Raw genomic sequence first — 144179 nt, forward strand, 5'->3', positions numbered from 1 at the left:
CTCTTTTATGCCTCTTGAGAAGTTCCCTGCAAAGCATAAAGGCAGACGCTTTGCACTCGGAAACAGAGCCGGGGGAAGACAGTATGTCGCTGGATAGTCAGAGCACCCTCCTGTCTATATCTCAGCGCGGTGAGGAGGAGGAGGAGGAGGAGGAAGATGAGGAGGAGGGGGAAGACACAGCTTGGCCCACTGGTGAGGGTACACATGCTGCTGGGCTGTCATCCTTTCAGCGTGTATGGCCTGAGGAGGAGGAGGATGAGGAGGAGGAGGAGGATCCTGAAAGTGATCTTCCTAGTGAGGACAGCCATGTGTTGCGTACAGCTACCCTGGCACACATGGCTGACTTCATGTTAGGATGCCTTTCTCGTGACCCTCGCGTTACACACATTCTGGCCACTACGGATTACTGGGTGTACACACTGCTCGACCCACGGTATAAGGAGAACCTTTCGACTCTCATACCCGAAGAGGAAAGGGGTTCGAGAGTGTTGCTATACCACAGGACCCTGGCGGACAAACTGATGGTAAAATTCCCATACGACAGCGCTAGTGGCCGAAGGCGCAGTTCCGAGGGCCAGGTAGCAGGGGAGGCGCGGAGATCAGGCAGCATGTACAGCACAGGCAGGCCAACACTCTTTAAGGCCTTGACAGCTTTATGGCTCCCCAGCAAGACTGTGTCACCGCTCCTCAGTCAAGGCTGAGTCGGCGGGAGCACTGTAAAAGGATGGTGAGGGAGTACATAGCCGATCGCACGACCGTCCTCCGTGACGCCTCTGCCCCCTACAACTACTGGGTGTCGAAGCTGGACACGTGGCCTGAACTCGCGCTGTATGTCCTGGAGGTGCTTGCTTGTCCTGCGGCTAGCGTCTTGTCAGAGAGGGTGTTTAGTGCGGCTGGGGGAATCATCACAGATAAGCGTACCCGCCTGTCAACCGACAGTGCCGACAGGCTAACACTCATCAAGATGAACAAAGCCTGGATTTCCCCAGACTTCTCTTCTCCACCAGCGGACAGCAGCGATACCTAAGCAATAGGTAGGCTGCACCCGCGGATGGAAGCATCGTTCTGTATCCCCATCAAAAACAGGGACCTTTTTGCTTCATCAATCTGTGTATAATATTCCTCCTCCTCCTCCTCCTGAAACCTCACATAATCACGCCGAACGGGCAATTTTTCTTAGGCCCCCAAGTCTCAGTCATATAATTTTTCTAAACAATTTTTATACGTTTCAATGCTCATTAAAGCGTTGAAACTTTCACCTCCGCCAATTTTTATTTTAACTGGGCTGCCTCCTGGCCTAGTTACCAATTAAGCCACATTAACCAAAGCGATTAATGGGTTTCACCTGCCCTCTTGGTTGGCCATAGCCAATTTTTCTGATGTACATTAGTACTGTTGATAAAGCAATTTTTGTGGGCCCTCGCCTACAGTGTAATCAAAGGAATTTTTAGCCCACCTGCATTACAGCTGACGTTACATCCGCTGTGTTGGGCAATGCAATGGGATATTTTTATGTACCGCCGGTGGGTTCCAGGGAGCCACCCATGCTGTGGGTCCACAGGGAGTTGTAAATGCATCTGTTTCTACTTCTAAAGAACCCCGGTCTGACTGGGGCATGCAGTGTGGGCCGAAGCCCACCTGCATTAAGCACGACATTACTACCTCAGCTGTGTTGGGCAATGCAATGGGATATTTTTATGTACCGCCGGTGGGTTCCAGGGAGCCACCCATGCTGTGGGTCCACAGGGAGTTGTAAATGCATCTGTTTCCACTTCTAAAGAACCCCAGTCTGACTGGGGCATGCAGTGTGGGCCGAAGCCCACCTGCATTAAACATGACATTACTACCTCAGCTGTGTTGGGCAATGCAATGGGATATTTTTATGTACCGCCGGTGGGTTCCTGGCACCCACCCATGCTGTGGGTCCACAGGGAGTTGTAACTACATGTGTCCACTTCTAAAGAACCCCAGTCTGACTGGGGCATGCAGTGTGGGCCGAAGCACACCTGCATTAAACATGACATTACTACCTCAGCTGTGATGGGCAATGCAATGGGATATTGTTATGTACCGCCGGTGGCTTCCTGGCACCCACCCATGCTGTGGGTTTACAAGGAGTTGTAAATGCATCTGTTTCCACTTCTAAAGAACCCCAGTCTGACTGGGGCATGCAGTGTGGGCCAAAGCCCACCTGCATTAAACATGACATTACTACCTCAGCTGTGTTGGGCAATGCAATGGGATATTTTTATGTACCGCCGGTGGGTTCCAGGGAGCCACCCATGCTGTGGGTGCACACGGAATTCCCATTGCGGAGTTGTACCTGCCTGTGACTATATATATAAAAAACTGCGGTCTGACTGGGGCATGCAGACACCTTGACAGAATGAATAGTGTGTGGCATATAGGTTCCCCATTGCTATGCCCACGTGTGCAGCTCCAGATGGAGGTGGCACAGGATTGGATTTCTCATTGCTTCTGTACAGCATTGTGGGCTATCGCACCGCCACTTTTAGAGAAGGTTGCTGCCTAGCCGTGCCAACCCTCTGCAGTGTGTGCCTGCTTTTCCTGTGGCAGACGCACTTATAAATAGACATGAGGGTGGCGTGGCATGAGGGCAGCTGAAGGCTGGGCAGGGACAGTTTGGTGTGCGCTGTGGACACTGGGTCGTGGGGGGGGGGGGATTTGGCAGCATGTAACCCAGGAAAAGTGGCAGCGGAGTGTCATGCAGGCAGTGATTGTGCTTTGTTAGAGGTAGTGTGGTGCTTAGCTAAGGTATGCATTGCTAATGAGGGCTTTTCAGATGTTAAAGTTGTTGGGGGGGGGCCCACTCTTGCTGCTATTGTGGCTTAAAGGGGTTGTCCCGCGGCAGCAAGTGGGTCTATACACTTCTGTATGGCCATAATAATGCACTTTGTAATGTACATTGTGCATTAATTATGAGCCATACAGAAGTTATAAAAAGTTTTATACTTACCTGCTCCGTTGCTGGCGTCCTCGTTCCCATGGTGCCGACTAATTTTCGCCCTCCGATGGCCAAATTAGCCGCGCTTGCGCAGTCCGGGTCTTCTGCAGTCTTCTATGGGGCCGCTCGTGTAGAATGCCGGCTCCGTGTAGCTCCGCCCTGTCACGTGCCGATTCCAGCCAATCAGGAGGCTGGAATCGGCAATGGACCACACAGAAGCCCTGCGGTCCACGTAGACAGAGGATCCCGGCGGCCATCTTCAGCAGGTAAGTATGAAGACGCCGGACCGCCGGGATTCAGGTAAGCGCTGTGCGGGTTGTTTTTTTAACCCCTGCATCGGGGTTGTCTCGCGCCGAACGGGGGGGGGGGGGGGTTAAAAAAAAAAAAAACCCGTTTCGGCGCGGGACAACCCCTTTAATAGTGGGACCTGTGAACTTGAGATGCAGCCCAACATGTAGCCCCTCGCCTGCCCTATCCGTTTCTGTGTCGTTCCCATCACTTTCTTGAATTGCCCCGATTTTCACAAATGAAAACCTTAGCGAGCATCGGCGATATACAAAAATGCTCGAGTCGCCCATTGACTTCAATGGGGTTCGGTACTCGAAACGAACCCTCGAGCATCGCGAAAAATTCGTCTCGAGTAACGAGCACCCGAGCATTTTGGTGCTCGCTCATCTCTAGTCCTTACTTATACATGACACAAAGCACAGGCACTTACTCATACATGTGTAGGCAATGCTAATGTCATGATATAAGTATTGCTGTCAGTACAGACATGCCTGGATACACTGGAGTTATAGCCGTGTCATTAATCTGTCTTTACCGGACTATTTTGGTTAGACCTCTGATTTTGGAAACACCAGAGGTTCGGTTTCAGATGTAGCACCTCACTTCCTAACCAACGCACATAAACATTTCTCCCACGTAGAACGTCTAGCTGTTCTGTTGCTGAGAGCTGCTTAGACTTACTTTGTCTGGATTACCCTTATATCCTTCCCTTTAAAAACATTTCATCGCCCTGTCACTGACTTCATATTCCAACTATCTCCTGTGGTGGGATCCTGGGGCAGCTCATAGGGAAGGACTTCAGCTGCCCAGATCCTGATGCCAAATTCCTCAAAAGAGCATGATTTTCAGAAATTTCTTCCAGAAACATAAACATTACACACAGCAGCTCAAAGACTGATGAAAGCAAAACAGATCGTTTTCTATTTGTCTAAATCCTTGTTTTTGCTGGCTCCAAGATCCTGCTGGGCTTCAAAAAAAGAAGCATTTGAAATGGGTTCCAAACTACTGGCAACATAAACCTGATCCATGTGGGGACCCAACGGCCGGGGAATAAGGGAGCACAGACTTCGACAGCCATGGAAATGCCACACTTGGTCCCTTAGAAATGGTTCTCAAAGCGAAAGACTTCACCTATAGTTACAAACAAATCAAATCTGTATAAATGCTCTAAAAATATTAATTCCACAAGAGCCGTACCTCAGTAATAATAATATCTCACATGGAAACTCTTTCTATTCTATACTCTAGTTTTGGCTCCATACCTATGAAGGGATCTTCTCATGGATCACTGCAATTGTTATTTCTTTGCTCTTTGAAAACTTTAAGGTTTCATTGTTTTATGGCTTTCATAAACTCCTAACATATTTGATGTGCGCTCAACTTTAGTTTAACCTCTTAACAAACCATGATTTAAGTGTATATCACTGACAGGATGTATTGTTGAGGTCAAAACAATTCAACCACCAATGAAAAGTAAATTTATTTCCCAAATTTACAAACTTTCATCTGTTTGCATAAAAACAATCAAACAAGAACAACCTAAATAGCTCAACACAACTAGTATATTAAATGGTTTCTTTATCTAAACGTAACACAGATGCCACTTTAAAATATTTTGACTCATTTTGATTGCAACTGTATATATAGTTAACGCAGGATCACACTCTTCACAAATGGTGACAGTCACAACTCACCTCCTCCCTCTCCCTGCGCAGCATGTATAGAACGCTGTTTAATAGAGGACAATGAGTCCCATCCAGTTTACAGGTTGCTAGGGTCCATATAGTTGCTGTAAAGCATAACTTGGCTTCTGTAAAGTTTCCTAAAGAATCAAAAGAAAACCTAAGTGCTGACCCAAAGTAGTTACTTGTAAACCACATGACCCTTGACTCCCCTTCTTTCTGGTTATCAGGTGCTAGTTGAAAAAAATTTGCTTATGAAGACTTAGGCTGTTTTCACACAGGCGTCAAAATTGCACGAGATTTGTACGTTGGGAGAGGCACAAAAAAATGTGTTCCCGCATGGCACCGCGATGCGATGCAGGAAGCAAATCGCGGTATCTTGCTGTGTGCTCTTGCATCGCACCGCCCATTAATTTCAAATTGAGCCGCCGGCAGCATCTCATCGCATGCTAGGTGTACGCAATGCAAAGGGAGGCCTCCAAATTGAAAAAATGGAAGCAACTCCGTAAACCTCCACCACGGCTGACATGAATTTGAAATTAATGGGTGGTGCGATGCGAGAGCACACAGCCGGATAGAACATGCTGCGATTTGTTTCCTGCATAGCATTGCGGTGCCATGCGGGAAAACATCGCTCATGAGTATGACCCCATTCAAAAGAATTGGGATCATATTTGTGCGAGATCTGAGCGTCTCAGAAATCTCGCACAATTTTTTTCGTGGAAGCTCTAAGATTCCACACTAGCAGTACAGTTGGCTGGGAAGTTATGTCCATGTGGTAAAGGAAAAGCAATATACAGTTGGGCCCAGAAGTATTTGAACAGTGACACAATTTTCATAATTAAGGGTCTGCAGGATTTGGAAGCCAGTCATTAATATATGATTGAAGTATAGACTTACAGCTTTAACTCCTTCACATGTAACCATTTTTATTTACTTTTTATTTTCATTTTTTCCTCTCCAGTTTCAAAAAATATTTTTTCATTTAGTTTTCCAGTGTCATATATACAGGAGGGCTTATTTTTTGCAAGACATTCTTCTATGGTACCATTTAACATACTATATAATGCCTCCATGAAGCGCTGCCTCTGATTGGCTGAGGGCCACGGCTCAGCCAATCAGAGCCAGCACTCGAATCAATCACAGGCAATGAATAGCTGTGATTGGTTTACCAAGCACTGGCTCTGATTGACTGTCACAGTGCTCAGCCAATCTGAGGCAGCGCTACCTGGAGGCGGGAATTTTCCAATCCCTGGCCAGAATAGATTCTTAAGACCAGTGCCGGGGATCGGGAAGAAGATGCAGCGGAGCTGGACAGTGCATTTTAGGTGATGTATGCTGTTTTTTCCGCAGATAGGGCTTATTTTCAAGGTAGCTCTTATTAGCGCTGTTCTGGCATTGTGTATTTTTTTCAGATGGCATTTACCTTGCAGGATTATTAATATTTTAATAAATGGAAGTTTTATGGATGCACCTATACTATATATTTCTAGTTTATTTTTATATGTTTTATTTTTTGATGCGACAACTGGGAAAAGGGAGTTTTAATATTTTTTTACTTTTTGTAATAGCTGAAAAATCTTTTTTTTTTTTTCTATCCTCCATAGGGGACTCAAACTTGCAATTGTTTGATTATACAGTACACTGCATTACTATAGCATTATGTATTACTGCATTCTGACAGGCATCTTAGTAAGAAGTGCCATGTGCACTCTTAATAGGTAATCCTTCATGACAGCCCTGGCAGTCTTCAGAAGCCCCAGGCTGCTATGTCACCCAGATGGCAGCCCGCAAACTCATCACAGAGGGAACGTTCAGGGCATCCCAATCCATATCACTACATTTACATGCTGCTGTCAGAATTGACTGTGTGATTCAATTGGTTAACAGCCATGGTCAAAGCCTGCTCCATATACTGACACCCAATGTGCGCCATTTGTGTGCATTGCATGTCAGCAAGAGGTTAATTCAAGGGGTCTAGCAAAAATGTTGCATTTGGAAATTGCAGACATTTTTACATAGTTCCTTTATTTTTACAAGCTCAAAAGTTATTGGACGATTGACTGATAAGCAGTTTCTGGTCTGATACGGCCTATTACCTCATTATTTCATGGCAAATTAAGGAGCTAAATGGTCTGGAGTTGATTTGCATCTGAAGGCTGTTTATGGGAATTCTCAATGTATTGTCCTAAGCGGTGTCAATGCAAGTGAAGGAGACCTCATTAGGCTGAAAAAAATAAATACATTTACCAGATACATAGATAGTAGAAACTTTAGGAGTGGTCAACTCAACAGTTTAGTACTTCTAAAAAAGGAGGAAAGCACTGGTGAGTTCAGCCACACCAAAAAGGCCTGGAAGATCACAGAAAACTAAAGTACATGATTGCAAAATGATTTCCTTGATAAAGAAAAACTCCTTCACAACATCTAACCAAATCAAGAACAATCTCAAGGAGCGTACAATCAAGAGATCTCTCCATGAACGTAAATACCGAGGGTTTATCTCAAGATGCAAACTCTGGTCACACTCAAGTATAGAAAGGTCAAATAAAACTACAAAACGCCTACAAAAGCCACCAAGTTCTGAAACAAGAAACCAAAATTAAATGGTACCAGAGTGTTGGGAAAAGAGCAGTAGGAAGATGGAAAGGAAGGGTTCATGATCCAAAACACTGGCGTAACTAGAGTGGATGCTGAGCATGCGGTTGCACCCAGGCCCAGGAGCCCTAGGGGGCCCATAAGGCCTCTCTACTCCATATAGGGAGCCCAGTACTATAAATAAAGCATTACAGTTGGGGGCCCTATTACACAGTTTGCATTGGGGCCCAGAAGCTTCAAGTTACGAATCTGGTGCCAATTGAACGGGGTCACTGATGTATATTAATGATTTGATTGTGGAAAGATGTAGAAAGATGAATTAAGTATATAAAGCAAGGCGATCTGCTTCAGGTTAATATGAATGCTGCAAAACTGATAGAGCGGCACTTTACAGTATAGATGGATAATGACTAGAGATGAGCGAACACCAAAATGTTCGGGTGTTCGTTATTCGGAACGAACTTCCCGTGATGCTCGAGGGTTCGTTTCGAACAACGAACCCCATTGAAGTCAATGGGCGACCAGAACATTTTTGTATTTCGCCGATGCTCGCTAAGGTTTTCATGTGTGAAAATCTGGGCAATTCAACAAAGTGATGGGAATCACACAGAAACGGATAGGGCAGGCGAGGGGCTACATGTTGGGCTGCATCTCAAGTTCACAGGTCCCACTATTAAGCCACAATACCGGCAAGAGTGCCCCCCCCCCCCCTCCCAACAACTTTTACTTCTGAAAAGCCCTCATTAGCATGGCATACCTTTGCTAAGCACCACACTACCTCCAACAAAGCACAATCACTGCCTGCATGACACTCCACTGACACTTCTCCTGGGTTACATGCTGCCCAACCGCCCCCCCCTCCCCCCCCACAGCGCACACCAAAGTGTCCCTGGGCAGCCTTCAGCTGCCCTCATGCCACACCACGCTCATGTCTATTTAGAATTGCGTCTGCCATGACGAGGGACCGCAGGCACACACTGCAGAGGTTGGCACGGCTAGGCAGCGACCCTCTTTAAAAGTGGCGGAGCGATAGCCCACAATGCTGTACAGAAGCAATGAGAAATAGAATCCTGTGCCACCGCCATCAGGAGCTGCACACGTGGGCATAGCAATGGGGAACCTATGTGCCACACACTATTCATTCTGTCAAGGTGTCTGCATGCCCCAGTCAGACCGGGCTTTTTAATTCATAGACACAGGCAGGTACAACTCCCTATTGTGAAGTCCCTGTCGACCCACAGCATGGGTGGCTCCCTGGAACCCACCGGCGGTACACAGAAATATCCCATTGCATTGCCCAACACAGCTGAGGTAGTAATGTTGTGCTTAACCCTTTCCAATCCAATTTGTATATGGTTTTCCTAGGGGGCTTACTCTTTTTCTGCCGTTATACAACGGCGTTATATGCTGGCTAAAGCCAGTACTGCATGAGCTGACACGTAGGATAGGCTCCGACAGCAGAGAGGCTGGCAATATACAGTAAGAGAACCCCGACGGACGTCTACCAACAACGGAGCTGTACAGCCTTAAACCCTAATGTCTTCACAGGTCACACAGTGGACTGGAAAGGGTTAATGCAGGTGGGTTTCGGCCCACACTGCATGCCCCAGTCAGACTGGGGTTCTTTACAAGTGGACACATGTAGGTTAAACTCCCTGTGGACCCACTGCCTAGGTGGGTGCCAGGAAGCCACCGGCGGTACATAGAAATATCCCATTGCATTGCCCAACACAGCTGAGGTAGTAATGTCGTGCGTAATACAGGTGGGCTTCGGCCCACACTGCATGGCCCAGTCAGACGGGTTCTTTAGAAGTGTACAGATGTATTAAAAACTCAGTGTGCACCTACAGCATGGGTGGCTCCCTGGAACCCACCGGCGGTACATAAAAATATCCCATTGCATTGCCCAACACAGCTGAGGTAACGTCAGCTGTAATGCAGGTGGGCTAAAAATTAATTTGATTACACTGTAGGCGAGGGCCCACAAAAATTGCTGTATCAACAGTACTAATGTACATCCCAAAAATTGGCCATGGCCAGCCAAGAGGGCAGGTGAAACCCATTAATCGCTTTGGTTAATGTGGCTTAAGTGGTAACTAGGCCTGGAGGCAGCCCAGTGTAACGAAAAATTGGTTCAAGTTAAAGTTCCAATGCTTTTAAGCGCATTGAAACTTATAAAAATTGTTCTGAAAAATTATTTGAGTGAGCCTTGTGGCCCTAAGAAAAATTGCCCGTTCAGCGTGATTACGTGATGTTTCAGGAGGAGGAGCAGGAGGAGGAGGAGGAGGAATATTAGACACAGATTGATGAAGCAGAAATGTCCCCGTTTTGGATGGTGAGAGAGAACGTAGCTTCCATCCGTGGGTGCAGCCTACGTATTGCTTACGTATCGCTGCTGTCCGCTGGTGGAGAACAGAAGTCTGGGGAAATCCAGCCTTTGTTCATCTTGATGAGTGTTAGCCTGTCGGCACTGTCGGTTGACAAGCGGCTACGCTTATCTGTGATGATTCCCCCAGCCGCACTAAACACCCTTTCCGACAAGACGCTAGCCGCAGGACAAGCAAGCACCTCAAGGGCATACAGGGCTAGTTCAGGCCACGTGTCCAGCTTCGACACCCAGTAGTTGTAGGGGGCAGAGGCGTCACCAAGGATGGTCGTGCGATCCGCTACGTACTCCCTCACCATCCTTTTACAGTGCTCCCGCCGACTCAGCCGTGACTGGGGAGCGGTGACACAGTCTTGGTGGGGAGCCATAAAGCTGGCCAGGCCCTTAAAGACTGTTGCACTGCCTGGGATGTACATGCTGCTCGATCTACGCACATCCCCTGCTACCTTGCCCTCGGTACTGCGCCTTCTGCCACTAGCGCTGTCGGCTGGGAATTTTACCATCAGCTTGTCCGCAAGGGTCCTGTGGTATAGCAACACTCTCGAACCCCTTTCCTCTTCGGGAATCAGAGTGGCCAGGTTCTCCTTATACCGTGGATCGAGCAGTGTGTACACCCAGTAATCCGTCGTGGCCAGAATGCGTGCAACGCGAGGGTCACGAGAAAGGCATCCTAACATGAAGTCAGCCATGTGTGCCAGGGTACCAGTACGCAACACATGGCTGTCCTCACTAGGAAGATCACTTTCAGGATCCTCCTCCTCCTCCTCCTCCTCCTCCTCAGGCCATACACGCTGAAAGGATGACAGGCAATCAGCCGGTGTACCGTCAGCAGCGGCCCAAGCTGTCTCTTCCCCCTCCTCCTCATCCTCCTCATGCTCCTCCTCCTCCTCCTGTACGCGCTGAGAAATAGACAGGAGGGTGCCCTGACTATCCAGCGGCATACTGTCTTCCCCCGCCCCCGTTTCCGAGCGCAAAGCAGCTGCCTTTATGGTTTGCAGGGAATTTCTCAAGATGCATAGCAGAGGAATGGTGACGCTAATGATTGTAGCATCGCCGCTCACCACCTGGGTAGACTCCTCAAAATTACCAAGGACATGGCAGATGTCTGCCAACCAGGCCCACTCTTCTGAAAGGAATTGAGGAGGCTGACTCCCACTGCGCCGCCCATGTTGGAGTTGGTATTCGACTATAGCTCTCCGTTGTTCATAGAGCCTGGCCAACATGTGGAGCGTAGAGTTCCACCGTGTGGGCACGTCGCACAGCAGTCGGTGCACTGGCAGCTTAAAGTGATGTTGCAGGGTGCGCAGGGTGGCAGCGTCCGTGTGGGACTTGCGGAAATGTGCACAGAGCCGGCGCGCCTTTACGAGCAGGTCTGACAAGCGTGGGTAGCTTTTCAGAAAGCGCTGAACCACCAAATTAAAGACGTGGGCCAGGCATGGCACATGCGTGAGGCTGCCGAGCTGCAGAGCCGCCACCAGGTTACGGCCGTTGTCACACACGACCATGCCCGGTTGGAGGCTCAGCGGCGCAAGCCAGCGGTCGGTCTGCTGTGTCAGACCCTGCAGCAGTTCGTGGGCCGTGTGCCTCTTATCGCCTAAGCTGAGTAGTTTCAGCACGGCCTGCTGACGCTTGCCCACCGCTGTGCTGCCACACCGCGCGACACCGACTGCTGGCGACATGCTGCTGCTAACACATCTTGATTGTGAGACAGAGGAGGAGGAGGAGGAGGAGGGTGCTTTAGTGGAGGAAGCATACACCTCCGCAGATACCAGCACCGAGCTGGGGCCCGCAATTCTGGGGGTGGGTAGGACGTGAGCGGTCCCAGGCTCTGACTCTGTCCCAGCCTCCACTAAATTCACCCAATGTGCCGTCAGGGAGATGTAGTGGCCCTGCCCGCCTGTGCTTGTCCACGTGTCCGTAGTTAAGTGGACCGTGGCAGTAACCGCGTTGGTGAGGGCGCGCACAATGTTGCGGGAGACGTGGTCGTGCAGGGCTGGGACGGCACATCGGGAAAAGTAGTGGCGACTGGGAACTGAGTAGCGCGGGGCCGCCGCCTCCATGATACTTTTGAAGGACTCAGTTTCCACAACCCTATACGGCAGCATCTCAAGGCTGATGAATTTTGCTATGCGGACGGTTAACGTTTGAGCGTGCGGGTGCGTGGCGGCGTACTTGCGCTTGCGCTCGAACACTTGCGCAAGCGACGGCTGAACGGTGCGCTGAACTACACTGCTGGATGGGGCCGAGGACAGCGGAGATGAGGGTGTGGGTGCAGGCCATGAGGCGGTAGTGCCTGTGTCCTGAGAGGGGGGTTGCATCTCAGTGGCAGGTTGGGGCACAGGGGGAGAGGCAGGGGTGCAAACCGGAGGCGGTGAACGGCCTTTGTCCCACCTTGCGGGGTGCTTGGCCATCATATGTCTGCGCATGGTGGTGGTGGTGAGGCTGTTGGTGTTGGCTCCCCGGCTGAGCTTTGCGCGACAAAGGTTGCACACCACTGTTCGTCGGTCGTCAGGCGTCTCTGTGAAAAACTGCCAGACCTTAGAGCACCTCGGCCTCCGCAGGGTGGCATGGCGCGAGGGGGCGCTTTGGGAAACACTTGGTGGATTATTCGGTCTGGCCCTGCCTCTACCCCTGGCCACTGCACTGCCTCTTGCAACCTGCCCTGCTGATGCCCTTGACTCCCCCTCTGAAGACCTGTCCTCCTGAGTAAGCGTTGCACACCAGGTGGGGTCAGTCACCTCATCGTCCTGCTGCTCTTCCTCCGAATCCTCTGTGCGCTGCTCCCTGGGACTTACTGCCCTTACTACTACCTCACTGCAAGACAACTGTGTCTGATCGTCATCGTCCTCCTCACCCACAGAAAGTTGTTGAGACAGTTGGCGGAAGTCCCCAGCCTCTTCCCCCGGACCCCGGGAACTTTCGAATGGTTGGGCATCAGTGACGATAAACTCCTCTGGTGGGAGAGGAACCGCTGCTGCCCAATCTAAGCAGGGGCCCGAGAACAGTTCCTGGGAGTGCTCCCGCTCCTGAGCAGGTGTTATTGTAGTGGAGTGAGGAGGCTGGGAGGAAGGAGAAGCAGCAGACAGAGGATTCGGATTGGCAGCAGTGGACGGCGCAGAACTGCGGGTAGACGATAGGTTGCTCGAAGCACTTTCTGCCATCCATGACAGGACCTGCTCACACTGCTCATTTTCTAATAACCGTCTCCTGCGTGGACCCATTAATTGGGCGATGAATGTGGGGACGCCAGAAACGTGCCTCTCTCCTAATCGCGCAGCAGTCGGCTGCGACACACCTGGATCAGGAGCTTGGCCTGTGCCCACACCCTGACTTGGCCCTCCGCGTCCTCGGCCGCGTCCACGTCCTCTAGGCCTACCCCTACCCCTCAGCATGCTGTATTACCAGTGATTTGATTTCACAGGCAGGAAATAAATTGGCGCAAGACTGCAGGCCAAATATAATTTTTGCCCTTTTTGGAAAACGAAAGGCCCCACTGCCTCTAGTGAATGAATTATCTAAGTTTAATAACTGTGCTGTGTCCCTGCTTATGTGTCACAGAACGTGAGGGTAGCAGAGTTATTATAACTCTGGCAGAGCAGGTATTTTTTTTCCCAATTAAGGAAAGCAAATGGCGAAGCCAGCAGTAAAGCGTAGCTGGGTGCGTATGATTTAGCACTGTTCTTCACGCAGCTCACACGTCTCCACCGCCCGTAAGGACGGACAGAGGCTGGACAAATAGATTTGTTTTCACTTGTTTTTCCACCAAAAGGCAGCACTGCGTATATTCTATGAACATGAGAAGTTTAATAACTGTGCTGTGTCCCTGCTTATGTGTCACAGAACGTGAGGGTAGCAGAGTTATTATAACTCTGGCAGAGCAGGTATTTTTTTTCCCAATTAAGGAAAGCAAATGGCGAAGCCAGCAGTAAAGCGTAGCTGGGTGCGTATGATTTAGCACTGTTCTTCACGCAGCTCACACGTCTCCACCGCCCGTAAGGACGGACAGAGGCTGGACAAATAGATTTGTTTTCACTTGTTTTTCCACCAAAAGGCAGCACTGCGTATATTCTATGAACATGAGAAGTTTAATAACTGTGCTGTGTCCCTGCTTATGTGTCACAGAACGTGAGGGTAGCAGAGTTATTATAACTCTGGCAGAGCAGGTATTTTTTTTCCCAATTAAGGAAAGCAAATGGCGAAGCCAGCAGTAAAGCGTAGCTGGGTGCGTATGATTTAGCACTGTTCTTCACGCAGCTCACACGTCTCCACCGCCCGTAAGGACGGACAGAGGCTGGACAAATAGATTTGTTTTCACTTGTTTTTCCACCAAAAGGCAGCACTGCGTATATTCTATGAACATGAGAAGTTTAATAACTGTGCTGTGTCCCTGCTTATGTGTCACAGAACGTGAGGGTAGCAGAGTTATTATAACTCTGGCAGAGCAGGTATTTTTTTTCCCAATTAAGGAAAGCAAATGGCGAAGCCAGCAGTAAAGCGTAGCTGGGTGCGTATGATTTAGCACTGTTCTTCACGCAGCTCACACGTCTCCACCGCCCGTAAGGACGGACAGAGGCTGGACAAATAGATTTGTTTTCACTTGTTTTTCCACCAAAAGGCAGCACTGCGTATATTCTATGAACATGAGAAGTTTAATAACTGTGCTGTGTCCCTGCTTATGTGTCACAGAACGTGAGGGTAGCAGAGTTATTATAACTCTGGCAGAGCAGGTATTTTTTTTCCCAATTAAGGAAAGCAAATGGCGAAGCCAGCAGTAAAGCGTAGCTGGGTGCGTATGATTTAGCACTGTTCTTCACGCAGCTCACAAGTCTCCACCGCCCGTAAGGACGGACAGAGGCTGGACAAATAGATTTGTTTTCACTTGTTTTTCCACCAAAAGGCAGCACTGCGTATATTCTATGAATAATAACTGTGTTGTGGCCCTGCCTATACAATTCTTTCCCTGCAGTATCAATGGAGGGTGGAATGCTCTGCAGAGGCGATTTTGAGAAGCCCAAAAAAAATGCAGCACAGCTAACAGCAGCCTGGACAGTACTGCACACGGATAAATATGGCCCTAGAAAGGACCGTTGAGGTTCTTGAAGGCTACACTCACTCCTAACACTCTCCCTGCCTATGCAGCACTTCTGTCCCTAATGCCAGGTGCAACGGTCTGCAGAGGCGATTTTGAGAAAAAAAAAATGCCACTGCTAACAGCAGCCAACACACAGCTATCAGTGGCCCTAATAAGGACCTTTGGGGGGTCTTGAAGCCTACACTAACTACCAATTCTTTCCCTACAGCAGCTCCGGTATAAACAGCACTGTCCCTCATCTAACTCACACCGCATCTGAGGCGAGCCGCGGGAGGGGCCGACTTTTATATTAGGCGAACACCTGATCTCGCCAGCCACTCACAGCAGGGGGGTGGTATAGGGCTTAAACGTTGCAGGGGGAAGTTGTAATGCCTTCCCTGTCTTTCAATTGGCCAGAAAAGCGCGCTAACGTCTCAGGGAAGGAAGTGAAAGTAACCAGAACACCGCATGGTGTTCGTTACGAATAACGAACATCCCGAACACCCTAATATTCGCACGAATATCAAGCTCGGACGAACGCGTTCGCTCATCTCTAATAATGACCCAAAACATACCACAAAACAACCTAAGAGCTTCTTAATACAACGTAATGAATTTATATGACCTCAGGCTCACTGAATGTACCGCTTACTGAAGATAAAGTTGAAGCTAGAAGAAGCTACAAACATACAGCAACTGATGGAGACTGCAGTAATGACCTGGCGAAACTTCTCAAGGGAGAAAACTCAGCATTTGGTGATGTCCATTTGTTCCAAACTTTAGTCTTTGACTACAAACTATTTGCATCCAGATATTAAAAATAATCCTTATATTTATTATGATGTTGATTTGTCAAATTACTTTTCAGCCTATAAAAATGGAAGGACTATACTGACATGCCGAAAGTCATGGGACAGAAACTTAAGTGTTGTAGGACCCCCTCTAGCTCAGCAAAGTGCAACATAGTACCAATTCCACAAGCGGATGGAAGATGTCTTAGGGATGTTGAGCCATGCCATCTGAATAGTCACTCACAGCTCTGTGATATTTCTAAGTGTAGGATCTTGGGTGAGAATAGACATCTTCACCACAACCCCTAAATGCTCCTTTGTCTCATTTTGGGCAAATGTCCAGGCCACACTATTCATAGAAACTCTCCAGAATGGTACTGTGCCTTATCCTGCTGAAATATCCCATCATTGTGGGGGCACATGAAGGGCTGCAAATAGTCATCAACCAGTGAAATGTAGTGGGCACAGGTACATGATGTGTTTAGGCAAATCAGTTGACCCAAACCATGCCATGAGAACATTCCCCACATCAGTATAGAACCACCACCAGCCTGCACAGTGCCTTGTTGACAACCAGGGTCCGTGTCTTCATGTGGTTTGTGTCCTACCATCAGCCCAAAACAATCGATACTCTGACTCATCAGACCACTCCCATTTGGTCCAGTTTGCAACCTCATAAGCCCAAATGAGGTGCTGTCTCCAGTGTTGTGATGTCAACAGAGGCACTCTGATGGATATTCTGCTTCCATATCCCATGGAAGCTAAAGAACACTGAATTAGGATGTGATTTCTGCCACTTGTTTGCACAGACAATTCTAGCCAGACACTACCAGTAGCAACCATTAAGTACCTGTGGGCATTCATTGTGCTGTCCACTGAGAGTGGTAATGTTGTCTATAGCATTTTCCCAGTACACATGACAGTGCGGATTGAAGAATGTTATATGTGTAGACAGCATCTAAAATAGAATGTCTCATCTGTCTAGAAACCAGTATTCGATCCTTGTTCGATCTCCGATAATTCACATTGTCTTACCATGAGCACACTAGGCAGTGTTCCACCTCACAAACAAGATAACACCTCACAACTTATACAGACTTTCTAAGTTGTCGTGATATAACGCCACTTCATAATCAATTTACATACTGCTATCCCATGATTTTTGGCATGTCCATGTATATGAAAATGTCTCTAATTAGTAAACAGTTGATGCAATATTTTGTTAAACCCCTTGAATTAAAACTGAAATTCTTCACTTCAATAACATCTTGATAGCTTTGTTTCATATCTCTTCTGGTGATGTACAGAGGCTAAATCATGAGAATTGAGTCACTTTTACAGGACTTCTGGACAACTGTACATTATAGCAAAGCAGTAGGATTCATATACATGGATAAGTAAAGGCCAATGTGTAAAGTGTCATTTGATTCGATGTCTACCGTTTTATGTTCTTAGTAAGTATTGTGTATTCACAAAAAATATTAGTCTTGGATATGTGACTAACAATGGGTTATACAAAATTTTAGGTTTTTGGTCTTCTCTGTTTTCCTTTTTCTAATGAAAAAACAAAATCTGCCAGAAAACACAAATTTACAGTAATCCCTGGAAGAGTAGCTGCTTATAAGGTGTCTCCCGAAATCGGGTTTTACATTACACCAAATTTTCACTAAATACAGCCTGCATTAATCCCGCCAGGTCTGCGGGAACTCCAACATTCCCACCCACACCAGCTCCTCTATTTACAGACTCTCGACCGCACTTGTTTCCTGCACATCTCTCCATCTCATCTTTCCCGTTCTGTTCTTTCCTGAAGTTTTCTGACTTATTTTCTTTGCTTTATAGAAGTTTGAGAAGTTGTTGATTTTCCTCAAAGTCGTCCACCCACAGACCATAATTTTGTTAAATACACCTCCAAGAAAATCAAAGAATGTAAATGTGGATAAATTACCATGCTGTTCTGATCAAAAAACTTCATATCCGGTGGTATTTCCCTAGATTTCTTCATGTAGCTCTAGAATAATGTAGTTCCCGTTAAAGGCAGAGAAATATAACCAGTTGGATGTCCTCAACTCGTTAACTGCGGAGCCATAAGGGCAATCTTAAAATGTAAACTGGTAAGTATGCAAAATTATGTGTACCCTACACTTCATAACTTATCTAGACATCTGACCATATATAACAATGTAGTAGGGTTTAAAAGCTTCCTGAAACCTCTACAACATTGTAGGCTACATCAAATGAGGATAGGGAAACATTTTTTTTGTTGTTTTTTTTTTTTTTAAATATAGAAAAATGTTTGCTACTCCAGTACTCAATACCACAAAAAACATTCAAGCTATGGTCAACTTTTTTTCACCATTCTATTATTTCAATATTGGTTTTTTTGCTTTCAACTACATACTCTTTGGACAGAGAGAAAAACATAATCAACAGTATGTCCAAAATTTTGTCTTTGAGGAGCTGTCATGTGAGCAAACGGATTGGAGAAGGATATAATGCGGGTATTCATCAAAGTTTCACGAAAAAGAGGTAATCAAAGAACTTGCTAGTTAGACACAATCATAGCAGACACTGGCATGACTATTTGCCAGTTAGAACCTGTATTTGATAGACGAAAATAGCGAGAGTTGGTCCATAGGGTGACCCAGAGTCAGCAATGACTGAGTGGTTAGTCATCATCATCTAAGAGGCTGGCTTTAAGTTATTCAGACAGGCTCTAGCTATACTTTCAAAGGAATTGGAATTGACCCTATTAAATCAGCATTTATAGAACAATAGGCTGTTGTAATCAGTGCCCATGTCTCAGCTATTCTCAAGATTTTTGCAAAAGACTACTTTTCAAGCACAAACATGACATTTTTGACAATCCTCTATCTGTAGGGACAGGCTAGCTGTCCTCAAACATCTCACATCAGGGGAATTTGTATTCAATTACTATAGATTTCAACCTATCCAGTCTGTATGTGGCAACAGAGCTACTTGACAGTTGCTTATCACCCTGCATCCATAAAAAAAAACCCATGCCTTTTTGGCTTATGGAGGAGTTGGGTGAAGATAGAGTCCCACCCACTCCCTCTCTGACAGGAAGGTAAGCATAGTGACTTTGATGTACATCACACAGGAATGAAGATAACGTAACATCTGACTGGTGGCGAGTCTATAGTTATATGCATCCATATGGAACACTAATTTTCTAACACTCCAGCTATACATAGGTGCTTTTTCCAGAGGCTTTTTATTAGCTTTGTAGTGCAGACTATCTGAGGTTTTTGAAACAATCCCGTAAGGAGTCCATGTATGTCTGAAGATGAAACACATAAAAATTCTAAATGAACTTGTGAATGACCAAAGTAGGGACATTTATAGAGCTCACGTATCATTAAGGATTGTCTCTAGATCGGTCTTGCCCCTGTCGGGTATTGGCCATAGTAGGGAAAGAAGCTATCCCTTATCGTTGGACTATGGAAGTGCAGGCTAGGTGTCACGTCTGCTTCAAATGTGCTATAACTGTATTCCCAAAATAAGCACTCTGGCAATGTCCACACCACAGTACTAGGAAAGCAAACTATAACTGGTGACGAAAAACAAAGAAGAGGAAAACCTTCAATATGGGGCTCTAGCAGGTGATAGTCTCTACTTAATAGTCAATGTCCCGTCCCGATAAGGACGCATTAACGCTCGTCCATGGGGCACTCACACTCCCTGCAATCTATAGCTAAAGATACCACCATACAAATAAACACACTTCACCATAAATCTAACCACTGTACTTATCTCTTAAGACTGGCTAGGAGAATCACCGAACCCAGTTACTCAATGAGCCACAGAACCCAGAAATGTTCTCCTACACCCATTGAGCAGACTGCATGAATTGAATAGCACAGAACCAAGGCAAGGTGGAAATAAAAAACCCTTCCTAATTGCCCTCAGGTGTACCCCAACAGCAACACACACCCAAAGCAACTCCCACCAGTGTTGGAGGATACAATTAAAAGAAATCCAAAACAACCAGTAGAGTTAAACTCAAACCAATACAACACCATGAGACTGCTCCATGAATGTATTCACTAAGGAAGCCAGTCACATCGAGAGAGTTTTTCCACTCTCATTCTTCTCACTGTACATCCAAGATTGATTTTATGTCCAAAGATTGTGGAACATGATCTGCCATCAGTCTTATTTGTTAATCCTGTGTCAGACGGACGAGAGACATCAACCTAATTTATATCCTATAAAGTTACAAAGCTTGCTTTTTTTCCCCCTTGTTAACAAATTAAAAAACAAGGAATTCTGGAAAGTGTAGTTCAACGATGACATCAAAGAAGGAAGAAGTATTTATTTTCTCCTTTTACTTCAATTGCAATAGAAATCAAATTAACTGGCAGCCTGGGACATAACAGCAAAGAAATTAAGTTAGAACATGGGACTTTTAGCAAACAAATGCAGTTTTATTATATATCCTTAGGCACACAATTTCTAGATATACGCTTTTAAAAAAAAAACCTTTTTCTTTGTTTTGTATAAGAGGCGTTGGGTGCTCGGAGCATTGCAGAAATTGCGAGGACAGCACATGTTCTTTCCAGCTGAGGAGGATAATTATAGAACAGGTACCACAGAGATGTGAGCCCCTCTACCATAAATCATCGGCCATCTTCTGCCAATGAAAGCCACTGCCTGTCCTTGATGTACTAGTTTGAGGCGACAGAATTGCAATCACTGTATTTTTAACTCATCGTTGCAACATAAAAATTGGAGTCTGTTAAAAATGTAAGATCAGAATACCGTTAAATAGTTCTGATATTGTTAAAAGTAGCTTGACAAATAAGTAGCTGTTCATATGAATCTGTATAAGGGATAGCAAGAATATTCTAAATGTGCTAATATATGGCCAAAACCAAGACGTTGTTGCCTCATTGATCACCGGTGACCCTACTGATTGTTGTCTTGCCCTTGAAACACCACTGTGCTGCCCGGACAGTAAGTGATGCTACGTCTAGAAGATACACCTTGTTGTATATTGACCTAGAAGTGAAGGAGTTAAGGCTGGTAGATATTTTTAGTGATACAGAGCCTAGATGTGCCGCTGGGAGAAGCTACGAGAGCGGCGCAGAGCAGAACAATGTCATCCTAGAAATAGAAACCGTGTGCTGATCTCGGCAGATTATCTTCACCGAGGAATCCAAACTGAGCAGATTCTGGCCTCTCCTAGCAATCTGTGCAGCGAAGTAATCCATAGGCCTCAGACGAGATGTGGGGGGAGAAAGATGTAATTAACAAAGGCATCATTTCCCTAATTGTAATGAGTGTTTCAGAACACTTAAAGTTGTAAATTAACCCATTACTTTGTCTGAAAAAGCAATGAAAACATTTTTACTAGTTATTACTAATTGGGCAGGACTCATCTTTTTGCTTTTTTTTTATTTTGCTTGTGCGCAGTAGTGCGAAGTTTGAACTGTCAAATTAAAAGACTTTTGACAGGTTCATGCGCTAATACGGTCTGTAGCGGTGAGTGTGTTTGCACATGGGTCCGTTTGTAGAAGCCCTTAGGGCCTAAACACATGGGTGTGATTTAGTCCGGTAATTCAGGCACATAACAGGCCGAAACAAAAGCATTGATTTCAATGGTTTCTATGCATGAGAAAAGATAGGACTTGCCCTATTTCTCACATGTAGTTTTTCTACGTGCTGGAAGAGATAGGGCAGGACCTATCTTAATGTTTTTGTTTTTTTTTTCAAACTCGCACATTCTAGCTTGGAATTTGAATAGTCAACCCACTGCTTGGAATAGTGTAGCCTGCGAACAATGGAATCTGTACCTGTAGGAATCACCCTCCTCCTTCTTCCCTTCAGCTGACTGATTGATTGACATTGACAAGCTCTGACCAGATGGCAATGTCCATAGGTTCGTGTGCCACTGGATTTTGGGGAGGGGCTCTGCACACACCTTATTTAACTAAATAAAGAGTTCAAGTTCCATGTTCAAGGGCCCAACAAGAAATTCACTGGCTCCCCAGTGAGCCTGCTGGGGGAAGAACGTAGAAGGAAGAGGAGACTCTGGGTTCACGCCCTAGTGTCACAGCAGGCCTGCAAGGGTCATTTCCACAGCCTCTACATGGATCTGATAAAGCATCCAAATAAATTTACTCCTTCTGCCCTCGATGTGTAACATTCGACAGGTTGCTGGAAGAGGTGCATCCTGGCTTTATATACTGACAACAACATGTATCAATGTATTTCTCCAGCTCTTGGTTACTCAGAGGTAAGAACAGATAGAGTTGCCTTTCATAATGTCTCCATGCGTCCTAGATAAAGGTTAAAGCAGTGTAAATGACCCCTTTTCCCAATGTCACAATACATCCTAGATAAAGGTTTACAGTAATGTAAATTCTACTGTGTGGGTTTCAAGAAACAGCGCAATTCCCCTAACTGCATTGGGGCACTGAATAGAAAAAACCTATGTGTGAAGAAGTTGCTGTACTCAGGGTCCTAATACAATAATTATAATTAATATTTTTCTGTAGGGCTGTTGGCTTTTGCTGAAAGTAACTTCCGCATAAATAATTGTAGATGTTAGGTCCTATGGGAGCACTGCGAAAGTTTGAATCATCAGAGCTTACAGAATGGATCAGCGGCTTCTTTCCAACTAACTATCCCTCCCAGAACCATGCTTCTGGATTTTCAGTCCCACCAGCTCCTTATGTTATAGTTAGAGACGAAAGGTTTACCCTGAAAACAAATGTCATGTGGCCATTTCCAAGACAAGGCTTGGACACCACAAGGTGCTCATTCAATTACCAACTCACTAGAGCAGGTTGATTTGTCGAGTGTGTCTCTGGGATACTAACGAACAAATGGAGAGTCTTGCTGGGCACCATCCAGATAGCTCCTAATAATGTGAATGCTTTTATCCAAGCCTGCATGGTTCTACATAATTTTCCCCAGATGCATGATGCAGCTTTGAATGCAGGAGAAGAATAACTACACACCTGCTCACCTGACAGAGTTGACCAGACACCACACGAAATACCTGCTGCATCTGGGCTGCGAGTCAGGGACTACTTTCTGACACCTAAGGGAGCTGTGCCATGGCAGATGGACTCTTTTCATGGAGCCTGCTAATTTGATCTCTTTTCCAACTGCCATTTTTTGTTCTGGCTGACTGGTTTTCAAAAAGTTTTTAATTAACATTTTTTTTTTAGGTTAGGGACTCAAAAGACAATGAGGACCCTTGTCGTGGATTGCAAGCTTACATATTTGGGCCAAATTACCCACGTCAAATTTTTTCCTATTTTTTTGTCCTATATTAAGTGGTTTCAGAAAATTGCATAATTTGGGGCCAATGTAAGCTAATACATCATCACCTTTCTTCTTAAATAAAACCAATTTTATTTCAAGGTGTCTGTAAAATTATTTCCAAAAGCTTACACCCACTCAACTCATCAAAACATCCATTTCTACCACAAAACAGCATTGTGTTTGCCATTTTCCAGCTCCATTGTTGCTGCATGGAGATTGAAATCCCAATTCAATCACTTCTAACTGATGAAAGTCATGAAGGAAGCCTCTGGCTTCCTTCCTGCCCTAAGTCATCTTGCAGAAACAAAAAGGAAAGCATGCTTTAATATTTGGTCTGGAATTGTTTGTCACAACTGCGCTGAAATCTCTAAATTTAACCTTCTATGCAGGTGGTATTAATTCCTCACACAAAAGGCGTTGTGTTAAATTAAACTTCCCTATAAACAATAGAATTATAAATTTACATGGAAATTCAAAAAAAAAACAAAAAAACCACAAACATTATGGCAAGTCACCAAAACAACTATTCTGTGAAATGAGAAGGTGAGGTTATTACAGAAAAGGAAGAGGGTGCAACACTTGAAGACTGCTATGATGGCAGCGCATTTGTAAAAGGCTGTCCTGAGTGTACAGCACCAGAAACAGACTGGAAGGCCTCGTGCTGTGGATGGGAAGAATTTTGGCTGGGGTACGGTGGCATGTTCAGTTGCCCGTATTATGTATTTTGCTTATGAAAGTTGGCTAGATATCATGATACTGAGAGAGTTGGGCCACATCATAGGCCATGGGCCGATAATCATAAACTGGTGATGGTGGTGAGGTGCCAATGCTACTTTTGGACACCGATTCCGCAAATGCCGCCAACAGAAGCAAGCCTCCCTATGTTTTTTCCCACCATTACTTCTCCAAGAAAGCTGTCTCTGCCATGCACAATCATGTGGAGGAGAGGGTGGGCCAATTCTTGTGATTATCAGTGTACAGCAAGGTGCAAGCTACCGGCGACATGTGAAACAGCAATTATGGCCATGGACAGTACATGCCTTTTACAGGCCATGAACCCACGTGAAATATTTTGCAGTACAATGCACTATTGCAACAAGGCTAGGAATTACTGACACCTCCATGGTTGTGCCGGTCTGGTTCAACATCTGACACCAGTTGCATATACTTCTCCTGCTTCTCCTCCTCTTCAATGGACATCTTCCTGCCTCCTACAGGTAGAGCATAGTCAACACTCCTCCTCCTTCCTTTCATAGATGCAAGGTGAAGTGCTGCCATGCTACATTGCACCTGCTGTGTTTGGATGAGGAAAGCCACTTAGGGGAAGAGTTGCTGCTATACCTGCGGGAGAAAAACTCACGCTGACTGTCTCCTTGCAATCTTACACTGGGCAGTGCAGTCCCTGATAATGGGAAGAACACTGTTGCAGCACCGTATCTAGGTCACATGACACATGCTCCATGCATTGTATATGTGATCAATCTAGTTGTAACACTTTCTTAAACACATGTTGGTTTGAACATATACTGGCCATGTCTAGGAGAGTTTGCATTTGCTGTAGCTGTTCTTATGTGTTTAAGCATGACCTGCTAGACTTGGAGCAACAGAGTGATCTCCATGAACACTGAAAGATATGCTACGTTTAATGGAATTCCAAATTCCAAATGTTGGACTGTCTGTACGAATAGCGGGAAGTGGTGAATGATTTTCTCATGCAGCAGACTGGCAAATTTTGGAACCAGTGTGACTTTTAGCTTAGCCACTGGCAGCTGATCAGAGACTCATATCGCGTGCTGAGGCAATTTGAAATGGCGACAAGCTTTGTCAGCAGGGACAACAGCAGAATGAACAGTGTTATGGAACTGATATTCATTCTAAAACGAATGCTCATAGTGATGATTCAGCAAAGGATGGAGGAAGGATCACATGTGGCTCTCAGCAGCCCAATTATTGAGGAAGAGGTGGATTTGGAGACAGAAGGGATAGCGGACAAGGCAGGCACCAACCTTGATGACAGTGATGATGACAACGATGACAATAACCATGATGATGATGAACAACCATGGCAGTTTGGGGCGGATTTGAAAGCAACCTTGGAAACACTTGCGAGGATGACAAGCTGTATACTTTGTTGCTTGTGCACTGACAGTTTTATTATTATCAGCAGAGAGATGACTACTGGAAAGCCACACTGTTGAACCCTCAATATAAAACCAAAATGGAGGATTTTTTCTTGCCTTCTGAGAGGGAGGCAAAATAGGCATATCATCGAGAAAAGCTATGCAGCCAGCTTGCCTTGGCTTTCAAAAAGTAGACACCTGCCACAAGCATGGCTGACTAAGGGAGTCACTCTCCGCTCTTTGCTGAGTCAATGTTCCTTTGCCAGGGATACCGCTCCAACATGTAGCAGCAGCAGACCATTCCGTTTGCAAAACAAGATACAAACATTTTACATCTAATATGCCAATCTGACACACAGTATCATCATCAAAGAGATGTTCATCACCACCAACTGAACAACCAGGTTAAGTCCTAGCTGCACTGTGCCCTGTTTCCGACAGATACCCTGAGTCAAGACTTCATGGACTTCTTGGTCAGCAAACTGCACCAAACTGGACATCTTGGTCAACAAACTATTGGCAAGAACTGGACCAGTTTGCCATGGGTATACTATCTTGTACAAGATCCCTTGTAGCATCAGAGTGGGTATTCAATGCAGCAGTTGTCATCGTTACCCCAAGCAAACAAAATTGTATGCTTGGACAAACTCATGTTTGTGTAAAAGAATCAGGATTTTAAAATTCTTGTGCCTGATGCCACTGATTAGAACTGCCATTGCTGCTGTTGACTTGCTTGTACTACCACTACACCTGCTGTCAATTCTTTACTAACACTAGTCCACCACCCCTCCTGCAGCCCAGGACTACCAGGCCTACATAACCACCAATCTCCTGTCCTGACTATTGTTTAATACTTTACTTTCCAGGCACAAAATATGTTGCTACTACCCAAAAGGGATAATATTGGGGCCGCTTGGAAAGAGCCATTGTTTGTTCTGTTACCGCCGTGTATGTATAAACACTGGAAATCATCTTTCACCAAAAAGGGTTTCTTTTTGGAACTTTTTTACTTGTAAAATGTATTTAAAAATCCATTAGTGCGTTTCTAAATACGCTTCTATTTACCACTGGGTACTATTTGTGTACCCATAGCCATAGATGTTACTGTTTAATATTAACTTTTCCTTAAAAACAGCTTGAAAGGACTTAGATCACCTAGGAGTTAATCTAAGAGTGTGATACAGGGCTTTTATGGCTCTTGGACAGTGTTATACACCAGTTTTAGGGGTGTTGGTGAGGTTCTAGTTCACGCTAAACATAGTCAGACTAAAATTTACCAAAATTTGGTGGACTGGCTAAGGCTAACTTTTGAAAAGTTCACTCATCTGTAATCCAGAGGAAGGTAAAAAAAACCCCATGAAGCCAGCTTTTCTCAGTTTAGGGTAAAAAAAAATCCTCCTTGACTCCAAATCTGGCAATAAGAATAAATAAATGCCCGGTCCAACAACCCTTCTAATGTAATCAATGACTATAACATGTCATATTGTAATGCTCAAGAAAGGCGTCTAGGCCACTCTTGGACACTCACCACGTCCTCAGGTAGAGAGTTCCACATTCTCATTGCTCTTACAGTAAAGAACCCCCTTCTATGTTAGTGTAGAAACCTTCTTTCCTCTAGACGTATCGGATGCCACCTTGTTACAGTCACAGTCCTGTGTATAAATAGATGAGGGAGATCCCTGTATTGACCCTGTATATATATATATAGCCACCTTTTTTCTAAACTAAATTTGATAACCTTTATGGGAATCATAGTCCACCCATTCCATTTATTACTTTAGTTGCCCTCCTTTATACCCGCTCAAGCTCTGATATGTCCTCCTTGAGTACCAATGCCCAAAACTGTACACAATATTCCATGTGTGGTCCAACCGATGACTTGGAAAGAGGAAGAACAATGTTCTCATTATGTGCCCCTAGACCTCTTTGGATGTACACCATGATCCTATTTGCTTGGCAGCAGCTGCCTGACACTGCTTGCTCCAATTAGGTTTACAGTTAAAGGAGATGTCCCATGAAAGCAAGTGGGTCTATACACTTCTGTATGGCCATAATAATGCACTTTGTAATGTACATTGTGCATTAATTATGAGCCATACAGAAGTTATAAAAAGTTTTATACTTACCTGCTCCGTTGCTGGCGTCCTCGTCTCCATGGAGCCGACTAATTTTTGGCCTCCGATGGCCAAATTAGCCGCGCTTGCGCAGTCCGGGTCTTCTGCAGTCTTCTATGGGGCTCCGTGTAGCTCCGTGTAGCTCCGCCCCGTCACGTGCCGATTCCAGCCAATCAGGAGGCTGGAATCGGCAGTGGACCGCACAGAAGAGCTGCGGTCCACGGAGGAAGAGGCCATCTTCAGCGGTGAGTAGAGAAGTCACCGGAGCGCGGGGATTAAGGTAAGCGCTCCGGTGAGCTTTCTTTACCTCCCTGCATCGGGGTTGTCTCGCGCCGAACGGGGGGGGGGGTTGAAAAAAAAAAAACCCGTTTCGGCGCGGGACAACCCCTTTAACTAAAATCCCCAGTTCACTCCATACATTAAGCATGCTTGAAAAAGGGTCTCCCTAACGCCCCGAAATGCGTTGCAACCCCAACAGATCCTGTGCTATCTATATGTACCTATGTATATTTACATTTGGACCAATAAAACTTCCCAATGAAGACCTTTGATTGGATTTGTATACATCGCTAGAAAGCCTGTTTGGGGAGGTCTCAAGGACCTTATTTCTAACCCAGTCTATCCTATTGTCCCTTATGAGCGCAGGACCAACTTTTTTTCTCCTTAACGTGTCTTTCCTGACAACCAGATAGGCTAATAGATAGTAATATTAATGGGCAGGTGGTCATGTGTCAACAATGTTCACTTTCCATAGGCATAAGAGTATTAGTGAAATGAAGTTAGCTTAGGAATGTCAGTGCCTAGCTTACTTTTCCTATCCCTAATTTATTGTACATGCCAGGTACTGTAAAATAAATATATCAAGTGCCTAATTCCATTACAACTCCCATGGTACAAGGAGGGTTAACATATCGCCCCCAAACGTGTATCAATCGCTAGCTAAAGTATCTACTTGTGCAACTCTAACCCAACTCATTTGACCCCATAGACATTATTATTCACCTCCTTTTAGTGTGTAACACTGCTAATTAGTTGAATTTCTGCCTTCCAATCTGACTCTTGTGGAAATCTGACTTTTAAGGAACCAAAACTCCCAGCAGATGTGCGAGTACTTGTTTTATGACTGGAGATGTGAGGTTGTTGGTGTAACCTTACAGCCCACACCTCCCAATACAAACAGCTTTCATTTTTTTATGGTCTCACTCTCCACCAATCCATTGCCAGGAATGAGAATCGGCCAGTCTCCTACTCCCAGGACAATGTCTCTTGGAAATATGAATATATAATGTTCCAGTAAATTATGTGGCCCGCCTGACATTGTGGAACATATGTTTTATTCTGCATAATCCTCACGCCTTCCTGTTTAACTTCCTTTCTCCCTTAGTGTAAACCAGAATTAGAGCCCAAGATGAGAGATAGCTCAGATGGCCAGCTTCAAAACACACACCATAAAGAATATCAAGATAAATTGGCTCTTGCAGCCGTCTAATGAATTCCCTTTGTGGGGAACTTGATGTGTTAAGAGTACAAAGTGCATGTGGACAAATTTGCAAATGACATCCAAAAACTAGAAAGCTTAAAAAGAAAACTAGCACCGTCGCCTGTGTTACATTAATTTGTCGGACGTCACCAACGTACCCTTCTGTCGGATGCATTCTTCTGCATTCCCAGAATGAAAATCATTTAATAATACTGCTCAGTATGTGGACAGCAGAAACTTCATCCGGGCCATTCAGAAGATGCTCCCAATGTGACGGCTTTGTTGCATCTTTAGACACTTTTGTTGAACTTTATGCCAACTTTTACTTTACGGCATTATTAAACTGGCCCATTTTATAACTAAAAAAAAAAACCTCACCCTCTTTTTAGACACTTTTGAAAAGTATAGTGCAAACATCTGTTCTAGAGATGAGCGAGCGTACTCGCTAAGGCAAACTACTAGAGCGAGTAGTGCCTTAGACGAGTATCTCCCCGCTCGTCTCTAAAGATTCGGCTGCAGGTGGGGGTTGGGGAGCGGCGAGGGAGAGCGGGGAGAAACGGGGGGGGGGGGGGGAGATCTCTCTCTCACTCTCTCCCCCCCGCTCACCGCCGCAATGGAATTATACTGATACTTAAACCCTTCAAGGCCAAGCCTGTTTGTACCTTAACGCCTCTGTGATATGGTCTATTTTGGACCTGTGGACACAATGTTTTTTGGAGGATTTTCATCTCTGATTTTCAAAAGCCATAAGTTTTATTATTTTTTCGCCGACATGACCATATGAGGGCTTGTTTTTTTTATGTTAAGCTGTAATTTTTATTGGTACTTTTTGGGTATGTATAATGCATTGCAAAAGTTTTATTAATTTTTTTGGGAGAGTGTCATTGTGGGTTTTTTTACCACGTTAATGCAGCATAAGTGACATAATCTTTTTTTTTTCTATACTACTGGTACTACTATGGCAATAATGAAATTAAATATTTTTTTAGGTATTTCCACTTTTGCACAATAAAAACCTTTTTTTGGGGAATATATATATATATATATATATATATATATATATATATATATATATATATATATATATAAATAAATTTTTTTTTTTTTTTTTGCAGCATTGCATTGAAAGTCCCATAATTTTTTTACTTTTCCATTGACAGAGCTTTATGAGGGCTTGTTTTTTGCATGACAAGCCATGGTTTTTATTGGTATAATTTTGGGGTACATATTGCTTTTTTGATCACTTTTATTGCATTTTTTTGGGAGGCAAAATTAACAAAAAAAGCATTTTGGCTCCGTTTTTTTGCAGTTTTTTTTAATAATGTTTGCTGTTCAGGATAAAAAGTATGTTCAATTTATTGTACAGGTCATTACGGATGCAATAATATGTAGCGTGTTGTTTTTTTTTAACTAAGAGGGGCATGTGCACAAAAAGATATTTTTTTTACTATATTTTAGTGGGTTTTTTTACTATTTTTAATTTTTTCACAGTTTTTATGCTCCTGTAGGGAACTTGAACCTGTGATGCTATGACTGCACTGATAATACATTGCAGTACTTCTGTACTGCAATGTATTATTGCTTCCCGTGGTCATCACAGGCCATGGCAGACCTGCATGCCATGGCAACACATTGGCCCTCTGCAATTACATGTATGAGGTCCAATGACTTCATCCTCCCTTTGTGAACCCTTTGTATGCCCCGATCAACATTGATCGTGGCATGTAACAAATTAATAGCAGGAGGCTGGCTGTCATTCACAGCCAGTACCTGCTGTGGTTGGACCGTCACCATCTATAGGACATAAATGTATGCTCATTCTTGGGAACTGCTTCCCACTCATAGCATACATTTACACCCTAGAGAAGGAATGGATTAAATGGGTTGTCCCACTTCTAGCTGTTTTGCTGTAGAAAGCAGACATTGCTCAGTGACCTATATTGGTACTGCAGGCTGAGTCCATACAATTCAATAGGACTCAGCCTGCAGTACCAACCCTGGTCACTGCGCAATGCACAGAGCTGTCTGCCTCCTGCAGCAAAACAGCCAAACCAAGCCAAATTTTGTAAACCTGGGATTTATAACTATAACAGAGAATAATCCTGTAAAGGTTTTACACCTCCAAGTCATCTTGACATAATTTTCGCCACATATTGTAGTTTATTTAGGTGGTAAAAGTAGACCGATACAGCTCGCATATATTTATTAAAAAATCACCAAAATTGAGGAAAATGTTTGAAAAATGTTTTTTTTTTATACTGCACTTTCAACTGCAGTGTGTCAAATATCCAAATACATTTTGTACTGTTTTTTTAATCAGATATGTGTTACCTTTTGTCTTGGAAGCACAACTGAAAATGTTACATGTTTCTGAGCAATTTAGGAGGCTCACTAATTAACATTAATTATAGAAATGTTGAAATATATTATTTGTAATTTATATTTAATTTATATAAATGATGGTGCCTGAATCACAGGGTGTTAATAACAGTCTGTTTTGGGTGTTTCACCCACTCAGGGGGACGCGATTGCCTGCTGAGCAAAGAACATTGGTTTATATCATTGCTGCACAGAGTCCAATGGATGCCCAACGGGGCTGATGCATTTCATAGGGGTCTCTTACTGTGATCCTCTTCTAACTAGCAGGGGTTTTCACTATGGTAGACACAGGCTGTCTATGTATTACATGGATCGTCATTCATTTGCATCGCTAGACAAATCTAACCCTGCCAAAAACTAAAGCCTCTGCTGATTACAGGGCTCATATTAAAGGGTTATCTGTGATGAGAGACACCGTTTAATAGCAGGATTTTGTGTCAGCATGATGGACAAATTAAACTTTTTGGCATGAAAAGCAAACAGAATACATGAGCACTAATGTCAGCGACTCAAATATATTTCTCTACAGTTAAATTTTATGGGCATGAATCTAAATATAACAGTGTATGCAGTTTTGGGTCAGTATCGGGCCCTGCTTGCATTTTTTTTGAGTGCATAGTAACAGTGTTTTTATGCAATCCCATTGACCTCAATGGGCTACTTCGGTTTATAATACGGACCAAAATAAGACATGCTGCTGTTTTTTTTGTCCACATAAAAATGCAGGTTTGAATACCCCAATGCAGATCAATGGGGATTCAGTACTCTGTACTACGCATATAAAAATATGTGCATAATATGGAGTGTACAGTATATATGCCCGTGTAAATGAGCTTTAGAATTTGGTCTCTTTACCATCCCGAAAAGCCCAGCTGTGTAGGAGTCATCCATATACACCAGTCCCAATCCCGGATAAATGGGGAGGGCTAGAGAAAGACCTGGTGACCTACCCTGTAGGAACTTCGCCTTGGAAACCCTGTGAAAGAGCTCTCAAATGATTCATATATGGTATCCGATGGTAGGTCCCCCAGGCCAAAGGATTATCGAAATGCAGCTGGGAAAGAGCAAGGTGTGAGTACAAGTAGTCAAGGTTTTCCTCCTGACGCAACTGGCCCTATCGCACAAAAATAGCAAGGCACCAAATTACGATGCGTTTTTAACATTGACAATCGCGTGAAAAAAACGCGGTGATATTGCATGAAAAAAACGTGAAAGAAAAACGCAAGTGTGCAGGAGCCCTAACAACTATCTTCAACGCAAAGAAGAACAAGGAGTCCTGGAAGTGATGATATGGCCCACAGACCCTGATCTCACATCATCCATTCTGTCCGGGATTACAAGAATAGACAGAAGGATTTGAGCAAGCTACATCCTCCAAGATGTCCTCCAAGAAGTTTGGAACAACTTCCCCGGTGAATTCCTTCAAAAACTGAACAAGTGGACCGAGAAGAATCGATGCTGTTTTGAAGACAACGGTTGGTCACACCTAATAGTGATGTGATTTAGATTTCTCTCTTGTTCATTCACTTTGCATTTTGTTAATTAAAAAATAAACTAATTTCACTTTTATTTTTCAAAGCATTCTTACATTCCACACCTGCCTAAAACTTTTGCACAGTACTGTAGATATTTAATACGATCTACAAATGCATAAAGCGACGATGTCAAGTTAAATAGTCAATGGCTTATTTTGCTTTGTTTCAAAACCTGAAATTAGTGCTCCCCGTTTTAAACAATAGGTGTTTGCTCTCGCACAGTTGCATTCATTACTTCATACAAGCTGACATTTTTAACAAAAAGAAACAAAAATAGCAATTCATGATTTAACTATTGTATACTGCTGTGGGAAAGAAGGAGTAAGAGCTTTGAAAAGGAAACATTTAGCTCCTAACCTTATTAAAAATATGGTATTTAATGCAATAATTACAGAATTATGTTCTTAGTTAAGAAAGAACAAAAGTAATACATTTCCTTATAGTAGAGACATGATGGGTGACAATGCTTGGTAAACCAAACCACAGAAACCCAATGCTTTCATACCTGCCTTGATAACACAAGACCTAGGCACTATTTACAGTTAACTGTACCAATAATGACATAATATCGCTGAAATATAGCCATATCCTTATTAGTCGCTGGACCACAACACAAAGTCATGAATTTAGCAAGTTACTGTTATTTACTTTATTTATTTTTTTAACTAAAGATTGGACAATTTTAAGACCTTCTTTAAAGTGTCATGAGAAAATGATCTAATGTAAAAATCTTGTTTTCATGTTAAATATCTTTCTGAACCTTAACCCAAAAGTTTTCCATTCCCTGCAGATACTGCGAACTTAATTATAAACTTCTGTCCCAATGGTACAGAACCCCAGTATGGGTGGCCAGAATGTTTCCCCAGGTTTGTGCTAGAGATGCTCCCAGGGATATAGGCTCTTTTATTCCTATTTGGTGGTCCTACCCCTTAATTTGTCCACTATGACGAGAAATAAACATCTTACACCATATAATATACAAAGCTACAGTTTCTTTCACCCAAGAAATGGCCCTTCTTTCTTTGATTCTAGGCTCTACCTCTAAAGTTAAAACAGCACTTGCTCAGATTTTTCCTCCTAGCTATGCAGCAGATTATTCCTAGACCATGGAAATCAACATTACCCCCAACTAGATTGATGTGGCTGGAAGCTCTGGACTCCTTAGTGTATACGGAGGAGCTCAGTGCCAACGATAAATAAATGTCAATAAATACTCCATCTTTTACTCCACGTGGGAATCCTGGATCATGCTCCGTGCTTCTTCCCACCTATAAACGTGGCTACTTACTGGTGTTGTGACTTCATTACGTCTTGACAATACTGATAGAGATGAGTGAACGTACTCGTTTCGAGTAATTACTCGATCGAGCACCGCAATTTTCGAGTACTTCCGTACTCGGGTGAAAAGATTCGGGGGGCGCCGGGGGGAGGTGTGGCGGAGCGGGGGTAGCAGCGGGGAACAGGGAGGAGCCCTCTCTCCCTCTCCCTCCCACTCCCCGCTGCAACCCCCCACTCACCCACGGCGCCCCCAGAATCTTTTCGCCCGAGTACGGAAGTACTCGAAAATCGTGGTGCTCGGGCGAAAAAGGGGCGTGGCCGAGTAGGTTCGCTCATCTCTAAATACTAACATACAGTTCATATAATAAGATGTAGATGGATCTTCCACAATGTTGGGTTTGCTCTTTTCCTTCACTCTCCCTTTGTCTTTCTTTCTTCTTTCTGTCTTATGTCTTCCCTCATTCCCCAACATCCCCTATTTCCTAAATTGGGGTCAGTTACAAAGTTAAGGCCTCTGGCCCCTTGAGCTGCGGTCAGTGACCTCCATTACAGTTATAAAGAATTAAATTGGGAAAGCTTCTTTTCACGGACCAAATAGAACCGTAACAAAGGATATTGTATCAACACATTGTACAATTGTTTCTCTTTGTAACATGTGGCTCCACAATGAAATATTTTTGAATAATTTTTGGTAATGTTATTATTTAATTTTTGATGCCCTGATCTTTATTCACAGAAACCCCTAAAAAAACTATATATATTTATTTATTTATTCCAAACCTGGATTATAAAAGGAGTCCCACCAATTTAGCGGACTCCTCTATGAAGTAGATCGTTTTTGTGCCTGCGCATTCTTTTTACCCCACTGGGTTTTAGCCCGGAACAGGCAGGCTGAAGAAAAACTGAATATAGCTACTTGCTATGGGGCACTGACTCTCTTCAGCATGCCTTCTCCTAGCTGTAACATGTTGGGGTAAAATAATCCACAGATACAAAAGCAATCCATTCTAGAGATATCCGGTGCGCTGAGACACAATCTATCGGGTTTCGGCCATGAGTTGGCATGCTGTGAAGTGAAGCAGCCCCCAATAGCAAGCTGCTATACTCAACATCTCTACAGCTAAATTTGTATTGTACTACGCAACGGGCATCGCTTACTCAGTAGGATAGGGGCGACCATTCAGGAGGGATTTTCAAATCAAAGAATCCTTAATCTGCTAATAAAATATATTGAAAAAAAGTCTTAAAATCGTTCGATCTTTACATTGGTTACAAAAAATAAATGACAGTTACACTTTTTAACTTCAGTATTAACTTTTTATGTAAGTTTGTATTATATACAGCTGCACCTTCGAAATAGGCAAGTAACTAATACTGTAGGACCTTCAGCTACTTGGCTCCCACATTCCAGGCAACATGTTCACATGTTTCCCACTAATCCAATGGTAAATTATGAAGGTGAGAGTATCAACATGACAAGTCTAATCATACAAGCAAGATTTGTCTATGTACATTTCCTGTATGTTACAATAGGCATTTATCCTTGTCACTTGTCATGGGTATTGGATAACATCCCTAAATTCCCAATCTGTTCTTACTGCCTGTAAAACGGGAGGTAGAATTAATTATCACAGTATAGGCTGGGCACAACCTCAAGCATTACCGAAATGTCTGTAAGCGCTCTTATCAGCCTATATAAACAGGCCAAAGTGAGTGAATTCTCCCAAACGCCAAAGTCACATTCATAACATTTTGATATCTGTAAGTGAGTGGGAGATGTCTGGAAAAGTTGCCAAACATTTGCAGCTTTTCTTCTACAGAATCTTTGACACTTGAAGATAATGTTTTATTTAAGGAATTTCCAAAAACAAAGTAAGTCCCCATTTATCCGTAACCCCCAATCCATATCTGGTAGTGATGTCAGCAGCACTCCGCATTGTAATAAATACAGTAACTGGACTTTCGCTATAAACATCTGTCTTTGTTGTCCACGTCTTGTTTTTTCTCTATTAGTATCTCCTTTTTCATGATTGTATGAAGAAGTGACAAAACGGACTGATTATTTTCGAAGACAAGACCGAAAAATGCAATTTTAAGCCATAGTCCAGAAGAGTTCCTGTGCCTCTGTTATCTGATTGGCTGCTTTCCTTTGGCCCCTTATCTCAGTAACAAATAGCAGCGCCCGCTTAGGTTACATTTAGACTATTAACTCCACTCAACTGTGCTAGTAGGTATAAGAGTTGGCCAGTTCATACCAGACTTTACCTGCCTCAACACCAAGATTTGTCTTTCACATATTAATGCCAAAGGCAGCTGGGGCTTTTTTATCAGCAAGCACCAGAGGGTCTTTCCATTGACAAACTGCAATGTAATGTGCTGGCACTAAAATATGTTAAAAAATATTATTATAAACCATGAAGATTGGATTAACCCTTGTATTACCACAAGCATGTATGAAGAATGTAAGAATAATGAATGACCTACTAAGTGCCCAAATCTCGAGCTAAAAAGGTTAACAGTTACTTGAGGTCCGTCTTTCTCCACGCATGATAAGAAAGGCATGAGGTTGAATGCCTGATTAAGCTATGCCGTTATTTCCCATTTCATGGCTGTGCGTGCTTATTCATTAGCCCTTGCAAGAACAAGCACAGCCTTTCAGGAAAACTAAGATAAGGGACCGAAATTCAAGAGGCGGTGGGGCTGTAGATATGAGCAATGATACCCCGGAGTGAAACAGTCCCCATCCAAGGTGTCTTGTTCCCAGGCATAGACAAACAGAAATAACAAGTAAGCTGCATTGGCCTCGGTGATTCCAACTAAGGAATTCAGCATTAGACAGACTGTTAAAATGAACTATGCACATAGCTGTAATGTAACAACATGAAGTAGCCTTTACCTCTTGGGTACTCTGACATTGGTTTCAGCTGGGAAGAATGATTTAGATATGTGTTCTTATCTGGATCTGGAATACTTTTGGAATGATACTATATGTTCTGGTCCTTGAAGCAACTCTTTGGTCCCGGATAACAAAGATGGCCCAACCACTTCTCTACCTGATGCCCACTGTGCATAGTATGCATTGGTAGTCTAAGACCCTACATGCTGATCTGACTGGCCAGCAGAGCTCACATGGTCAACACTCTTCAATCAAAGTGGTGTAGAGTCTTAGATTATTGATGCATAATAATGTGTGTCCGGTAGTCCGAGGAGCGGTGCGGCCATCTTTGTTTGTCCAGGATCGGAGGGTCGCTCTAAATAAGCCAGAAGAATGTGATAGACATGATTTAAAATGACATATATATATATATATATATATCTTTAGATTTTTAAATCTAACTTATTTGAAGTAACTAGATACACATTATATTTACTGGGATGTAAATTGTACATGTTGGCAGCAATTCCAATGAAGCAAGGGTTACAGTCAGTAGTTACTTTACAAAGATACATGTGCAGCACGTGGGATACAACAGCAGAACAGGCATGAAATCTAAGTATATAACTCAACTTTTCCAACCCTAGCCCTCACAACTCCCCAACAGGTCAGGTTTTCTTGCTTCATAGTTTTGCACAGGTGATGTAACTATTGTCATTGCCACATGTGTTTTCTCTACAGACTAACCTCAAATCATGACCTATTGGGGATCGCGAGGACTGGAGTTTAGGAAAAACTGATATAACTAAACAGAATTCAAGTCCCAGTCATTTTTATCTATATTGTAGTTCTGGTAATAATGTTAACAGTCTGTGACTTGAATTCAACAGTCTCTCAATAATCCTTATGTCTCTCCGGATCACTGGAAGTATACACCAGGTGACCTGGTCTTTATCAAAGATAGTTTTGGAGGACACTTCCCATTTTGTTTCTGCTTTGGTTCTGTACTCATGGTGGTCTTGTTCCCTGATAAGGCTCACTCACTGTTTGCAGTCCTGCTCCGCAGTTGCCTCTTCCTTTGGGAGATACATCGGGAAGCAGAGACAAGTTTTAGTTACGTAATAAGTCACTTTAGAATTCAGTGGGGAAGATTTTCTACATTAAATGCATCAAAATTTTGGCTCAATTTGTGGCCAGAAAAATTGTGCACTAATGATGAGTAATTAATGGGGTAACCAGTTTGGGTTGGGTTCAGACTGATTTCACCCAAATCATCATGATTTGATGATTTGGGATGGACGATTCCGACTCCGATTAAAGTCAACCGGAGTAAAAATCAAGTTCACTAATTTGCCCTCCGGAAGGTCCCTAATGCTACCCAAGTCCCCCAAGTTGCATGGGAATACAGCCACACATCTGGTAAAAATAGTGTACAGTGGTGTAGAGGTTAATCGTAGCTGGGGCACTGAAAACAAAAGAAGATTAAACATCATGCCAAGGGAGACAGATGATGTGCTGCTTCTTTAAAAGCAATATTATAAATTTCACAAGGAGAATTTCTACCAGGGGAACAGAACAGCCAAGCACGGGCCTGCTCCAAAGAAAAACTGTAGAGCTACCAAAAATTACACTAAGCAAGAGAGCAGGTGCACTGCTTGTTTTAAAAGCAATGTCTTACATTTTGAAAAGGACAAAACTCTATCAGTTGAACATAACACTGAAGCACGGATCTTCTCCAAGGAACGGCAGAAGAGTTAACATAAATTACATCAAGCAAGACAGTGGAGGTGCTGCTTGTTTTAAAAGCAATGTCAGAAATTTGGCAAATGACACATTCTCCCTGTTGAACAGAACAGCCAGGCCCAGACCTTCTCCAAAGAAAAGCTGTAGAGTTACAGCTGTTCCTTGTGCTTCAGAAAATTTTGGATTGGGTGGAATGAAGAAAAGGAGGAGGAGGAGGAGGAGGAAGGGGGTAAAGATAGGACAGGCACAGATGAGTGTTCCACAGGTCTTCAGGGTACGATGAAACATGGGCCTATAGGACATTGACCCAGTGTATTATTAAGCATATGTAATGCCCCTAGCCATGCTTGCTGGACCACGTATCCGTGGTCAGTTGCACCCTGCCACTGACAGTGTTGTGCAACACCAGGGACACAGTATCTCTTACACAGCGGTGCAGGGAAGGGACAGCTTTTTCAGCAAAGAAATTGTGGCTGGGCATCTAGTACTGTGGGTTAGCATGGAGCATTATGTTGTAGGAGCTGCCTGCGTCCACTAGCCTGAAGCACAGAGTTTCCATTGCAAGCAGTTGTGCAATGCTACGATATGCAAGAGTAATAGGCCAAAGAGTATATAGTGTAGATTCTGAAAGGTCTTTGTTTTGCGCAGTGTAACTTTCTCCCCTTACCCTAGAGAAAACTGGCAAATATTTTGTTTTGGCCAGACTCATGACTTTGGATAAAATCGGAGGCCACAAACAAAGAACTGCAATATTCCCCAAGCCATTTTATCTTTGGTGATGGTTTACAATTTTTCACACGAGCAGCAATATGTACTATGCACAATATCTCTCCCTTAGTGCAGACCATGTTTTTTATAGGCATATAAATGTGATGCAGCTTCTCTGTCCTGTGCTCAAATATAAAATGGCCACTGGTAATACATGGCTTTGTCATGTGATGCAGGCGTCCAATGAAACTGCTGCCTATATGCAAGATGGAAGACAGATTTGGTGAAATCATCAAAGTGCCCTGACTGCTGATTGGCTGCACTCTGACCTCTGTAGCAGGTATGGGAAATTAGATTTTCCCTAAAAATCTGGTTGGACTCACCCGATTCGATTCTACTACAATTGGGGCAATCTTACAGCTCGGCTGATCACATCGAATAACACTGTTCACTCATTGACAATGCCTACTTGATACATTGACCTTATTGGAAGCTTGTCTAAGTGAAGGGAGGTAAGTGTGAAAAGAGAAAAAAAGAGGGAAAGAGCCATGCTGCCAGCCCCACTTTAAGACAGTATTAACCCTTTCCAATCCACTGTCTGACCTCTGAAGACATTATGATTTAAGGCTGTAGAGCTCTAATGTTGGAAGACGTTTGTCAGGATTCTCTGTACTGCATGAAATGACACATTGGATAGGCTCCAACAGCAGAGAGGGTGGCAATATACAGTAAGAGAACCCCGACGGACGTCTTCCAACATCGGAGCTGTACAGCCTTAAATCATAATGTCTTCAGACTTCAGACAGTGGATTGGAAAGGGTTAATAAATCTACCCCAATATCTTTCTGTTTAGCCAATGTTTCACTCTGTTCACGCACTTAAGAAAATTGGCTATTGCTGCTGGCTACTTAGTGCTGCACTTATGATACGACTTACCTAAAAGGTGCATAGCTCTACCGAACTCCTAGTCACTCGTAGCACTCTACGAAGAGAAGCAGGGGACGTACAAGTGGTGCCCAACTTCTCTACATATTTTATAAAGCTCGACTATACTGTAACTCTTCATGGTATCTCTGTGTTCAATCCAAAACAATTTACAAAAATATTTACTTTCCAGCACATTTTTGTCCTGACTCTGTTATAAGCTATATCTGTTTGATCATGTGTTTTACAATCCTTAGAGAACGCCTCAGAGAGAAATAATTTGTCAGCTCTCTAGAAATGCTTACAATGTAACAGATTTTGTTAGGCTGGTTTCACACATGAAGTTTTTTTATTGTTTTAAGGCAATTTTTATTCAGCCAAAGACTACATACAAAAAGGAAAAGCACCAAACTACAAATGAAATACTGATTTTTCAACTCTTTTTTCGTTTTCTCTCCCCTGTTTACCTAAATAAAAACTGTAACAAAACCTATATGTGTGAAGCCAGGCTTTTGGAGTGTGAAGAAGTCCCCAAAACCCCACTTTTTCACATCTATCAGATTATTTATTTATGCTTTTTTACACCGACAAACAAAAATTGCTCTTTAAGCTCCTTTTACAAGGATGGTTATTGCTCAAATCGCTCATAAGATTGAGCAGTTTGCACAATAATTGTGCAGTGTAAACGCATGCAGCGAAAGACCGATCATAAAATCAGCGTTGGTCTGCCGCTAGATTGTTCAGTCTAAACAGGCAGTGGTTCATCTATAAACAACTGCCGATTTACTGTGAATGCAAGAGGGGGCCTGAAAAATCCCTCACCCACTCCGCCTCCATTGTAAAAGCATAGTAGAAATCATTGCTGGGACGGTTATGGAAACTTGGGCACACAACAGTCTTCCTGTGTAAAAGAGGCTTTAGTGTAAATTTACATTAGCAGGTGTATAGATTTTGTGAAAACCCCATTCATGTGTATGGGACAGTCTCAGAAATTCCTTCAGTTAACACAACAGACGTAAACTTATGTTATGTGGAGCGTGCTCCCTCTATGGAGGTCATTGGCCTTCCACAATGTAATTGTGGAGGGCCTATGGATTACGATGGCAACCGAATACTGTACACCAGTGTCCACACCAGCCATGGCCTGCGATTGCTATTGTGAGTGATAATGCATTGCATTGGCCTATAAGCCTATTGTCACTTCTTGCAACTCTCAGTTGGGAGTCAATCCACAGGCAAGCCTGCACAAAACTTGATAAAATGAGTGAGAACTCAGGCAAGACTCCACTTAGAAGTCACTGGAAGATCAAGTCTGCATAATATTTGGTAAGACCAGGAACAGCTCAGTCACTACTCCCATTGGGAATCACTAGAAGGGCAAGCATGCATGGAGTCTGGTGAAACCAACGAGAGCCCAGTAAATGGGAGTCGTAATATAGGCAATCCACTTGGGTCTGTGTTTTACCCGTGACTCAATTCTTAAGTAGTGAAGTCAATAGATGGAACAAAGCCTCTGTTTCCTCATCGTACACCTTCAGTGAAAGCTATGCCAGGTAAGGAAGAATACCCTATAAAAGACTCAGTACGACTGTTCTGATGATTACATAAGCACAAGATAAGGCGAGGTACAATTTTAGAAGTATAGATGTTACCTTAGAGTAAAACCTCTTTTGGAAAGTTTGTATTAGAGTTTCTTCCTGAAGTTATGTCATATGTAAGGGCTCAGTCACATGATCGATTTATAGCAGGTCCTATTTTTTGGACCCATGAGAACGGCATGCACAAAAGAAAGAAATTAGAATTAACCCATTGCAATAAATGGGTTTTATTCTCCGTGTATTGCACACAGGATGTTTCCATGCACTAAGCATGTGCAAATATGCACGTATGAAGCACCCTAAAACACAATTTAGTATAAGTGGGAGTGAATATATGTTATTGATGCGGCACACCTAACAGCTTACATGTTAATATTGCTTAGCTTTTCTGGAAGGAACTGCAGACTTGATACATTATTGACAGTTTTCTCTTTTTTTCCCCAGACTTTGATGCAGTGATTTTCACTTCAAGGGCTCTTAATCAGTTGGGACTCCTCCATGTTGTTCCTATGCCCAGGTAATGCTAGAAGCTTGAACATTTGCTGTGCTGGCAAAAAGCGAATACGCACATAAAAACTTAACATCAGAGCTTCCGCTCACTACTCCTGCCGCTGTCACCTCAATGGAAAAGGGACGGAAAATAATTGGGGAAGTAAAACAAAAGGTTTTCTTCCCTGGCACATATGAAGCAGAGACATGTGTAATTAATTAAACCATACAGGAGAAGAAAAACCTCAATTTTCTCCCAGGCTTTGAATTATGGCTGGGGGTGAAAGAGAGCCAGAGCTAGGGGTGTAATTAATCACACAGAGGTGAGAGGGCTTTGCATTTCTTCTGCATACGTATTTCCTGTATGCCAGAGAAATCCTGCAATGAGCAATTAGTCCTGTCACTTTTTGAAGGGGAAATTAAATTTCTATTGAGTTGGGGGGGAGAAGGGAGGGGGTGGTAGAATTTGGCGGAGCGTCTAAAAGCAAGAGATAGCTGAATTCACTGTAATGAGCAGTTATAAAATGAAAAACTGACAAATAATGTGATGCAATGTTGTGCACAGTCACCTTGGGGAGGTGTGATACATGAGAACGAGCAGGCAGTATTCATGCTGTAGACCTACTATGACAACTTGACAAGTTGTCACTGAGTCATTCTGCTTTCAGGAGAGTATAGTCTCTCTTACGTAGAGAATTGTAATTAAATTGAGGTTCGATTTAAGATGAATGGAAAAAATGTAGAATTGTCTGATTTCTCTCATTTTAAGAACACAATTGTTTTCTATCTCATCTTTTTAAATTCTTATTTCTCAAAAATCTCCTTCAGTGAACTGCATTCAGTTGGTATCATTCCTGTTTTGAAGCTTCTGCAGTTAGTATGTAGCCAGTGAATACATTGTAATGGTTATTGTAACATATTTAGGGATTCTGCACTCAGGAGTGTTATAATTGTATCCAACCTTGAAGACATAACAAAACATTCATGAACTTCTATGGGCCAGTACTGTATGGTACTGTTGCATCTTGTCTCCACCAGATTAATGGATGGAGACATGCTTTGGCAGTCCTGAGTTGAAGGACATGCCCCCAGTGGCTGATTGGCTGCCACAGAGTTGCCCTCCAGAGCTGGACCTCCTGCCTCATCCTCCCTGGCCCAATGCACATATGCCGCTGGAAGCTGGTCTGGCTCTAAAGCTGCGGACGCTACTGCTGCTAGAGTGGCAGTGAACCCCCTCTGCAGCGGACGCAGGGAGAACAGAGAATGACAGCAGTCCTCTCTGCAGCGGCCGTATGGAGAATGGGGAGAGTGACAGCATTGACGGTGGTTGTAGTGCCGATGAACCAGCACAACAGGTCCCTGAACAGTGCGGTTTGTAGGTAGCTCAGCACAGGCAGGGGGGAAAGGCAGGGGACCCGGCTTCAGCGTGAATGGAGGACGCCATGGGAGACCTCCGCAAATGTGACAGTACCATATGTGTGTGGGGCCCGGGAGGATGAGGCAGGAGGTCCAGCCCTGGAGGGCACGTCTGTGCCAGCCAATCAGCTGCTGGGGGGCGTGTCCTTACATTCAGGACTGCAAAAGCATGTCTCAGCCCATTATTCTGGTGGAGACAAGATACAACAGTACCATACTGTACTCTTGTTTCCCTCCAAAAATATAGTTTTTTTTTCTTTTGCATTCTCTATAAGGCCTCATTTACACAAGCGTTGCGATTTTACGCCTGCCGGAAATCACATCAATGAGGAAACTGTGAGATCGAGTCTCGAGATTAATTAGCATTTCCTCGTCCATTCACACGGGTGTATCGCAAGAAAAATAGAGCCACCTCTCTCCCTTTTTTTCAGCTCCCATGGGAGTCAATGGGAGCTTCCAGCGATTTTCATCAAAAGATAGGTCAAGACACAACGTTTTAAGGGCTGAGTCAGACGGGCATTTTAATATGCAAATTTTTTTGTGTGCAGAGCGCAAACGCACAAATACTTGCATGACCGAAGCAGGCGGCACACAGAAAAAAACGCAGTTGGCTGCGTTTTTGAGCACATAAAGTGCGCTGCCCACTATCCCCTGCTGCGGCTGTGACAGCTGCAGCAGGGGATTCCTTGGATGTGAAACCCTGGATGCTGTCACATCCAGTGGTTTCACCTTTGGTTAATGGGGCCGGCAGCAGCAGCAGTCCCACTGACATAAAGAGAACATCGCGATCCTCTGCTACAGCTCTGACAGCTGTAGCAGAGGATTTCTTCATCTCCGCGGGGAGTCCCATTGTCACTGGACACTGTGACAGCATTGTGACAGCACAACTCTCAGCTGTCATTCAATGGCTTTGTGCTGCCTCTGATTGGTCACAGTGCTCAGCCAATCAGTGTCAGCCCTTTCAGCAGGCAGGGATTTTAAATCCCTGCCTGCTGAAAGCAATTCATAGCAGTTTAGGAGAAGACCCAGCTAGATGCGCCTGAGCCCTGGCAGCTGCAAAGAAGTGCGTATATATATTTTTTTATTTTTCACTAGAGATGAGCGAGCAAACTCGCTAAGGGCAACTACTCGATCGAGCATTGCCCTTAGCGAGTACCTGCCCACTAGGAAGAAAAGATTCAGCTGCCGGCGGGGAGCGGCGGGGGAGAGCAGGGAGGAACGGAGGGGAGATCTCTCTCTTCCTCTCTCCCCCCCCCCCCCCCCCGCTACCCCCTGCTCACTGCCGCAACTCACCTGTCACCAGCGCCGGCAGCCAAACCTTTTCTTCCGAGCGCGGAGATACTCACTAAGGACAATGCTCGATCGAGTAATTGTCCTTAGCGAGTATGCTCGTTCATCTCTATTTTTCATACATTTTAGGGACGATTTTCAGGGAAGGGTTTATATTTAAAGCCCTTCCCTGAAATTGCTTTTAATGGAGCCGGCTGTAGTGCCGGCTCCATTGAATTCAATGGGAGAACATTGCGCTCCCCTCCCACAACTGTCACAGCTGTGCCAGAGGATCGCGGTCTTCACTATATGTTCTCAATGGGGTCGGGGCTGCTACTGCCAGCCCCACTGAGCACAAGGCACCTTTTTGTGCGCACGTAAATATCAGGCATGTGACGGCTGCCATGGAAAGCATCAGTTCTATAAAGAAGAGGATCACAAATGCAGGTAACATACGCACGTTAAAATGCCCGACTGACTGAGCCCTAAGGGTGCAATTTTTCATGGGCCCGAAAATCACCCATGTGAATGAATGCATTGAAATCCAATGCTTCACGTAGTCACGATTTTTGGCCAACATTTCGTTGTGGCAACCAGGTGCATTTCAATCAATGCTGCCAATGTATAACTTAGGAAAGTTTATTTTGAGAAATTAGTTATCACTAGTATAATTAGTTATCTCTGGCAGTTATCAGTGGGACACCAGCTGAAATCTCTGGGAACAATGCAGCTGTTTGTATATTCCAAACGGTTGCATTGTTCTCTGGGCTATTGCAGTGGTATCCCGCTTTGACGGTCGTTTGAGCGATCATCACTCCGTGTAAATGGGCCCTAACACATTGTTGTGGAAGATTCATGCTAACATCTTATCATATTGAAAGAAAAGTTACAAATGACTTTGTGACCAATGCAAAAAATTCATTCAGGTTGTGTGAGCATTTAGTCTGTCCCTTAGCACTCATGGAGATGGCTGTATTGCATTTGGCACTTGAATTCTTTAAGATTTGAAAACTTTTTTTTCTTTTACTGAAGACCTCAATTTTTTGTTAACTCATCTTAAAACTGACCCACATATGTGCAGATTTAGCAAGGGATATTGATAATATGTGACCTCAGTAGACATAAAACAATTGTTCATGCCTGAGAGTTCTGGTTCCAGTATATGAGAGTCCCCAAAATGTAAAATAACATTGAGAGAGAGTTATCAAACTTAGGCCCCCTGCACGCCAATGGATTTACATTGTGAAATCTGTGATCGGCGTCAGCAACGCGGATCCGCAGCAAATACCGTCCATAGCATGCTATGGGAAACCGATTGAGCAGAGGAAAAATTGCAGTATGCTCTATTCTCGTCCAGTGTCCGCACGGACGGCTTCCATTGAAGTCAATGGAAGCCATCGGACCCGCGGCCCATCCACAATTGACATTGTGGACAGGTCGCAGATTCTGACAAGAATTAAGAAAAAAATCTGTACTGCTTGTGTCCGATGGCGGCTGACCGCAGCCATCGGCTGTACTTAAGAAAAGAGAAGATGACAGGTTTGCGGGGTCGCCAGCCAGGTTGGATTCCGCTGTGGGCTCCCGCATGGAGAATCTGACCCGTTTGTGTGCAGGCGGCCTTGGAAAAAGGTACATACAGACCATTCCCTGCTTCTGCCGTGTCCCGAGGTGCTGCTCCAGGTCTGCCCTGTGACATTACTATTACAGGCTTCCTCAGCATGTTTACAGGACGTCACAGATATACAGCCCTGCTGTATACGCTACATCTGCTGCAGGGCTCAGGGTGTAATGGTCCCCCACCCCCAGAGCCCTGATATATGTGCTATACCTGCTACAGGGCTCAGTGTGTAATCATCTCCCCACCCCACATCCCTGCTGTATGCGCTACACCTGCTGCAGGGCTCAGGCTTCAAAATCGCATGCAAGTTTTTGAAAACTACAACAAGAAACGCCAAATAGGAATGCAGCTTTAGGGCTTATTCATAGGAGCGTATATTGGTCCCCCCACCAACACAGCACAGCTATATGTGCTATACCTGCTGCAGGGCTCAGTATGTAATGGTCCCCCCACCCCCACAGCCCTGCTATATGTGCTGTAACGGTATTAGTGTATCTTGACGCCACCAGGAAGCTAGGGGTTTGACAGGATAAACACTCCTGTCACACTCATAGCTCCCCATAGGCTGACGTCCCAAAGGTCCTAGCAGCACACTATGCATTGCTTGTTGCCTGCCATGGACAGTTAGGGTTAGGCATGATGTACCTTGTAGCCTTACATGATTATTGTGTTATAATTCCATGTTACAAACTCAATAATGTAAGCCTAAAAGGTAAATTATCCCTAACCCTAAGCGTCCAGGGCAGCCAACAAGCAATACAGTGGATTGATCAACAGTTCGTATTCTTTAGCCGCCGTGCAGGACAGAAGGGAGAGGTGGGCAGCTGTGGAGCTGAGCCGGGACAGGACATTGAAGGTCGGCTGTGAGTAGGGAAAAGGTACAGCAGCGTGCAACGGCCGGGGCCAGAAACGCCTGCAGTGCGAAGCAGACGCACGGGCACGACAGAGTAGCAGCAGGGAGAAGAGCGCCGGGCACATTACACCACTACCAGGGGGATTACAGGCCCGGCGACTATGCTGGAGGTGTATACAGCCTTCTTAGCAGCTGGGGAGGAGGGAGGGCAGATGCTGCCGGGGCAAACGGTATTAGCAGGCGGGTAGCCGGCGCCGGGGGACACTACTAGCAGCCGGAACTATGATGAGCCAGGGAGCTGGCCGTGCACAGCACTATTAGCAAACTGGTAGCCGGGAGGGGAGACCAGGAGCAGAGATGACAGCGCCGGGGAGGACAAAGAAGGAGCAAGCAGGAGCATAACACTGCATTAACATAGGACACGATTGTTATACTTACCAGCCAGAACCTGAAGCCGAGCCTTCTCTGCAGCCAATGAGCTTCAGGGGGCGTCACCAGGCTGTCTGTCTTGTCTCCACCAGGACTTCCTGGTGGCGTCAAGATACACTAATACCTGCTACAGGGCTCAGTGTGTAATGGTCCCTCCACCCCCACAGCTCTGCTATATGTGCTATACCTGCTACAGGGCTCAGTGTGTAATCATCCCCCCACCCCCACAGCCCTGCTGTATGTGCTACACCTGCTACAGGGCTCATTGTGCAATGGTCCCCCCACCGCCACAGCCCTGCTATATGTTCTATACCTGCTACAGAGCTCAGTGTGTACTGGTCCCTCCAACCCCACAACAAGGCTCAGTATGTAATGGTTCCTCCACCCCCACAGCCCTGCTATATGTTCTATACCTGCTACAGAGCTCAGTGTGTAATGGTCCCTCCAACCCCACAGCTCTGCTATATGTGCTATACCTGCTACAGGGCTCAGTGTGTAATGGTCCCCACAGCCCAGCTATATGTGCTATACCTGCTACAGGGTTCAGTGTGTAATGATCCCCACAGTCCAGCTATATGTGCTATACCTGCTACAGGGCTCAGTGTGTAATGGTCCCTCCAACTCCACAGCCCTCCTATATGTGCTATACCTGTTACAGGGCTCAGTATATTATGGTTCCTCCACCCCCACAGACCTGCTATATGTGCTATACATGCTACAGAGCTCAGTGTGTAATGGTCCCCACAGCCCAGCTATATGTGCTATACCTGCTACAGGGATCAGTGTGTAATGGCCCCCACTCCCACAGCCCTGCTATATGTGCTATACCTGCTACAGGGCTCAGAATGTTTACACTAAATAACTTACACACTGGACAGAATATTCTGCAACTGGGTTTTGGAATTCGCCCTCCTGCTAAACATTCAGCCCCCAAATTTGCACTGCTAACGTGCGGATTTTGGTGCGGAATTGAAAATAACAGAAGCCTGCCCGCAATTCTGCATCAAAATCCACACTTAGCAGTACGGAATTTGGTGCAGAATTCAGGGATAGCGCATTCTACAACGCTGTTACGGAATTTTCTATCCTGTGTGAAAGGTCCCTTAAACTCCAACAACTGTGACTTGTCTTGGAGCTCCTGTCACTTATCAGGCAGCCCAATTCACTTCATTACGAGATGTAAATAGGTGTGAAAAACTGTGTGTGTGTACAGTATATTATATATATATATATATATATATATATATATATATATATATATATATATATATATATATATATATTTCAATAAACTTTAGGGCAAGTGTATGGCTGGCCGCGGTTCCCTCATAATCAGTTGTTTGCCTGTTGCGGCTTGCGCTGGGCAACCCATTCATTAAGGCTGCATTCACACATGGCAGTTTTTAGTTGTCGCTGATTCACAATTCAAAACTGCATTTAAAAAATACATGTATTGTTAAACACCACGTGTGGTTTCTTTTTAAAAAGTGCATGCGGTTCTTGATAATACATGCATTTTAAAAAAATCGCATGCAACTTTTTGAAAGCTGCAACAAGAAATACCAAGTAGGAATGCAGCCTTAGGGCTTATTCACAGAAGCGTATATCGTCCGCCATTCTCACGGCCGGCCGATATACGCTACCATCTGAGCTCTCTTTCCCCTTCCCTCACCCTCAACGGCTCGCTGCCTCTCTCCTCCCCTCCGACTGTTTGCAGGAAAAGGGGATGGGAGATTAGTTCTGCCCCCTCCCATTGCAAACAGCCGGAGCGGAGGAGAGAGGCAGAGAGCTGATGAGCGGGAGGGAAGGGGAAAGACAGCTGAGATGTTAGCGTATATCGGCTGGCTATGAAAACGGCGGCCGATATACGCTCCTGTGAATAAGCCCTTAAGGCGCTCTGTCTGATATCACAACTCCTTTAACTTTTCACCTAAAGTTATCAAGCTGCTCCCTATGTTCTGATGCTAATACTCACTATATAGCGGTCCTGACAGCGGGCATGGTGCGGGGTGTTATTGGTAATATCATTACATAGTGTCTTTTGTTCAATGGGAATATTTCATCACTGTATGGAGGTAATATTTAGTCCTGGTATTTGATAACTAGAAATATACATTTATTATTTTTTTGTAAACCCCTATTACTAGAGTTCAGCTCTGCAGCACTCTGCACGCCGCCTCCTGAATATCTTTAATGTGACTCCTGTTTATGCAGTATATCATTATTTGGGACCCTATTTCTTATTTTGCCCAGGGAGGCACTTTCTCTAAAACCAACCATGGGGACTGCAGCCTGTACGCAGCACAGGCGCTGAGGACCGAGCATTGCCGTGGGACACAGCAGGAATGGAGAGCAGCGAGTATATGCCTATTTGTTATTTTACTGCTTGGAAGCTAATTATACAGAAATGCTACAACTTGGAACACCCCTTTAATAAAAGGGAAAATTAGAGACGTTGCCCACAGCAACCAATTACTGCTCCACTATTTCTTTGCAATAGTAAGCCTACACAGAATAGAAATGTTCTGCCGAATCTCGCATTCTTGCCCCCAACCTGTGCATCAACCCTTCTCTAGAATTCAGTACCCCATCAGGTAAGCACAGCATGAATGAATGTACAGCTCTGCAATCAAAGTACCAGCTTACAGCAGTGTACACTTATGGGGGAAGACGGGAAGGGATTATTAATCCTAACTATTTTTCAAAGACACTTACGTTGTCTAAATGTGAGTTATATACAATGCAATTCATTTTTTGGAATTTAAAGGAGTTGTCCAGTTATAAACTATTCATAGCCTATTCTCAGGATGGGCCATCAATAATAGATCAATGAGTGGCGACCTTCTTTGATAAGCTGTTTGCAGTTGGGTACTGAGCTGATTTCTACGGGAAGCTGACAGCTCAGTACCCACTGTAGTGGCAAGGCATGGTATTGCAGGCAAAGTTCCCATTCACTTCAATAGGAATTTTGCCTGTAATGCCAACACTCTCTACTGCAGTGGGAAAGGAACTATCTGCATCCTGCAGTAGTCAGCTCAATGCATGAATGCAGACAGATCATCAAAGGGTTCCAGCGTGGAAGACTCCCACAGATGTACTATTTATCCCGTGGATAGAATTCAATAATTTACAACTGGACAATCCCTTTAAATTATACAGATTTTGCATTTGTTTGTGAGTAGAGATGAGCGAGTATACTCGCTAAAGGCAATTGCTCGAGCGAGCATTGCCTTTAGCGAGTATCTCCCCGCTCGAGACACAAGGTTCGGGTGCCGGCACGGAGGAGCGGTGAGTAGCGGCTGTCAGCAGGAGGGAGCAGGGGGGGAGAGGGAGAGAGAGATCTCCCCTCCGTTCCGCCCCGCTCTCCCCCGCAGCTCCCTGCCCGCTGCCGGCACCCGAACCTTCCGTCTCGAGCGGGCAGGTACTCGCTAAAGGCAATGCTCGCTCAAGCAATTGCCTTTAGCGAGTATACTCGCTCATCTGTATTTGTGAGTATTTCATTGGGTCAGCACTATGAAATATGCAGCAAGTATCCAACTTTTGGCAGTTGTTCCAGTTCTTGACTAGGTCGCTAAACAGAAGTCAGCTAGCATTGCATTCTGCCTGCAGGGAATGATGGCTGGATACCTAGCTTGCTAACCGCACTTGAAATGTCTGGGGATATTAAGATACCAGATCAGGGATATTAAGTAAAAAAAGATCTCACTGCTCCATGCAGAGCTCATATCCATGCTGTGGACTGTGCCATAACAATAGAGGACCTTGTTGTGCGAAACTTGTGGGTTTTAATGTAAAATATGAATACCAGAATTCATATCTATTGCTAAAAGCAAAACACCTTGTGCGTTCTATGGATGAAGAACATGTATTTTGGATAGATGGAGGGAAAGCATGGAAAGTATATGGGAGAATATAACTACAACATGCAGAGTTCATAGTGCATGCAGCGGCGTACATTGATTTTATGGGGTTTTCTTTTGGCCTAAACAATGAACATAATTTTTAATCTTGTTGAGTTAATTTACTTATTTAACACCTTTATAATAAAATATGGCCGACGTTGAAAAATCACACTGATAAGTGTAAATTGATGCCTAGCTAAAATAACTTCTAAATGTTAAAGTGAATGAGATGCTGGAAAACCCATCTATGGGACAAAGCATACAGTAAAGGGAATGCAATGATCCTTAAACAGATGCAAGTAATTGAGAATGTTCTGCCATCTCTGAAGGTAATTGCTGTAATGCAATGAATATCTAATGAAAAGAAAAATAGAAGAGGTCACCATCCCGGCCCTACGATATGCAAGTTTACCTTCAAATGGAAATGCATAGATTACTTAATGCATATGTATAAACCATCTAAAATGAGTCTGGCCAAACACTACCGAAGATGAAAACCAAGGTCATCAATTAATCTTTATTCCAATTTGATTCTTTACATGTAGATCCTAAGATCTCAGGAATATCCACTTAATACCCCGCCTGATAGATCCAATGGATATGTATTATATACTCCAACAAGAAGTAAGCTTGCCTTGTCCGAAGCGAAAACATTGAATTTCTGATTGTTGCCTGGACTCATAGGACCACCCTGTCCTTAGGGTCCTTTTATTTGGAATGATTGTTCGAATGTGAATGATATCGCTCAGTGTAAATACGGCCAACGATTGAACAATGAATGATAATTTGTTCGCTTATCATTCATTTAATGCAAGCATGAAAATCATTGTTAGCTCATTCTCTAATCGTTGAGTTTAAACACCGATTGTTCAGTCGTTCTCAGGGGCAATGTAAGTATAAAATTACACCTTGCTGCTCCCGCATTCCACAGCAAATACCGCCTATAGCCTCTTATGTAGAACCGCTGCTTCCTGCACATGAGTGGAAATCAACTCCGATTTACACTCGCGGCAAACAAAATCACAGCATGCTCTTTTTCTGTGTGGTTTCTGCCTGGACGGCTTCCATTGAAGTCAACGAACGGCGTTCGTCCCATGGTCCTTCTGCAATCATCATTGCGGACAGGTCGCGGGGTCAGCGTCATCGCCTAGCGACAATGCAGCATTAGAATCATAGAATGGTAGAGTTGGAAGGGACCTCCAGGGTCATCGGGTCCAACCCCCTGCTCAGTGCAGGATTCACTAAATCATCTCAGAGGTCTGTTCAGCCTTTGTTTGAACACTTCCATTGAAGGAGAACTCACCACCTCCCATGGTAACCTGTTCCACTCATTGATCACCCTCACTGTCAGAAAGTTTTTTCTAATATCTAATTTGTGTCTCCTCCCTTTCAATTTCATCCCATTGCTTCTAGTCTTTCCTTGTGCAAATGAGAATAGGGCTGACCCCTCTGCAGTGTGACAACCCTTCAGATATTTGTAGACAGCTATTAAGTCGCCTCTCAGCCTTCTCTTATGCAAGCAAAACATTCCCAGATCCTTTAACCGTTCTTCATAGATCTTCCAGTGGGTCCGCAGTACAGATAAAGAAGAACCCGGACAGGTAAGCAGGGTCACCAGCTGGGCGCAGGGTCGGATCCCGCTGCGGGATTCCGCATGCTGAATCCAACCGTGTTGTATGTAGGAGGCCTAACCTACCACCTTGGAGTGGGAGGAAATCAGAGTATTTAAAATTAAAGGTCCCTATTATTATCTATAGGTAGTAGCAAGTAGCGAACCCTTGCTGTAGGGCTTCGGGGGCAGTCAACTCAGGTGAACACCACCCAGGGGTGAGCATGCCAGTAAGGAAAATGTCAAAAGGGAAAGAATAATTGAAATAAAGTGCAATCTGATGAGATAATAGAGATGTATATATTAGACTCACTTTTCAGACTTGTCTGTCTCGTGCTATTTCTGGTAGATGTGGGAGTCTTCCTGTTTTCTCTGTTACTTGAACTGCTGCACAATTCTCACCAGCAATGCAGGGGTTACTTTCTCCAGTACTTCCAGCTCAGCTGTAGGGCATGAACAATTATCTCCCTATTTAGCTAAGCTGAGAATCGTCCCCTTATTGTCTCAGTGTTGGTGTGTGTTGTGTCAGTCACCCAACTTGGTCTCTGTTTCTCTTAGTACTGCATGTTCTTTGCCTTGTGCTTTTGTCTGTGTGCATTTGTTCCTTTTTTTTTTCCAGTCCTTGCATCTTTTCCATCTCTGTGGTAAGTCAGTCTTGTTCTGTGTTTAGTGTGTACTGTGTTCAGTACACCTCTCCTGTGTCCTGACAGGTAGAATTAGTCCCGAGGTGAAGATTGTGGGGCCGTTCTTGTCAAGATGCCTACCCCACTTCTAGGCAGGGCCCTTCCCATTTTCCTGTTTAGCCGAGGGTGAGTTTTCCCATCTTATATTGCCAGGTTGGTCTAATCTGTCCTAGCTTACACTAGGTGTATCTTAGCACTACTCCCTGCTCATAGGTCTGTCTCAGAGGCATAACTTGAAGCTCGTGGTCCCCAATGCGAAACCTGTAACAGGGCCCCCAACTATAATGATTTATTCATAGTACTGGGCTACCTATATGGAGAAGAGAGGCCTTATCAGCCCCCTAAGGTTCCTGGGCCTGGGTGCAACTGCATCCCCTATAGTTACACCAGTGGTCTGTCTGTTTCACAGTGCCTTGCCCCAGTACCTCTGTCCATTGGGGTCAACTGTCAACCATGAACCACACCAGTTCTGGTCCAAGCCCAGTCAGCTGGTTGGCACAGTGGGCCCATACTCGCTGCCTGTAACAGTATAAGTCAACAGATTTATTACCTGATTTCTTTGTTTATTGATGGTACCAACATAAAAAAATCATTTGGAGAGTTGAATACGAGGAATTACGTGTTGTGATAAAACTAAGGTCGAATTTATGGAGGTCATTTGTATCTTTGTTTCTTTTAATGCAAGCTTGCATGCAGGGCTCATTTTTTTAAAGACTGACATGATTAGGCTGTGTGGGTAGCCTTTCTGTCTTAAAGGGGTTGTCCCGCGATAGCAAGTGGGGTTATGCACTTCTGTATGGCCATATTAATGCACTTTGTAATATACATCGTGCATTAAATAGGAGCCATACAGAAGTTATTCACTTACCTGCTCCGTTGCTAGCGTCCCCGTCGCCATGGTGCCGTCTAGTTTCAGCGTCTAATCGCCGGATTAGATGCGCTTGCGCAGATGGTTCTTTTTCCTTCGGCTCCCTCCGGCATCATCTGCGTTCTGGCTCCGCCCCCTTGTACGCGTCATCGCATAGCTCCGCCCCCGTCACATATGCCGATTCCAGCCTCCTGATTGGCTGGAATCGGCACATGTGACGGGGGCGGAGCTACGCGATGACGCGTACAAGGGGGCGGAGCCAGAACGCCGCTGCTGCCGAGCCAAGACGAAGGGAAAAGACCCATTTGCGCAAGCGCGTCTAATCGGGCGGTTAGACGCTGAAGTTAGACGGCACCATGGCGACGAGGACGCTAGCAACGGAGCAGGTAAGTGAATAACTTCTGTATGGCTCATATTTAATGCACGATGTATATTACAAAGTGCATTAATATGGCCATACAGAAGTGTATACCCCCACTTGCTATCGCGGGACAACCCCTTTAATCTCTCTTTTATAGTGTTGCTCTAGGAAGTTAAGGTTTTCATTTTAGTGCAATTTCATCTGAGTCTTTTGACTGTCAATAGGGTATATTATCTTTCCACTTCTTGTAGTGTGCAGTGCTGTAGTATAAGAGGCTGTTGGTGTCTATTGGTTTAAAATATGTTCTGGTGATGATTTTGTTGTTCTTATGCCCCAATGCAAGGTCTAAGCTTTCTGTGATGTCTGTCGAATTTTTACCCAAAAAGAACAGGTTAAAATTATTTGGGTTTAAAAAGGCAGTGAAAACGTCAAACCCTTTCCCTAATCGATCTCATATAAAAAGCAAATCATAAATGTCGCATTTATATAAAATGGATCATCTGTTATTGGATCCAATTTATTGTTTCTCAAATTCACCTATGTATGGATTGACAAAATTCAATGCAAATTGTGTTCCCATTGTTGTGCCTTTTATTTGTTTAAAAAATGGGAATTATAGAATCATAAAATGGTAGAGTTGGAAGGGACCTCCAAGGTCATCTGGTCTAACCCCCTGCTCACTGCAGGATTTACTAAATCATCCCAGACAGATGTCTGTCCAGCTTCTGTTTGAAGACTTCCATTGAAGAACTCACCACCTCCCGTGGTAACCTGTTCCACTCATTGATCACCCTCATTGTCAGAAAGTTTTTTCTAATATCTAATTTGTGTCTCCTCCCTTTCTGTTTCATCCTATGGCTTCTAGTCTTTCCTTGTGCAAATGAGAATATGGCTGTTCCCTCTCGACTGTGACAGCCCTTCAGATATGTAAACACAGAGAGAGCAGGAAGCAAGCAAACACATGCCAGCACTCAAATAACGATAATAATTCCACTTTTATTAAACATAATTCACAAACACATCACCACACAGAAAAACCTAAAAACATTTAAAACCACACATGTGGCCAGGACCTTGCCCCTAGATTGCACTAAGAGGTAAACATTATAAATAAACATACAAATACATTCCATATTGTAGATGCTGTGTAATTGCAGGCTAAGGATATACATATCCACAATCACATATAAGACCAATGATCCCTTCTGCATCATATATCCTGCAACAAAAAGACACCTACAAAACAATTGCAATGATATAGACACAAAACGGAACCTTCATGGAGGAGTCACTGTTTAGCCTGTCTCATGGATGCAAGGTCCCTGGCCCCTCAACCTTACAAGTTACACTAGTATACACGTACCTTCATCAGAGCCTGTTCAGATATTTGCAGACAGGCATTAAGTCGCCTCTCAGCCTTCTTTTTTGCAAGCTAAACATTCCCAGATCCTTTAACCGTTCCTCATAGGACATGATTTGCAGACCGCTCACCATCCTGGTAACTCTTCTCTGAACCTGTTTGAGTTTGTCTATGTCTTTTTTAAATTGGGATGCCCAAAACTGGACACAGTATTCTAGATGAGGTCTGACTAAGGAAGGTATAGGGGGGTAATAACCTCACGTGATCTAGACTCTATGCTTTTCTTTATACATACCAGAATTGTGTTTGCCTTTTTGGCTGCTGCATCACACTGTTGACTCATGTTCAGTCTGTGATCTATTAGTATACCCAAACTTTTTTCAAATGTACTGCTGCTTAATTTCAAAGAGAAATAATGATTTTTCAAGATAAAATCAATACCTTCTACAATGAATATCTTTTTCTCTACTACGGAAGTGAAATAATAGATGTACATAAAGCTCAAAAATCAGGGAAGACAAGTAATCATATCGCCAAATAAGTTCTAATGAATTTTGTCCAAAATGCCTATGACAATTGAGTAACCATGAAGAAAGATCCATAAGGATTAGAAAAAAAAAACACCAGGTAGACCAATCATTTCAGGACTTAATTCTATAAGTAGCAATGTTTCCAATTACACTGACATCTTTTTGCAAAGTTTTCAAGTATAATATGCTTGTAAGGGGACAAGAGTCTATGGTCACTGAAACAGAATGTGTTGTCATTTTATTGGCAAATGCCCATAGGAGAATATCATATAAAGCAGACAGGAGGATCATAGAGAAAAGTTAGAGCAATCATCTAACATGGTTTCTCATCTCTGTTACATTAGTCAAATGTTATCTCTTCACTGACCTTAAAGGAGATGTCCCGCGCCGAAACGGGTTTTTTTTTTTTTAAACCCCCCCCCCGTTCGGCGCGAGACAACCCCGATGCAGGGGTTAAAAAAACCACCCGCACAGCGCTTACCTGAATCCCGGCGGTCCGGTGACTTCAATACTTACCGCTGAAGATGGCCGCCGGGATCCTCCGTCTTCGTGGACCGCAGCTCTTCTGTGCGGTCCACTGCCGATTCCAGCCTCCTGATTGGCTGGAATCGGCACGTGACGGGGCGGAGCTACACGGAGCCGCTCTCTGGCACGAGCGGCTCCATAGAAGACTGCTGAAGACCCGGACTGCGCAAGCGCGGCTAATTTGGCCATCGGAGGCCAAAAATTAGTCGGCTCCATGGGAACGAGGACGCTAGCAACGGAGCAGGTAAGTAAAAAACTTTTTATAACTTCTGTATGGCTCATAATTAATGCACAATGTACATTACAAAGTGCATTATTATGGCCATACAGAAGTGTATAGACCCACTTGCTGCCTCGGGACAACCCCTTTAAGGTACCTATGTACCTTCAATAGCTGTCTGTCAAATTTAGCCCAACTCCTTCATACCTATTAATGCCCGAATCAGCCAAATGTTCACACCTTTCACATAGGAAGTGAGGGGAGATCCACAGACAGCTTATGGCCAGGGAGAACAAAAAGGTCGTGTGTTGAAATCCAACATGTCAGATCCCCCTTTCCCCTGACATCATCTAAGAGGAGGGCACGGGAAGGCCCCATACACTTGTGATAGTTGGCCAATCCCACCGAAATTGGCAGGTGTGGATGACTTTTACCTAATATGTATGAGGGCTTTTAGACTTTAATTATGTTTTAAAAGTGTCTTTTAATGGATACTCAAATACCGTAATAAGATCCAAGAAATCACCGGCTACTTTTATCACTAAGCTACGGGAAATGGCTTCAATGAGCCAGCAAATGCTCCTCTTGTCACTTTTTAACATATTGAAGGAATTCTATGACATTAATTGTTTAGAGATAACCAGGGCCTCTCAGCACCTATCAGAATTTGTCAGTAAGTGTGCGGCTGAAAGTCTGGTACAACACGAAGAAGAGATAAGTGAAAACAGGGAAAACTCAGAGGCTGATTATCTCTTGGTATCACCTTTACAAGTACGCAAATAAATTGTCTTTGATGTCATCAGGAGGAGAAGTGGGAGAGAAATGCATGGCATGCCAACCCATCACCAAGTGAGGAGGGAGGCTGCAAGAGGTTTGGAAAGGGATTCATCAATTTTAAAGTGGAGAATGATTATCTGTCCTCCCAACATAGGTCAGCCTGAGGACATGGGAAGTCTCCGCAGAAAGGGAGAGACCCATTATGGATCAACACGTCTGATAACATAGAGATAACACAGGGGCTATGCATTGTGTGCTGAGACAAAGCTCAGATATAACACACATGCCTTTTCCTGTGAATGTACTATTTATAGGCTTAAGAAAATAACTGAGATATGTATGTAATGTAAGAAAATGAAAGCACTCAAACATCTCCTGCGCCCAAGAACAAAAATGTCATATTCTTGGATGTTACATGCCTCTACATAGCAAAAAGTAGAGGTGCCTACTGTTGTGATATAAAGCTTTCGGGCTATTTCTTTAGGAAATGTCTTAGGTCGTGCCTCCACCACTTGGTTAGATATCTATTCTGCTTGTCATCCATCACTTCTTTAAAATGTTACTCGGCTATCAAAATAAAACCTTCAAAAATGTGTCATTTGGACTTAATGGGTCTATGTAGAATGGGAAATGGACCTAATCTTTTAGTTGAAAGAGTCTAACCATTAGTATATCTGTAGAAAAACAGATTTTAGTTCTGTAATACCAGCAAGATATCCGAATATGATATGAATCTGAATGTGAAGGAGTAAAGTGAAGGATGTGATTAGATGCAGCTCATGTGCAATGATGATGTGCCAACAACACTCTACTTTGGCTTCAGATGATGTTAGAGTCCTTCGATTGCCGTAAACATTGGGAAATCTCAAGCATATCTATCGGGATTTATTCAACTGGCCGATGCCAAAAAAGTATCCTTCTGGAATCCGTCAGGCTGGTATACGTCATATTTTTTTATTTTGCTAGGAGTTATGCAATGACATGTGTTGGAGCCTTCCATTAGATGTATACATCGGGAAATCCTCTTGACATATAAATCTTACACAAGGCTCAAGCGTGATGAGAACAGAAACTAATATGACTGAGAGTTTGGACCACTTAAAGGCAGGTTGACAGGTTGCAATAGTTATTTGTAGCCTCTCATTTATGTAATGCCAACGTATTCCACAGAGATGTACAGAAAATGAATTAGCAGTCTTCTCACTAGGTCACTATGTCTAGTGATCGTGTGTATGGGAAAGGGACATTAGATTTGAGGTCAAACTTTTTGGCTGATTTGGCTGTTCTTAACCGTAGTTTTGTATTGAAAGCCAATTAGCTTCCAGAAGTTGCCCAGAATTAAGGTGATTTTAGACTGAATAATTATTGTTCAAACGAATGAAAGTGAACATTAATCATTCAGTCTTAATGGAAGCCAACGACTGAACGATAATCGTTCACTTTTTGTTCATTTTATGCAGACATAAAAACCATCGTTGGCTCGTTCACTTATCGTTCCGTTTAACCTGCATTCGTTCAGTTCTTCTCATTTACTTATACAGCAAACGTGAAAGACTGAATGACTCTGAATGAGCCAACGATGTATCTGCCTGTATAAATAGACTGCACAAGTGAACGGGCCAACGGTGACAACACTCGCTCGTTCAAACAATGAGTTGGCTTGTCTGAAAGAATAGTTGCCACTGTTGTCCATGGACTGTGTCTGGTATGGCAAATAATCCCAATTCGAGAAAACGAAGCTGAGCTGTAATATTAGACACATCCCATGGATAAGAGTGGCACTGTTCATGAAAAAAAACAAAACCCATTTTTCTAATTCTGGGCAGCCAGGCTTGAAAAACCAAATTACTCAGACAAACACATTCAAAACAAACTCACTGTTTCTCTAGACAGATCGAAACCTATGGCCCTTAGGGCTCCTTCATATGGGCACTGCGATTTTCCACAGTGCAGCCGAAAATCACATTAACGAGAAGCTGCCATGACTAAGTCATGACTGCATCTCCCGTTTATGCGCCCATTCAGACTGCCGGGTGTGGCGAGTATATGCTGGCACCCAGAACACCGTCAGCAGGGAGAGAGTGTTTAGCTCTGCTAAACTCTCTCCCACTACCCCTCTCCGCCCCTTGCCAGCTGTTCGGCTATGAGAGGGGAGGGGTGGGAGCTAGTATGCTGCCCCCTCCCTTTGCCAACAGCCGTCAAGGGGTGGAGAAGGGGATAGAAGGGGGAAGAAGTTTAGCAGAGACACTGCTAAACTCCCTACCACCTCCCTTTCCCAGCAGCTCTCATAGGCTTCCATAGGAGTCTGTGGGACCGTCCGGCGTATTCCAGCCTAAAACTATCTTTTCTGGCCGGCGAAAAAACAGCCGACCAGAATGCACACCGTATGCACTATCGTTTCCAGCCAACCGTTTTTACGCGCCCAAAAATCGTCCATCTGAACCTGGAATCCAATGCATCAAATGGTTGCATATATCGTCCGGCTGTGAAAACGGGGCCAATATACGCTCGTGTGAATAAGCCCTTATTCTGCAAGTCAACAATGCCAACCACAGACACTGGTGAGACCCAGCTAATGTTGTTTCGTATAAAGTGGAAACAGCACCACTACTGTTTCAAAGCATCATTACTGATCATTATTGATATTACATCCTGTTATATATATATATATATATATTATTTTTATTTTTATTTTTTTTCAGTTTGTTTTTTACAGTAGAGGGTAAAAGGTAAAAGGGCAACTACCTAAAAAAAATGTCCTGCCCAATTACAGCAAACTATACCATGCCCACATGTATGCTCATACTTTATGCATGCCAGCTTTTGTCACTGTAGTGGCAGCTACTCTTAATATTAAGTGGCAGACAATACAGAGTAATTGGTGTCGCTATCCACTCCAGTTGTGTGTATGTCACAATACGGTTTTGATATACTTTGTGTCCCATGTGTGGTTCTCCTCCTCACACCTGTTTCCTTCTTCTTCAATCTGTTGCAGTCCAGAAAGGAACGGTTTAACAGCTCCCGATCCACTTAATTATCACTTAGCTCTCTTGTGCTAATTAGCTTGTAGAAGTGCTCACAAATTAACATCAAGGGGCTGTACAGACATTGTCTGGATAAGTGCTCCTTTATGTGGTAGATGCACATTAACTCAACGAGTGCTGGAGCATAAACAAAACCTAGAAATATGAACGCCGGTTAGAGGGAATCACTTACAATTAGCACTAACATCTGAATGGTTTCAAGCGTGCCTAGCCATAATGGAAGTGTGCAAAATGATGCAAGAAAGGGTTTATCTTTGGTAAAAAAAAAATGGTTGTTGATAAAATGTTTGTACTGTGCTCTCGGGATATCATTGTATTGTAAAATGGAAATGGCCATTTTCCAAATTCTCCTACCGGTATGATTCAAGATGCAAAACAAATTGTTAGTAGTAATAAGTGTAACAGTTGTAATGGAGTAAGCAGACTTTTTTTTAGAGGAGTTTCACATAAACTGTTTTCTGGAAAGATGCTGTAGGTTTTACGGACGTTTCTCAAGCCAAAGCCACAAACGAATTCAAAAGGAATGGGAAATATAAAGGAAGGACTTTTATTTCTCCTGCATGTATTTCTGGTTTTGGTTTAAAAAATGGCATCAAAAACTGCATTTCTAGAAATGTTGCGTGTTAAGCCCCTGTTAAGGTTGTAAAATTAATGGTGGTAGAACTAAAAATTGGCATATGCAAATATAGCTTGTAGGTGGTTTCCCATTCACCATACCAAAGCTGGACACAGACAGTAGATGTGTATCTGTTGGCCATGCTCATTTCGGTAGGACCAGCTGATCATCTAATATGAGCAGGGGGTTGGACCCAATGACCCTAGAGGTCCCTTCCAACTCTACCATTCTATGATTCTATCTATGGAGGTGTCCCAACTCTCCCCTGATGTCACAGTAAAGAAGAACCGCACTGTTGGTTATCAACATGCCTAATCCTTTGGTTCTTGGGAATATAAACCGTTGCTAGAAGTGTTTGGCATGGGCTTAGGGTCCTTTTACACAAGCCGGTTCTCATTTTAACGAGCGAGTGACATCATCACTAACTCATTAGGTCGTGCAGCCCTTTTTAGACAGACAGATACATCGTTGGCTTGTTCAACTGAGAATCATTCAGAATCGTTCCGTCTTTCACATTTGCTGTAAAGGTCAATAAGAACAACTAAATGATTGCTGTTTAAACCGAGCCATAAGTGAACGAGCCAACGTTGATTTTTAGGTCTGCAGAAAATGAACAAAAGTGTATCCAATTCTTATACCAAGGGCATGTAATGCAGTTTTGGTTTAATTTTGCATGAAATGTATTAAAATACTGTAGATGAATTGAAGTAATCGGTAATGGAAGAAGAATACTGAGAAGCTTTAGAGCTCATATTTTCCTCCAAGTTGTGGCTTAGTTCGGAGGTGTTGAAGTTGAAGCTGCTGGGCTCCAGTGCAAAATTTGGAACAGTGCTGGTCCCCAACTATAAAGCTTCATTGATAACATTGGTTTGCAATATGGGGAAGAGGGACCTTATGGCTTCCCTAGGGCTCCTTGGCCCTGGTGCAACTGCATGTCCTGCACCCCCTATAGTTACCTCCCTGGCTTAGACTTTATTCACACAAGCATTTTTACGCGGCTATTTAGCCACGTTTTTACGTCTGCCGAAAATCGCGACAATCTGATGATTTGGTTTCCAATGTATTTGTTCAGTTGGCTGATTTTTAGCCGCATAAAATCGTTGTGCAGGAAAAAATAGCATATAAGCGACTCAATTTATACACTGCCAGAAAAGATAGGTCTTGCTCTATCTTTGGAGCGATATACACTGGTAGCTCCCATAGACTCCTATGGGAGTTCGAAAAAAGGGAGGAGGAGGGAGTTTAGCAGCATTCAACACAGGGAAAAGCATACAGGTGCCTCGAAATAGGCATTAGAAGTCATTTCCAGGATTTATGCCGAGCGAGGGATTCTCGAGCTGCGGCATATTCTATTGCTAATACGTTGCACCCAGCCATGCGAATGGACGAGAAAACACTAATTAAGTTTGGGACTTGATTGCGTCTTTTCTCCATTAACGCTATTTTATGGCGTGTGCAGGCTACCGAAAAAACACATATACTTGTTTGAAAGAAGCCTTAAGGCCCATTTACACAGATCAATGATCGCTCAAAAATCACTAAAAAGCAATTGTTTGAGTGATAATCGTTGCATCTAAATGCACGGCCATCGTGCACTTTTCGTGTTCTGCTAGCTCGTTAAATTCAGTCCAACCTAAAAATCGTTGTTCAGCCTTATCAGCAGTTCTCCACGGGGAGTGCTGATAGCATTGTTTCCTGTTGGAGAACAAAGGATCTGAATGCAGATAAGAGCCCTCGGCCTATTAATTGCTTTCAGCTAAGGCTTCATTTGCACACTTAATTGCTCTTAAGTAGTTGAGTAGCTACTTAATAGTTTGTGCAAAATGATCGCTCAAAGCTGTCAAATCTGTGAGTGATCATCGCTCCGTGTAAATGGGCCTTACGTTTGGCTATTTTGCATGGCATTTGATTATTTACTATGTGGATATCACCTTGAAGAAAGTTTCTTTCATTCTGACTTTTACCGAAACTCCCCATAAACAGAAAGAAATAGCCAAGACCTTTTAACAGGCCATACCAAGTAATATGAGCAGTTAACCGTTATCTACCACACTTAGCATCTGAAGTGGTGACTGCCGCAGGGCCCTTTCCACTAAATAACCTGTGCAGTCGCATACATTGCTTCCCACAGCTGTGTTGGGGCTTTTTTTTCAAAGTGTAAATGTATTTTAAAGTATGAATCAATAATTAAAATGGGTTTAATGAAGGCATTAACTTCGAGCAAAGATACAAAGTGTTTGGCAAACACAGCTGTGATACGGTCTAAAGAATATAGTTTTATGAATATTAATGGGCAGTTATGAATAATTATCAAGAACAGACTGTATTTTCATCTAATGTAAGGTGACCTCCTGGAAACAAATTTCTAGAGTTGGGAAGAGAATCAGTTCCTGCCAAATGTATGACTTCCTGTGATAGTTAATGAACGTAGTGGATCCCGCTAGCACCACCTGAGTCGCATCATTGCTTCTGCTACAATTCAGGACTCTGGGCAAGGCATGATCGTAGCTTCTTGGAGCAAAGATTCTAGAAGTAGGAACATCACAAACGTACTAGACTATTTATATGTATAAACAACCCACACCCGCTCACCTGGAAGATGCACGGAACAAGGCACAATAGAAAGGGAAAGGGATCCAGCATCCGGAAAAATGGCTTTATTGAAGTGTGATTAAAATCCCGTCAGGAACAAGACAAAAGGAGGACACGGTTTTGACGCGTTTCGAGCTGTCATGCAGCTCTTAGTCAGAACACATTGAACAACCCATGCATGCTCGGTTTAAAAATACATCAGAACCAATAGAATCATACAAGGACAACCGTGGGAGACCTCAAAACACAACATAAACTGCAAAGTACCTATACAGCAATGCTGTATTAATAATATCAAGTCCCATCTCTTGTTCAGACCAAGTGGGGTACTAGATAATGAAGATAAAAATTAATAAAGATATCCAAAAACTTTCTCTATTGAGAAGTTTACGTAAATGATCACTTCTTCTAAGAGGGCAATCCACACGTTCTATGCCCGACACCTGCATAGACGTGTAGTTGCCTGCATGCTTATAGCTGTGAGTATACTCGTATTTGTAAACAACTCATATACCCGTTTTATATATGGACACAGTGTTGTCTTTAATACTCAAAAATGAGTTTATAGCTAAAAAGGCCCCAACCTTGGCCAGGTGTCGTCTCCAAGCTCGTTTGTTGATTATGCATAACTTGCCACCATGTGGTTGTCTCACCACGGTTCCTATCAATGTGACCATTCAAGATGTATATGTTGCTTTGTAGTCTTATTCTCAAATGATTTCTCTTCTTGTGTTGCAGGCGAATGTTATAATATAAAGCAGTATACCAATTGTAATACTTTGTATGCTGTTTATTTAGCTACTTGCATTTTGTGCAAAATCCAATACGCGGGTTGCACATCTTGAAGTTCAAAAGAGTGAATCAAGCGTCATATCGCAGACATAGCAAGTGGGACACACACATCCATCATGCGCCAGGAAAGCTCTGCATAAACCCAGAGTAGACATAGGCACCCGTCCACCTATTTTTCCCCATTAACATTTTGCCAATAAACCCCTTATCAACGCTGCCTTTTTTAATATCGTTCATGAGTGAGAATTCATGAGTAGGTCTTTTATGAGTGAGATTTCCACAATTTATGCTCAAGATAGAGCCTTGTGTGGCACAGAGTGCTAAGGCAGCAGAAATGCAGTACTAAGCTCTCACTCATGACATGAAGGTTGTGAGTTCAATCCCTGCATGGTTCAGGTAGTGAGTTCAAGGTTGACTCAACCTTCCATCCTTCCAAGGTCAGTAAAATGAGTACCCAGCTTTGTCGGGGGTCATAAATAAAAATTACCTGAAAGCACTGTGGAATACATTGGCGCTATACAAATAACAAGATTATTTATTTATTTAAATGGTATTCTTAGACAGTCCGAAAGTAATGCAAGTGTTGTCCAATAATTTGTCCGCAACTGGCAGATGAATATGTGTTTCCTGGTGTCCGCTGAAGCCTGCATATAATAACTGTCAAGCCAATTTTAAAGTCAGGCTTTTTCCTGAGGACCCACCTCACTTACATATTTCCAGCATATTCAGTAGTGGTGACTAGAGATGAGCGAGCACCAAAATGCTCGGGTGCTCGTTACTCGGGACGAACTTTTCGCAATGCTCGAGGGTTCGTTTCGAGTAACGAACCCCATTGAAGTCAATGGGCGACCCGAGCATTTTTGTATATCGCCGATGCTCGCTAAGGTTTTCGTTTGTGAAAATCTGGGCAATTCAACAAAGTGATGGGAACGACACAGCAACGGATAGGGCAGGCGAGGGGCTACATGTTGGGCTGCATCTCAAGTTCCCAGGTCCCACTATTAAGCCACAATAGCGGCAAGAGTGCCCCCCCCCCCCCCTCCGCACTGTCAGCATAAAGATCGTTCTCCTCTGCCATAGCTGTAACAGCTGTGGCAGAGAAGAACAATGTTTGCCCATTGAATTCAATGGAGCCAGCAATACAGCAGGTTCCACTGAAAGCAATGGGCTGCCGGCGATCGCAGGATGAATTGTCGGGAAGGGCTTAAATATATAAGCCCTTCCCTGCAATTCATCCAGAAATGTGTAAAAATAAAAATATATACCGACGTATAAGGCGACGGGGCGTATAAGACGACCCCCCAACTGTCACCTTATACGCCGGCAATACAGTGGAGCAAAGAATAAAAATCATTACTCACTTCTTCTGACGTTCTGCGCCGCTCCTGCAGGCTGTCGCTCCCTCCTGGTCCACGGCAGAGCATTGCTCTCTGGACGCAGGGCTTGAAATCCCCGCCTCCAGAAACACAGCCAATCACAGCCATTCAATGACATCATTGTCATTGGCTGTGATTGGCTGAAGGCACGTGTGTTTCTGGAGGCGGGGATTTAAAGCCCTTCGTAGAGAAAGCAATGCTTTGCCGGGAACCAGGAGGGAGCGACAGCCTGCAGCAGCAGCGCAGAACACCAGGAGAAGTGAGTAATGATTTTTATTCTTTGCTCCACTGTATTGCCGGCGTATAAGGTGACAGTTGGGGGGTCGTCTTATACGCCCCGTCGCCTTATACGCCGGTATATATTTTTATTTTTACACATTTCTGGATGAATTGCAGGGAAGGGCTTATATATTTAAGCCCTCCCGACAATTCATCCCGCGATCGCCGGCAGCCCATTGCTTTCAGTGGAACCTGCTGTATTGCTGGCTCCATTGAATTCAATAGGCAAACATCGTTCTTCTCTGCCACAGCTGTTACAGCTGTGGCAGAGAAGAATGATTTGTCTTCTATATGTTCTCAATGGGGTCGGCGCTGCTGCCGCCGGCCCCATTGAGCGCATATAGAGAAGAGAACAGGAATCGCAGATCGCACATAGGTGCGATCTGCGATTTCTATGGCCTAAGAAGGACCGTTGGGGTTCTTGAAGCCTACAATAAGGGTGAGCACCCACTGGCGTTTGCGTTCTCCGCGGGAAAAAAACGCAGCGTTTTCGCCGCGTTTCCCGCGGCGTTTTCGCGGCGTTTTCCGTTAATTTCCATTGACATTCATGGGTGCATTAGGAGAAAAATAGGGACACATATGCAACTGACAGTTCCTATGTTAAAAACGCAAACGCAACGCAAAAAAAACGCCAGTGGACAGGAACACATGTTATCTCTATGCCTGTGCAGGAAAAACGCAAAACGCAAAACGCAGGTAAAAAAACGCCAGTGGGTGCTCGCCCTAACTCCTAAAGCTCTCCCTATAGCAGCTCCACCAAGATACCACTTTCCCTGAACTAATGTCAGAATGCATCTGTGGCGAGCCGCGGGAGGGGCAGATTTTAATACTCGGGTGACACCTAATCTCGCCAGCCACTCACTGCAGGGTGGTGGTATAGGGCTTGAACGTTGCAGGGGGAAGTTGTAATGCCTTCCCTGTCTTTCTATTGGCCAGAAAAGCGCGCAAATTTCTCAGGGAAGAAAATGAAAGTAACCCGAACACCGCGTGGTACTCGTTACGAGTAATGAGCATCTCGAACACCCTAATACTCGAACGAGTATCAAGCTCGGACGAGTATGCTCGCTCATCTCTAGTGGTGACGCATCTTTGGACGTCTGTTGGGGATACCCTGATTCATAGAGCTGCAGGATGATGTGAATACTTTGTAGTAAGCTCTCTAGCTGTAGTCTCTGCAGCTTTGTTCTCTCAGCGACATTGATTTTGGCACATTATGGGGCTGCGATTCTCAAACACCCCCTGCCATCTGTCTTATGCCACTGTCCCTCTCTAACAGGCACAGATTTTCCAGAACACTTCTTCCCTGGCATCCCAAGCCAAATCCTCACTCCTTTGGTAGCTCTGTCTCTCTCTCCCGGCAATGCAGTCTCTCTGTAGGCTCAGTACCACTGGAATTGCTCTCCAGCTTGCAGCTCTCTATTATCTCAGGTCCTCCAAATCTGCCACCTTACCTCCGCAGCCAATGGGATGCCACATACAACCCCCCATAGAGAAATACACAAACTGCAATAAATGACGGCCAGTCAAGGCCGCCCTTATACCATCCAAATTTCATAACTATAGGAACCATGGCAGAGCTCATCACAGCACTAACTTGAACCTGGGCTCCTTCCTTACACATTCAGTTTGAATTATTGTTCCAAAACCAAAAAAAAAATGTCTGCTTATTAGAAACGAGAAAGTCTTAGCGTGTATCGCAGGCTTGGATTTCTTACGGAACAAATAGGAGTATAGTATAGTGTAGCATTTCTATTGAAAACCAACTGGCTGGAATAGCTCATTTTGGGAAGAACGCAGTTTCTCAGGCTATGATTCGGCAGCGCCAAACCACGAAGTAGATTGGCCAAAGCCAATGACCTGGTCTTTGCATGCAGCCTGCTGATCCTGACAGTGCCTGCAGCTCATACAACAGATGGCCTTACTTAGAAGGACCCAGTGGTTGGTAGGAAATATTATATTTAAAACTCTCCAGTATCTGTTTACCTAGGAAATGTTTCCACTGTTTATCTTACTGGCTCCTTGTTTATATTTTCATTTTCTTGGTATTTTTGTATGTTTGCTTTAGAACAGCGTACCTCACTCTCTCTTGTTACCCAAAAGTGCTCCGTCTCACAAAGTCCAAATGCACGCTTACTAATCCATTAACTCTTTGTCTCCAGAACGGCACATACTGACAGCCCATTTGCTGTAGCTGTGACTTTGGCTTTACATGCTTTCCTTAATACACACAAAAAAAATTGTTTTTAAGTTGTTACAGATGTATAACGAATCACTTCCATGGAAAACATCCAATCTGTTTACATGCCTAAGGTACTTGTTGAAATCTAAACTGTGCAGTCAAATTTCGAAGATGTTGACTATAACATTATTGTCTCCTAAAGGATGGTTACTGGGCGACATAGTGCTGTAAACCATATTGTATGTGGGATTGGCTCCCTTAAGAGTGGAATATTGACGTTATGCTACCGGAAATGATTATGTTTATTTAGACATTAATGGGTTAAGGGCTGTTAAAGTGTTACTTGAGTGAAAAAATAAATAAAAACTTTACAGTGCTTCTATATCCTCATGCGCTCTACCTATGGAGCCTTCCCTTTAGGCCCAGTGTCCACGGGCACCCACGGTTTCCAAGTGTGGAATCCCGCAGCGGTTTCCCCCCAAGCCCGCAGCCATGAGGCGAAAAATGACATTTACTCACCTGTCCAGACGCTGCAGGGCTCTACTCCATCGCAGACGGATCTTCTTTCTTCTGCTCGGCAGAAGCGCTCTGCATGCCGGCGGCGTGCCGCGGGCATGCGCCGTGCTCTCTCTGTGGCTGTGCCGTGGATATGATGGCTTGCATTGACTTCAATGGAAGCTGTGCATGCGGGATCAGCAGAAAAATGGAGTATGCAACGATTTCTTCTTGCACGTGCGATCCGCACGCTGGGAAAAAATTACATCCGCATGCATTAAATTGCCCTGCGGATGCTAATGCATCCCTATGGGCTTCCAGGTCTGCAGATCTCCCGCACAGGAGACACTCGCAAATTTTATAATAAAAATCCGCCCATGGATATTGGGCCTTAGAGCTCTGGCATTTGTACTGCAGATCTCACTTTCTTCCTAATTCACTAACAGGAAATTGTTGTAATTGCTTGTCATGTTAGAGATACAATGCAGCTGCAGTCCTGTTACCTGTCACTGTCTCTATAACCCTGATAACTAGCATTCTCTTGGTCACTGTCTCTATAACCCTGATAGCTAGCATTCTCTCCGTCACTGTCTCTATAACCCCGATATCTTGCATTCTCTTGGTCACTGTCTCTATAAGCCTGATAACTAGCATTCTCTTGGTCACTGTCTCTATAACCCTGATAGCTAGCATTCTCTCCGTCACTGTCTCTATAACCCCGATATCTTGCATTCTCTTGGTCACTGTCTCTATAACCCTGATAGCTAGCATTCTCACAGTCACTGTCTCTATAACCCTGATAGCTAGCATTCTCTCGGTCACTGTCTCTATAACCCTGATAGCTTGTATTCTCACAGTCACTGTCTCTATAACCCTGATAGCTAGCATTCTCACAGTCACTGTCTCTATAACCCTGATAGCTAGCATTCTCTCGGTCACTGTCTCTATAACCCTGATAGCTAGCATTCTCACAGTCACTGTCTCTATAAGCCTGATAGGTGGCATTCTCTCGGTCAATGTCTCTATAATCCTGATGTCTTGCATTCTCTCCATCACTGTCTCTATAACCCTGATAGGTGGCATTCTCACAGTCACTGTCTCTATAAGCCTAATATCTTGCATTCTCTTGGTCACTGTCTCTATAACCCTGATAGCTTGCATTCTCACAGTCACTGCCTCTATAACCCTGATAGCTTGCATTCTCACAGTCACTGGCTCTATAAGCCTAATATCTTGCATTCTCTTGGTCACTCCCTCTATAACCCTGATATCTTGCATTCTCACAGTCACTGTCTCTCTTAGCCTGATAGCTAGCATTCTCAGTCACTGACTCTATAACCCTGATAGGTGGCATTCTCTTGGTCACTGTCTCTATAACCCTGATAGCTAGCATTCTCAGTCACTGACTCTATAACCCTGATAGGTGGCATTCTCTTGGTCACTGTCTCTATAACCCTGATAGCTTGCATTCTCACAGTCACTGCCTCTATAACCCTGATAGTTTGCATTCTCTTGGTCACTGTCTCTATAAGCCTGATATTTTGCATTCTCTTGGTCACTGTCTCTTAAACCCTGATATCTTGCATTCTCACAGTCACTGTCTCTCTTAGCCTGATAGCTAGCATTCTCAGTCACTGACTCTATAACCCTGATAGCTAGCATTCTCTTTGTCGCTGTCTCTATTAGCCTGATAGCTAGCATTCTCACAGTCACTGTCTCTATAAGCCTAATATCTTGCATTCTCTTGGTCACTCCCTCTATAACCCTGATATCTTGCATTCTCTTGGTCACTGTCTCTGTTAGCCTGATAGATAGTATGCTTACAGTCACTGTCTCTGTAAGACTGATAGCTTGTATTCTCACGGTCACTGTCTCTATTAGCCTGAGGTAAGGTGACCAGGTGGGCTAGAGAATATCAGCAGTGAGAAGATGCAGTAAGTAGAACCCTTTTAATCCAGCTCCAACTCCCTCATATAAGGCTTATATATATAATCAGTAATAGCAAATTTAGTAAAATGGTAGCATCAGACCTAGTATATATTTTTTATTAATATTTCAAGGGCCACTCCAGCAAAATCACATTTTTCCCATCACTGCACAATGAACCTGATTGTCTTTTACACTCTGGAGGTCTCCTATGTATATTTCATTCACTTCCATGTAGTGCAGCCTCCTGTCTGATACTTATCAGGCACCATCTTGATGTTTGCATTTATCACTGCTTTCTCTTATTTTAGGAAGTGCTAGCAATCAAACCATGATGTAACAGCCTAGTATCACATGACCAGCTAGAGCCAGTACCATCTCTGCCTGCTGGGAGGACAGTGTAAATATCATTAATCTCTACATTCATCAAAATCAGCTAAAAACTAAGTAAACAGTCATGGATAATGAAGTATCATCATCTTCATTATAACTGTGTGACAGGGGCCTCTAATCATCATCAGTAACTGATTGGAGTTTCTGTCCCTTTTCCTTTTAAGCGCTTGTGTGGTATAGTCCATGTCATATAAAACATGAGTTCTAGTATCTGAAAAAGTGACTTCTTTTGAAAACAGAAAGACCAATAAATCTCAGGAGTGTCACAATGAGATCACGTGACCCATTGAAGAAAAGGAATAGTAAGAAATAACTAAACAAGGTAATACTATCCGACTTATATATAGTGAAGGAGTAATTACATAATGAATGGAAAAAATTCACCAGAGTGGCCCTTTAATATTTTGATTTTGAAGGGGAATTTGAAGTCACTAAATTTCTACCAACTGACTCTGACTCCACAGTCCCAGGCAATACATAATGGTATTCATATAAGAACATGATTGTATAGTCAAACCCACCCATCAGAACAAGTGCCCGGTCATGTCTAATTGTACTGTACACACATATAATCATATAATGGATACGTTCTAATAGCAGATCTACTTAGATTACAGACACATCAATACAACCAGCAGCACGTGAGACCGTCTATGTTGAAGCCCATGCTCCTGCTGGGCGGCCCTTGTTTTTTCTGTTAGCACCAATGCCCACGAGATGATCATCCTGTTCGACTCTGCATGAATGTGAATAATACAAGGATTGCTAACAGATGCCATGTGCTCATCAAAGAGCTTCCAAAGGGCGAGCACCCACTGGCGTTTTTTTACCTGCGTTTTGCGTTTTGCGTTTTGCGTTTTTCCTGCACAGGCATAGAGATAACATGTGTTCCTGTCCACTGGCGTTTTTTTTGCGTTGCGTTTGCGTTTTTAACATAGGAGCTGTCAGTTGCATATGTGTCCTTATTTTTCTCCATGGAAATTAATGGAAAAGCCGCGAAAACGCCGCGAAAACGCCGCGAAAAACGCGAACGCCAGTGGGTGCTCGCCCTAAGGATCTGAAAAAAACAAGATTGTTGATGCTCATCAGTTTGGAAAACACTACAAAATGGTTTCTAAATACTTGGGGTTCACCAATCTGAAGCCGGTGTTGGTGGTATTATCGCGCGGTGGAGGCGGAATACATTTTTTAAAATTAAAAACTGGACTCCACTTAAATGTGGGCTAGGTTTGTCACTCCGTGGGAGGGCACATGTACTTAAATGTTACTTTAACTTTAAAGATGAGCGAGCATACTCACTAAGGACAATTACTCGGAAGAAAAGACTCGGCTGCCGGCGCGGGTGAGCGGTGAGTTGTGGGAGTGAGCGGGGGGGGGGGGGGGGAGGTGAGGGAGAGAGAGATCTCCCCACCGTTCCCCCCTGCTCTCCCCCGCCACTCCCCGCCCCCTGCCGGCAGCCGATTCTTTTCTTCCGAGCGGGCAGGTACTCGCTAAGGACAATACTCGCTCGAGAGTAATTGCCCTTAGCGAGTATGCTCGCTCATCTCTATTTAACTTGCCTACAGACTCTCAGGTTGGCAATGCACTCCCTCTTTTTACTAATAGTCATCAATATAACTTTCCACCTTCTCAGCAACGTCCGCCTACAGCACTGTAGGTGCAAGCGTCTGCACATTACACAGAGCGTTACTACCCCTGCAATAATCATTGTCATATTCATCATTACAAGTATGTGGCACCATAGTAGAGTGCTTTGCTGTGCCATCATATACCGGGGTTACTCATTACCTTGCACCCCACTCCTGCTTCTTCATCACTTGTACTAACATCACTCTCAGATATAAACAGGAGTACACATTTAAGCACTGGCAGCAGCAAATCATCTCGAGGACGCATATTGGGCAAAGACAGTAGCCCGCCCCAATCTGCACCCTTAGGACCATGTCTATACTCTAGGAATGCTCAACACCATCAACATTTGCCTCAAGGTCATTTCCGCTACACCACCTTTATGGTATGTTTGCATGGGACAGAAATGCTGCGCAATGTCCCATGGAGATTCCACTGCAAATTCCGCATCAAAACAGTGTCAAAATCTGCACCATTAGTGCAGACTTTAACTCGAAATCAGCTGCATGCCCGCAGCTGATTTTAGGAGATACAGCGCTCACCTCCGAAGTCGTCGTCCATCACTGGGCAGCAGGTGGCCTGTACTCAGCATAGCGCCATTGGTCAGGTAATGCGGAAGTGACCAGCGGTGTTGTGCTCAGATCAGGCTGCCGCTTGCCCAGTGATGCAGATCTTGGCTCCGTTTTGTATGCGGTAATGCTGCGGAATTTCCACTACGAACATTCTGCATCATTTCCATCCCATGTAAACATACCCTTACTCAAACTTTACCCATCAGGGGATCTACTGCACCATAACATCCTACGTGTATTTATGAAACACATTACTCAACAATACCTACACTCTATATAACAGATTCCTGAACTGTCCCAACGAGCCGATAATCTCCCAAACTATCACAGGCCTTGGTGAACAGGAAACATAGCTTTACCATTCTGCGCCAAGCAGCCCCTGCCAAGGTAACTGAAATCATGGGATGTATAATAAAGGATTTAGATGCACATGAAAACATACATTTACTGTAGTCAGACATAGAATATTGGGTACTTTTCAGCACTTGAAATTAAGATGTAGAGCCGGTTTAGAGAAGGGAAACCAAAGTGATTCCCCTAAAATGAGCAATTTAGAAATTGCTTCTTTAGACATATTTTTTGATCATCTCTAAAGGGTATTATGTTGAGCCCAACCCTACCAACTATGTTACTATATACGAGTGGGTACGAGTGATCAGGGTGTTACTAGTACAGGCGGTGAATGTCTGTGGAATCCTTCTGAAATGGTAAATAAAAGTTGCACCCAGTGAGATGTGGCAAATATGGAGGATGAGGCAAGGAAGTTGTGCCATTTCTTGCAAAAAAATGGCTAACACTCAGAGCTGTTTGGGCAAACAGACAACTGGTTCTTCCATCATGACAACGCAACTGCCCACATCTCGCTACAGCCGAATGCAACCTTTCCCAACCACGTTGACTGCCGTACCGCCTCAGAGGGGTTCTACAGATATTCACCTAGTAACAGAAACCTGTACGAGTAACAGCCCACCCACCAGAAGAAGATTCCAGGTTCTTCTAGGTACCCCCTTGTATGTTACTATATCTGTGAATAAGCAACCATAATTGTGCACCACATAGTAGCAAAATTTCTATCAACAGGCACAATATCCAGAGAGACAGGTATACGTTTGGATGCTTTCCTTTTCAAATCTGAGAGGATAATATATTTAAAACATACTGTAAGCTTCAATTTATATCAACTTTGTACATGAACAAGAAAAGAATGAACTCACTGTAGATTGCCAACATCAGTGGTTGCCAATTCCCCACTCGCGGCCAGTTGGACATCACTAGTCTAGATCTCTCTCTCATAGCTCCCTTAAATATGGCCCTTGATTTTATCTGAGGGTCACAAGCCTACACAGTACACAGACATTAGAACACACATAGAGCTTGTTTACCGTATGTAGTCCTCCATTTTTGCCTGCCAAGATCTTGGTTTTGGCAAAATATATAGTGAAGGAGCACAAATTGCAAATACAGCTATGTAAACAAGACGTAAACAAGCTTTACACGTGTGCCCCAGCAGAACATAGCAAGGCCGGCCAGAGTTCCATCAAAACAGGGCAAACTACTGTGTCAACCACACAAAAATTTAACCCTCCCTTGCTACTCAGTAACAATCAGTAGCTGATCTAAGTGATTCAGGCTGGGGAAAATGGCATGTGTATGGGAGGAAGAAAGGGGGGTGGTGAAAACACAACAGCTAACTAAAGTGTTTGACCATCTTAAAGCTACCCCCATACAGCTTAGATAGCTGTTGGCGAAACTCTTGCCATTTTTGACAACAGCTTAACTCCCAAAAAACAAAATGATTGGACAGTTGAAATCCAACTGCCCAATCTTTATCTCCCTTGGGATCTTCCATCAGGAGACAATTTGGAGACTGCTATATACAATACACTTTTGCTAAAATCATGGCCAGCCTCAGGGCCCTTGAACATAGGACAATTGTCTGCTCATTTAACCCTTTGGCAATATCCAACTTACATGGACAGTACACTGGATGAGCGACCAGTCTTTTATGGAGTAGGTTCGGGAGCCAAGCCCACTCCATATGCAGTGGATATTGGCTATCTTTGTCAAGGGGGGAACTTCATTATTTTAGCAAGGCTAAAGAGACAGGCAAACTATTTCACTATCAGGCTTTATTCCCACAAGCGCATATTGGCCACCGTTTTCACGGCCGGCCGATATATGCTACATTGGGAGATGAAAATCTGGTGAACGGGCGCACAAATCAAACGTTTGTGCGCCCATTCAGATGGCCTGGTGAGGCCGGCGCAAATGTGCCAAGCTCACCAGGCCATCGCCTATTTTCCTTCCCTCCCCATCACAGGCTCACCTCTTGTTCCTCCCCGCTTGTTCTGTGCAATGGAGAGGGGTGGAGCTAAGTGCCGGTCCGCCCCGCCTTCTCTTATTGATGGCTATGGACAAGGGGCAGAGAGAGGGTGGGCACTTAGCTCCGCCCATGTTCTGCCCCTTGTCCATAGCTTAGGTCCTCCCCTGCCACCCCCCTCCCATTGCACAGAACGAGCAGGGAGGAACGAGAAGTGAGCCTGCACGGGAAGGGGGGGTGGGTAGAATAGAGGCAGGGAGTTTAGCAGCCACTCCCTCCCACCTACGGCCTCCACCATGGGCTCCCATAGGAGCCCATGCAGCGGCCGACATATTCCAGCCCAAAAGATAGTTCCATGGCTATCTTTTGGGCCCAACGTAAAAACACCCGGCGCTATATTGGCTTGGCCGGGCGTTTTTACATCTCACAAATATGCCCATGTGATCTGATGCACTGGAATCATGGCTGGCTGATTTGCGCTCGTGGGAAAGAGCCCTCAGGGCTTAAACACATGGGCGTGTTTTTGTCCCATTATATGGTCGTGATAATCAAAGCCGCATAATGAGACAAAACAAAACTCATTTCAATTAATTCATTTTCATTAGCGGTATTTTCATCCGTTGATAGTATGGGCAAGAAAAAACAGGACTTGCCCTATCTTTCTCAATTGTAGTATTAACTACTTGCGGAAAAAATAGGGCAGGATCTATCTTTCCTCTGTTTTTTTCAAACTCCTGCACTATGGCACAGAGTTTGAACGGCCCGAGAAGAAAAAGAAATCTGTTCATGCTCAACTACACTCCATAGCGGCAAGCGTAGTTGCACATATGGCCGTGTGAAGACCCCCTCAGTATGTTAGTGAAATGCATTGTCTGTATCTCTTTGGTCTTGTTGAAATAAGGAAGTCTATACTTACCTTACCTGTTTCCTGATTGTGCGCTGAATTGAGCTCCAACAACAGTTTCCAATTTACATATGCCAGTGGAGGAGAATGGGGCCCAGAACTGGCTTACATGCTATGCCAGCATTGTGTGAATCACAGCCATCCCAAGTAGACACTACTATATACCTGGGTTTCTAGACATTGTCATCTGATGTACACATGAAACGCTCCTCGTTGTGTTTTATTTAGTACCCAGCCACAGTGGCCAGCATCAGAGATTGCTAGGATCTTAGCGCCTAACCATTTAGGTGCCCTTGTCAGTTTTGACAGCAGCATTTAAATGACTTGAGAGATGAAGGGGGATCCCTCTGTCTCCCAAATGTCCCTACCGCAATGAGATTGCAAAGTGTCATTCAAGTGTCATGGAAGCCTGGGACCCTGTAAAGGCTCCAGGGATGTTGGTTTTTGCATATTAGATAGATTAATAGATTGCCTGCAAAAACACAATATGCTGCAATACTGAAGTATTGTAGTATATTGTATAAGCGATCAAACAATCTTTAGTTCAAGTCCTAAAAACAAGTTAAAATAAGTTAGTTTTATTTATTAGTAAGTTTTAATGCGAAAAAAAAAAAATATATCAACAGAGAAATAAAAATTAGGGTGGTCAGAAGATGGTGACCAAAAGAAATTAAATAATTAAAAAAAGATATGTTGCTTTTAAAAATTAAGGTAAAGCCCCCTGGTGTAAGCATCGAGTCATTACTGACTCCTAGGGCAATCTGTTTTTGCAAGGTGGTTTGCCATTGCCTTCCCCAGTCATCGTTTTACCCCCCAGAAAGCTGGGTACTCATTTTACCGACCTCAGAAGGATGGAAGGCTGAGTCAACCTTGAGCCGGCTACCTGTACCATGCAGGGATTGAACCCACAACCTTCAGGTCGTAAGCAAAATAGGACTGCATACTGCTGTCTTAACACTCTGAACCACAAGTAGCACAACAACAAAAAAACTATAATAACAATTGCATTTTTTCTCTATTGCACCCCACTTGAAAAAACTTTAAAAGCTTTTTAGTATAGTATAAGGTGCATCAATGGTACAATTGAAAATTACAGCTGATCTCTCAAAAAAAACAAGCCTTTATATGACTATACCGATAGAAAAATACAAAACTTATTATTATTTTGAAGCAAGGAAGAACAAAAATGTAAAAATGGCCATGTCACCAAGGGGTTAAAGAGCACTGATTGACCAATAGCATGTTGATTGTCTCTTATCACTGCCATTCATATGCAGTCAAGGATGAGTAGTATGGGGACCAATGATCGTATTTATTTATATGGGGGTTATACTGCCAATGGGCAAGTATTTTTATGCCTCCATAAAAGATCCATTCAGACAACAAACGAGCATTTGCTGATTCATCAGATGACTGCCGGCATATTCAGATGGCCAGAGGATCAGGAAAACAAGCATTCATACAAATGTTCATGCTCAATCATCGATCCATATAAAAAGGCCTGACATCCTACTAGTATTTGTTACAGTTAACCTGAGATCTGTCTGCCTATAATTATGGATTGAGTCTGTATATTCCATTTTCATATAAACTGTACATTATCTATATACATGGCTGGCCTTAGTTATGTAGGTTGCACAGGATGCCAGACACCAGCTTATAGGAGTGTGCGCCAGGCAGGTGTAGTCTGGGGGTGAGCAGATGATCTTCTTCCTCCATGCAGCAGTATCTTGTAGAACTACATGAATCATCCTCCTCCTGGCTCTGTCTGCTCCCCTCTGAGACACCTCTGTTAGCCCATTAGCACCCCCACAACACAATTGCTTAGTTTTGTTACTGCATCTAGGTTATGAACTTGATTCTGGGGCTGTATTTACATTATAGGCTTGGTTCTGTTGCTGTACTTATTCATTGCACTGTTCTGGTACTATATTTATGTGATGAGCTTGATTCTATGCAGTATTTACTAAAGGTTGTTCTGGTGTGGATATGCTGCTAACATGCCGCTTTCTGCATGAGCAGAATTCAAGCAGACTGCCTATTAATGCAATATATATGTATATATATATATATATATATATATATATATATATATATATATATATATATATATATATATATAAAGCACATATATATGTATATATATATTTTTTCTCACGATGGGGAAGGGGGCAAAAATTTCTGCACAGGGTGTCATCTAACCTATTAACGCACAATCCAGCCACTATGGTGGTAGCTTTATCACGGTTTACAGATATCTGTGGCACTATACTGTGCAGCAGATAAAATTCTGACATTATACTGCATATCACTCTGCCTGGTAATCTTTGCTTGCTTGCTAACTGATATGAACAGCATGTAAAATAATAGTAGTAAAATGCCATAGCTGATTGCTACAGGACTGGGGCTATCAGAAGGAAAACATTCCTTATCTGTGCTAGAAGTTTAGACTATTATTATATTATATAGAAGCCTTGGCTCAAAGCCATATTTTAGTACAATACTTATTAGTTCAGATGTCAAATGGTTTGGAGCAATTTTAAAGAGTACCTGACTTTTCAGACACATGTATTTACGTCAGAAATAATGTTATTTCTCGACATTATATGATTAGTATATGCAATTTTTCACCAGATTGCATCTCTAATTATCAATCTTTTCTGAGCTGGTGGGCGTAGACTAGCTGCTATGATGTCTCCCATACACTGCACAAATAGGGGAGCAGGATATCTGCTGTGTCTGACTGTAGCACACACAAAGAAATTAAAGCATAATGGAGGATATTATACAGCAGTACTGAGCAGTGTATATGTGATTTCAGTAGTTGTGAGACTGCAAACCACTACGAGCTGCAACAGCATGTCTGTGGGAGTCTTTCTGCTTCTCTCTCCCTCCTACAGCTGCTTGTCCTCTTCAATGTTCAGTATGAGGCATTACCTTCCCAGCTTCCTGTAATCTGTCTCGATGACTCTGTTACTTGAGACACACTTCACTAGACAAAAAATTAGAAAGAAGAGAAACCCCAATTGTTCAGCATTTTAAAGGGATTTTTCCGCACAAAAAAAACATCTTAGGTAAATAAAGGGATTTGCGCTTTGCTAACTATCATATGAGCTCTCCCATAATTGTTGAAAAGTCAGCGACCATTTTACCCATTAACCCAAATTTACGCGCTTGATTCCAGGCCTAGAGCCCAGCCAATAGTAAAATTATGGCAGGGATTAAAGCCTCCTGGTTCTGCAATCAAGCAGAAGCAGGACGGGTTGTCAGCTGTTAGTCACAGCTGATAACCTGGAGGAGAAGGGAGAAGTTGTTTTTAACCCTTTCTGCCTCCTCCTTTCTTTAGTACACAGCACGCAATGAGTGCTATGTACTAAAAAGTGAAAGTGGAAGTGTTTCTTCCAATACATGAGTCTGGAGGTCATGTGACCGCCGGAATTCCCTGCTACAGCAGAGCTACAGGGTCCCAGCAGATCCTGATCAGTTCTGCCAGTGATTAATATCTCTACAGGGGATGTTTCCCCCTGTAACTGGGGCTCCTATGGATGCCTCAGATACAGTGGAAAAGTATCAAATAAAAAAAAAAAACATGTGAAAATTGGGTTCTACCTCACTGTTTTTATTTCTTTTTGCCTTCCTCTAGATCAACATTGGGGGGTAAGAGACTGAACTGGAGGGACATATGTCTTTTTTCGGCCTTACATACTATGTTACTAAATAAGAAATTATTGTAATACAGCCCACCTGTAAGTATAAAATAGAGAACGTATCAATTCACAGAGTGTTAAGGTAGCAGAAATGCAGTCCTAAGCTCTCACTCACGACCTGAAGGTTATGGGCTCAATTCCCGCATCGTTCAAGTAGCCGACTCAAGGTTGACTCAGCCTTTCATCCTTCCGAGGTCGGTAAAATAAGAACCCAATTTGGTGGGGGATAATAAATAAATTACCTGAAAGTGCTGCAGAATAAGTTAGTGCTATACGAAAAACAAGATTTATTATTTAGATATGTCTATTTAGTGGATCTTTGCATTCCCAATGAAATAAAGAACTTTGAAGCCTCTTTTCTTAGAACTCTGTGTCTGTCCATCTCTTTATATCCATCTGTGTTTCTCCTTGCCGGTCTGCCTCTCTATCAACCCAAAGAGCTACGGATGCAAAGAGTACAGTATCCATACAGTCAGTCTTTCCATCCATGATGCACAATGCCCCTATTCTTATGGATCATTTTATTTTACAGACCTTCTTTAGATTAGTTGAACAGCAATGTCTGTCGTAGGGTCAGAGCGAGAGCGAAGAATTACAGATTACACCAAGGGTTCATGAAATTGAAATGCTATGGCCCTCGTCTAGTCTCTGCTTCATCATTCGAGATGACAATTGCCCTAAAAATGCCTAAGCTGTTTTGTCATTAGTCAGATGTCAACATAGTTTAACTTAAGACATTATCCATTACATATTTGGAGACTTCGTTTGTATCATGGTTGAGGTACATTTTGCCATTAACCGCTACTGTGTATACACAAGAACATAAACCAAACAAAAGCACTGTTAAGTCTGAGCTAAAACAGAGATGCAGTGTTACCCGGGACCCAACATACAGAGGTGCACTCTTTATTTCTGCCTGTACTGTATATACTGCTGATACTGTAAGCCAGGGACTCCATGCTTATATAGAGCTTATGTTCTGAAAGGATTTTATTACTTTCAGACTGTGAGTGGGGCAGGTTAATTCAATCCGACCCATGGTGGGAGAAAATGAGTCCGTTGTGTGTGTCAGACATGATTAGCCTCACTTACACACAGTGCTGAATCTATTCCTTCGGGACCGATTGGCTTGGAGCTGAAAGAGAGCATAATCCTTATTCATAACATCTGATTATCCACTCTTTTCGCAGGATTTCCATGTTTATTGGAACCATTGTTTTCACATAAAATTGTATAGATGTATATTTTTTCATATTATGAAAGCATCAATCTAGCGTGCCCGGCACCACTCTTTACCCCCTTTGTGCACTAAATAGGATAACTTCACACTTGGCATAACTTTGTAAAAAAAAAAGAAAGAGCCGGAACTCAAATTCTTGTTCTAGAAGAAGAAGTAGGCTGATTAGAAGTTAGAGAATTTATAACCTGACTTTTTGCTCTATAGAAGACAAATGTCCGCTTGTCTCGGACTGAATAAAACTGACATTAATGCTAAGGGTAAGAGCACACAGACAAAACACAGATCAGGGCAGCTAGTATATAGTGTGTTCGTTGGGGAAGGGGGTGCTCTATAAAAGGAGAGCCTCCTGTTTATATGATCGTCTGTTCTTTAATATGGATATCGTCTTGTAAGCGATCATAGTTCATTGAAATCGGGATTTGCCTTGCAATGTCATTGTAAAATACAACCTGTCCTGTAAAATATACCATGTGAATGATGCCCAAAATGGTTACTAGGAAGTTTAATACATATAATGAACTTATGCACTGTGTAACGGCACGCATTCACACCTGCATTTTGTTGGGAGCCTCCGTTGCAGATTTAGGTACAGTAAGAGACCGGTGAAATGTTGGACGTTATAATGGAAACCTGATGGACTGCATTATAATGACTGGGTCCGCTGGCGCTGTTGGGGTCTGGCAGATGCCAGGTCCAGCACAGCCGTTAATTTCCATGTTCTACTCTTGAAATGGAGCAGAATAACAGAAAGTAACAAAGGCAATGTGAACACAATCACACAGTAAGGCTACCTACAAACTGGAGAGCGTGATATATTGCGTCCGCCAATGGGTGTTTTTAGGCGAATGCAAGACGTTTTCTTGCAAAAATGCCTCCCATTACTACTGTGAAGGAGCAAACCTCCGTTGTAGCTTTCAGGCGCATTATAATAATAATAATCTTTATTTGTATAGCGCTTATTCCGCAGCGGTTTAGAGGATCGGCAAGCTTGCTTCGTACTTGTGTGCACATTGCACGGCGTGCAATGTGTTCTACTGACCCATTAAAAACCATGGACGATGCGTTCCAAGGATTGCGAAAATATAAGCATCGCTCATTTATGTGACTCCATTCAAAAGAATTGGGTTCATATGCGTGTGAGTTTTGTGCGTCAACATTCTAGGCCATGCGAAACCAGCCTAGGCGTAGCATGTTAAAGAAGCAGCATGTTCTCCCAACATGTGGTACCAACTTATTGGGGGCGTGGCCTAAAGGTGCCATAGTACACCAAAATGAGAGCCAAATTTTGGTGCAGTTTTTGGCGTGAAGTAAGCCAATTAATACAGGGTTATTACAAATGTTCTTCCTGATTTGAAACACTCATAATGTGGGTCTCACACAGGCGGATTTGAATATCGAGATCCGTGGTCGGTGTCCGCATGGGGGATCCGCAGCATATGGCATGCAAAGTATGTAAAAATTGCCTTTTCCTTCACACTAGCGGAAATGAATTGCGGCTTCCATGAGCGGAAGAAAAGTCACAGCACGCTCTATTTTGCTGCAGACACTCTATGCAGACGACCTCTGTTGACGTCAATTGAGGCTGTCTGACCCGAAGCTAATCGCAATTGACATTGGCAATTGATAGGCTGCGGGTACCCGTGTCATCGCCTAGTGACGGCATGAGAAAAACAGATATTTTTTAAAAATCTGTGCTGCCTGTGACTGACAGCCAGTGTCTGCGGTCATCTGCAGTACACAAAAAGAAGGTACGCAGAGTCGCCGACCGGGGTCACAGCCGGATTCCAATGCGTCAACCCGCATTTGGAATCCAGATCGTTCATGTGAGCCGGGCCTAACTCACATTTAATGACACTCACATACATAAATTTGATATCAATGGAAACAAAAACTCAAAGTTTGGTACAACATCAATAAGGTTTTCCCCATCGGAGGTGATTAGTGTGGCCCCCTTTGTTAGTAGACACACATGGAGCCGGCAGTCAAGTTCCTGACATATACTTTGTAGTGGATCACGACTGACTGACGCAATGGCTTCTGTGATGCATTTTCATAGATCAAGTATGGTCGGTGGTAAGGGGGGCATGTAGACTCTCCCCACAGAGAAAAAAATCACAAGGTGTAAGGTCCGGGAAACATGGAGGCCAAAAAAGAAGAAGATCACTATCCTCATGACTTGCACAGGAAATGACTGGCAGCTGCCTATTGAGCTCACTTCTGACTTCATTGTAATAATGGGTGGGGAAGGGAGCGCCCCATCCTGTTGAAAGATGAAACCTGGGGTTTCCTGTTCCAGCTGTGGCAGAAGCTTTATCTGTAGCCTCCAGGTACTAAATCCGCAGGATTGTTTCCTCATGGAAAAAGAAGGGGCCGTAGACTTTCCTACAGGTTATAGCGCTAAACATGTTCACCTTGGGGGAGTCGCACATACGCTCCACATAGACAAGTGAGTTTTATCTCCCCCAAATTCTGACATTACGTTTGTGCCCAAAAGGTGGACGGTGGCTTCATCACTAAAGACTCCATGAAACCATTGGTTTCCATTACAGTCTGCATACTCTCGCAGAAAGAATGTCGCCTCGGATTCAGGGCCAGTAGCAATTGCAATCGGTAGGGATATCATTGCAAAGTTTGCGCACAATCTCTCACACAATTGGCTGCACAGCGTCCAATTCTCTGCTTGCTCTGACGGTGGATTTCTGAGGACTTGGGTAAAACTCGCCTGGACATGCTCCACTGTTTCCACGGTTTGTCTTCCACGTGGACGGCCAGATGATTTTCGCTTACAGAAAATGACGTTGCACACTAAGGACAGACTGCAAACGGACCAATGCAGGAGGCTCCATAGACTCCTATGGGAGTCTATGGGGGCCTTCAGAAAAAAGGAGGGGGAGGGAGTTTAGTAGTGGCGAGTGCTGCTAAACACTGACAGATGCCTCTAGTTGAGGCATATAAAAGTCATTAAACTAGTTCTGCTGTCTGAGGGATTTCGGTGGTTCCAGCATGTGAATGGACAGAAAAAAATAGAGATTTTCGGCAGAGATAGTCGTGAATTTATTGCGCGGCTCACCGTGAAATGACACTTGTGTGAAAGAGGCCTTAGACAGCATTAGTAAATCTGCTCCTCTCTGTTAGCCTTGCAGGAACTAGCAGCAGTAGTAAATGCATTATAAAATATTGTTTATTATGCCACCCACTAAATTCTGTTACCTTACACATCCACCTATGTGTGAATAATAGGAAATTTAGCCATGCTGGGGCAGGTTTATTAGTACTAAAGGCTAATTGATGCAGGTGGGGAGTGAAGGCTAGTCCATGTGATCCAATCCCAGAGAAGAGCCTCTATAGTGCAAATTCCTGAATAAGTTATTGCTGGCCTTGATAAAAAGGTGCCAAAACACTCTGCTGTGGACGTCCCTCTGTTGCCATAGACCAGTCGGAGTGTCCATACTGACCCTTGTCCACCACTGAAAGTACCTACAAGGGGTACATGAGCATGCAAGAAGATGGCCTGGGTGGGATGAATCATGTCTTCTTTTACATCATAGATGGCGGAGAGTTTGCATTGCTTACCTGGGAGAGTAATGCTTTGCGCAATTCCTTGCAGGGAAACCTTTGGTCTTGGCATTCATGTGGCTGTTACTTTGACATATACCACCTACATAAATATTGTACACACCAACTACACCCTTTCAAGGCAACAGTAACCAGGGCAAAGGCCTCTTTTAGAAGGATAATGCACGCTGATGTAAGGGATTACAGGCAGTGGGTTTGGGGGTTTGCTGGATTTCCAGGTCTATAACACCCAGATGGACATAGGGCGCAGAAGTCACCATTGCTGAACAAAGACTGCAAAAAAATGTTTCTAGTATTTATTTGTACCTACAAATTTCCCATATCTCAATTTGATCAGGCATCTGTGGGATAAGCTGGAAAAACAAGTCTGTTGCTAAGGTCTTATCAGAAAACACAGAATGCATTCAGAGGTCTTGTGATAGTAGTGACCCAGACCTAGGAGGTGTTTAAGCAGCGAGGCAGAGATAAGATGGTAGTCATAGTGGCTCTACTGGGCCTTGCTATACCAGTGATAAAAATAAATAAACAGGCAGTTATTATAGCCTGGTATGATGGGGTTGGGTATGGGAAGATGTTGTTTGTCGTGACGCCAGTCCGTATATGGGTAGGGACCTGTTCTGAGCAAAACCAATAATAAAAATTGGAGAACTAAACGCAAAAATGGGGGTAGTAATCCGTGATCCTGGAGCATTGAGTGTGGTACCTCAGTGCAGGATGTTGATGATGGGAAGAGACTCCAGGTCCAGTTTGTAAAACAATTTAACTCTTTATTGCATTTGCTTGAGGTAGATGAGGACAACTTGACATTAGAAAAACACTTCACTTAGACTTGAGAAGCTAGGGTTAATTTACCCCTTCTTGTTTTCCTGACTTTACACTCCAGCTTTGTCTCTCTGGCTGGGACTATAAAGAGTTAACTTGCTTCTGGCTTTACTGTTAGAACTAGCTTTTTACTGCTGTTTACTTTTGATTGAGCTTCTCTTTTCTCTCTCTTTCTCTCTCCTCTGCTAAGTCTTTAGCATAACTTGCCTTTGCTGGTACTCACACTTTAGATGTTCCAGCTTTCCACTATACTGGCTGTTACTTGTCTTTTCCTTGTTCCTCCCCGGTCTCTATCTCTGGGTTGTTTTCATTGAGCTAACTCCAGGATTAGACTGACCAACCTGGCGCACTCTCTATCTTTTAAACGCCAACACTCACCTAATCCTGAGCTAGGGGAAAGCTAACTATCCAATCCCTACACTAGCTAGGGGTGATTGACAGTTGAAAGAGCAAGTTAGAATGAATTCTGCCAACTCATGCAGGGTTCGCTCGTAGAAACACAGCTAATTAACACATTTAAAGTAATACACGCTCATTTAACATATTTAAAGATATATACACACAGTTTTCATAAAGTGGCTGTAACAATGCTAGGGACCCCAACTCTAGGGTACTACATGGTGTCTATACCTCAATGTGTCAATGCTGTTTTAGCGATACAAAGGGGACCTACATGATACTAGGCGGGTGGCTTTAATGTTATGACTGATCTGTGTATGTCGTGGCTAGATTAAATGTTTGTCCTATTGCTTTGAGGATCAATACCGCATTGCTCCGATAATGCTCTATGTCCAGCATCATTTTGCCAACCCAATCATTGATACAAAGCACAGATTACAGGCCTAAAGCTCTCAGTAAACCTTTAGCTTCTTTCTGCAGAAAGGTGACATCTGCAGCCCCAGACCTTTGTGTTCACCTGTCTACTAGTGTTTAATTAGCTGTAAGACTCAACAATAGCCTTAAATATAGTATTTCAGGGCTCTTCAAATTACAGCCTTCTCATATACCTTACAATATTCAAGGCCAAAGAATATGACAACATTTGGCTAATCGCTAAGATTCAAACCATGGTGAGATTTACCATTGTTAACAACCTAAATTTCTAGTGACCTCCTAACAAATGGTGACGCTCTTACTAATTGAGTAAACTAAGGTTATGATGATACCAATGTGTACACAGTGGTAGTATCGTCATATCATTATACTCTATGCATATTATTATATGCTCTGATATCATGAGCTTTATCATTATATCATTAATTTGTACATTATATTAGGCCTTTTTATACGGAAGAACTGTCGAGCAATTAACTGCTATGACTAAGGATTCTGGATTGGCATTGGAAAAGCATCAACAGAAGTGACATGGGTTGCCGTCAAAATGGACTTTTATTTATAATTAGTATATTTAAGCTTTTTTCATTTTTAATCACTAGAAGAGCTGGACTGCCTTTTTTTTCCCTTGGAGGTACGGACTCCCTTTTTCTAGCACATGTTTAGCAAGAAGAAATATATCCTTGGACATCAGTTTGGCATCTTGGCCACCAAAAAGAATAGAATAAAAGTTTCTATGTCTTATGTACTCCCATAGAGACAATGACCAAAGGTCCAAACTCTATCTTTCAGACTTTAACTTATGTCTTTTGTGCTATGTTCATCCTGGACTGCTAATAAAACCATGTGGAGATTTGGCACAGGAGCAGTCAGGGCTGATGTGTTAGCTTGCTACATAGTTGGCTAGACACAAGAGAAGATAGAAATGAAAGGTAGCGACTCGAGCAGAGTAGGGCACTCTGAACACCTCCGACAAAACCCAACTCACAGCAGAGCGCCCGTCCTGAAAGGGACGACCGCACTACTTTCACGAGGACAGGTCCAAGGCCAGAGGGAAACAGAGTGCAGAAAACCAGGGACGAACAAAGACTGACAATAAATAAAAGATGAGAACACAAAATGCAAGACAAACAGAAACACAGAGGACAAATCAGAACACATGAGTCAGACAGGAGAACTCACACAGCAAGCTGCAAGCTGATCAGACACTACTGCTGTGTGACTAGTGACTAGTGTCTGGTCAGCTTGCAGCTTGCTGTGTGAGTGGTGTCTGGTCAGCTTGCAGCTTGCTGTGTGAGTGTGTCTGGTCAGGTTGCAGCTTGCTTTTTGAGTAGTGTCTGGTCAGCTTGCAGCTTGCTGTGTGTGTAGTGTCTTGTGCTGCCTGTTTAGTTTCTTGCTAGAGTAGGGACTGTAAGACATGAGGAGCCTTGTCGGGGCCTTACAGCTTAAGTTCATTGGCCATTGTACAAACTAATCCCTCGCTTTTATATTCAGCTTTACCATCTGCTTTAGTGTGCGAGGTTGTGTGGTAAGAGAGTTTGTGCATTTAATGTGTTGGTTCCACTGGGTTGTGAGTATTACCCTTTCAGGGAGAGCAGAGCCGAGGTTCCAGCTTGGGGCCACCTTTATTGAGGCGATCGCCCTGCTTTGTAGGTAGGGCCTTGCCATCTTCCCTGCAGCACAGGGTCAGTTTCCCCTAACGCATTTCTTTGGGTCACGTTCGTGTGGGCCTGGTGCTTACTTGCCCACATGAACGTAACACTATGTCCTTGATAAGGACGAGATATGGGTAGCTGATCCGCATTTTTCTTGTCGCAAATATCCATAAATCTTTTATAGGTTTTAGACAGGTCTATTTAGTTAGAAGTTGACTCTCCAGAAGCTGAGAAAGAATACGGTAGATTTCTTTGTCTGTCAATTTATTTCTTAGAATTCAGAGGTGAAATTAGTTGTCTTGTTTTCCAATTAATTGCAGGTTTATGGATGCCAAACCATGGAATCCCCAAAATTGTTGGAAACATTGTGGATGAAATTAAATGAAAACATATCTTCTCACAATGATTAGAATCAATTATTAATTACAGTTCAATAGTTTCATGACTAATAGAACCAAAACTTAACGGTGATCTGTCAACAGTCACTAGTTCCACTGTTGAAGATCTTGGACTGTGGTTAGTATGATCATCAAAAGCCAACTGCCCCAGAATCCAACATTGCAGTAATAGCTACCTTGTAAGATCATTAAGAGAGCTGAATGTATATTATAAATTGGGGACAGTTGGATATTAAATTATCAGTACTTGGTGTCATAGATGATAGGGGCTGTCTCACCAAATTCAGAGAATGACAATGGGAATATGATTCAGAATTCAGTTTGACTTTCATCACAGCAATTGACCTTTGTGGTATAATAGGAGAGTCAAGAACTTAATATTCAGGTTTCCCACGATAATGGCATAATCTTTCCGCAGTACACCCACAGATCTGTAGCAGAAATCGGTCCCTGGATTAGATCTATCTGCATTGGTTCTGCAAAAGAATCTGCTTGAAAGGATACTTGGGTTCTAGGAAGTAAAAGCTTGACTGGGTTATGAGGGAGGGCTCCACAATCATAATAAAGCCTCATTCACATGAGCGTATATACGCAGCTCTTGGAGCTGCATGCCAAAACCGTGACCATGTGAAGAGTTGGAATCCAATGCATTCATTTACATGAGCAATTTTCGGTTGTGTAAAAAAATTGCTGCTTCAAAACTAGAACAATGGCGACCATTTTTGGATGCCAATTTATCACGCTGCGTGAAAAGATAGGTTTTGACCTATCTTTTGACGAAAAACACTGGAAGCTCCCGTAGACTCCTATTGGAGCTGAAAAAAAAGGGAGGAGGAGGGAGTTTACCTGCATCTAGCGCTCAGGAAAGGAGACAGCTGCCGCTATTTAAGCTATTATTAGCCATTCTAAGGATTTCTGCTGACTGAAAAAATTCTGCGCTGCAGCGTTTTTTTCCCGGTGATACGCCCATGTGAATGGACACAAAAACACTAATTAAGCTCAGGACTTGATTGCGGCTATTCTTCATTGATGTGATTTAACAGAGTGTGCGGGTGGCCGTAAAAACGCATACACTCATGTGAATGAGGCCTTAAACTGCTTTTCGCACTTCTTTTCCCAAAGTCATTGATCAATACAAATGCATAACCAAATCTAATCCTCAAAATCTACTGGAAGATCTACTTTGGTAGACTCATCTTTCATCTGGTCTTTGCCCTCATGGAAACACCATTTCAGTGCAGAAAAGTTCCATAAACTATCAGAAGCTCAAAATTGAACCTCTGCAGTTTGTCCAACAACTGACCGCCTTCCCTGGCGAAGATTACATAAACATCCAAAGCCAAAGCAGTTAGGGTGATCAAACAATAGATTTTTTGCTGCAAGGAAGTTCTTCAAGTCATCCAAAATGATATGATCTTGTTCCAGAGACGGAGAAGCCCAGCTTGTGAGTCTTCTACTAATAGGGCAAAGATGAACATCCCCTTTCATTTATCAGTGAGGAACCCAGAGGCATGAGTAGAAAAAAATCATCTGGCAATTGTTGTGAAACAAATGCCCTTTTCGCCCCTGATTTTTTAAATAGTTGATTCCGATACATCTGAGATGTAGAAGTTGAACTGCAATTCAAGTCATGCACCTATACTATTCATTAATTTACTTGGATCTTTACTTTTGTTAGTTGGCCAGAAAGAATGATAATAAAGTTATGCACTTCCAAGCTCTGAAAAGCATGCTGAGACAAAGCAGATTCTGCCCTACCAGATTTCATATTGGGCCTCAGTATTATGTGATAAAATTGGTTCTTGAATCTGGAATCCAATGAGAGAGGCAGCCATAATCAAATATAAGCAGAGTTTGGTATAAAGAAGTCAATCATTAATCCCAAAAAGCACATAGCTAAACAAAGTTAGGAACAGCAAGACTGGATAATGAGTTACAACAGAGAAGACCAGCGTTCAAAGCCTGACATGTTCAGTTCCCCACAGTTGCTAGGGAAAATCCATCCTCAGTTGCATAGCTGAATACAGCTACAGATGATGGTGTATGGCTTCTCTTCACAGCATCTATGGCTGGCCAAATACAGAAGGTAAGATGAGAAAGCCTAGAGAAATACATTGTAATGTGTCTAAAAGGCAGTTGCATTAATACAAAGTTACAATGTTTACTGATGTTGAAAGCTTTAAGCACTGAAGAAAAGCATCCTAAGCACTCAGTAGTTGTATTCAGCTATGCAACTCATGACGGATTTTCCTTAGCAACAGTTCTCAGCTGCATAGATGAACAGAATAGGGGAATTCTTTCACAGGCATTTTTCTATTATAAGCCTCTTGAATCTGTTAGTTAAATGTACTAAAAAAAACTTTGCAATCACCAGTGCTTTACGCAAAAAAAAAAAAAAAGAAATTTAAATGACTGTTACATTTTAACATTGGCTAAATGTATTGAACACTACTTACTTCCTATATCAGTCCGTTTATTACTGGGGCTAACAATCTGAATTCCAAACTAATTTATCAGTATGCTTTTGGGAGTACGGAAGGTAACCCACACAAACTCCGAGCGGATTTTATGCTTTCTCGGATTTGAATCTAAGACCCTGTGCTGCAAAGCAACTGTGCTGATCTGCAGCAAAAGTGGCCTAAAAGTTCATCTGTAAAGTAATAACGTTTTTCTTTATAATATTGAGAGGCAGATTACCTGATAATTTTATATGTAAGCAGTAGTGAGCATAGTGACCCTTAGAATAAATTGACATCAGCCATGTTCATATTTATATGGGCTACCATTACCCATCTACTCCAAGAATCACAAATGCTATCATAAAAATAAGTGAATAAGGAAGATGGAACAATACCTCTGCAGCGCCACCTATTGGATGACAGCATTCCTTCAAATCAATGCTTGACCCTTTATACAGGTCTGTAGAGTAATGATTGGGAATTGAAAACCAAGCCAGACTCCATACGCAGACAGCTGTTTTGTGGGTTTTGCCTCTCATCAGTGTGCAGTAGGATCCTGGCTTGGCTAGTGAGAGGCCTATGACGTGGGGTGAGAGGGGTAATATCTTTCCTTAAGGAGAGCACCTAGAAGGTAAATTAGGGGACTTATAAGGCCATCCATGCTCCTCTAGGTAATATGCAAACAAGGAATATGGAACAATACCTCTGCAGCACCACCTATTGGAGGGCAGCATTCCTTCAAATCAATGTCAGACCCTTTATACAGATCTGTAGAGCAATGATTGGGAATTGAATATCAAGCCAGAATCTATACACAGGCAGCTGTTTCGGGGTTTTTGCCCTCATCAGTGTGCAGTAGGATCCTGGCTTGGCTAGTGAGAGGCCTGTGATGTGGGTCGGGAGGGGTAACATTACTCCTAAGGGAGCATTAATTTGATCAAATAGGTGGTGCTGCAGATGTATTTTTCCATCTTCCTTATTTCCATATTACCCAGAGGAGCATGCATGGCCTTATAAGTCTCCTCATTCACCTTGGTGTTCTCACTAAGAAGAAATAAGTGAGAAATTGACGCACTGCTGGCCATGATATCCCCGCATTCTATAGAAAATTTGGTTTCAATTATCATTTCCACCCACTAATCTTTATTCTTAGCAATGCACGGGTTCCAGTTTATGCTGAGGTTGCGCAGTTGATAACAAGCCATTATCACTAGTATACATATATAATGTTGTGTCCTTGAAGGGTATATCTCATTTATAAGAGATAACAGTTTTGTGTAGCAGATGTGAGCATCTGGGGGAGTCTGAGCAAGGATTTGTGAAAGGTTTGAGTGTATGATATGCAGCAGAGACAGGAGGGATCAGTAAGCCACAGACACTGAGAGCGGAAAAGTGACCCAGAAAGCCCAGTCTGCCCGCTGTCATCCATCAGCTCCAAACAGACTGTCTGAAGCCATTAAACAGCCCCTCGTTATAGAAGAAAGTTTGTATGCTTTTCCCTTCTTGGGCTTTACACGCTGATCCCTGCCCTCTTCTTCACAGTAAATATTTTCTCTGTGTTTTGAAAACTTTGAAATGATTAGTGAAGATAATCCAACCGCTGAAGATTATCTAAACCGAGCGGGATTTATCTCTACACACAAATGGGGATGAACCTCTGCTGGCAGGCGAGGGACAAATTGAATTGCAGATTCTGATAAGTAACTGAAAGAGGTTGGAGGGGATCACTATGTATGGGGTCCGCAGTACCTATATGGTGGTGTGGAATTAAAGGCTGGTGTGGCGCAGTCCTACTTCTATCAACTATCACCCGTCATACAGCAACTGTTTACATGGTGGTAAGTAGTTAGAGGTCATTCTATCTCCTTGCTGCTACTCTACAAGTGAATACAGTAGGAAGTTAAACAGCAGAGTCTGTTCTTTCAAGGTAGAATTAGGTAGGATTTTTTTTCTAAGCGCCTCTTCAGATGGGCGTAGCGGCCAGCATATTTGTTCACGAACCAGTCAAAAGTCTTTTTTGCAAACTTTGCACTATTGCGCATGTAAAAAAAAAGTAGAAAGATAAGTCCTGCCGTATCTTTTCTCGCACATATAAAAACTGCTGCAGTGTTGGTGTATGAGCCTTCATATATGCACGTGTCACAGCTGTTCCTGTTGTTCCTGTGTTTGCAGTTTATGCTTGGTTTACAGTTTACTCTAATATTTCCAGCTTGGTCCTGAACTTGCTCACCCCTGGGTTCTGCAGATGGCGTTGTGTTATCCAACTTCCTGGCAATCAGTCCTGACAGGTTAATCAGCGCCTAGGTTCCCATGCAGGGCTGCCCTTGTCAAGGCGAATTCTCTGCTGTTCATAGGCAGGGACTTTCCATCTCCTGCTTCCAGCATAGGGATAGATCCCCCTGGTCGCCTTGCATTTGAAGTCACTTCTTCCAGCAGTGAGCATTCGGGTTTCTAGAGTCGGCTGTCTGCCCTGGCGGTCTGTTCTATCTACTGGTTGGGCAACACGGCCGATTCACATCAAATCCCAACACATAGAATCATCGAATAGTAGAGTTGGAAGGGGACCTCCAGGGTCATTGAGTGCAACCCCCTGCTCAGCGCAAGATCACTAAATCATCCCAGACAGATATTTGTCCTGCCTTTGTTTGAACACTTCCATTGAAGTAGAACTCACCACCTCCCATGGTAACCTGTTCCACTGATTGATCCCCCTCACTGTCCAATATCTAATCTGACTCCTCCCTTTTTAGTTTCATCCCATGGGTTCTAGTCTTTCCTTGTGTAGATGAGAATAGGGATGATCCCTCTGCACTGTGACAGCCCTTCAGATATTTGTAGACATCTATTAAGTCTCCTCTCAGGCTTCTTTTTTGCAAGCTAAACATTCCCAGATCCTTTAACCGTTCCTCATAGGACATGATTTGCAGACCATTCACCATCCTGGTAACTCCTCTCTGAACTTGCTCCAGTTTGTCGATGTCCTTTGTAAAGTGGGGTGCCCAGAACTGAACACAGTATTCCAGATGAGGTCTGACTGAGGAAGAGTAGAGGAGGATAATTACCTCACGTGATCTTGACTCTATGCTTCTCTCTATACATCCCAGAATTGTGTTTGCCTTTTTGGCAGCTGCATCACACTGTTGACTTATTTTCAGTCTATGATCATTGGACTAAAACACGTTTATGTGTTTAAGCCATCAATAAGATTCTATGGGGGTGCGCAAATGTGTACCCTGTTCACCTGAAACCCTATTTACATGATTTTGCGGTGTTAATTGCTGACACTAGGGACTAAATAGGCTGCTGAGCCAGTTCGAAACCCGGCGTGGTTGGCTCCCGCGCCAATGTGAACAGGCCCGTCAGTGCAAAAAAGTATGGTAGGTTACACAGAGACGCTCATGAGAACACGCGATCGTGCTCCAATCAGAGCGCAAGCACGTCACACTCTCGTGAGCATTTATACGTCACACAGGAGGCTTAAAGATGCGTTTAGACGGAACGATTCATTCGAAAAAATCGTTCAAGGGAGTTACAATGAATGATAATCGTTCGACTACTGAGAATCATTCCTTTTTCGTTCAGCGCTTAGTTTCAGCCGTCATAAAAAGTATAGCTGGCCCTTTACTTCTTGTTGCGTGTAAACGCTCCTCACTACGTGTGTTACATTGGAATGAACGAGAAGTGTACAATTTTCAACGGTGATCTCCCTGTCTAAACAGGCTGCGCGAATGAGTTAGCGATGATGTCACTTACTTGTTCAAATGAGAACTGGCTCATCAAAAAATGGGCATTAGGGCAGGCTTCACGCGACCATAAGTGTAAAACGCTGTATGAGCTGGCCTTTCGCTGCGTATGGCAGCAAATTTGTACTGCGCATGACAGCGTATCTCACACATGCTGCCATATGCAGTCCTTTCTGGTTTCCTTTTTTTAATATTTTAAACTTCCCGCTCTGTCACTTAAGGGGGGGGGGGGCGTATAAGCGCCGCACATATGCAACGGAATTATGTATGTATGCCATTTATTACGCACCCACAGAAAACAATAGGGCTCTATCATGCGTAATACCCGGCAAAATAGAACATGCTGCGTTCTTTTTTCTGTGTGTATTATAAGCAATGTACATACATAAATGTGAAGGGATCAATGTCAATGTACTTTCATTGGCTCCATTCACTGCGTATTATCGTGTCCGTAATATGCGATTACATTTCGCTCGTGTAAGCCTGTTCTAAGTCTATTAGGTGAATCATCTTTCGAGCTTTGATCCTTTCAGGACCAAAGGTTATTGAAGGCAGGCAGCCTTATCCACAAGACAGGGATAACTTTAGAATCAGTGGGGTCTAACTGCTGGAGCTGCCACCCATCCCAAAAATGGGGGTCTGAAGGTCCCCAGATGAATGGAGAGGAGGTTGTACATGCACATCGCCCCTCCCTTTATTTAATGACAGCGTGGGAAATTTCTGAGTATTTTCATTGCCAATTCAATATTATTATTATTGTTGCTAATTTAATAACAAACACATAACTTTCTCACTTCTTTGGGTCCGCTTACACCAAATGATTATTATCTCAACGAGTGAACAAGCGAATGACGTCAGAGTTAAGACTCCTTCACATGGGCGTATTTGGGAGCCCATGGCAGCGGCTGAAGGTCCCTCTGCTCTCCTCCCCGCTCGCAGGTTCACCTCTGCTCTCCTCTCTGCTGGCTCTTTGCTATGGGAGGGGGCGGAGCTAGGGTTCACCCCCTCCCAGCCCCTTATCCTCAGCCAGCAATGGGAGAAGGCGGGGTGGCGCTTCTCACTGCCCCCTCCCATTGCAAAGAACGAGCGGGAGAAGAGCAGAGGTGAGCCTGCGAGGAAGACGGAGGGGAAAGGGACGATGGCATGGTGACCTCGGCATATATGCGCCGGGGCCCATGCCATGTGAATGGGCACGCAAACGGTATATTTGTGCGCCCGTTCATGAGCTTCTACACCACAGATGGTAGTGTATATCGGCCAGCCGTGAAAACGCCAGCCGATATACCTTCGTGGGAAAGAAGCCTAAGGCCTCAGTCACACGGGCGTTTTTTCCCGCGATTTGCGGATCGCATAACGGATGTGCATCCGCAAATCGCGTGACCGGGGCCGACAATTCGTTGAAAAATCTGCACCTAGCAGCGTTTTCAGCGAAAGGGCCCAATCAAAGGAGCGCTGCCCGCTATCCTCTGCCACAGCTGTGGCACAGCTGTGGCAGAGGAGAACGATGTTCGCCCATTGAATTCAATGGAGCCGGCAAAACAGCCGGCTCCATTGAAAGCAATGGGCTGCCGGCAAGCGCTGTTTGATTTTAGGCCCTTCCCTGAAAATTCATAGAGTGCTTGTTGGCTCCATTGACTTCAATGGGAGAACATTGTTCTTCTCTGCCACAGTTGTGGCACAGCTGTGGCACAGCTGTAGCAGAGGACAACAATCTTTAGTATATGTTCTCAATGGGGTCAGCGCTGCTGCCGCTGGCCCCATCGGGCGCATATACAAGCACTGATTTGCACAGAACGCAGTTACATGCGTTCTGCGAATCGGTGGGTCATATAATTATCGGCACATCCGCATCAAAAACGGACATGTGACCGATCCCATTGCTATGCATTGGGTCTATCAATCTGCAGATCGCAAACGCGTTTGCAAATCGGACCCAAAAATGCCCGTGTGACCGAGGTCTAAGAGTAATCGGCCATCAAATTGCTGACTAAAATATACAGATTGTAGACTTGAAGGGGTTAAAAAATATGAACAATGATATTCCTTTTACTTGATTTCGCCTATTAACCCATTAAGGACCAAGCACAGTAAATTTACGGCGCTTGGTCCTGGGCTTTAAACTCAGCTGATACTAAAAATACGGTGGGGGGTTAAAGTCTCTGCTTCTGCAATCAATCAGAAGCATGTCGGGTTGTCAGCTGTTAGTCACAGCTGATAACCTGGAGGAGAAAGCAGGAGTGGTTTTTAACCTCTTCTGCCTTCTCCTTTCCCAAGTACACAGCGCTCAATGCGCACTATGTACTGAAAAGTGAAAGTGGAAGTATAAATTCCACTACATAAGTCGGCACTCAGTTACCGCCAGGATCCCTTGCTACAGCAGAGCTACAGGGTCATAGCAGACCTTAATCAGCTGTGCCAGTGACTATTGCCACTACAGGGATGTTTTTCCCTGTAACTAGGGCTCTTATGAATGCCTCAGCTACAGTGGGAAAGTGTATATAATCCAAAACCATACATATTATATATCAAAATGTCTGAATCAAAATAAGGAACCTATTCCTTTTATTTTATTTTAGCGTAAATATACTATTTTAAAAAAATATATAAATGTTAAAAAAATATATTTTTTAGCTTTTTATCTGTAATGACTTTTCAATAACTAAAAAAACGGGGAAAAAAAGTCAGTGAAAAAGAAATTATGAAAATCGCCCTATATGTCACAGGAAAAAAAACGCAGCAAAAATAATTTTAGTAGCTGAAGGAAAAAAAATAGGGCAGTTAAAACACCACATGTGTAAAATCCCTAAAAAGTGTCTGTTCCTTAAGGTGCAAAACAGCCTGGTCCTTAAGGGGTTAAAGCTTATTTGGTAAATTCTCGGTATTATATAAGTCACCTCCTCGGTACGAGGCGCATGATGTGAGGGGTTTGAGGTATTGATGCGACTTACGTTTCAGACTAAAGCCATGTAACCTACCGTATTTTTCGCTTTATAAGATCCAGGGGGAGGTGGGGGGGGGGGGAGTCGCTGCATCTTATAAAGCGAATGTGCTGAAATTCATCGCATTGCCATTTGTTCATGCGATTACGCTAACCAAATCACGGTCGCGCAAACTCATGATCGACTGAACAAATGTGCGATCAGTTAGCAGTTTTCTCTCCTCCCCATTGCCGACATATATACTAGGGCTAGGGCAGAGAACTGAATATTAGCAGCAGGTCAGGGAAAGTCTTGCTACCCCTCTATTTGTGCACCTTCCCATATACAGACCCTTGCCTTTTATTTTCAGCACATTTCCTCCATGTGGTAGTGTCAAGTCCGGCATGTGATCTGTGATGTTTCACCCAAGTGTGACAATCAACTCTGTTCAACCCCACATTTCCCTCGTATATATGTAGTAGTACATCACATTTTTTCCATGTACTTTACTCCAAACATTTCTCTGTATGTGAGCCTAGCAAGCAAAATCCTTTAATCCGGCATCAAGAAGACTTTGTAAATGTTGGATGATTCAATATTCTGTGTTATCAGAAGTATATCATACAAAAGTATATCAAATTTACTTGTGAGGGTAAAAATATTATTAAACGGTTTTCTCCTTAGGGTCTGTAACATTCTGTAATGCTGTAACGAAACTTACCTCAGGTGCCCTTGTTTTGTGGATCCTGGGAACCGTGATCAGATGGGCGATCATGGTGTGGCTAGAAGCACAGATGGTTAGATGATGTAGTAGAGCCGGGTAGGTAACAGATGATGTAGCAGAGCCGGGCAGGTAACAGGCCAGGCAAGGCTGGGTAACAGAAGGCAACCTGGTTTAGCAGTTTATAGGACCAGACCTAGAGAGAACTGCATTGATTCTCAGGCCAGACATGAGTGAAGTCCCAAGATACAAATAAAGTAGTTATTGAGTTCATTGGGAACCATTGTAACCAAAGACCAGGAAGAATTAACTATTGAACTGCCACAGTGGACTATATCCCATTAGCAAGACATGCTTGTGGGATCATATAATGTCCTGGCTGAGACCCTAGAGGCACATAAGAAAGTCCTAGTGACATGGCACAACCTCTGCAGAGGTGCCAAAATGATGAACTATTGAGGCAGTATGTGACACATCCATGATTATTTTGCAACTTTGCGCTGGTGACAAGTGCTAGACTGTTGGACTTTCTGGACTGTAGTATACCACATTTCATGATGTGTTTCCATACATTAAGGAGAACATGTCATATAGTATTGTTCTATGTCATCAACATACATAAAACTAATTATAAAGTTTAATAAAAATAAAGCTATTCGTCTTTTTTTTATCTCAAAGGTGAGAGATCCTCCTGAAAGTCTGAAGCAACCAAAGTGGAAAAGAAAGTTTTCATGTCAGTCTGAACTGTCAATCAAAATACATTGCCACCAAGTGTTCATAAGCAGTACTGCATTGTTAAAGAAAGATACAGAATTGTTATCTCTTCGCAGGACTTAAACCACATTCTACCACATTCTACTGGTTATATAAAACAATAAAACATGTGATTTTTAGTTTTACTTTAATGATCCTTTATTAAATAATCCACATTTTAGGCCCAATGTCCACGGGCAGATTTTGATTTGCGAAACCCGCTCAGGGGAACCTATGTGGCAGATTCGCAAATCAAGCTGCCCATAGGGATGCATTAGCATCTGCAAAGCAGCTAAAAGCATGCGGATGGGATTTTTCTCGGAGTGTGGATCACAGCATGCTTCATTTTCCTGCGGATCCCACATGGGTAGCTTCCATTGAAGTCAATGGAAGCCAAATGATCTGCGGACCGCCTGCAGCTATCACTGTGGCTGTGCCGTGGATCCGAGGGAAAGCAGGAGATTTAAAAAAAAGAGCACTGCGCATGCCCCAGGCATGTCGGCCGCCGCGCCCGGACACATCCACCGTGCTGAAGAAAGAAGATCTGACCGCAACAGAGGAGATCCGCGCTGAATCCGAAGAGGTAAGAAAATGTCTTTTTCTCTCTATGGCCATGGGTAAGCACAGATACCGCTGCGGGATTCAGCAGTGAAATCCGTGCGTGCAAGAAGACATTGGGCCTTATCTGAGTGACTGAAAAGAAGTATGCAGATGTAACTATTTTAACCCTTTCCAATCCACTGTCTGACCTCTGAAGACATTATGATTTAAGGCTGTACAGCTCCGATGTTGGAAGACGTCCATCGGGGTTCTCTTACTGTATATTGCCAGCCTCTCCGCTGTCGGAGCCTATCCAACGTGTCACCTCATGCAGTACTGGCTTTATCCAGCATATAGCGCTGTTGTATAATGGCAGAAAAAGAGTAAGCCCCCTAGGAAAACCAGGATACAAATTGGATTGGAAAGGGTTAACGCTGTTTTTACAACTCCTATCTTACAAAACAGGCATCATGATGAGTATAAGATGTAAGTTTAAAGGCGTTTCCAGGACTAAACTATTGATGACCTATTCCTCGGTATAGGTCATCAATAATTGATCAGCAATAATCAGTAATTGATCCACAAGGGTCCATCACTTGGGACCTCTGCTGACAGTGGGTGCCGAGGCTGCTTTTAGTTCATACAGGACACAGCACCATGGTATAGGAGCTCAATCCCATTCACTTCAATGGAACTAAGCCGTTATCAAGCCATGCGACTGATGAACATGACATCACATGCGTGAGAAGATGGCGCAGCGATCACCTGTGGTCTCTTCAATCAGCTGAACAGTGTAGATTTAGAGCAGCGGATCCCTGGTGATCAACTATTGTTGATCATCAAAACTTTAGAAACTTCTTTAACTGTAGTGTCCCAAGGTGTGCACAATCCAGAGCAGGTTGCACTGAGCCTGTATAAAGGCCTGTGGCTTTATAATATGAAGTTATAGCCTCTCCATGTGCCTTTGCATGGTTTCCCTGTACTGCATATTGCAGAGATACTCTTTTCTAGGAGCAATGCATCTTATCTGTAGTGTAGCTAAAGTCTCATGGACCCTTATGCAAAAGTTCAACATGCAGCCCCTACACAAGCTTTCATAAAGGCACCAGTCACGCCCCCCTAGCTTTCAGCTGCTTCTCTGGAAATGTTCCCTCTCAGCCTTTTAACTAGTGATGGGGGCCGTTAGTTACCTGGGCCCTGCACCATCTAAGCCGGGCAATACAGAACCTTATCAAATCAGTATTAACATACAGAGCCATTATAAGTAGCTATAGAATAGACAGATATAAAGGACTACAAAGAAGGAAGCAGTTGAAATCTGTATCCTTGCTTGTCTGTGGCAGTAAAGGTGTTAATTTCAGCACCCCTGGTGATCCAGGATAGTGGTGGGGTTGAAGGGGTTGTCCAGTTACCGGACAACATTCCCCCAATAGCTGCAACTGTGTAAAAATGACAAAGAGCTGTATTTACCCATCATCTGCCATGGGGATGCAGCACTGTAGCGCCGCCATCCTCCTGGTGTTTGTTGTGAAGATGATGTTATAGGTAGTCACCTGACTACTGCAGCCAATCAGTGGCTGCAGTGTCATTGTCAGTTCTCATGGCATCAGTGCGCACATCCTGTGCATCATGATACCATGAATGAATACAACCTCTGATTGGCTACAGTGGTGAGGTGACTTCCTGTGACAACACCTTCTACAATAAACACCGGGAGGATGGCGGTGCTATAGTGCTGCATCCTCATGGCAGAGGACGGGTAAGTACAACTCTTTTTGTCACTTTATCACAGTTGCAGCTATTAGGGGAATGTTCTCTGGTAACCAGATAACCACATTTAATATCAGGATCCCTGGTGGTCTTGGGCAGTAAAGGGGTTAATGTGGTGCAGGGAAATGGTTGGAGAGTTTCTCTGGCACTCCATTATTGATGACCTATCTTCCACTGATCATAGAGATGAGCTCAGAGGGGAGCTGGAGAAGACCATGGAGCTACTGTATGTCTGCATAGTGCTCTTTAAGATCAGGCATAGTATTACTAGAGCGCTCTGCCCAATCATTAAGTAAAGAGTCAGCTTATAGTGAGAAGGACAAAAGGAAACATTTAATTCTGTTTTTATTTCCATTTCTCTGCTCCTCAAACAGAACAGAAATGCTTAAACTGAACCTATCGGTAGTGGAGATAAGCCATAAGGTGCTGCAGTGTAAGGGAAAATGACTATATGCATCCCTATGTAAACAGCCCCATGCAGAGGTGTACGAGGGCCCCATAGACTCTTAGGAGTGCTCTATTATGGCACTTTAATTTAATTCTATTGAAGCTACATTTTAATGGGTTGCCCTGTATCTCCAAGGTGGGCCACACTGGCTGACATCTTGGGCTCCCCCACCAACTAGCAAACTACATACAAAAAAACTAATGCATACTAATAAAATGCGGGTGTTGGTACTGCATTTTGGCCAAAACGCATAGGCTGACGGACTGCGTCGAGGTCACACCGCTTCTGTCAGTACCTACGCTAACTCACAACTCGACGCGGTCCGTCAGCCTATGCGTTTTGGCCAAAATGCAGTACCAACACCCGCATTTTATTAGTATGCATTAGTATTTTTGTATGTAGTTTGCTAGTTGGTGGGGGAGCCCAAGATGTCAGCCAGTGTGGCCCACCTTGGAGATACAGGGCAACCCGCTGTCATATCAGCCAGGGTTGATATCCTGTATGGTGGGTCACCACCCATCTATGGCTGACATCTTTGGTATCGTTCACATGTGCAGGCTATTAGTATATGCAGTCACTCCTCCCCAATCTGGGCTGGGTTGAGTGGGTGACTGCATATTAGCCTGCCAGGAACAAGCTGCTCCTCCACACATTATTGTCTGGCTGACTACATATCTTCAGGGCTTAAGGCCATTGCGCCTGCCCTACGGCGATTGTGCCGGTGGCGATTGTGCCTGCCTTATGGCGATCGTGCCTATGGCGACCGTGTCTGCTTTGCAGACCTTCAGGTATTGTATTTTTGGCTTTTTCAGTGAATAATACATTTTAATACACAAGTATGTTTAATATTCCTAGTCGCAACATAGTCAAAGACGTATAATACATTCTAGGACTTTTTTTAGACCTACTCTGTTGCTCTTCCTGAGTAATGGCCAAGAGTAGGTGTTATGAATTTGAGGGTCTTCCCTGACCTGTGCAGCTCAAGGCTGTTTTACTGAATTGCTGGCCTGTCCTGGATGAAATATGAGCTGCTTGTAGAGCAGGAAATTAGGGATAAAGGAAGAAGCACCAACTGATTGATGTCTGAATGCCGGGTTTAGAGTGGCCGGTCCCTACTTATTCTTTCATACCTTTGTGAGAGCAGTGAGGGATTATACAGGAGGAATTCAAACTATGTCTGCAGGTGTTCCCGCGGGGCTCCTGTACGCCAAAAAAGAAAGGGGGAACTTTGCTGAATATTAATAGAGAGACGGAACATTACACTTCTGGTATCAGGTGTAAACACAAAGTTGTAGGTCCATATACCACATGCTGCATGCTCTACAATATTATATTTAAAGGGGCTCTTCAGACTCTAAAATCTGTCCCTCCTCATTGAAGTGAGTCAGACTGGATGGTAGCCACATGGTTAACTATTTGCAACAATACTTCTGCTATTGTGCCTCTCTGCATAAATCCAAGCATGCAGAACATCCAGGGGTGCCAACTGGAGTTTTTCATTTTTCTGCACAGTTTATCCAAAAGTCACCATTTTTTTACCTGGACGCATTGGAAAGTCATAATAAATAATATAGCTTTTAATTAATACATGTCTATGTGCCAGACACTGATAGGAACGCATTACCAGCATTTATTGTGTACTGTAAAAGATCAGAATTACAGCCGTAATAACCTGTTCAAGTAGCACCAGCATCAAAAAGTTCACGGACACATCTATTACCGGTACTTCTCACAGACACTATAAAAGTCCCCTATTTTTAAGGACTATCCAGGAATCTCTGGATGATTGGCAACCCTGAGAGTATCTATTAAATATCTTCTTTCTGGAGTTCATTGACCACACAAGTTTCTATCCTTATTTTACTGTGTTTTATTTAACAGTTATGCCCTTATTTACTACTACTGACCTGTTAAGAGGAAATTATCTGATTAAACATGATTCATTTCTCTATATTTAAATATTGTTTCCACATGGAAATGTGTATTGATGCATAACTCACATATGCTAAATCCTGCATACTGTATAGCACATAATATCTGATGAAAAATACACTCATTGTCAAAAAAATCAAGCACCTAGAATGAATAACATTGATATAAGTAGGTGATTACAAGAACAGAGCAGTAGGATCATTTATTGTAGAAAGGTGAACACTTGAAGAAAGGCTCTAGTTCCCTGTTGTATCGCCTCTAGCTTGGATACAAGATGTAATACGGTCGGGCATGGAGGCTCTAGTACCCTGTTGTAGCACCTCTACCTTGGATACAAGATGTGATATGATTGGGCATGGAGGCTCTAGTACCCTGTTGTACCACCTCTAGCTTGGATACAAGATGTGATATGATTGGGCATGGAGGCTCTAGTACCCTATTGTACCACCTCTAGCTTGGATACAAGATGTGATACAGGTGGGCATGAAGGCTGTAGTACCCTGTTTTACCACCTCTAGCTTGGATACAAGATGTGATACGGGCAGGCATGAAGGCTCTAGTACCCTGTTTTACCACCTTTAGCTTGGATACAAGATGTGATATGGGCAGGCATGGAGGCTCTAGTACCCTGTTGGGCCACCTCTAACTTGGATACAGGATGTAATACGGGAGAGCATGAAGGCTCTAGTACTCTGTTGTACCGCTTCTAGCTTGGATACAAGATGTGATATGGGTGGCATCGAGAATCTAGTACCATGTTGTACCACCTCTAGCTCTGATACAAGATGTGATACGGGTGGACATGGAGACATACAGGTTCTGTATGGTATCCTGGTACATATCACTCCACATTTGCTGTAACTGAGCCCCTAGTTTGTGCAAACTCGTAGACTGTCAAAGTTGGCATCCCAGGTGGACCCATACATGTTCTATTAATGATAAATTTGGCAACCGAGCAGCCACGGAAGTGTGGCAATGTTGTTGAGGCATTACTGTGACCTCCTTGTGTGTGCGGCTGAGTATTATCCTGCTGGAAAATGCCTATTGGAAGCCATGAGAGGAATACGTGGCCGCAGGATGTCCTTGTTGCATCTTACCAATGCTGGGTTGCAGCCGCTGTGTATTAGCTAAGCCAGTTGCTGGAGAGTAGTCAGAATAGCCAGGAGTCATTATCAGGAAGTCACGATATGCAGTACAAACGGGATGAGATGGAAGCATAGTCAATGAAAGCCAAAGGTCAGCAGCAGGTATCAGTATGCAGTACAAAGGGGATGAGACAGAAGTGTAATCAATGGAAGCCAAAGGTCAGCAGCAGGTATTGGTATGCAGTGGAGAAGCAGGAGAAACAGAAGCTTGATCAAAGTGGTGGAACACAATAATCACACATTGAGAGAGTGGTAAAGCCATGCTTTTATAGGAGATGCAATCAAGGCAAGAGGCAGGGTCAGGAACAGGAGGCAGGGGCTAGATAACTGGGATCAGAGAACAAGGCTGAGACATATGCAGGGAAAATGTTCACAAGCTGGATAGCTCAATAAGAAGGGTCAGTGCTTCCAGTACAAGAAGTTCTCTGTTCAAGTCCTAACAGTCCTGAACATATTGCTGAGTTGTTGTTGTCCCTCATGCCACAACTAGGCGTGACAGACTGTCATATTGGATGCCCCCCAGACCATCACAGCAGCAGTGGGGGCAGTGTGCCGCTCCACAACAAAGGCAGGATTGGTGCACTCACCCCTAGGTCTCCAGACAAAAACTCAGTGCTCATCAGTGCCTAAACAAAGCTTGGATAGTAGTCCAGTTTGATTATTCACCAAACAGAGGTGAAGGTGGGGTGGTATCAATGGCAGTACACATAATGGGTGCTGTAAGACCAAATGTCCTTCAGCAAAGCATGTGGAAATTATTCTGATAAACACAAGGGCTTCTAACAATGGTGCTCTCCTATCTCTGGATGGTGGACATTAAAACAATGCTGCTTGTAATTATTGGATGATCAGACAATCCTCTCTACTTTTGAGGGCATCATGAACCTGGTTGTCTTGTGTGCGTGCCCTCACGCATCAACTGGTCATAACACTTGCTAACAGTTTGCTCAGAACGGTCCAGGTGACGGGCAACTCATTGATACGACCATCAAGCTTCTCGCATTCCAATAATACACCCCCTCTCAAATCTGTTAACTGGGTGAAATCAATTTGATTATGTCCTAGAGGTGTCTAGCAGTCAACAAGCTCTACACAAGCGGAAAAAGAGGTCCGCTGCACAAAAGTAGTCTCTGAATGCCTTTTTAAAGGACAAAAATGGAGCTACTTTTAGGGTTTGAGATGACAAGATCGTTCATCTAACTTTCAGGTGCTTAATGTCCTTTTTGACAAAAAGTGTATTTGTACCATATTAGCCAGTAGATAAAAAGTTAGAGTCCTCAGTTTTTGATACCTTTGAGTGGCTAACTGAGAAGATGATGACAAATCAAGACTAGTGTGGTCTCTTCATCAGACATTTATTGTCTTTGATTGACATACTGTCTATACTTAAGGTGCTTTTACATGGAATTATATAATTAAAAAATAAATAAAGTACCCTGGGGCGATCGGTTCTTAGTTGTCCTCACAAGGTCCAAAGAGAGAATTCCTTAATTGTTATAGCATGCCATAAATCCATGCAACATACTCATTCCTAATCTGAGTGTGTCACAAATTGTCTTGAGCTCATATTCCCGGACTGGATTCGTATTGCAAGTCATGTTCCCATTGAAATGAATGAAACTTTTCCTGCAATACCAAATCTGGCCACTGCATTGGGAACAGAGCTGTCTACTTCCTGTAGAAATTAACTCCAGAGAACAACTGACAATGGTGATTACATGTGACAGATTCCCACTGATATACTACTGATGGCTAATCCCGCAGATAAGCCATAAATAGTTTACAGCTACACAGCCCTTTTAAGGAATGTGCCCCTCAGACTTAGTGGGGGCATCACAACCATAGCCCAGTCTGAAGGCTTATTCACAAGAGCATATATCGGCCGTGTTTTCACAGCCATCCATGATCATCTGATACATTGGATTCCAATGCATCAGTTCAGAGGGCCAATTTTCCGGTGTGTATAAATGACCGTCCCGAAAAGATAGCGCACATAGTGGAACTATCAAAACTCCTAAGGGAGCCTATTGGAACGGGCAAACAAGGGAGGTGGGATGGAGTTTTGCAGAGGGGGCAGGAGTTTAACATACTAGCTCAAACCCTCCGTCTCGCCTCTTCCCATTGCCAACAGCTGGCAAAGGACCGGAGAGGAGTTAAAGCAGAGCTAAACTCTTTCCCCCCGCCAGACGGTATTCCGGGTGCAGCGTATACTCGTCGCACCCAGGCCATCTGAACGGGTGCATCGATGGGAGACCAAAAATCGCAGCGCCCGTGTGAAGGAGCCGAGAGGGCAATAAAACACTCCTTATCTATCAACTGCAAGAATTACTTCCTATTTACAGTCCTCCTCACATTGATAGTTCTGCTTTACATCACTGTCTTAGTTAGGGCACTGTTCATATGTCTTTTTATCAAGCCTGTCTGATGAAGAGACCGAAGTAGTCTTGAAAGTTCACTATTTGTCATCATCTTTTCAGTTAGACATTAAAAGGCATCAACAACTGGGGACTCTTACTTTTATCTTTCCTCTCTGGTAGATGAAATGAAGAAATGTTACTTAACTGGTGTCAGTTCATTACCTTTGTACATCAGTCATCGCGATGAGAATATTTGTGATGTTCGGAGTGGTCTCTAATCTCAGATGTGACATACACATATTTCCTGACATTTGAATGCTCATTCGCAGGACATTTAGGTCTCAGCTTCAATCAGGAAAACCCTGAGAACTTCCCACAAATGACCATTTTGGTGCACATGAATAAACCATTTTTACCATACCTTCCAACCTTCTTGGATGGTCAAAGAGAGTCATGTATGGTTCATTGCAGTAAAGACTAGAGATGAGCGAGCGTACTCGCTAAGGGCAAATACTCGAGCGAGTAGTGCCTTATGCGAGTACCTGCCCGCTCGTCTCAAAAGATTCAGGTGCCGGCTGGGGTGAGCGGTGAGTTGCGGGAGTGAGCAGGGGGTTGCGGGGGGGGAGAGAGAGATCTCCCCCTCGTTCCTCCCCGCTCTCCCCCGCCTCTCCCCGCCCCCCGCCGGCACCCGAATCTTTTGAGACGAGCGGGTAGGTACTAGCAAAAGGCATTATCGCTCGAGTATTTGCCCTTAGCGAGTACGCTCGCTCATCTCTAGTAAAGAAGCATTTGTTCATGCATAGCAACAGGGTTTTTTTAATTTTAGCACAAACATCTAAATATTAAAGTTTTTTCTGGGCAAATTCTATTGATAGCCAGTCATCAATAGTTAATCACCTGGGACCAACTGCTTGGGATCCTTAGTGATCAGTTGATGGCTGGACATCTTCAACTGGGTTGGAGGCAGAAGTGCCACAGAGGACTTCACTTCCATTGAAACCAATCAGGATTGAAACCTCCTAATTATATTTCCAACCAAAATGCACAGAAAAAATATGCGCATGTAAACGAACCAAGTGAAATCATATGCGCAAATATGTCTGCGTGATTCCGGACTAAAGCTAGGGCTACACAACGACCTGTGTCTCACAACACTAAGATTTCACTGCAACGTTTCATCCAATGACTGTGATTGAATGCACATTGTAACCTGGCATGGCTGTGATACGACAGTCGCAAAAAATTCAACCCGGTTGGAGTTTGACTACAGGTTTGACTTTTCCACAGCTGATATCAATGTAAGGCCGCTCTCATACAGCCAAGAAAATCGCACAAGAATTGTACATTTCGAGATGCGCGAATATGAACCCCATTCTTTCAATGCGATGCAAGAAAAAAATTTCGGCATGTCCTATTTATGGGAGTTTTCTCGGAACACCTCGGCCATTGTTTTCAATGGGGCCAGCAAAACATTGCATGGCATGCGATGTGCACGCGAGCACAATGCAAAGTTTCCCATTAAAAACAATGGGAAACACTTGCCAATCCTAGTCCTTGAAAGCCGCACTGGAGGAACGCTACTTAAAACAAAAACGCCTTGCATCCATGAAGAAATCACATGTTGGCGAGCATGATGCAGGCTGAGTTTCACGGCCCAATATTGCCCATGTGATATTAGTCTAAGTTGCATGCCCTTGTGACTTGTGACCTGTCAGCGATTTAGCTGTTTTGACTGTAACAGTGATGTGAAATTTCTTTGTTGCATGACTTGCTGTCATGTCACATGTGTAGCCCTAGCCTAACGTGCATTCATATGCTATGGTCAAACATCCAGCCAATGTCATTAACAACTATCTTCAGAGTAAAGAAGAACAAGGAGTCCTGGAAGTGATGATCTGACTTGCTTTCCGCTCTGATTGGCTGCTTTGGCCACATGCAGGCACAGGTCATTATCACTGACCTACTGGTGGGGACCACGGGGCATGGCTGCTGGAATGCTGGTAGGTTCAACACATGAATATTTTCTCTTCTGTCATTTTGACATATTATGTAGCTGCTGGAAATAATTTTTAATTCAAACATAAAATGCCGTAAATTTCTGTTAGATATGGGTCCCACCTATGCGGAAAATAGCCCACCTCCCCCAACCTACCTGCTCGGCTGCCACCAGTTCCGGTTTTGCTAGATATGCTGGGCTCAGATGAATTTTTGCACCAGGCCCCATGAGCCTATAGCTACACCCCTGAATGATCTCATTCATTTACACTAATTACGTCTATAAGCTGTGACATGATTGGCCTGTGTAAATGGGCTTTACAGTGTCTGCTATCATTTTATATTCTAATCTGATTATTCATTCTCTCCCACATTTTGCCACGAATTGTTTAAACAGTATCAGGTATTAAACAGAACCTTTAAAGCTGGAACAATAAGGCTGGCTTCACATGGGGGAGAAAATTGCGCAAAATTTGTGCGTTGCAAGTCAATCGCTCGCTTCTTGTTTGTTGTTCGGTTACTGCAGACATAAATATTATTGTTGGCTTGTTCGCTTATCGTACAGTTTAAACAGCAATCGTTCAGTCCTTCTCATTCACTTACACAGACACTAGATGATTCCTGTTTGAACGCGCTAACGATGCATTTGCCTGTCTGTACAGGCTGCATGACAGTGAACAAGCTAGCGGTGACATCACTTGCTGTTCTAACGAGAATGGGCTCGTCTAAAAGGACCATAAATAATGTGTCCTTTTTGTGAACTACGTTTGTGAGGTCCTGCCCTACTTACCATGTGCTGTTTATTGGCCAATCACATGACAAATATGTTGCTCCACTTATGTGATAATGTGGTAGTCCATGTAACAAGCACTGTTGCTACTACTCTTGCCTGGAACTTCTGAACTTCTGCTACCATAAGTTGTGGGAACAAGTTTGAGACTCTCTCGTACTGTATAATAGTAATATACTATATATATATATATATATATATATATATATATATATATATATATATATATATATATATATATATATATGTGTGTGTGTGTGTAAGTTATATAATGTACATATTCTATGTGTTGCTGTCTGCAATAACCATGCTTTGAATTGTTGAAAAATGGGCGGGAATAAGTCCGGTTTCACTTCTGCGTCAGAACATCCGGTCGGAGTTTCCGCTGCAGTTCCGGCGGAAAATACGGGAAGAAAAAGTGCTGCACGCAGCGCTTTTTTTCCATCTAAAGGCTGGGCAGCTGGGCGGAAAGCTGGCAGACTCCATTATAGTCAATAGAGTCCATCCGGCAATGTTCAGTTCCATCCAGAGACAGAATCGTACGGTCGCGTGGATTCCCATTTACTGCCCCCCGAACGGAGCAGGAAAGCAGAATTCTTTCCACCGATGTGCAATCACCATCATTCGCTAAAAAATGTATCTCTAAACAAAGAAGAGATGCTACAAGCAAAGGGGTAATTTAATGACTCTTGCCAATTTAACCTCTTCATTCCAGAAGACTTTGGCAGCACATTGCAAGTAATCAGCTCTCTTCTGGGCTGGCAGTGAAGGAGTTTAGGATCAGTCCTTCACAGGCTGGAGCATTTATTAGTAATAAAAAGAAATCACAGCAATGAAATGTTTGCCAGAAAATGTCACGAGCCGTTAATGAAACAACCCCCCATGGGTAACCGTCCCGGTGACATGAAGGAATAAACCGCCTCGTTTAATACATTGTTTCAATTGCTACGTTTAAAATGAAGCGTGTAATTACTCCTGCAACACTGCGGTTCCATTAAGTGCCATCCCCAAAAATATCCAACGCCTCCTTTGGGATTGGCTGAGACATCGCCATGGTTACTGACTGTCCAAAGCTTTATTCATATGCTTAATTAATAAGCCTGTTTTACCAGCTTGTTGCGAGAGCTTATGGTATATGATGCCGTCTATCATCCAAGTAAGAGGATCAAATTGCTACGGAGCGTCCAAATCCTGTTTTTTTTTTCCTAATATGCTTTCACTGTTAATACAGGTTAATCAGAATTGTTCTACGGTCTGGGCCAACAGGATGCAGGAATAGAAGTCAAGAATCGCACTACGCTCATTAATAAGACGTCTCAGCCGAAACATCGGGAATCAGGATTGGGGGCCACATTGCAATACTTGTTGTCTTTATAGAGGAGCAACTAGAAGTTACTGGATCCCAATGTGTTCGCCAATTCCAAATGGAAGCGTGACTGCGATGAGCCTCACAATGGCTAAAAAAAGAGCAAACTGGGCTGCCATCATGAGCAAAACCAAACTTGGCCAAACACAGTCAAATACTCAGGCGTCCTGCAAGCACCAGGTTTAAATGGGTTAAATGGGTTGTACGGTTACTTTTTGAAAACTAAATGTCATGTGCAGATGTGTTAAAATAATAAATTAATTAGTGCTTATCCATCCTCGCCCCCTTATTTTAGCACATTGACACCGTGACCAGACATTAAATCTTCAAAAAAGTAACCAATTGAATGTTCAGAGTAGAGTTAAAGAGGTGGTGCCTCTCAGTGGGCCCCTGATAGATCCACAGATAGCTCCGTTCTCACTGCAGTGGCCAGGTTTGGTACTACAGGCCATTCTCTTTAATGAAAATGTGTCCTGCAATACCAATTCAGGCCATTACAGTAAGAATGGAGCTGTCTGCTTCGTTCAGAAATCAACTCAGGAAACAAGCGCATCAGCCCAGAGAACAGTGGACTAGCGGTCACAGGTGACAGATGCCAGGCTATCTACTATTTATGACCCATCCTGAGGATAGTCCATCAATAGTTTGCAACCTCTTTAAGTGATTGAACTGGACTTTGTGGTCAGGCTCCCCACCAATGAGACTTGATGTCAAATTCTTTCAATATCCAATAAATATAATTAGTAAAAATGCTTCTTTGTTCCCCAGGCCTAGAATAGTGAGTCCTGGGGTGACCACTCCATCTCACTACTCCTACCAGTTTTTGTCAGCTGTGGTCCATTTGTCCTTATCAGTAGAGCAATTTTATAGGACTGTTTCAAATAGCTTTAGTGTAGCTTAACATTAGCATCTGTATTACAGATGTAACACCCAGGCCCCGCAGTTCTACTTAAACACATTACAGCCCCTTAGCACCCCATGGTAAGTTCAGTAGAACTACGAGGGTCTGGATTTTACAACTCTAATGCAGATGCTAATATACTGCTGTATTATGACCATCTCAAAGAAGTCTGGACTCACGTAGCACCCCCTATAATTAATTTCTTGCATGCTCATCTCACCTGCACCTCAAAAACATCTGCAGAATCTGTACTTTTTTTTTTACTGTGAATACAGCAAAAACTGCTATTGCTGGCCCGATCCATCCTCATCCTGAATAGCGTAAGGCCTCATCCACACAGATGTTGTAAGTACACTCCATATTAGGCAAGTATTTTTTACACATGTGTTACAGAGAACTGAATCCCCATTGATTTGAATAGGGGCATTCACACAGTCCCTGAATGAGTAGCGTGTTCGCAGACCAAAACCTGGATGCGCCCATGTGAATAAAACTTAACTCATTCCTAATCAGTTGTTGCATCACTAAACTCTCCGCTCTCTTATTTACCCTGATTGCAGTATGCAATGCTCATCATTCTATCCAAGAGCTTCACCTCCACCTTGTGCCAGTCATTGCATTGTTGCCCGTCCACTTTATACAATATTAACTCCTCCATGAAGCTTTCCACGGTACTTCTCTAACTCTCTTCCCTTACCTCTGTCTTCCACTTTACCCTTGCCCTCCATTCTGCTAACAATCACAGACTAAATTCCTCATAATCCAAACCTCCCACTCCCATCAACAAGACTTTTCCTGAGCTGCACCAGTCCTCTGGAATGCACTACCTGGTACAATCGCATTAGTCACCAATATCCACAATTTTAAATGTGCCCTAAAAACACGTCTCTGTGGCCTATCGTGTCCCCTATCTAATCCAAATCTGTGACTCAACTACATTCCCCCTCATAATCTGACCCCCTCATCCCACTGTACTCCCACATCCTTTACACCCTAATATACTTCATATATGTACATGCAACTTTATGTATAGTGCTTTATTTAAGGGTAGATGACAGGACCATTGTAGAGAACCATAATTTTTACCTTGTGTCACCCACATTTCCTCATAGACTGTAAGCTCTTGTGAGCAGGACCCTCACCACTATTGTTAAAGTTGATTATTGATTTAACATCTTAATGACGTGGCCCTTTTTTTTGTTTTTCCTCCCCACTTTAAAAAAAATCATAACTCTTCTATTTATCCAGTGACGTAGCCATCTAATAAGTTTTTTCTATGGCTCAGTATAATTACAGGGATACCAAATTTATGTAGTTTTTTTTTGCTGTGCTACTTTTAGAAAAGAATATATTTTTGAAAATAATAGAATTATTTTCTGTTTCCATCTTCTGACAGCCGTAATATTTTTATTTTTCTATCAATATAGTTATGTCCGGGCTCATTTTTTTTTGGACATTATGTAGCTTCTAAAGGCAGTCTATCAGAAGGCTCCAGGCTGCCAAATGGCAATCTAATGGCACCTCTTGATCTTATCACAGGGGGGCTATTTGGGGGCCCTGAACACCAATCGGTGCATTTAAAGGGTTCATACTTACGAACGGCATTCACGATGATCTCTATTTCGGGTGGATGACAGCTGTCAAAGACAGTCGGCACCCGCCCTATATGAGCTTCATACAAACTCTGCACGCCCAGGACTTAAATTTCTGCCCCGGGATGTGAAAGGGTTAATACTGTATGGAATGTGTGATTTTTTTGTGATTTATGTGCCTTCTGATTTGTAAAGTGCTACAGTATAAGGGTGCCTTCAGACGATCGTATATAGGCCGGGTGCTGATATACGGCGCCCCTCTCTGCAGGGGCAGGAGGCTGGAAGAGCCGGAAGCAGTACACTGAGCTCCCGCTCCCTCTCTGCCCCTCGCCACTATTTGCAATGGGAGGGGCCGGGGTGGAGCTAAGTTCTGAAACTTAGCTCCGCACCGGTCCTGCCCCCTCCCATTAGAAATAGTGGAGAGGGGGCGGGAGCTCAGTGCACTGCTCCTGGCTCTTCCAGCCTCCTCCCCCTGCAGAGATGGACGCCAAATATCGGCCGGGCATGAAAACCCAGCCGATATACGATCGTCTGAAGGCGCCCTTAGATAGCACTATATTATTATTATCACCATCACTACATACCTTGAGTTGAATAGATCTGCAATACAGAACCCATAGAAGTCTATGGAGCAGTTCTGTATGTCCATACACCTCCAATTTCATCGTTTTTTACCCTGTTAGACTCAATATAAATCAGATATTAAAAAAGTTGTGCCATGTTCTAACAGACGCCATACTGTAAAGGTTTATAAGGAGGCAAGACCACTGGGGTCTTAATATCTTCATTAACCCTTTCCAATCCAATTTGTATCCTGGTTTTCCTAGGGGGCTTACTCTTTTTCTGCCGTTATACAACAGCGCTATATGCTGGCTAAAGCCAGTACTGCATGAGGTGACACGTTGGATAGGCTCCGACTGCAGAGAGGCTGGCAATATACAGTAAGAGAACCTCGACGGATGTCTTCCAGTATCGGAGCTGTACAGCCTTAAATCATAATGTCTTCAGAGGTCAGACAGTGGATTGGAAAGGGTTAATAATGTGCCAAAAGAAGGCAGCAAATAGCTCCTCTAGACCCCTGTTGATAACAATTTATGTGAAGAACCTATTTTTTGTTATAAAGTTCCATCTCAGCATAGAGAAACTCACTGGATGTAGTCTTTAAAGGTCAAGGGTGTCAAAAGCTGTTACCTACAGAAACTGGTAGAAGTCTAATAAAATAGTGAACGGTAATGCAGTCTTATCTGGTGTCAAGCCTCCATTTCGCTTACTTTTTTTTTCTGAATTCACCTTAAATTAAGTATTTTTTTAACCTCTCGGTAACACAGAGCAGTTTCCCTCTTAGCTCCTAATAAGAGTGGCCTGTGAATTCTGTGGTTTCATTATTGAGATTTTCATCACTCCGGTTTTATTACCTTAATTTACCAATCTATTAAATCTTCATTTATGAGCCAGCTGTTTAGAAAACTTAAGGGTGGGTGTTACATGGTTAAGTGTTTTTTATTCTGTTGCAGCTCCGAGCTGGTGTTGTTAAACCGGGCTGGAGAAAGTAAAAAGTTATTTTCTTTTTATTTAAATAATACTTGTAAAATCAAAGAGGTGTTCAATGACTAGAGAAGAAAAACAGCCCTTAACCTTTATTATAGGAGGCAATGTTATGTTACCAAAAACTACTTAATGAATTACCAACAGATAGCCGCAAGCCATAATACATTATTTGTAATTTAATGGGCAAGGATAAATAATACCATCTGCATGTAAACCTATGGAAGCTTATGGGTAGCCATCTCTCATTAGTCTACTATTTGTAATTAGAAGTTATGGAACTTCGGAATTTTTACTGTAAGTTAGACGGTATTTCATCTCTGTTACATTCTATGAGAGAAGCAGACATTTCTCCGGGTTCTATAATCATCTATGGAGGAAGGTTAGAGGGTCAAAATTGTTTTTTTACCTTGCAAACTGCTATGTTTTAGCAAGGTAACGAAAATCATATCACTGTCAGAGAAAGCAGCGTAAAGACCCACAAACAATTCTCATTTTCTAGCATAAACATCTTCATAGAGGTCAGAGCTCAATTTTTTTTTTCTTCTTCAACAGAGCTCCCAATTCCCTTCTTCCCATTGCGCAGAGTTAAGAGATATAATTCTGGCAGCCTACAGTCATCACTAGGGGGAGCTTAGGAACTTTATGAGGAAAGTTTCTCCTACAGTCCATTGGGAGCCATAGAAATTGGTATGCAGTAAAATAAATGGCAGCAGGCAATCAGGATTTAACTCTGTTAAGGCAGCTCTGTGGCAAAAACCAGAACACCAGTCCTTGTAAAGATATATTAGCACAGGATTGTAGACCATTTGTATACAATATTATTTCATGTCTAAACTTCCTTCTGTTTTGAGCTACAACATAAAATACAGATCTGATTCTTCTTCTTGCTGGGAATATTTTGAATAAAGCAACAATGATGCAAGAGAATAGAATAGGATTGTTTATTTGTATGGGTTTTGACTTTGTAGTTTCTAAATGGCAAGGAGGAAAAGGGTTGACTGTTAAAATGGATCATTACTATTTGTTTAAGTTCTAAAAAAAGTAAATAGATATTTATTTACTTGTTTATTTAAGGTTTAAGGTTTATTTGTAAAGACTGGCTCAGAAGTACTCTAGTCTGGCAAGCAAGGCAGGGAGGCACCATATATACTAACACACCCCAGGACTGCGACGGTAACAAGAGGGCATCCGCTACGTCTAGAAGAAAGCAGGTTTCGTCGACAACACAGAAAAGGGTTCTTTACTGTAAGAGCAGTGAGACTGTGGAACTCTCTGCCGGGGGATGTGGTCACGGCAAAATCCATAGAGGAGTTTAAAAGGGGACTTGATGTCTTTCTGGAGGGGAAGGATATTACAGGATATAAATCTTAGGTCAATTGTTATTCCGGGTATACAGGCAGGTAGGAAATATTAGGGGTTGATCCAGGGATTAGTCCGATTGCCATTAGGGAGTCAGGAAGGAATTTTCCCCCAAAAGGGCTAATTGGCTTCTGCCTCTTGGGGTTTTTGCCTTTCTCTGGATCAACAACATAGGAGGATAAACAGGCTGAACATTGTCTTCATTCGGCCTTACATACTATGTTACTATGCAGGCATGTTGAGGATAATGATGAGCAATTATTGGGTTGGGAGGTAGAGGACTCTTTAATGAATGTGGCTCAGTGGTTAGCACAGTTACTTGCAGTGCTGGAGTCCAAGGTTCAAATCTCAGCTGTATGGATTTTGAGAAACTCTATACCGATGTTGCCCTTGATGAGATTTGAACTTAGAACTCCAGGGCAGCAGTGCTAACAACTGAGCTACCACACTTGCTCCACCTTCTCTGGAATAGGAGAATAGGGAGAAACACAGAGAACATACAATGTCCACGCAGATGTTGTCCTTGGTCAGATTTGATCCCAGCACTGTAAAGCAATAGTGCTTAGGATTGAGCCACCATACTTATTTTTTTTCTCCTCCTACTACTCCAGAGGAGAAGTAAAAGAAGAAAGAGGAGAATGAGAAGGAGGAGCAAGAGTAGAAGGAGAAGAAGTAGATTGTCTTTTTCTACTTCTTCTCCTTTTCCTTCTTTGCCAGAGAAGAAAAATCAGGAGGAGGGAAGGGGAAGAAACTTGGTGGCTCAGTGGCTAGCACTGTTGCCTTGTAGCACTAGGGCTCTGGATCTGTGTGTAACTATGGAAAATATTTTCACGGAGTTTGTATGTTCTCTTTGTGCTTCTTCTTCTTTTTATTCTCCTTTTATTCCACAGAAGGAAGAACAAGTATGGTGGCTCAGTAGTTAGCACTGTTGCCTTTCTGTGTTTGGGTTCTAGCTTTAAATCTGACATGATTATGGTATTTTCATGTTCTCTTTGTGTCTCATGTGGTACAGCGTGTTAAGACAGCAGTATGCAATCCCTGCATGGTTCAGGTAGCCAGCTCAAAGCTGACTCAGCGTTCCATCCCTCTGAGGTTGGTAAAATAAGTACCCAATTTGCTGGGGGGTAATAAATAAATAAATTACCTGAAAGCGCTGCGGAATAAGTTGGCGCTATGCAAATAACAAGTCCCCTTTCTCTGTACACAAAAAAACAAGTGCAGTGGCTCAGCTGTTGGCACTAGAGTTTCATGTTCCAATCTGACCAAAGGCAACATCTGTATAGAGTTTTTATGTTTTCTTTGTGATTTTTCTTCTCCTTGGGTGACAAAAGAACCAGTGTGGTGGCTCAGTTGTTAGAACTTCTGGAGTTCTAGGTTCAAATCTGACCAAGGGCAATACCTTTATGGAGTTTTTCAAAGTCCATGCAGTTGTTATCCTTGATGAGATGTGAAGCTAGGACCCAAGCACTGCAAGGCAACTGTGCTAACCACTGAGCCACTTATACACAAATGTACTTCAGCAAAATATAAAATTTGGCACTTCCAACAAACAAATTCAATATGAAGGTATACACAAGCCATGGCTGTGACAACCACAGTAGCAAAAACCACAGGGAAGAAAAACGGCTGTCCGCGCTCCTAGGGATATCAGACTCTGATCCAGGATAATCAATTCCTTCTTTTTATTGGGAACACATACAGGGATCTTCGAGCAACGCATTTCAGTAGGTACAACTACCTTTCTCAAGCTCTACACAACTCCGACTGACACACAACATAAATAGGCATTAGTATAGTCACGAGGTGAACACAGCTAATTAACACATAGCTGCTTAATTAGACAGGGGCGTGATAGTAGCCTCCCAGGTAACTCTATACGTCGTCTAGGTAACACACTAGGAACGCCCTTTAGCGTTACTAGTGTGTTACCTAGACGACGTATAGAGTTACCTGGGAGGCTACTATCACGCCCCTGTCTAATTAAGCAGCTATGTGTTAATTAGCTGTGTTCACCTCGTGACTATACTAATGCCTATTTATGTTGTGTGTCAGTCGGAGTTGTGTAGAGCTTGAGAAAGGTAGTTGTACCTACTGAAACGCGTTGCTCGAAGATCCCTGTATGTGTTCCCAATAAAAAGAAGGAATTGATTATCCTGGATCAGAGTCTGATATCCCTAGGAGCGCGGACAGCCGTTTTTCTTCCCTGTGGTTTGCCGTAATTAAGCCCCGGTTACCCGGTGTAGCTTACCTGGATTGTCCGGCTGCTCTCCGACGGAGGTTGGATGGATTAAAGACCTATCTTACAAGTGGACTTGGATTGCGGTGTCAGCGAGATACCTTTTGCAAGGTATTCTCGCTAGACACCAGGTGAGTTTAACACTCTACCTTGTTTTTCATTTCATGTTAAGATAATATAACATGATTTAGCAAAGCATCAAGTGCGCCTCCTTATAATATAATTTATTTAACAGTAGCAAAAACATTCTTCATTGAATCTGTATTTTTGTATCTGTTCTCCCCTGTTTTGTAAGCGCTGCGGAATATGTTGGCGCTAAATAAATAAAGATTATTATTATTCAGCATTCATGCACATTTAATATCTGCACAACTATTGCTTATACTAACCAAATAAAAACACAACGTTCTTGGTGCACAATTTGATCAAATTATGTGGGCCCATCCGCCACATCCAGCCGAGCCTTAGTTCTGGCATTTATCCTATTGAGATACTTGAAGAGGAATGAACACACAAAGCATCCCAAAAATACTGAGGAACGAAAAGACATCTGCAGGGAGAAAAGGTTCAAAGTTCCTCACTGACATTATACAAATCTTATTTGTGGCTACAGGAATAGCTTGATGGAGGTGATTGCTTCTACGGGGGGATCTTCAGGTTATTAAATTCAAGGATTCACTTTGGGCTAATGCCCACGGCGGGCGCGGGATTCTGCCACGGTATTACACCGCGATCGCCAGCGGGAATAAACAAAAAAAATCCCTGCTGGCAATTGCGGAATAACGTGCGCTATTCCGCGGTCACCGGGAGGTCTTTATTATACTGTATGTTAATGGAGACCTCACACTGTGGAATAACATGGTAGAATAGAACATACCGCAATTTCTTTTCTGCGGCGTAAATCCGCGGCAGAATCACGCTTGTGGGCGCTGAGCTATTAGGCTCAATAGAACCTAACAGCAGTGTTTTTCTGCCCTGGATTAACGCTGTGTGAACCGCGGCAGAAATCCGTCTGTGGGCATTAGCCATTAGTTTTTCTCCCTGCCCTGCATATATTTACTCAATGTGCTCAATAAAAGACAGGTATTTGTTTATTACTAATTTAGTATGTTTGTCTATAGTTGTGACTTACATAACAATCAGACTACATTTTATTACTTAATTCAGAAATCCAAGTAATTTCAAAGGGTTCACTTACTTTTTCTTGCAACCATACATATGACAATCATGATAATTTTTCAATGAAGTTATGCCCTATAACAAGTCTAATTATATAAATACATGTCCCCTTGGCCTACTCCATAGCTTTCAAGGCAAGGTTTTGGAATCTGTAGTATACATATGATAGACTATAGTTGGCAATCAAAGGTTTAATTAGTGTTCAAGGTGCTTGATATCTCACATGGATATTTAACAGTGGTGGAGCATAGGTACAGCAATGGCAGATGGCCCATTGTCATAGTCGGTATAATACAGTTGGTAAAACAGCTGCTTCTTTCTGACTAACCTTTGAACGCACCGTAATATAGTATCACGCAGAAGTTGCTTATGTAGGGTGAAGTGCTAGATCAGATTTTATCATGTGAGAAGGGGAAAACCTTTCCCAGGCCAAGTTCACAGAGACTGATTCCATATTCAGCCTTGGCCCTCAATTTAAGAGCTTATAGCTGATTCTATTACATTGCCCATTGATATAACATATGTAAGCATTCGTAGACACATGTTCATTTATATGCTGGAGTATATATGAACACATTTTTTGACATCATTGAGCCAAGGCTGTAAAAGGTTGATGAATCTTGACTTCAATCAGGATACGTTGGTGAATACATCCATCATTCCAAAACCCCCACTATACTTCATTGGATAGAGATTGCATCTAGTGATAAAGTGTGTGGATAATTATCAGTCACTGGTTGCAAGTGAAATATGTGCTATGTGAGTATTATGTGAGGTGTAAAAGTCTACATACCATCTATGAGGTCAATGATAGCCTTGGAATAGACCAGCCATAAATCACTTCTTGCTGGCTGTGGTTTCATGAGAAAAGCAACTTTTTTGTACCTCAAGTAAATTTAAGTACAGCTATTTGTTAAGGAATGATGAGGGACTGGAACAAACATATAGGGTAACATATAACCTCAAATCCACAGCGCAGCGCCCCCCTATATCGCGTCCCTCATCTCAATCCATCAACCAGCCCGGGCTCTCCGCTCTGCTAACGAAACCAGACTGAGCGCGCCTTTAATTCGAACTTCTCATTCCCACCTCCAAGACTTCTCCAGAGCAGCACCGGTCCTCTGGAACGCACTACCAAAGCCTACCCGAGCAATCCAGGACTTGCAGAACTTCAGGCGTGCTCTAAAAACGCACCTCTGCAGGGAGGCATACCGCATTCCCTAAACAAACCTCTCTGTACTCTGCCTGATAACATGCTCCCTGACCTATTGACTACTAGCCATCATAAACCGCTCCTGCAGTCATACTGTTTCTGCCGTCACACTGCTAAATAAATATCTGACCATTGTCTATGTGTATAGCATCCCTCACTCTCCCCCTCTCCATACTGTGCACATCTCCAGCCCCTTTACCTTCTGTATCACCCCATTACTTGTAGTATGTAAGCTCGTTGGAGCAGGACCCTCACCCCTACTGTATCCATCAGCTGATTACTATGTAACCGTGGTTCTGTAATGTTTGTACTTTTGTCTTTCTGTATTCCCCCTGTCTATGTAAGCGCTGCGGAATATGTTGGCGCTATATAAATAAAGTTTATTATTATTAAATCCATAAGGAGCAATAATATAGGAGCATTCTGCAACAGGATGTATATAGCCAGTAATGGAGCAGGTCATTTATATTTCTGTGCCTCAGAAGTCAGAAGCAATAGACCTCTGGGTTCGGTAGCAGGGCATAACTAAAGGCTCAAGGGCCGGGGTGCAAAAGTTTATCCTGGGGCCCCCCAACTTCTCTTAACCCCTTAACACAGAGACGTAACTCGAAGCTCCTGGGTCCCAATGCAAAACCTGTAACAGGGCCCCCAACTATAATGCTTTATTCATAGTACTGGGCTCACTATATGCAGAAGAGAGGCCTTATGGGCCCCTACGACTCCTGGGCCCGGGTGCAACTGCATCCCCTATAGTTATGCCAGTGTGCAGTAGTATGGAGATTGCACAAAAGCTATAATACGGTAGTGCAGATGAGGCTTAATCATTTTTCCTTAAAGTAAATGTACATGAAGAACTTTGTCTATGATTGCTATTTAGTGCTTCTTTTGTCTAATGTAGTTGGAAACACTGTAACTTTGTGGAATCCAAAGGATTTGGCAGGACTTGATGTATGCTAATATCTCTAGCTGGCATACATAGCCATAATCGCGGTGTAGCTTCTGGGCTATTATAGAACGAAGAAGGAGGAAGTAGCGAAATGTTGACTTAAATAGAAACATGTAGAACAGATCTCTGAGTTGACTAAGAGAGAAACAACAGAAAATAGACTACAGTTACTCTGTTGCCGTTACATTCCTAAACCAACCACTAGTCATGACCCTTGTGGTTCACGTAAGAATTCAGTCAAATGAGACTGCAATCTTCTTAAGGTTCTGTTCACATTACCATTCAGCTTTCTGTTTTTCTGTTCCATCATGGGAGCAGGAAAATGGAATTCGGAATCTGTACTATGACGGTAACTAATTACAACCAATGGACTTTATTGACTATAATGGAGTCCGACCAGCTTCTATCATGCCCTCTGGCATTATTGTGTCCAACACTTTGTCTGCCCCTTCTACATATATGAGAACAAAGCCTTATATTGGACACAATACTGCTTTTCAGAATGTTGAGTAATACTGTATATAAATATCGAATACTGAACCCATTTAGATTCCTCTTTGATGAGCCAGTGGGCTATTTCCCTTGTATCAGGAGGCAGCATATCCAGCATTTTCCCTAAAAGTCTTTGATTTTCATAAGAGCTCTATTTATAGCAATGATCTCATATGTCCTGTAATTTCCCTGCTCTGTTACCTAATCTCTCCTGCTCATTAAAGGAAGAGAATCTGATAGTGGAAGTACATTGGTGGATTTATTGTCCCATTATATATAAGCATAGGCTCACCTTTGGCTTATCAAAAGTGAATTTCTACTCAAAATAATTTATTTTATTTAGTACTCATTATGGATATAATACTAACATTTCCATGGCACTATATAGAGAATGCAATTTTATTAGTCATGGTCCTCAAGCAATGGTGTATATATAGGTTGGTGTGGACAAAAATATGGAAACACCTACGAAATGCATGGGATTTAATTGTTACTGCTGAGCTGCTTGACTGAGAGCTTCTCCCCAAATTTGTGTTTACTTCACCTCTTGCTCTGCTCTGAGTGGTTTTGGGAGCCAGCTGGTAACAGCAGTTGATTGGCTCAAACCCCTGACCAATGGAACCTTGTTGCTCAGGTAGATGTTACCTCCACTTAAAATCGGTCTCTAGATGTCTTACTGAAATATGATCCCATGTAACTTAAGACATTTCATACAGTGTTTCCATATTTTTGTCCAACCCCCGTATGTCTTTATACAAGTGTGGTGAAAAGTAAAAGTAGCCCAGTTAAAAGTCACCTAAACATGGAAAGAACATACAAATTCTATGTGAAAGTTGCTTTGGTTCAATTCAAGTCTAGAAACTCAAGTCTACAAAGCTAACCCCGGCGCCTATTATTTCTCATCTAATTCCGTTATTCAACAATCCAAAATATATAAACATTGCAATTAAGTAAAATCCTCGTTTACATTCATGTTTATTTAAAAAAAAACTATATTTAACATTGGGAAAATGGCAGATTACTCAGGGAATCTTGCCTTTAGACCGTCACACTTTGCATATTTGACCTGTGTGTTCTCTTCCCCACGGTATATAAAGCCCTTGTGGATCCTCATTTTCTATATTTAAGTATATCTGGGCAACAGTAACCAATAAAGCTCTAAACTATAATATGAATTTCTAAAATGAGGCCCAAGTTGGTTCCTTCTCTCTGTGAGTCTATAAAAAGTACTTTTAGAAATATAAAGAAGTCCAATTTTCTTCTTCCTGGTGCTCATTAGGAATCAGACAATATGCTTTTAATTAGAAAGACGTCTATTAATTCTAAGAGGAGTTGGCAGTAATATTAGACTTAAAAACCTTTTAAGTTTCCAAAAAGAAATATGTAGGCTGCTTTGATATGGAAAATGATGGAGCCAATGTGGGCAGAATATCAGACATGGGGTGAAAGGATCAATTTGGAGTGTGCATTGAAGCAAATTAATCAGTTCCAATGTAATGTATTTGTTAAAATAATTATTAATTATTATTAGCATTCTTGATGAAACAATGGCCCAGATGGCATTGTTCCCTTGACCCATACAGTTCTACTTGGAACTTTCATTCCAGTAGGGGAATCCCTCAATGTCCTAGTGAATCCCCTTGAAAGGTCACAGGTAGTTGTCATGTCACATTGCATCAGGGTTACAATGCATCACAGACAGCTTGTATTGCATCAATCACATGCAAGCCGAATACAATTTGCTTAATAAATGTTGTTGCTAAGGCCATATTCACAAAAGCACTGGTGTAGCTATAGAGGATGCGGTTGCACCCGGGCCCACAAGCCTTAGGGGGCCCATAAGACCTCTCTTCTCCATATAAGGAGCCCAGTACTATGAATAAAGCATTATAGTTGGGGGCTCTGTTACTGGTTTTGCATTGGGGCCCAGGAGCTTCAAGTTACGCCTCTGCACACAAGTGTTTTTACGCGGCTATTTAGCCACATTTATGTGTCAGTCGAAATTCGCGACAATCTACAGCATTGGTTTCCAATGTATTTCTTCAGGTGACCAATTTTCAGCTGCATAAAATACGTTGGGCCGGAAAATATAGGACATACGAAATTGGTGACCGAATTTATATGCTGCCGGAAAAGATAGGTCTTTCCCTATCTTTAGATCGGAATACGCTGGCAGCTCCCATAGACTCCTGCAAAAAAGGTAGGGGGAGGGAGTTTAGCTGCGTCTAATGCTGTGAAAGGCTCACAGGTGTCTCTATTTAGGCATTGGAAGTCATTCCGAGGATTTGTGCCGACCAAGGGTTTTACAGGCTGCGGTGTATTTTTTCACTAATATGTCACACCCGGCCGTGTGAATGGACAAGAAAACGCGACTCAAATGCCACTTTTCTTCATTCACACAATTTTTTGGCACCTGTAGGTGACCGTAAAAATACATATGTTCATGTCAAGGAGGCCTAAGACTAAATGCCAAGGAAACAGCTAAAAATAATAATGGGATTACTTTTCAGGGATCTTATGTCAACCAGATACCAAGTTTTTACTAAGGGTCCTCTTAGACAAGCAGATTATTGTTTGAACGAGCGAGTGACGTCATCGCTAGCTCGTTCGCTCGAGCACTCTGTTTAGACAGGCAGCTACATCATTGGCTCATTCAAATGAGAATCGTTCAGAATCGCCCAGTCTTTCACATTCGCTGTATAAGTGAATGAGAGGGACTGAATGAGAGCTGTTTAAACTGAACAATAAGTGAACGGGCCAACGATGATTTTTATGCCCGCAGAAATTGAACGATGAATGAATAGAATGATCATCATTCATCGCTCAGTCATTGGCTTGCGTTTCGACTGAACAATTATCGTTCACTTTTGCTCATTGGCACAATTATTGTTCAAAAAAATAATTCAATTTAAAAGCACCTTAAGGAGGAAAAGTGAACAATCATTTCTGCCACCTTTATACTGCTGAGTGTCTATTGGGTTATTACCATACAGTAGGGTTTAGTGCCTCTACTCCTGGTATCCGGTGATCAGTTACTGACCAGCTTATTACTCACTTCTTCCCTATTCACTACCATCAAGGCATTGGGAGAAGGCTGAAATGTAGATGAGGTCTGGCAGCAGATTGTGGGAGGTCATCTGGAATTCAGATGTTTCTTACCAGGCTCTTGAAGGCTCATGGTGTTGCATTCTTGAGGTTTCTTGATTTCTTAGGGCAGATTCAATGTTAATGACATAGAGTAACTTGGACCTTACTTTTGTAACTTAACTCTGTTCTAGCTATCTCTACAGTCGAGCTGTTGCACTTTGCCAATCCATAAGTGTCATGAATGCCTAGAATGCCATCCACTGCTTTATGCGCTACTCGGTTCCAGTGTTTTCTAAACTCCAACGGATGCCCTTCATCAATCCATGAGTGCCAATCCAGAGAGCCAGCTACTACTCTCTACCATACTGTGCTCCAACTTTCTCTATTACTTCTGCTAGTAGTGCACAAGAGCATCGTCTCATAGGGACGTACATCCGACCCTTGACATAATTTGTCCTTTTTATTAAGGCAAGCACAATGGGAGTTCAAATACTGGAATACTGTCACATTGAAAGATATCAGTAGCTTAGCTATAGGGGGTGCAGAGGTAGCAGTCACACTTTGTCCCTGGTGCCTAATGAGGTGCAAAGACTCCTCTAACACGTAAGGAATTGTGCGGCGCAAAGTGTTATGGATGGTCCTAAGCTCTCACTCATGACCTGAAGGTTGTGGGTTCAATCCCTGCATGGCTCAAGGCTGACTCAACCTTCCATCCTTCCGAGGTTGGTGAAATGAGTACTCAGTTTGAAGGTGATAAACATGACTGGGGAAGGCAATGGCAAACCACCCCGCAAAAACAGTCTGCCAAGAAGATGTGAAGTCACCCTAGGAGTCGGTCACGACTCGGTGCTTGCACTACACCTCTTTTTTTAGGTGACGGGACCCTGTTCTAATTTTTGTATTGTGGCCCAGGGGCGTCAGGTTACGTCTCCAAATGATGTTATTGTTTATATATTTAGACCTCTAATTTCTCCATCGAGTGTGGTGGAGTTCTGAAATGATGAGGTTAGAGGAAAAAGTGCTAGATTTAAAAAGTTCTAAGTATATTTATCTGTCTGACTATTGAGCTATGAGATGTCTGAACTCTATGTATTATTTATTCTGGTTCAGCTCTGCTGAATAAGTTGCACTTTATAAATCAATTAAGTCCATTAAAGTTTTTACGGTGTTTCTAGTAAAGCTATAGTGGGCATGTGAGATGGCTAGAGCCTGAAATGCTCCTTAGGAAGAATAGCAATCTCTTCCTAAAGTACAGCGTCTTGTAAAAGAAGCTCCTGTCTCGTTGACTTGCGTTGGTGTGATAGGGTGTACATTGTGCCCAATTGTTCTCAGATATTGTCTGGAAGCAGTTTCGTTGCTGTGTGGCAGCACAAGGTTAAATGATTGTGTGATATATAGTCTTTATACGGCATGAAGCAATATAGTTTTCTCATCATCTGTCAAATCATTGCAATCACATCTAGCCTTCCAATCTCACTAATTGTGGTGGATTTTTGGAATGACGAGGTTACACGCAAAATGGCTTCATTAGGTTTAGAAAGAAACCTCAGCAGGAAACACAAACAATTGACCTAAATTTGCCTTAAACAGCAAGCACAAATTACAGGAATCGGAACAATTAGAGAAAGTAGTTCCCTCTGTAGATCTTCCGAGGTAGCTGAAAGAAAAGGAAGGAATGTGGCTTGTAAAGTTGGCGTTAAGGAGAGGCAAATCTTAGGAAAGAGAATGAAGGAGTATGAAATAACAACAGAGTGCTTTGTTAAAGAAGCCGTCCTGTACGTTCCGAAGGATCTGTTGACCTTTACTAAGATGAAGATGCAGGACAAAGGCAGACATATTAATCTACCAAAGTCAGAGGTAGACATATTATTAATGTACAAGTCACGTACAGTAATAGGCATACATATCTCCTCCTCGTAACATTCTGTCCACATAAATCTTCTGTGCACTGACAACATACAAAACTTTCCTCACATGCCTCATGTCTCTGATCTAACAAACAACCTAGAGTGGAATGAACGCCAACGTGTAGATCCTTAGAAATACATTTTACATCATGTCCACCTATTTTCAATTTTTAAAGTTTCTTCCACTCATCTGTGCAGCAGTTCCTTCATTCTCAGGATCGGTGGTGATAAGACCGGCTGAAAATGGGCGGATTTGCATTGCGCAATCCGGAGAGGGTTTCTGCCTCCTGATTCCGCAGCAAATACCGTCCATAGCATGCTATGGAAAAACACTTTTTCCTGCATGAGTGGAAATCAACTGCAATGGAGGAAAAATCGCAGTATGCTCTATTTTTGTGCAGGCTCCACACGGATGGCTTCCATTGAATTCAATGGAAGCTGTTCAACCCTTGGCCCTTGCGCAATGACATTGCGGAAAGGTCGCGGGTACCTGCATCATCGCCTAGAGATGGCATTGGAAAAGCAGGGATTTAAAAAAAATCAAACTGTATTGCGCATGTCCAACGGCGAACTGTTCGTATGGACGGATTGGCTGACAGGAAGAGGTTTCCCTTAGTTGACCAATCAGTCATAATGCAGATGTATTAATTATGGTTCCGCTTGTGTCTGTTGGGTGGTTATTTGCCTATTTGTGCTGTTTATTGAAGCAGGGGACTCGTGTCAGCTAAGTATCTGTGACTATACATTGATCTTTCCTTTTGTACTTATCCTCTTTTGTTTCTCCCATCTAGGGGCAGTCTAGCTTCAGAAGGGGCCTGTCACAGCTTATTGGTCATGACAGCATTGTGGCACGGTGGCCTCGATGCAGGCCAAGACCTGTTGCCTTGTTATGCAGGAGAAGGGTTAATGCATCATGTGCAGAGACTGCTGGTGCTGTCTCTCCTTGTTTCATGGTGCATGCTGGATTAGTCATGCCTAGAAGAAGGTTGGAGGTGTTCTTCTCTAATTGCTGTGCTAGTCCTCAGGTGTGGAGTAGCTTTATATGCTCACCCCGCCTTGTGCTCAGTGCTGCTTATTCAGCTTCATAGAGGAGTATTGGAGTTTGGAGTTCCTCTGTGTTGGGTGTACTGCCACGTCCAGATAAGTTACTGCGGTTTACTTTTCAGTTGTATTTCTGTTTTCTTTTTTGTTTTGCTTTGCTGTTCATCTTTCTAGGGACAGTCAGGGCCCAGGAAGAAGACCGCTGGGCTGTCTCTATTGAGGTGATTACTCCGCTTCTAGGCAGGGACCCTTCACCCCCCTGCTAGGTTAGGGCCAGGCTTCCTTCTCCCTGGAGTGGTGCTACTGTTCAGCATAGTGTGGTGCACACTGTTCTACAGTGCATGGTATTGTTAACTGCAGTGGTTGTGAACGTCCCCCTGTGTCCATGCTGAGCATGGTGCTTGTGTACTGCATGGACGTGACAAGGCCGTTGTCCACATGATCACCTTGCTTTTAGGCAGGTTCTTCCATACTTGCTATCCCCATATTTCTGTTACTATTATTTGCTCTATAATAATAATAATCTTTATTTGTATAGCGACAACTTATTCCGCAGCGCTTTCAGGCATGGATAAATGCAAAACAATACAACAATTGCAACAATTACAATATAGGGTACATTGGGTTAGACACAAATGGGTTGAGGGTGGTACAGGAGGTGCAGGGGTTGGGGAACACAGGCAATAGGAAATTTTATGTACAGATCATTTATCAGAGGGCAAACAGGGTGGAGCACCATAGGGAGGGGCGAGGGACTAGGTCAGGAGATTTGGTATGCTTCCCTGAAGAGGTGCGTTTTTAAGGCACGTCTGAAATTTCGTGCATCAGGAATTGTCCGGATGCCTTGGGGTAGAGCATTCCAGAGGATGGGTGCTGCTCTGGTGAAGTCCTGTAGGCGAACATGTGAGGTTCGTATTACAGGGGTGTTTAGTCTGAGGGTGTTAGCCGATCGGAGTGAGCGCGCTTGGTGGTGTACTGACAGTAGGGAGGCGATGTATGGTGGCACAGCGCCATGCAGAGCTTTGTGGGTGAGGGTGAGGAGTTTAAATTTAATTCTGCAGTGGATGGGCAGCCAATGCAGCGACTGGCATAATGCAGAGGCCTCTGAATAACGACTGGATAGAAAAATGAGTCTAGCTGCTGCATTTAGTATGGATTGGAGCGGAGCGTGTCTAGTGCGGGGGAGGCCAATGAGTAGCGAGTTGCAGTAGTCAAGCCGGGAGTGGATGAGGGCAACCACGAGCGTCTTTAGCGTGTCCGTAGTTAGGAACGGACGTATTTTAGCAATATTTCTGAGGTGCATGTGGCATGTTTGGGCAAGAGATTGGATATGGGGGGCAAAGGAGAGGTCAGAGTCCAGTGTGACCCCAAGGCATCGGGCATGCCGTCTGGGGGTTATGATGGTGCCAGACACTGGAATGGAGATGCTATTTTTGTATTCCCTGCATTTTGGTAGTATTATATATGTCTAGTCTGGTCCGGTTTGGACATTTATTGCATCTAGGTCTATTGTGTTGGTAATGTCTGTACTGCATGAAAGTAACAATATTCTTCCAATATCACGTTATTCTATATTGCTTGGAATCAAGACTGAATTTCCCAGAATGCTAACAGCACAACGTCTATTGAGCAAAGAATGTTGAAAGATTTCAGCTTTGAAGTATGCAGAATTGTGACTGCAGCTCTGGATGATAATACAGGCTGGAATTTAGGATCATTACAAGACAAGTAAGGCCGGCTCAACACGAGCGGAATCACAATTGCGCAGCCTTAGCACAACTTTTTTGTGCTATAAACAAAGTGTTTTTGGGCATGTCTCAGCATATTTTACCATACTTTTTCTACCAACAAGGTAGATAAAACTCTGTGGTGATGCCACTATGGACAATGCATCACTGCAACAAGTAGTGTTTGTCATGCTCCCTCATGTAAAATGTGGTTCCCATGCACAACACATTATCACACTGCCTCGTGGACATCACCAATGTTGGGGCGAGGCAACTACTAGGAATCCTAAGACTATCGCCAAGCAAGGCGGATTTTCCGAAGCCGAACGTCTGCCAGGCATGCAGGTGTTGGGGAAGATAATTGTCAGCCGAATGGAGTTTTGGCAGACAGCTAGCTAATGTCTATGGGCAACCTTTTGCATTAGCATTGTAGGTAGGGTATAACTTTCTAAAAGTATATAAGCTCTCGTTAAAGTAGTAGGCTAAATTCTATATAGGGAAATAAAGTTTTAGTTTACACAGATGTGTTCAAACTATGCTAACGTAGGAGTATACAATGCTTAAAGATTGATTACAATGGAAATAATGGGTTTATAGAAGATTTTATCAAAGTGAAATATTTTAAGAACTTAAACTTTGTAAAATCTATGACTATTTCTAGCCATACATCATTAGACATTTTCTCCTTTCTACTGATCTGCCTTCGGATTTATTGTATATTTGAGCCTCTCACTATTTAGGAGTGATCTCTCTACATGGTTCCTGACAACCTTTATACATTTAGTCATTCTTCCATGGCAGGCTGCTGGAATAACATACTGATGAATCAGTCATTACCACCGAAACTTTCTAGTCTTTACTTTCAATCCAACTAGAACTTTTTGTGCAGTATATTGTTCTTTAACATGGAGGGCTCCCAGACATCCAACCTTGATTGGTTTCTTCTGTCCCTCAGATTTCGGATTTGTATACAAAATGACAAAATGTGCCTTTGCTTATATGCCAGCAAAGAAGCCGTAAAAGAAGTGAAGGAGAACGCAAAGCAGGTGAGATAGAATGAGAGAATGAGATTAAGGGAGTGAGGCGCTGATAAGGGAGACAGAGTGGCAAGTTGAGATAAAACAAGAGTGAGAAAAGTAAAAGAATGGAACAAGGTGACATTGAAAGATTTGAAGTCTTCAGAAAGAAGGAGCCATTGGGAAAGATAGCAGGGTGTAGGAAACATGCTGCTACATTTTTATATACTTTGTTAGTGTTACAATTTATCTGAGATTATATAGTATTACATTTCTGTTGTTTATATAACACGAGCATATTCCACATCTCTGTATAGAAAATATCATCACTCATATCAGTATCTGTTCATAACATGGCTCACAATCTAACTTTCCTATGTGAAACTCCAGTTTCTTTTAGAAAACCAATTAACCTATAATGGCTAAGAGAGAAATAAAAGAAGCTTAAAGGGGTTGTCTCGCGGCAGCAAGTGGGGTTATGCACTTCTGTATGGCCATATTAATGCACTTTGTAATATACATCGTGCATTAAATATGAGCCATACAGAAGTTATTCACTTACCTGCTCCGTTGCTGGCGTCCCCGTCGCCATGGTTCCATCTAATTTCGGTGTCTTCTTGCTTTTTTAGACGCTCTTGCGCTGTGCGGTCTTCTCCCTTCGGCTCCGCTCGGCAGCATCAGCGTTTTGGCTCCGCCCCCTAGTACGTGTCATCGCGTAGCTCCGCCCCGTCACGTGCCGATTGCAGCCAATCAGGAGGCTGGAACCGGCACACGTCATGGGGCGGAGCTACGTGATGATGCGTACAAGGGGGCGGAGCCAAAACACATTATAAATTGGGGCCCTGCTACAGATTTTGCATTGGAGCCCAGGAGCTTCAAGTTACGACTCTGCATTAAGGGGTTAAGGGAAGTTGGGGGGCCCCAAGATAAACTTTTGCACCCGAGCCCATGAGCCTTTAGCTATACCCCTGGAAAGAGTACTTTTACCTTCGGAGGACTTCTGCTCCACTGGCCGTTTTCAGTTCCTTCCTTCCGAATAGTGCTTCATGGGGCCATCTTCAGCTGCCAGGAGCCAAAAAATGCCAAGGGAGCAGAAGTGCTGCAATGGTCAAAGTGCAGGTACTCTTACCTATTTATTTTCTATAGCTATGTAGAGCAAAAAATAGAATGATACTGTGTTAGCCAGAAAAATATATGTGATGTTTAATACTCTTGTATAAAAAAGGCAAAAAATAGTATTATAGAGGCGATGCCTTTATTGGTTAACCAGAAATCTTATACTTTCTAATTTCAAGGCTTTTTAGGGTTCTTCCAGAGGATTCTAGTTTGAATGAGTGAACAAGCGAGTGACGTCACCACTAACTTGTTCGCTCTTGTGCAGCCTGTTTAGACAGGCAGACACATCGTCGGCTTGGTCAAACAAGAACCGTTCAGTCGTTCCCATTTGCTATATAAGTGAATGAGAGTGACTGAATGAACGCTGTATAACCAAATAATAAGTGAACGAGCCAACGATGATTTTTATGCCCGCAGAAAATGAACGATGAACGAAAAGTAAACGATTCTTGTTCATCATTGGCTCCTGTTTAGACCAAACAATTATCATTAATTTTTGCTCGTTTGAACTATTTTTTTAATGATCGTTCCCTCTAAAAGCACCCCTAGGCCTCTTCATCAAGTTTGGTAGCAAAATACACACACAGAGACAGACAGACAGACAGATAAAAGAGCAGAGACATAGTGCGATTAATTTGCTTTTCACATTTAAAGCTGGTATAGCGGTAACATATTCTAAAGAGCTGGTGAGAGGTTGTCATCAATCACATCAGTCCCAGGTCTCAAGAAGACACACAAGCTGACTTCTTCCTCTCAGATGCACAAAGACTAGAGACAATTTCATAGGAAGACAATAACCCTTTCATAATGTTTTTTTTTTATTTTTTAAATCTGCAAGAAAGCTGGATCACCTGAAAAATACCCCATACAAACCTGGGGAGAACTTACAAATTCCAAGCAGATGGTAGCAGTCAAACCCAGGAGCACAATGCCTGCAAAAACAATTTTACCCTCCGTACCACCTTATCCACCTGATGTGAAAACAACAATGTTTTATGCTGAATTCAAAAGCTGTAAACCCCCATGAGAAATATCACATAAATATCTGGTACACAGAGCCCCTCTTTAACATCCATTCTCCTCTACACTCACTATCGCTACCCACCCTATCGACTCACCAGTTGAGTCTGACATCACTGTAGAGGAAGTTCAACAATCAATACATTCAACCCCCCCAAAACAAGACCCCAGGTCCTGACAGGAGAATATTGCAAACTATTGTCACCAGGAGTCATACCACAACTAAACCAATTATTTAATCTAATATACAAGAACCAAAGCTGGCTAGATGGCTTCACTGAGTCTAGAACTATCCTGATACCTAAACCATCTTCCCTAATTTTACTACCTTATAGCTTTCATGAAGTAGGATTACAAGTTGTTAACCAAAATCTTAGCCATTTACTTTCAAAGAATTCTGCTACTCATACTATCAGACATGCAAAAGATGTGAAACTGTCTTCCGCAACCTCACCTTTGTAACTGAGTGTGGTTATTCCTCATCCAGTTTTAAGCCTTCGACACAGCTGTTTCAGTTAATAACTATGTTTCAACCTACATATGAAAGTGATCATTATTACCCGTTTGGTATAATTGGTTAATCACACACCTGACTATAATCCTACAAAATCCCTGACTTTGTACAAGTGTACCTAGAAGAGTTGACGCTGTTGTGAAGATAAAAGACGGTTTGTTAATTGGAAAAAAGAAACTATTAACACTCCTACTTTTGAAAGCATTCTTACTTTGCAGTAGTTTTTCTGCTCCTGCCTAAAACTTTTGCATGGTACTGCATTTACTTGTGTGTGCATGTGTATGTATATATGTGTGTGTGTGTGTATATATATATATATATGTGTGTGTGTGTGCTTGTGTAAATATGTATATATATATATATATATATATATATATATATATATATATATATATATATATATATGTATATCTGTCTTTGTGTGTGTGTATATATATATATATGTGTGTGTGTGTGTATATATGTACACATACACAGTATATGTAGCGTTCTATCTTCCTATCCATTTATTAAATTTTTCAATTGAAAAAAGTAAATTAATTCATCATAAATAAAAAGTAGCCTTTCCCAATCCTTTGTAAACATATGTCTATACTGGGTACGTCTGCTATATTTCACGGCTTTGACATATTTCAGTATGCAAATAATATGTCTTACCTTCCAGCTATGTCTGTATGCTCAAGAATATTTATTAATATCTTTATAACTTTCCCTTAAAGCCATTTCTTTATGTCAGTCTTTCACCTGCATCACATTCCGCAGCTGTGAGACAACCTGAGTTTCCAGCACAGATATATCTGTCACAGAGATATACATCCTCAAAGATGTATTCAAGAATATTTTAAGTGTTTGTCTTATATTCGTCTGGCGCTGCTGCAGAATACTGCGGAATGCAGTAGTAGAAAGTTCTTTTACATGGGACAACCATCACTTCCGGGCTTTCACACAGGACAGATAGTCCTTCTGCGAATGGAGGCAGAGCGGGCAAGAGATAATTCTAGCCACCTACCTCCATTCACAGTAAAAACGCAGTCGCTCAATCTTTGATGGGCTGACAGTCACTTAGTTTTTAGGTGAGCTAAAACTTCGACAAATGAGGCTTTGTTACTCAGTGCCTTATTGGCGATGAATGGCCAAACGCTGCCTGTGATTGGCTGAGCGCTGTGACCAATCACAGGCAGCGCCCAGCTGTCATCAAATGGCTGTGATTGGCTGAGTGCTCAGCCTATCAGATACAGCCCTTTCAGCAGGCGGGGATTTTAAATCCCCACCTGCTGAAAGAACCTCACTATACTACCAGGAGATCAAGCTGCTAGACGCGCCTGAGCCCCGACAGTGGCAGAGAGGTGGGTATATATATATATTTATTCTTATTTTATTTTTTTTACGCAAGCCAGGGATGATTTTCAGGGAAGGGCTTATATTTAAAGACCTTCCCCAAAAATCACTGCAATGGGGTTGCCATGGCGGCCCCATTGAAAGCAATGGTGCACAGAGCTGTATTCACCCGTGTTTTTGCACGTACGTGGATGCGCAGTTTTGTGCGCACCTATGTACGTGCAAACACACACTCATGTGAACAAGGCCTTAGGCAGCTTTCATGCCTGTGTTAGGGCTCAGTTCAAGGTTTCAGTCTTTGCTTCATTTTTAGAAGAGAGAAACTGAACTCAAACTGAAAAAAATGATGTTTTTTCGCCATTCGTTTCAATGGGGTTTTAAAAAAATTGGAAAGCGAACGGAAAGGCTTCCACATTCCATCAGGTTTAAGTTTTTTTTTAAAGGACAATAACGTTGCAGAATGCACTATGTTTTTGTCCAAAAAACATAAACCTGACAGAATGGAAGCAAACAAAAGCCTTTCCATTTGCTTTTCGCTTTTTTGAAACCCTATCAAAGTCAATGGGGAAAAAACAGGCCAGTTTTTTTCAGTTTGATTTCAGCTTCTCTCCTTCAAAAACAGAACAGAGAGGGAGACCCTGAACTGCCGCTAACGCAGGCGTGAAAGCAGCCGTACAGGTATAGATATGATTGTTGTCCGTGCAGCAATCACAGTCAGACAGGTTTGTACTTTGTATATTTATAGTCCATGACACAAAATGTTCTTGATAGCAATGCTAAAAATGTCGCTCCAGATCCTGCCTAGTAACATTTTTGTACAATTATGCCCCATATGTCATTTCACATTTTTACACATCTTTTAAGTATTATTCAAGTCATATGCTGGCCCTGGCATTACTTGGGGTGTTTAACTTTGACCTAAAAAAAAATCATCCATCTGAGACTGTGTATGGGAAATTATTGAGCCTTTCTGATGAAATTTGTTGGAAAATCTCCAACATGTTGCATGGATTAGGGAAGGCAGGGCCAGTATTAAGTGTTGGGGGTAGACTAAACAGTTACTCAGATTCTCTGATATGTAGACAGGACCATGTCAAAGCTCTATAATATGTCAGACTGGCTGATGTCATTGCTGCACAGACTATATTATGCCCAGTTTGGCACATATTTGTCCCAGTGGCACCGAAAATAGCATTTTTTCCATACTATTTTTTGCCATATATTGTATAGTCCATGCCAGTGTTTCCCAACTTCATGTGAGCTTTGGGTTACTCCTGGGAAATCATTTTTACTTTGGGATACCCCTACCAAAAAGTTTTTACAAAAGAAAAAACAAAATACCTTCCTGCTATAGGATAATTACATCCAGAGCTTTACCACAGTAGAGTTTCACCATCCCTCCTTCATGCAGTGTAATCACATCCAGAGCTTCACCAATGGTTCTGAGTTGGGAGGGGTATTGTCTCTCCCTAAGGAGAACACCTAGAAGGTAAGTGAGGAGACTTAGAAGGCCATGCATGCTCCTCTGGGTAATATGCAAATAAGGAAGATTGAACAATGCTTTTGCAGCACCATTTATTGGATGGCAGAATTCTTTCAAATCAATGTCTGACCCTTCATACAGGTCTTAACAAAGATTGGGAATTGAAAACCAAGCAAGAACCCATACACAGACATCCGTTTTGGGGTGTTTGCCCCTTATCAGTGTGCAGTAGGATCCTGGCTTGGCTAGTGAGAGGCTTGTGACGTGGGTGGGGAGAGGTATTGTCTCAAGGAGAGACTGGCTGCCTGATAGTTTACAGTTTTCCAGCCAGCCAGTCACCACTGGTCTACTGCATATAAATACCAGCCCCTGTTACTAGAGGGTGCTTGTATTTTATCCATTTCCCCTTGCTGCTTCGTGTCATGCATTTTCTGCTTTGGTTTAATGCATGAGGTTCTGCGTGGGATTCCCTGTTTGATGGTGTGAACAGTTCTCTGTTTAGTGTGTATATCCCTTATCTGTTTGTGCATGTGAACAGTGTCCTGTTCAGCATATATACATTTGATGTATGGTGAGCCAGGGCACTAGGTTCCAGCGTGGGGCCGTCCCTATTGGCATGATTGCCCCACTTGTAGGCAAGATTCCTGAGAACCAGTTGTCTTGTTAGAGTAAGGACTCACAAGACAATAAGGACCCTCGTCGTGGGCTAGTTAGTTTATGAACTTTGGCCAAATTACTAACTCATACCTCCTATTTTAGTGATTCCATGTGCTGATACCTGTTGGTATTATTGGTAAGTGTTTTAGCGTTTTGTCTGTTGTTGGTGGGTTGTTTGCTCTCACTCCAGTTTATCCATTGAAGCATTATAGTACAGATCGTTGCTATCTGTTGTGTGTGCGAGTTCTCTCTCCTTGGGTGAACCCAGCCTTACGTTGTTGGCATGGTATGTCTTGCTTTCAGGGTGAATGTAAAGGTATGTCCAGCCCATGTTTGGGTTGCGTCCATGTGGGTGGTTGTTCTCATGACCTGCATGGACGTAACATAATGACCAGCCTTCTATTTACGTTCATACTGGGCGTGTGCGTCTTATGCTCAAGGCGAACATGACTGCTTCCTGCAGCAGTAATTACATACAGGGCTCAATCCCGAACCAGCAGTAATAAAACAACGAAAAGTCAGATTAATAGCGCTCCAAAGGCAGAGTAAGATGGTGTAATAAATGATTGTGATGGTGTAGACCCACCCCAGACGTAACAGGACCCTCAAAAGGATCCTGGTATGTCGAAGAATCCTAGTTAGCAGAATAGATGTATCAGATTATCATGTCCAAAAAAGGGATCCATTCACACTGGTCTTTGCAACATCCCTGAGGGAGAGGGTCATGGGGTGGCTCTAGGTATATAATACCAGAGAACAAAAGGAACAGTACTAAGTAGAAAAGACAAAAAAAACCCTGATGCTCCAGTGGTATGGATATGGAAAAGGAGTGACTTACTTTGTTGGGGTGCCTCAAGGGGTGCTGTGGATCAGGCACCCCAACAAAGTAAGTCACTCCTTTTCCATACCCATACCACTGGAACATCAGGAGTTTTTTGTCTTGTCTACTTAGTACTGCAACCAGCAGTAATGGCATAGCATTATTCACATTTTTGAATGATTCTTGTTTAAGATTGGCCCATTATTTCCTATGGGAACGTGAAAAAAACGCATCGCACTCGCCACCATGCAAATCCAATGTGTTTTTACTATTGGAACCACTTGAGATTTTTTTCACTTGTGTGAAAAATGCAAATATATCTAATAAATCTGATGCAAGCTGCGCATTTTTAACTCAAATTTGCATTGGACATGCAACAAAATCGCAGAGAAATCTCTTGAAAAAGGTCATATTTAAATACACCCTACAGAGGGCAAAAAAAAAAACAGCAGCACTCACAGTATGGCTCCCCACTGGTCTCATGCCGGGCTGCAAGGCAACATGTGCATCATGGGGGGTACTTGGTGTTCGTCACTATTGCTAGCCTGGAGTGTCGCGGCACGACAGTTGGGAATTAGCGGTCCATGCAATGTAAGAGATTTTATAAGCTATTGCCTTTTTCACATTGCGTACAGCCATAATTGCAATAAGACCCTTATTAATTGTCATAGCAGATGGTTCTCTCGCAGGATGGAAAGTAATTCACCACTGAATCACATCCGTCAGTGACAGAAATTTACTGCTCACTATTATTTCTATTCATTCGTTTGGGGCTATTACTATAAAACATTTATTCAGTGATAATTCTCACTCGCTGACCTGCATTTTGGGCTTCATATAAAGTAATGACATCTATTTTGATTTATACATTTCGCAGTAACGCATAGTTGGAGCCACATATTACTTTGTGACATAGATTTTGATTTATATTTCCATTAGTGACATCAACTTGAATTAAATCTCAATACAGAGAGAGAAAATAATGCTTGTGGATCTTTCACAAGGGACGGGATGAGTCCGCATAGATATTTTTGCGGCAATGTTATCCCTATGGGGCTAGGATTCCGCGTCTGTTAAAATCCGTGCATCTTTACTTGAAATCGGCAAGATTAAATTCCGCTGTGAAAAGCTTTCTGCTGTGGAATTAAAGACATCTTGTTGGAATTGTTGTTGGGGATTTTTAACATGCAGGAGATGTAATTCCGCAATTAAAGTCTGCGGGGGAAAAAACAAGAAGTTCAGCAGATAAAAAGGCAAGAAAATCCAGATCAGTTGGCAACATCCACATCTACGCTGCGTCTTGAAGACAATTCTGTCCCATGTGAAAGATCCTCTAGCGCCACTCTGAGGCCTCGGTCAGACGACCGTTTTTTGCCACGATTTGCGGATCGCATTACGGATGCATATTCGTAAATCGCGTGACCGGGGCCGACGATTCGTCGAAAAATCTGCAGCTAGCAGCGTTTTCGGCGAAACGGGCCAGACACGAGGAATCGCAGATTGCGCCTATCTGAGATCTGCGATTTCTTCTGTTCTATATATGCGCGCAATGGGGCCGGCGGCAGCAGCGCCGACCCCATTGAGAACATATACTACAAAGATCATTCTCCTCTGCCACAGCTGTAACAGCTGTGGCAGAGAAGAACGATGTTCGTCCATTGAATTCCATGTAGCCGGCCATACAGCCGGCTCCATTGAGAGCAATGGGCTGCCGGCGAGCGCGGGAGGAATTTTCGGGAAGGGCTTAAAAATATATGCCCTTCCCTGAAAATCATCCCAAAATGTGTAAAAATAAAAAATATATATATACTCACCTTGTCCATGCAGCCGGAGTTCAGCCGCGGCCGGCAGTTCTCCGCCTGCTGAATGGGCTGCCTCTGATTGGTCACAGCCCTCACCAATCAGAGGCAGCTCTCATTGTCATTCAATAGCTGAGAGCTGCCCCTGATTGGTCCTTGCGCTGAGCCAATCAGAGGCAGCACTCACTCACCCATTCATGAATTCATGAATGGGTGAGTGAGAGCTGCCTCTGATTGGTGAGGGCAAGAAAACTTTTTGCAGCTTTCTCTCATTCATGTGATGTCCATCCACGATGTGGGCGGTCGAAAATCGCAACATCCTTGTGAAAGAGACCTATGGGCTTTTTCACATGAGCATATATTGGCTGCCGTTTTCACGGCCGGCCGATATACGCTACAATCTGATGCGTAAAAATGCGTGAATGGGTGCACAAATCTTATGTTTGTGCGCCTATTCAGACGGCATGGGCCCAGCGTATATACACCGAGGCCGCCATGCTGTCATGCTGTTACTCCTTCCCTCCCCCTCGCCGGATCACCTCCTCTCTCCTCCCCTCCAGCTGTTTGCAATAGGAGGGGGCGGGACAGGGGCAGAGCTAAGGACCTGCTCCTTGTCCACAGCCAGCCATGGGAGGAGGCAGGACGGGGCAGCGCTTAGCTACACCCCCATACCTCCCCATGCCATTGCAAACATCTGAGAAAAGGGAGAAGTAGTTTAGCAGTCACGCTGCTAAATTTCCTCCCACCTCCCTTGGATGCTGTCATGGGCTCCCATAGGAGCGACCGACGTATTCCGGCCAGAAAGATAGTTGCAGGACTATATATTGGCGCTTTTACGCCACAGAAATACGGCCATGTGATCTGATGCATTGGAATCCAATGCATCAGATCATAGCGTATATCAACCGGCCGTGAAAACAGCGGCCAATATACGCTAGTGTGAAAGCGCCCTAAGGGGGTAATATTGAACAGCTGGTGATTTAGCGATAATACCAATACTTATAAGATTTAACGCTACATAACAGAAATTTGAGGTAGAATATAAAATGTGCTTTTTCTTTGCCTCTACCTTCGGATGGAATAGTTCAAATCAAAACTCAAGTCGCTTTCTGGTGTCATTCACAGACTGGTGATAAATGACCCCAGCTGAGGACCCACACAAGTCCTATGTGGACACAATTTGTGGTCATTAGAAGCTGTTTCTGTTTATGGAGCTCATTTGGCTGCTAATTATGGCACTCATTAGACCGGGTGTCAATTTAGCATCTGTGTCTGTGAATTTTGAAAAATGACCCCTTAAGTGAGAATATTCTGCCACCTCTCCGAACGTGCTTTTACCAGGTTTGAAGCCCTTGGAAACTCATTTTGAAAACATGCGAGACTTTTGTAACTGAGATTTATTAGTAATAAGAAGAAATCATGTGAAGCAAGAGGGATCTACGTGCACTTAAAAACTATTATAGTTGGTCTAAGAAGTAATTCACCTCCACGTTCATTATTTATCATAACTGATTTTGGGATTGGTTGAATTTCTGATGAAGGTTCAGTTGCTGTTAGATTCTAAGAGCTCATTCGCACGGCGAGAATCTCGCATGAGTTTCTTCAATTTTTTGAATGCACTTTTTCACATGAGCGATAAAAAAATTGCAGCATGTTCTATCATTTGGCGGTTCCTTAAAACGTCTCACCCATTGTTTTCAATGAGCCCTTAAAAGACATGCTGTGCGATGTGTATGCAAGTGGACATGCAATATTGGCCCCATAGCAGGCAACGGGCTCTGTATTCAAAATTGATGAAATATGTATGTGTGCATACATGCCATATAGGCAGCCAAGGAAGCCGCTAAAGGGTGGAATGGGGTAGCCAACTCAGTTTGACCTCTTCCTCCTAGCATTGTAACAGATCAATGGAAACAGATCGACATGTCAGCGGGTATCTGGTTAAAAACAGAATCATTTTTAGCACCACTTTTCTAGTTAAAGGGTTTTTTGGGGTATAGACGCCTTAAGGAGGGAAGAAGAGCATATTTTGTAAAATAATGTAATCTAATTATTCTTCATGAGGACAAATAAAAAAGCCAAAATAAACCCTTTAACCCCTTGAGTGGCGGGTTTCCTACCACCCTGTCGTGCCCACCAGGGCAGGTTTTTTAAAATGGTCT

The sequence above is a fragment of the Eleutherodactylus coqui genome, chromosome 10 (assembly GCF_035609145.1).
Source record: "Eleutherodactylus coqui strain aEleCoq1 chromosome 10, aEleCoq1.hap1, whole genome shotgun sequence".
NCBI lineage: Eukaryota > Metazoa > Chordata > Amphibia > Anura > Eleutherodactylidae > Eleutherodactylus > Eleutherodactylus coqui.